Below are 144,179 nucleotides of genomic sequence, written 5' to 3' on the forward strand. Positions count from 1 at the left end.
ATCCAGGCCTGGTTTTACCCCCACTGTGGACATAGCCTTGCGGTTTCTGCTCTTCTTAAAAAAAATCAAAAGAGGAAGTCAGAACTGCAAAGTCCATGCATTCAGTATACTAACACTAGAACTGGATCAATCCATCCTGAAAATATGGAGCCAGTTGGCAACCCTATTGGGACCTTGTTCAACATGCAAGTCAATTAATCTGTAGAAGCTGGCAGAGGTGGCTGGGAAGCAGCTGTGAGTTCTGGGCTCATCCTTCAGAGATCTCTTGCATGTGTTCCATCAACAGAGCTGCCCTGCTGCAGAAACTTTCTACAAAGTAAAAATAAAAGAAAACAAGGATAGGAACAGTCAAAAAAAAAATAACAAACAGAGAATTCCCAAGGCTAAACAGATGTTTTACCTAAATTCCACTTCCTGTTTACACAACAAGTAATGGGAATATTAGCCTTTCATCTTATTTGATCATTACAGCATCGGCATTCATGTGGTTCTGCAAATGCCTAAGAGCTGAATGCCATGACACACGTCAGTCTGTTAGAAAACTGCGCAAAGCAAGTCCTGAACTGAACGCTATTTGCTTGGAGCAAGGAAACTATTTGTAGAGGGCAGCTCCTTGGCCTCCTAATATCCTGCATATCTGCACAGACATTTTTCCTACAAGGCAAGGAAGGGTGACTTTCACTTTCTAGGCCACACCGTGCTGCAGAAGACCAGAATAATTTACATATGATGAAGAGACTGCAGATGCCAGTGGGAATCTGTGGATGGATCCATGTAAAGCCCGGGAGATGCCAGTGGGCTCTAGAGAGCACCTCTATGTTGTCAGTGGAAATCTAAGGTTTGGAGACAATCTGCAATGTATCATTTATATTCCGTAGGATCCTGAAAGAAAAATGCTGCAATTGAAGCCTTGTGATAAAGACTACAGAAATCACATAGGAGTAAGCTGAGGGATATCTTGGCCCCTTTTCAGTCATCAACTAATTATACACAGTCTGGGATATCAATTCTAGCAGGAGTTTGTTTCCCACTTCAGTGGAAAATTATAACAAAAACAAGATCCAAACAACCCTCCCAGCTCACACCTCACAGGAGCTTTAGTTCTGGGAGGGAGAAGGGGTTACACAGAACCCCAGACTGACCTTTCCATCTCTCACCTCATAGAACATGATGGTAGACTTGGGCAGATTACAGGAAAATATCAGCCCAGGGGATTTTTTCAAAACCAGCCCATGGGGTATCTGACTCACTCATATGCTTCCCTCACCTCGGTCTGATACAGGTCCTCATCAAATATAGAATAAAGACATCACAAAGTATGTGCAGACAAAAACCGAACTGGAAACTGCAACAAGCCAGATTCTGTTTGCAGTGCAACAATGGATAAACAGTAACCATTCCACATAAAACATCAACAATAAAATCAAGAAATATAAAATATATTAGAAAACCATACTAAACAAATGAATTAATATTTTAAAACAGCTAGTAAATAGAGCATCCAATAAATAAAAACTCATTGGGAAATATTTAAAATATTTACCAAATATCAATAAAATATTTCAAAACAGAAGACACATCAAACAACTATTGAAAATAAAAAAAATTCACCACTCTCCATACCTGAGAATTGTTTATTCTAGTCACCAAAAATATAAATAAATATGCAGACAAAAATTGAGCTAGAAGCCACAACAAGCCTGCACTGTATATGAAAAACAAAAACATTACCATTCCTCATAAAACTTCAAACAATAAAACTTAGAAATATAAAATACAATAGTAAAATCATTCTAAAATAATGAACAAATATTTCAAAACGGCTGAACATAATAACATAAGAAATTGTCATACTGGGTCAGACCAAGGGTCCCAAGCCCAGCATCCTGTTTCCAACAGAGGCCAAACCAGGCCACAAGAACCTGGCAATTACCCAAACACCAAGAAGATCCCATGCTACTGATGCAATTAATAGCAGTGGCTATTCCCTAAGTAAACCTGATTAATAGCCATTAATGGACTTCTCCTTCAAGAACTTATCCAAACCTTTTTTAAACCCAGCTCCACTAACTGCACAAATCATATCCCCTGCCACAAATTCCAGAGTTTAATTGTGCGTTGAGTGACAAATAGAAGATCTAATAATTAAAAGCATTTTTTAAATTAACTATTTTGAAATATGTTTTTGGTGTTTGGAAAACACATCAAATAACATCCAATAATTAAAAATAAGGATAAAAAAATGTATGCTCTCCATATCTAGGAATGTTCGATTTTCAGTCATCCTAAGATTGTCATACATTAGCAAGAGAGAGTGGATGCAAACTTTCTCCTCCCTACCTCCCACTCACATACACCCTGACAGAAGCAATTTCATTTTCTCACATACCACAAAGATAGAAGCATGCTCCAACTCTCTCTCACAGCTACAGAGAGCCAGAAACATACTTCATCTCTCTCTCTCTCACACACACACAGACAGAACTGTGCTCACATACATACACACACACACACACACACACACACACATAAGCACTCTCCCTCTCTTACATACACACCACACACACAAAGTACCCTCCCCCTCTCACATACACACAGACACACAGAAGCACCCTCCCTCGCTCTCTCACACACAGAAGCACCCTCCCACTCTCACATACACACCACACACACATAGAAGCACCTCCTCTCTCATATATGCAACACATACACAGAAGCACCCTGCCCCTCTCACATATACACCACACACACAGAAGCACCCTCCCCCTCACATATACACCACACACACAGAAACACCTTCCCCCTCATACACACCACACACATAAGCACCCTCCCCTTCTCACATACAGACCACACACACAAGCACCCTCCCCCTCATATACACACCACACTCACACACAAGCACCCTCCCTCTCACATACACACAAGCACCCTTCCTGTCTTACATATACAGCACATACAAACACACAGAAGCACCCTCCTCTCACATACATACACACATTTGCTCATAGAAACACCCTCTTTCTCACATACATTCATACATACACATACATAGAAGCACACTCCTTTTCTCACATACATACCACACATACACAGAAGCACCCCCTCTCAGATACACACCACATACACAGAAGCACCCTCCCCCTCTCAAATACACACTACACACACAGAAGCACCCTCCCTCTCTCACATACACACCACACACAAAAGCACCTTCCCCCTCACATACTCACCACAGACACATAGAAGCACCTTCCTTCTCTCACATACATACACACACACATAGAAGCACCCTTCTTTTCTTACAAACATACACACTCACACACATAGAAGCACCCTCCTCTCACATACATACACACACACACATACACAGAAGCAACCTCCTTCTCTCACATACACACACACACACACAGACACGCACATTCCTTTCACATCCAGTCACACACACATACACACATGCACCCACTGGTTCCCAGCTGAGCAGCTCTTCTTCGGCCCTGCCAGCCTGGTCTCCAGCGGTGGCCAATGGCTCCAAACTTCGGCCTTGCCGGCCTGGTCTCCAGCAGCAGCCAGTGGCTCCAATCTTGAGCCCTGCCGGCCTAGTTTCTGGCGACGGCCAATGGTTCAGTCTGATATGGGCTGATGTTGGACACAGTAGCTCTGCAAGCTTGGGGCCGCAGAGACCAACGCCAACCATGTGATTGGGCCTACCGGCCTGTCGGGGGATGGCCGAAGCCCTGATGAGCTAATCCATTCCTGACAGCAGATGAAGACCATATGGCCCATCTAGTCTGCCCATTCACAACTCTTGCTCAGCCTTATAGTCCCTTCCTATCTCTCCAAAATCTCCCACACTTGTTCCATGTTTTCTTGAATTCAGATATGGTCATTGTCTCCACCATTTCTGCAGGGAGGCTCTTCCATGCATCCGCCACCCTTTTTGTAAAGAAATATTTTCTTTGATTACTCCTGAGTCTATCCCCTTTCACTCTCATCCCATGATCCTTTGTTCCAAAGCCTCCTTTTTGTTGAAAGAGGCTCATCTCCTCTGCATTTGTTCCTTGGAGGTATTTACAATAAATGTCTCTATCATATCTCCCCTTTCCTTCCTTTTCTCCAGGTATGCAAGTTTAAATCTTTAAGCCTGTCCCTACAAGGGGAAGATAGCTACAGCATGAGAAATACATGGACATAGGTGGATATGACACTCACCTACATTTGTTCTGCCAACCATTCTACCTTACTGTAATCCCCAGACGTGCACTAATCTCTTTCAGAATCAACTTCAATCCATCCAATCCTTCAAATGATCGGCTGCTGTGGAGGATTCAGGGCATGAATTTCTTATAATGTTGTACATAAGTTTGGACTTTTAGGATGCTTAAATACTGTAATCCCTGAGAGTTTAGGATCTTTATTCTCAAATACTTTTTCTGAATCAAAATACTCACAAGGACGTAGAATGATGTCATTTTCAAAGCATTTACTCAGGTAAAATCTTTATTGCTGATAGCCTTCAGATTTGGCTAGGATATCTAGGAGGAAATTTTCCTTTTGACCCCCTCCTCTTTTACTCATCTACTGTGTAGTGCACAATTCCTTAAAACTTTTAATAGGAGCAATTTTCCACAGAGGTTTGAGGAAAATGTTACATTTCAAGATGGAAATTGGAAAATATCTTACATTTCACCAATTTAGGGGAAAACCCAGAAGGTTGGAGGTGCGGTATGTATATGCATTTCAATGTTGTTTTAAGTTCTCTTGATTTAAGTTAATTTTGTTGGGCAGAGCATGAAACAAATCTCATAGACAAGAATAATATTTATTAGGAATGTGCATTCTCGAAATTTTTGGTTTGGTTCGTTTTTCATTTTTCAAGGGGGCAGGAGAGCAGTTCATTTATATTTGGTTAATTTAATGTTTTTTTTTCACTTCATTTCACTTGCCAAACCAAAAAAAAAGAAAACATTAAACAAGAAAAAACCCACAAAACTAAAAAAAAATAAAGATAAAAAAAGATCCTTCAGCAGCCCTAGCTAGGCCTTTCTAGGCCAAAGAACTGCCCAGGCCCGGTGCTCAAGCCTGGTACCAAAACCAATACTGAGGCCTGGACCTGGCTCCAAGACCTAGATTCAGGCTGGCCCCAGTGCTGAGGCGTAGGCCTGTGCCAGAAATGGTGCCAAAGCATGGGCCTGGTGTCAAGACCTAGGCGCAAGTTGGATCCGGAGCCATGGGCTAGCCCTACTGTCAAGGCCTAGGCTTGAGCTGGGACTGGTGCTGAGGACTCAGATTGCTACCAAGGCCTAGCCCAGTTGCTCAGGTCTAGGCCCAGGCCTCCAGTTTCTGCTCCCTGTCCCGTCACATGAAAATGTAACACTGCTTGCTTGGAGGATGGTATCAATTTGATACCTTCCACTGGTGTATCCAGTGCCATTATGAGATACGGCCATACATTTCTATGGCCATACATCAAAATGGGGCCATCTGCACCAGTGATGTCACGTCAGCTTCGTCCTCTGGGTGGATTGCATTATTTTTCAAGCTCTGGGAGCATCAAATGGAGGTCTTGGCTAGTGGCTAGGCTTCGGCACTGTGCCTGGTTTGGGGCTAGAATTTGGCACTGGGCTTGGCCCGAGGCTAGGCTTTGGCACCAGGCCTAACCTGGGGCTAGGCCTTCACACAGGGCCCTACCTAGACCTCAATGCTGGATCTGGCCTAAGGCTAAGCCTTGGTGCCAGGCCTAGCTTGGGACTAGGTCTCAGCATCAGGTCTGGCCCAGGGCTAGGCCTCTTCACTGGGCCAAGCCTATGGCTAGGTCGCAGTACCTGGCCTGGCCCAGGATTAGGCTGCGGCACTTGATCTAACTCAAAGTTAGCCCATGGCACTGAGCTGCCGAAGGTCTTTTTTTTTTTAATGCCATTAATACAAAAGTACCTGAAACTTTTAGGAGCATTTTTATAGGCTGTTTTCAGTTCGTTCCTTTCAGAATAGACCAAAAATGGCCTCATTCATTGCATTGCTTGCGTTGCATTTGTTAAAACTAAATACGCATCCATAATATTTATTATGTATTTTGTAATGTGCAGAAAGTCTCAATAAAAAACATTTAAGACAATCGTGTATGGTATCCTGCCCAGTAAGTAATGTCTGAACATCAATGATGGGGTCTACGAGTGCAGAAATGTGGGTGCTTGTGTACTGTGTAGGAAGACCATGAGAGAGTATGTCAGGATGAGGTAGGAATGCTTGATGACACTGTTAGGTTGCTCGTAGAACTGGTAGGATCTGGCAAAGTGCTTTTAGGTTAAAATATTTTTTATTAACCAACATGCATTCATAAATAAACACGTTTTTTTGAAGACAGATTGGAGCAAATGTTTTTCACATTCAAAGCTCGATGAAGTAATTTCATGTGTTAGGTGATTTTCTTCACTGAGACATGTTTTAAGATTCAACCTTTTTTTTACTGATCATTGGAAATTAGAATTACAGAAGTGTAAGAGAACATGACAATTGTCACAATCATTCTATGAATTATTTCCTTTTTATTTGCAAAGAACCCAAAAACAAGAGCACACTGTCATGTTGTCATGAAGACAAAAATAAGTGAACTGAATGAAAGAGGAAATTATCCAGTCATTAATTTTCTATAACCCTCTGGAAAGCAGCGAAATAAGCTTTCCATATTAGATCAAAATAGCATATATCTTGAAGCTACAGCACATTTCATGTTTAAAAATTGATGTAACTTGTTCACAGGACATTGGTAATATTTCAAGAGCACATACATGTAAAAACCAAAAGCTGAAGAGAGAGTGGGTATCTGATTAAAACTAAAGGTGAGCAGGTTTAATGACCAGACTCTCATTATGGAGCGAATTTTCACAACATTACGCACGTAAAAATTAGCATGTAAGCAGCACCTACCGGCGTATTTTATAAAAGTAAAAAATGCATTTGTATTTTCACTTTCACGCATATATATACATGTTTAAAAAACACATTGAACAATCACAATTACTTCCTCCTTCCATGTGCATGGGTTCAAAGAGCTGACTGAAACAAGTAGGACAGAGGCAGGCCTCAGTGCTAGGAGGAGTGGGTTAGACACACAAGGCGGCCGGTACTACTCTTATACCAGCTGGAGCACACATTTTAAAATTATGACATTATAATAACAGATATTCAAAGTATAGTCTTCTGAGGTAAAAATATCACTTACAACATGTATATTATATTTGCATGCACTGCTGTGATGCTAGCCAGAATATCCTGCAAAAAGGCACTCTGAACCCATATGGTATTAGGCCTATTGTAAAGCATGTTGAGTGTGGATTTGGTCCTCAGAAAGCTATGAGTAAACTGAATTATTACAATATAGTAAACCTTACATATCAAAATGGCACTGACTGCTGGTACTCAAACAATAACAACCCTATCTATGAAAAAGTAATACTGCAAATAATCCAGCAGGTCCTAAGACACCAATGCACCTCCTATCAGAAAAACCAAACAAGCCAGGCTGCTATAGAATCTCTGTGTAGCAGTAAAGATAGCGAAGATCGGTGTATAGAAAAAGCCCTTTATTAAAATTAGCCCGACTCTGGCCGAGTTTCGCTCTTTGGTCGAGAGCTGCCTCAGGGGCAATAAATGTGAGCAGGACTTATTGCATGCCTGCAAGGTTGAAAGTTAGTGCGTCCGTTATTGCATACAATCTTTTGGTTCCTGGTTAGACATACATCACTTCTTTAAAACATGTAGTTATGCCGTGCAGCAACGGGTATGAGGATAGCTTCATTCATTCCTCAAAGTGCTAATAAAATATGTGAGACTACGGTTTGTAATAAGTAGTAAAGAGCGTAGGCAGAGTTATATGGATTATCACGCAATGCCTAGGTCAATACGCGCCAAAAACTAGAAATGGAAACGGTGACTGCCGCCGGTTTAAACAGAAATTCAGAAGCCTGCGGTGTGTATCATTGAAAGTCAAGCTGAAAGTCAAGTCACCCAGAAATCTTCATGGATTAGTAGGGTAGAATAGGCAGAAACGGTCTCCTCTCTATCTCTCTCTTTCACACATACTGTTACTTCCTTTTCTCTCTCATATACACACACAAAAACAGACACTTTCCTCTCTCTCATAGACACACACAGATGTTTCCTTCTCTCTCATACACACACTCATACAGACACTTCCCTCTCTATCATAGACACACACAGACACTTCCCTCTCTATCTTATACATACACAGATATTTTCCTTTCTCTCATAGACACACACAGATGTTTCCTTCTCTCTCATACACACACTCATACAGACACTTCCCTCTCTATCATAGACACACACAGACACTTCCCTCTCTATCGTATACACACACAGATATTTTCCTTTCTCTCATAGACACACACAGATGTTTCCTTCTCTCTCATACACACACTCATACAGACACTTCCCTCTCTATCATAGACACACACAGACACTTCCCTCTCTATCTTATACACACACGGATATTTTCCTTTCTCTCATAGACACACACAGATGTTTGCTTCTCTAATACACACACAGACGCTTCCCTCTCTCTCACACACACACATACACACACAGACATACAAACACTTCCCTCTCTATCATACACACACACACACAGATATTTTCCTCTCTCTCATAGACACAGATGCTTCCCTCTCTCTGTCATACACACACATACACACACACACACAAACACACACACAGATGCTTCCCTCTCTAATACCCACACAGATGCTTCTTTCTCTCACACACATACACACAAACACACACACACACACACACACACACATAGAGATACTACCCTCTCTCTCACATATGGTCTCACATAAGTGAGAGGCCTCTCATATACCAGGTGAGTTTTTAGTTACAGGCACTTGGACTACTTTTCTTATTATTGGAACCTCACTGTCGGGATGCCCTAATTCTAATGCATCATTGGTATCCTTTGAAGATACCTCTCTCCGAACCATGCGCTGCTGAGCGACTGTCGGCTTTCCCCTTTGTTCTAGTTTAAAAGCTGCTCTATCTCCTTTTTAAAGGTTAGCGCCAGCAGTCTGGTTCCACCCTGGTTAAGGTGGAGCCCATCCCTTTGGAAGAGACTCCCCCTTCCCCAAAAGGTTCCCCAGTTCCTAACAAAACTGAATCCCTCTTCCTTGCACCATCGTCTCATCCACGCATTGAGACTCCGGAGCTCTGCCTGCCTCTGGTGACCTGCGCGTGGAACAGGGAGCATTTCAGAGAATGCTACCCTGGAGGTTCTGGATTTAAGCTTTCTACCTAAGAGCCTAAATTTGGCTTCCAGAACCTCCCTCCCACATTTTCCTATGTCGTTGGTGCCCACGTGTACCACGACAGCCGGCTCCTCCCCAGCACTGTCTAAAATCCTATCATGCCACAATATGGCATGATAAAAAGCATTTAACACATGTTACATGGTGTTTTACTGGTGATATCACCTTAATGCAGCTTTGCAAATCTACACCTCATTCACTAAGCATTTTACCCATAGATACAGAATGGGAGAAAATCCTTAGTAAATCAGGCCCTAAGTTTGTACCTGATTCAATGGAGAGTGAAGTGTCTTTCCCAAGGTCACAAGGTGCAGCAGTGGGATTTGAATCTTGATTTCTCTCATTTGCAGCCTGCTACTCTGACCACTGGGCCATTTCTCCACTCTACTGGAAGCTCTGTCGAGGTCCCCTAACTCATTTCACATTGCTCACCAGATTTCAGATGGTAAAAGCCTTTGGTGAATAGCAACCCAAGATAGATTGGAACTGGTGGTGATCTCTCACCTAAAGGTGACAGACTTTATCCCTGCAACCTGATCCCCTGATCTCTCCAGACCCAGGGGTGACAGACTCTGTATCTCTGTGCTCATCACCCTCCAGTCCTACAGGTGGCAGACTCTGTAATCGTGTGTCCATCCCCTGAGCTTTCCAGTCTCTCCTCATTTGAAGTCAGTGCCCAAATGGCCAGAGCTCTTCCACAACAACACAGAAAATTGAACTGGTATCGCTCTATCGCAATCTGCTATATTCTATTGCTGAATGTGGGCTTTTTTTAAAATCTATCAGGAGCATTTGGATGAAGATTTCATCTTTTCTGTTCATTTTAAATTTAAACAAAGGTTATAACTGACACTGCTATGCATACACCTTGGAAGCTGAAGTCCTGTAAGAGCTATTATTTTTACAATTTAGAAGTTAACATAACCAAAGAGTATCTGGAGACCGATATCTTGATTTAATGTCAAAAATGATTAAGCAAGCAACCTGTTGTTCAATTCATGTACATTGCAAGAGCATTTGTCTTGCAGAATTATGGTGGTTTGAAAGTGATTGTGAATTATGAGGCTCCATGTGCCAAACCTCATAGAAAGAGTTTGACTTGCGTCTACAAGTCCTACACACAGTTGCGGTCAGGAAATTTTGGCTCATCTTTATGACTCAGTTTATTGGTTTTATGCTTTTCGATATATGCTCGCTGAAAGTGAAGCCAGGCACCAGGTAAGGGATCAGAGAGTGCAGCGTCCTTGTGGTTCATGATTCAAGAAGCACTGCCACAGTGAAGGATGACAATTATATGGAGAGTAGACACGCTGGAGGAGGTGAAACCCCACCAAGAAGAATGGTCAAGGGTTTGGAAAATGAGACATTGCCAAAAAGTGTTAAATCATACATTTGGGACAGAAAAATCCATTAGTCACATATCGAGCAGAAGGATAAGAGTTAGAAATTTTAAAACAATTTATTTATTTAAAAACTTTTCTATACCGTCATTAAGTTATATACCACCACAATGGTTCACAATAAGGCACATATGGATATGTTCAATGATGAACTGGGTAATACGTGTTCAATTGTGCTATCAGGGTTCCGGTTACATAGACTTACAAAGTAAAGGCTAATTGATGAGTGTCATAAAACAAGAGAGAGAACTAGGAGCAATCATCTCAGATGACCTCTAAGTAGCCAATCAATGTGATAATAATAAAGCACAGGAAAAGCTAACATTATGCTTGAGTATATAAAGAACAGTACCATCAGCAGGAAAGGAGGTAATCTTTCCTTTGTGCAGATCACTAGCGTGTAGTGCATTCAGTTCTGGAGGCCGTAGAACCTTTGTAGGGATATTAAGAGGATGGAAGTGGATCAGAGAAGGGCTGCAAAAAAGATACAAGGCCTGCAGCATGAGTCCTGCAGGAAAGGCTTCAGACCGTAGAAGCCAGCTTCCTGCATGCAATGGGTGCTTGAGTACCCCTAATATTGAACAACTCCCATATTATGTGCAGGGAGGAGTGATTTGGGTTGAGGATAGACCCCCAATCATTTTGAAAAATTTACTCCAATCCTTGAGACATTCAAAATTCACTTGCTGGAGGGAAGAAGGGAAAAGGATGGAATATAATAGAAACATTCACATACAGTATTTGATAGGCTTCAGTGAAGTAGAGGAAGGTGAAATTGTCCACAAAGAAGGAAATTTAAGGAGAAGTGGGTCATGATCTGAATTTTCAGAGAGGAAGGATCAAAGGGAAAATTGAGGCAGCATTTCTTTACTGAGAGGGTGGTTGATGCCGGGAATAGCCTATCAGCAACCAAGACCATGACAGAATTCAAGCATAATTTGGACAAAGGGAGGAACACAACTGGGTGGGTGCAGTATTACCAACAACCCAACCCTTTACTCCCTGAAGCGCAGAGGTAAAGGAAATGGAGAAAAGGAGAGCTCAAGGCACGGAAGAAAAACACACACACTACAGATGCTTCAGGTCAAAGGATAACTGGATGGTAACCTGCAGGCTACAATACCCCAGACACTAACCCAATCAATACCAGCAGGTTAGTGGCAGACAGGTACCACCCAGAAAAGCCAAGAGGACATAGACAGTGGGATGTGAGGGCAAAAGCCTAACTAGTTTTGGTAGCTGTTCAGATTATTACGAAACTTGGTGATAAGACATGGTGGGTGGGAGAACCTGGGTGTTGGATTAAGTATGGAAACTTGCATGTTAATCTACTCAGAGAAAGAGTACACAGACTGGCTTAATTGTGGAGTGATATCCTATATGCAGTTACGCGTCAATGGTTGGCAGCTGGGTGTAGTGCAGACAAACTGAGCAGACTGGGTAGGCCAGGTGATCTTTATTTGCTGTCATCTACTATGTTACTATGTATAATACTTTTCATCTGAACTGGATCTCAATATATTTTACAAGCAAAGCCCTCTCAGAAGAGTCTGCACAGCTGCTTCTGGGGTGGATGGCTTGACGGCACATTTCTGCTGCCTGGAAGACATGAGAATATCCGAAGGAAGGAGCAGGGGAAGAAAGATGAAGTGATAAAGTTTATCACAAAATCACAGCAAGGTGAACTAAGCTGTGGAACAATAAGAAGGTCATTTTCAAAGAGTTTTACATGGGCAAAGGCATGTAAAAATAGAGTAAAAATACATATACTGAGCAGGATAGGTAATAGTACATATATATTCCCTTATAGGGGGAAGGGGGTGTTCCTGAGTGGAGTGTGGGGAATGGATGGAACGTATTGGCAGAAACTGGATTTTCAAACATCTGGGTGCACTTTTCCCCGTGCACTTGACCCACCCAAGCAACAAGTTCAAAGTCAACGGGAACTTTTGTACCCATGAACCTTGCAGGTAGCCTGCAACTCCTCAGGGAAACAGAAAATTACCCCCTACAGGAACTTGCCTAAGGACATAGGGGGCTTTAGACATGCAACTCATGTTTCAAGACACTTCCCAATTCATAGCTAAGTACGCTAATTACCAAATCATACCACATCCCTTGATCCGATTACTTCCCTTCATAGGTAAGTGGAACCGTGCTTGTGGCTACCACTTTCCGTGGGGGATTCAATAATTTTACCTCCTGCTTTCTTGGTCTAGGACCAATTTGTTCTTTCTTTTTCACAGTTTACTGTACAAGGCAACCATTAGATTGCCTTGGACAATCTGAGAATAATCCACTAGCACCCACGGAAAAATCCATTGCTTCACAGTGAGCCACTATGGATGTCCCATAGCTGATCCTGAAATGCCTGTGATTTCTACAGAATTCTCCATCTTTACCTCTAATACTTTGTAAAGAAACAAGAATTAACTTTTCTTACATTTGTATCCTCTTCCTTCCTCTGTTATTTTCTATAGGCAATGTGTAACCTGCACAACCTTCTATATTTATCAGAGCCCACAGCATCTCAGGGTGTATCTTAGGTGTTCTCCCACCCACTTCCAACAAACCACATAGGACACTCAGTTTGAGTCCAAGCCATCTTGTTTACTGTCCAACAACAAACGTGATCATCTCCATACTTTGATAACCAGGGAGATGTAGATGATCAGTTGCATCATTACATCCCAAGGTGCAATTTGCACTCTGCAGGTAAGTGTTTATAATTCCTTCTATTCATGATGCACGATTACAGGAGACCCAGGGTAGGTCTTTTAAGTTGGCTGGACCTACCCCGTGGAATTCTTTACCTGAGGCTCTGCGCCCTTGCGATCATTAAAGACTTTTAGGAAACTTCTTAAGGCATACCTGTTTAAACAAGCATCTTTATCTGGTACTTTATTTTGGTTTGTGCCTTTTTCTTGTCATTTTTATTCATTTATTCTTTGTGATATTGTTTTCGTTGATTAAAATGTATTTACTTGGTATTTTTTTTTTCCTATTGTTGTAATCCACCTAGCACATATTTTTGTTATAGACGGAATAGAAACATTTCTAAATAAATAAATAAATAAATACACCAGTTCACAAAATTTGTTCAGCTATTGCATGGGCGCACTGATTTTATAACATACGCATGTATATGCACGTATATGCGTGTGTGTGTTATAAAATCAGCTATCCGCACTTACATGCGCACAAGGATTTATATTGATGATTACAGGGGCATGCGAACGCCGTCTCGCGCGCGTACGTGGGGGGAATTTTAGTAGGTATGCACAGCAATGCAATAGGCCTTTTCCCAGTTCACTTCTAGTTTGCCCCCAGTAAAGGAGAGGACTTCCTAAACCCCCTAGTAATTTGCCTCCCTTTTACCCTATTAGCCCCAAGCCTTAAAACCCTGCCGACTAGCTTTGTTTTTTTCGTTACACCACTTGCACGCCGTCCATAGCAGAAGTAAAGTTAGGGGCAGGGGACCCTGGTGCGCACTTGTGCGCGTAACTACTTGCAGGCTGGCTTCATGGTGCAGACCCGGCCCACCCATATCCCGCTCCTGCCCCACCCAGCCACGCCCACCCCTTTTTTTGTGAAAAAAAATCTATGCTCGTTCCGGGAGATATGCAGCTTCATGCACGTTTTTTTAAAATCCACGCGGCACACACCAAGCCGAGTCACGCATGTATCTCCCAGCTTTGGCATGCATAGGGCTTTTAAGATCGACCAATATGGGGGTAATAGTCAGTAAGCCAGCCAGTGGACTAGTTATCCCGGGACTTGTGCGCGCAGGGTGGGTTTTAAAGGGTTATGCACGTAACCCTTTGAAAATCTACCCCAAAGAGTGTAAAAATATATATCTCAAATACCATTTACATATTAAATTACAAAAAATCTTCAAAAATACATCTTACAATAATATACAATAAATAAAGCACCATTGCATAAACAATTTATTTTACATACATTACGTATATTGGCTCATAATTTAAAATCAATTCAAATACATTACAAATACATTACATATATTGTCTTACTGATTAAATTGCCGGACTACCATCTAAAAACATTTTTTAGTGAACAAATTCACACATCATAATCCAAAATAACCAAATACTCAAATTCAATCACAATCATCCAGACATATATTGTATCTCAAAACATTCATACATATATATACATCTACTCTAATTAACTAAATGACCCCAGTAAAACTCTTGAAAATCATGGCATCATCAAAATATCGTCAATGCAGTGCTTCTTATTGACCTCTTCAATAATAACTTCTAAGTCTCTTCAATGATCCAAAAAAAAACTTCTGGCAATTCTTATGTGATCGTTATATAAGAATGGGGTCAACATTGACTTCGCCTAAAAATTGCCAAAAGGTGTTTTTTTGGATCATTGAAGAGACTTAGAAGTTATTATTGAAGAGGTCAGTAAGCACTGCATTGACGATATTTTGATGATACTGTGATTTTCATGAGTTTTACTGGGGTTATTTAAATTAATTAGAGTGGATGTACGTATGTGTATGGATGTTTTGAGATATGGAATGTGTCTGGATGGTTGTGATGTGTTCACTAAAAAGTTTTTTTAGATGGTACTCTGGCGATTTAATCAATTATTCAATATATGTAATATAAGTGAATTGATTTAAGTTATGCATCAATATATATATCTACTTTGCCTCCTCCACCAGTGGTCCCCTTCAGCAGCAACAGCAAAGGCTACCGGGCCTCCACCAATGGTGGTACCCTTCAGCAGCAGAGTGGTGACATCGGCTTCGCAACAGCGAGGCCTACCCACCTGTCCACCCACTGAAGACTGAATATCACCACGGCGGTGAAGCTGAAGGCATTTGTACCATGAGGCACACACAAAGGGGCAAGCTCCTTTGTCACGTTCCTTCGTGCAGTCCCAAAGTTCTGACCCGAAGTGCTGATCCCATTACACCTGGTTGTAATGGCTGCAATCAAGGATCAGATATTCTTCATTGAGACTATGCTAGGACGGGGTCGGTATGTTGATCCAAGGAAGAAGCAAAGAAGGAACACAAATATGTAATCCATATGATAAGTAACAACTCTTCTGCTACTCTTCCTGTTTAATGTTTATTCTGCTCCTATTAAATGTTCAGTCACTGTCAAAAAAAACCCCTCTGATTAATGTTCTGCTAGAGGATTTAAATCCCACTATCTTTTGCATCTCTGAAACTTGGCTGATTGACAAAGATAATGTACTTTTAAACCAAATTTCCAGTCCTAACTATGATATATTTCATTTTCCTAGACTGAAATGAAAAGTTGAGGGCTTATTAAGAGCATAAGCTAGTACCCTACAAAGTAGAGATTAACCCTCCCTATGAGGTGGCAATTCTAAAATCACCACAACTAAATTTAGGATGATATATTGTCTACCAGGTATACTATAAAATGATTGCTCATCACTGATTGAACCATTCGCTAAGGTGTTTCCATCAACAGATTGTACCATAATTGTAGGAGACTTTAACTTCCATGTAGATAAAACAGCAAGAACTGTAGCCTATGAAATGTTCATAGAGACAATGAAAGCCTTGGGATTGTCCCAATTTGTTTCTAAAAGCACTCATAAAGCAGGACATATTCTAGACCTAATATCTGCCAAAACCAGCAACTGTTTAATCAACACGTCACACTTTATTACCCTGCTCTGATCATCAATTAATAAATGCGGAAATAACCTTCCGCAAGACAACTCACACAAGTATAGTTGATAATCATACTTTTGCTTTCAGAAAAAAGATAGACATTGAATTACTTGTAGAATCAATAGAAAATAAGCTTCTTGAACTAAATCAATCCAATGCCTCCGCGGCATTTGATTCCTGGGATCAGATTGTCAATGAAATAGCTGAAAACCTCAGTCCTGTCCAGACAAAAAGAAAGGAAAACCTCTAAAATTAAGAAACCCTGGTACAATGATGATTTAAGATGTACTAACAGAACCATAGAAAACTAGAGAAAAAATGGCGGAAATGCCCATCTTCTGAATCCCTAGAAAAATACAAATCCCTCCTAACAAAATACTGAGCACTAACCAATAAAGCAAAAAAAAATATTACTATGTGAAAGAGATTTATGACGTAATATTGTATAATTTTTGCTGGACTTAAAGCTTAGGGCACAAGAACACTGCGATTCAGCAAGAGGTTTTAAAATTTAGTTTATTTGGCTTTTTTAAAGAAGAGGCAAAGACAAGTGTTCTTGTGAGATGCAATATGCCCTCTATCTGTAATAAGTAGCATCTCAGTGAATCTCTGACATGCCCTGACTTATATAATCAAAAATACAACATTCCCGAAGTTTCCAGAATGAATGACGTGACTGCTCAAAGACTTCTTCTACAAAGATACCTTAGGCTGTTGTCATGACAATCTATCATGTATAGGAAATGCTTGTGATGACACCCCCCATTCAATTGTAAAAATCATTCATTTACTAATCTTTCCTGACCCCATCCTCCCATGATAAAAGTTCCTGTATCATTCTGGCTTTGATGCAATGTATTCTCTTCTGTTCTTCTTTTGTTATTCTTTGTTTGTGTAAACAAATCGCAGTCTGGGTCTTGAATAGAAGCTAGACTTGAATTCCACTTCTTAGCACCAGGATTCATTCAAAACTGTCACCTCACAGGATCTTCTTTTTCAACTAGTTTCTGTTAGTTGAAATATGCATCTGCAAGACAACAGCTTGCATCTTGGACTCAGTTTCTCTGTATTGTGAAGCAAATGTGCCATTAAATAGGCCTTTGTTCCTGTTGTTGCCAGCAAATCTGTCTCAGAGATTTTCTGCAAGTCATGCTTCAGAAAAGCACTCAAAGTTCATTCACCTTACAGCAGAGGTGTCTGGGTATTCTTGGTTGTCTGCTCAGCCTATTCTTCAATATTCAATTCTAAATTGCTCTTTGATGTTGTTAAACAATTAAGGACCCATCATCCTCCATCCTGAGAAACTATAACTTCTCAAAGGCTGCTTGCAATGCATATACCACATCCTTTTTAGACAAAATCAGTAGATTGAAAACTCAGTTCCCTATCTGTTCTGAGGATACACATGGCCTGGTTAAGTGGTCCATGTCAAACAAAACAACTAATCTTGAAATTAGTCAAATCGTTGCTAAAATTAATCTAGCTAATCACCCATGTGACCCAATTTCAGCCTGTTCCTTGAAACACATGCACAGTTATATCACTCCTACAATTACAACCTTAATTAATCAATGTCTCTCAGAAGGAATTGAACCATCTGGGTTAAACCAAGCTGTGAAAAATCAATTATGAAAAACAAACGCGGCAGAATCGATGACAGGGACAACTATAGACCCATATCCAACTTGTCTTTCCTTTCTAAAGAACTGGAAAAAGCTGTGTTATCTCAGCTCGAGAATCATTTGGAAGAACAAGATATTCTTGTCCCTAATCAATTTAAATTTAGGAAACATTGTTCAACTAAGACTTTACTCCTCTCCTTAACAGAATCTGTTTTATGAGGGTTCGATGCTGATGATTCCTATTTTCTTGTGCTAATTGATTTAACAACCATCTTTGACACAGTGGACCATACCCTGCAAGGCCGTCAGCTGAGCAACACTGGGATTGACAATAGTGTTCACATATGGTTCTTCTCCTTTCTATCTAACAGAACATTCCAAGTTAAATTGGACAATTGCATATCTGATACTTTCCATATTGATGAAGGTGTACCTCAAGGCTCAGCCCTCTTGGCAACATTATTCAATTTTTATATGCTCCCACTGTATAAATTACTGGCAGATTTAAGAATTACTTTCTTCTTGTATGCTGATGACATACAGTTCTACATTCTATTCTCCAAATCATTGGAAAATACAGGATCCATACTGTCAACCTATATGAAAGCAATACAGCAGGAGCTATCAAAAATCAAACTAACATTAAACCCTAAAAAGACTGAAGTAATTTGGGTAAGTAGAAACTCTTTGATAGTTAAAAGACTAGCTCTAGACCTGGGTACTTTTCAAATTACTCTCTCCAGTCAAGTATAGGATTTATGTATCCATCTAGATGAGAATCTTACTATGAAAAAGAACATCAGACATTGCTGGGGAAAAATGGCCACCGTTTGAGACGGACGTGGAAGAGGCTCTCTCTGATCACAATTTCTAATTTCTTATTACCTTCAATAGCATGCCTCACACTAAGTGTAAAGCGAAGGTAAGGGAGATTTCTACTTCTTCTCCCTTACTGGAGTTGTCTCAACCAAGGATTGAGTCCTTTTTTGCGATGCCATCAGAGCCAGTGCCGGTGGAGAGAGCCGTTGAAGACACCGACAAGGAGCGGGTGTCCGCGCTACTAGCTGAGGGGATATCTTTAAGTCCCAGCACTCTGAGAACTCCCTCTCCATCCCAATCTTTGAATATTTCAACAGTTTTCACTGGCCCCCAAGAGGTGGAAATAAGAGAATTGAAGATTGAAATTCCTGCCGAAGGTAGCAAGACAGGTATAGCAAGGAATGTTGGGTTTTTACTGTTGGTGAGGCCTACTTCCCATACTACAACTGGGGACTCTGTTATTTTGAAAGGAGCTAATAATATGGGGATGAGAGGTATGAGCCAGTCAGGAGTGGGTGATGTGGAGCCCAGGACTGGCACAGTTGCCTCATCCCCCGCTGGTAAAGCCAGCGGTGATCACTTTGGATTCCTTATGGTCTGCTTTAAAGTCCTTGCAAACTGCAATTTCAAATCTAAGATTATCCTTGATTCAAATCAAAGATTCCTAAACATTGAAAATACAATTTCCTTACAAAATACAAAGTTGGAAAATTGGAATCTCGGGTAAACACAGTGGAATCTCTTTAGCATAAATTTTTTCAATCGGATACTGTGAATGCAAAGAAATTGGAAAATATTAAAAATTCTTTGGAATTTCTGAATCTACGGGTTCTCAATTTTCCCTATGTGAAATTGATTTCATCATATGAGATGTTTAAACCTATCTTATTCATATTTTGAAAATGTCTACTAAAGCGTTACCAGTGATTTCAAAGATATATTATCTTCCTTTTAAGGAAGATATTCCTAGTAGGGTTCAGCCAGTGGATGTCTCATTAAATCTGATGGAAGTATTGGAGTCATCAATAGAAACCGTAATAACAAAAAGGGCCTCACTATTAGTATCTTTTGCTCTTCCAACTGATCGAGATATGGTATTACGTCTTTTTATAGGGACGGACCCAAAAAACAAAGCGGTAGCCGATCCAGTAGGCTGTGTAACAGTGAAGACAAGAGGAATCGGATGATGAAAACAAGCCCTTTATTAAAATGCCCGACTCTGGCCGAGTTTCGCTCTTTTAGACAGAGCTGCCTCAGGGGCAATTGATTGAAATAGGACTTGAATTTGTTAGCATGGATGAAATCGCAATAAATTCCTATATAGTGTAGTTGGATTCGAATCAAATCAGAAGATCTTTTTCTTGACCACACAGCATTGCCATGTGATAGCGAGGGCAATAGTATTCAATAAATGCGGATTCAAAGCGAACAAACAGTATTATTATTAGCTGGAAATATCCTTACAAGTGTGTGGTGAATTATTCTAATTTCAAATACATCTTTTTTAAACCATTGCAACTCCGTGCATTCCTGGACACACATACCCAAGAGGCTCCTGTATTGGGTACTGAAGATGGATAATGTATTTCTGATGGATCTCAAACTTTTCAATTGATATAAAACTTTATGTTTTTTCCTTTATAACCGCTTAGTTACACCTTCTCCCAAAATTACTTAAAATAATCAGATAAAGACTGTAGTGCTTATTGCTAATTTCATCTGATTTTTCCTGTGGTTTATCTGTATTTGTACAACAGGTATTTTCTTGTTGTAAATATTTGAAAATGCTTAAAATAAAAAGAAAAAAAAAGAAAAAGAACATCAATAAATTAATAAATACAAGCTACACCAAGCTATATATATATATATATATATATTACATCGGTTAAACATCTCTAATCTTCTCAAACCTAGACTACTATAACTTCTTATTACTCGGTCTTCCCAGGACAGCTGGTCACCTGATCCCAGTGGCCTAATGGATAAGGCACTGGTCTCCAGAGCCAGCGAGTGTGGATTCAAGTCCCACCTGGGATGAGAGCTAGAAGTCTTGTTCTGGTAAACAACTTCAAGGCAGTGCTTTCTACAGCCAGAAAGAGGACATAGCTGTCATGCAGCAGACCATAATGAGGGCTTTTTTTTTCAAGGGTGGAAGGATAAATATCATAAGTTAATGTTGAAAGGTATGACTGACTTTCTTGGAAGAAAATACAGAGTATGAAAGAGAAATTGAAGACAAGAATTCACTAGTGTGGATTGCAATTTCCCCCAGTTTACCATCTGACCATGAAAAGGTTAAACTGAGCAGTAATGTGAGGAAGTATTTTCACACGTACTTCAACAATGGTTGTCTATTTGATTAAATGTCCCTGTGATCTGCTATATATTGGGAAAACCAAACGGATGTTGAAAATTCGTATGATTGAACATCAATTTAATATTAAGCATTCTTGTGCAGATGAACCTTTGGTATCCCATTGAATTCAGTTTGGCCATTGTTTTGAAGAGCTCCTTTTTTGTGCTATTGATTGTGTTAAAGAACATTGATGTGGAGGGAATCATGAGCTACAATTGCTGAGACTTGAACAGCATTGGATTTAATTTGCATGCTTTTTTAGGTTAACAAATCTGAATTACTGCTATTTCAGATGATGTTCCTACATACACTTTTTCATAATTTTTGATTTACTGAGTTATAGTAAGAGATTTCTTTCTTTTTGTATTTTTATTATTTTTTTTGTTTTTTCTTATACATTTTTTTTCTTTCTGTTTAGAATTGATATGAATCGGGACTTGTAACTATGTAGAGATGGACAATTTTGATAATATATGTCACCATTGTCAATGTTGGATGTTTTACTTTCAATTTGACAGCTTTACCCATGTTTGTAGGATCTTTTGCTGACGTCATTGCTCTATGCTGACATCCACTATGGTTTAAAAGGACGGCTATGTTCAAGCTTCCAGTTCCACTTCCTGTGAGATGGCAACTGAGATGCCGAGTCCTGTATAAAATGGTAGCCATTTACAAGATAAGTACTTTCTATTAATGTTTTTTGTATTTTTCGAACTATTTTATTATTATATTCACAGGCAACTGTTTTTTTATGACAAGAAATTTAATGTGCCCCTGAAGAAGCGAAGTGATTGTGAAACATTGGCTGTGACGGGCTGTTTTTCAGTTTTTCACTAAGGGCTGTTGTTATTATATATACTTTTTTGGACTGTGGGATTACAAAATTGAACATTAAAAATTAAATAAAAATATGGACATTATGAAAATTGGACAATTAAGAAAAGAATAATAAAGGTTTTTGCTTTCATTTTTTAAAAAATTAGATCAATGAAGGTGAATGATAGAAAAGACCAGTTGGTTTCTTTGTAGACACAAAGTCTGGCTTGCTGACACCTTAAATTAGCCTTTACCATTGATGAATGAAGTGAATGTTTGGTTTCCCTCGTTTTTTTAGAATTATTTACTATTTTGGGTAACTTTTTTGGACTCTATTTATATTAGGTAATTGAAATCTCCCATTGTTACTGCACTGCCAAATTGGTTTGCTTCCCTCATTTCTCTTAGCATTTCATTATCTGTCTGATCATTTTGGCCAGGTGGACGGTAGTATACTCCTATCACTATACTTTTACCCAACACACATGGAATTTCTACCCATATAGATTCTATTGAGCATTTAGTCTCTTGTTGGACTCTATGCCCTCCCAGACATAGACTGCCACACCCCCACCAAATTGATCCTCCTTATCATTGCGATTTGTAACCTGATATAGACTGTCCCATTAGTTATCCTCCTTCCACAAGCTCTCTGAGAATCAGTTATGACTGTCTCATCATTCACTGCTATACACTCTAACTCTCCCATCTTACTACTTAGACTTCTGGCATTGGCATACAGACATTTCAAAGTGCATTTTTTGTTTGTACTAACAACCTGCTTTTCAGTTGATAGGGATAATTTGCACAAGAACTACTTTTGCTTTTATTGGAAACTCTCTGTTGGGATGCCCTAACTCTCCTGTTTCATTAGTATCCTTTGAAGATACCTTCCTCTGAACCATGCACTGCTAAGTAATTGACAGCTTTCCCCCTTGTTCTGGTTTAAAAGCTGCTCTATCTCCTTTTTAAAAGTTAGCGCCAGCAGCCTGGTTCCACTTTGATTAAAGTGGAGACTATCCTTTCGGAAAAGTCTCCCCTTCCCCAAAAGGTTGTCCAGTTCCTTACAAAACTGAATCTCTCTTCCCTGCACCATTGTCTCATCCACATATTGAGACTCCAGAGCTCTGCCTGCCTCTGGTGACCTGCACTTGGAACAGGGAGCATTTCAGAGAATGCCACTCTGGAGGTTCTGGATTTCAGCTTTCTACCTAAAATCCTAAATTTGGCTTCCAGAACCTCCCTCCCACATTTTCCTATGTCATTGATGCCCACATGTACCATGACAGCTGGCTCCTCCCCAGCACTATCTATAATCCTATCTAGATGACACCTGAGGTCCACCACCTTCACACCAGGCAGTTACTAGGCGGTCCTCACGCCCACCAGCCACCTTGCTATCTATATTTCTAATAATCGAATCACCAGCTATGATGGCCGACCTAACCCTTCCCTCCTGGGCAGTAGCCCTGGAAGACTTGTCCTCAGTTCAAGAGGACAACGCATCACCTGGAGAGCATGTCCTTGCTACAGGATCACTTCCTCTTACAGCAGAGTGATGCTGTCCAACCTGGAGACCTTTCTCATCCAAGGCAGATTTGGGGCTGCCAGACTAGATTTTGGACTTGTTTACTATGTCCCTGAAGGTCTCATCAGTGTACCTCTCTGTCTGCCTCAGCTCCTCTAGGTCTGCCACTCTAGCCTCCAGAGATCAACTCATTCTCTGAGAGCCAGGAGCTCTTTGCACTGGGTGCACACATACAACCTCTCACCGGTGGATAAAAAATTATACATGTGACACTCAGTTCAAAAGACTAGAAAGCCCCTCTCTTGCTGCTGGACTGCTGCCTTCATCTTAATTTTGTTAGGTTCCTAGTTAAGTTTAGGTTGCTATGGGAGTTGGAATTAGACTCCTTTAAATGTATAGGTGTATTCACTAATTAATCTGGTAGTGACCTACAAGGAAATGATTAAACTCTCAATAAGGGCTGTTGCAATAATATGATTTAGATAAAAACCTGATTGATTTTAATGAGAAAGTGTTTCTTGCCTATAAATCAAGGGATGAGCTGGGGTAGGTGGGAGGGAAAGACGGACACTAGAAATAACTCCCTCTGCCTTGCTTATCTCAGACACACCAAACTCTAAAGAATATATCCCACTATTTCACCTCTCTCCAAACCTTTTTAAGCCCTATGATTTCTCAAAGCTATACTTACCAGTCCTCTTCAACCACCATTAAGCTGATCTTCTCTCAATGGATTGAGAGATTTGAGATTCACTTGCATGTGTTACCCATTGGTTGGCAATTTCTGGACCTGTTAACTTGGATCCCTGCAAAACAATCATGATGAGGTATGACCCAGACTGTAATTGCTCATGATCATTACTAAAAAAATTCCTGGTGACAGTAAAATGTTGGATTTGCATAACTCCCCCAAAGTTTGGATTTGCATAACTCCCTTATGACCACACTGTGAAAGAAATAGAAGCAAAATATACAATGGGAGACATCGTCTTCTTCACTGTGGGATTCCAACCCCATAAAACTACACTTGATACAACAGAGGATAATATTTGTCTGTTGTACAACCATGTCCTGCAGCTAGTGGGAACCTATTATAGATATCGCTGTGTCAAAAGGAGCTTTTGAAGGGTCTCATTGTAGTGTTCTGGAAAAGACCACATAACTTTATCCATGTGTTTTATACTATAAACCTCTGGCACACACAGTCCTGGGCTCATGCCAGACCACTTACATCACAATAAAATTAATGGGATGTTTTTTCTTTGTCTTCCATTTCCAAACCTCAAATGAATAGTTATTTTAAGAATAACACTAAGCATTTTGCCTTAGTGAAAGGTTTCAGAGACCATGTTCAACATGTTTGACAGTGCCATGAGTAATTTCTTTTCTGGTGCTGTATAGCACATAGGCATCTTATGCACCTTGGTTGAAAGATTCACATAATATTTAGATCTGCATCTCTGAAACAACAGAATATATGTAGTGGAAGGTGCGCTGTACCTAAGTATTCACGAGGAATGTTGTCATTTTAAGATGACATGAAAACATGAATATTGTTTGGTGTCATTTCCCATTCAAAATGGCACAACATACTAACAGAATATTGTTTATGCTGTTTAAGTGTGCGCTATTTGCAAAATCCATGAAAAGTATGCACATTGGAAAGATATAACGCATGATACAGCTAAACAAACGATGTACATGGGAAGCCGAAATGCTGCAAATAACATAAATCCTAAAGGAAAAGACATGACATTCCTTCGCACGCAAACCCCTAATATTCATATTTCCTGGGATTCTAAGAAGGGACCTGCATGATCTTGAAAGCTCAGGTATCCTGACATCTTGTGATCATTCTTACGTTGGTCCAGTGGAAGGTGTCATAACTGATTTGCATTTCTAAATCACAAATTGTTTACTCACATTTTGCTAAGCTTGTAAAGAAATGTCCTTCGTTGGAACTAGAAACCGCACCTTCTGGTCTAGAGGCTGCAGTTCTATTAATCAGCCAAGAGGAGGCGCTACTGTTGCTAGGTTGTAGGAGCTCTGTCATCTTTTGTCACTTGCAGTTATTTTCTATCACTACTAGAGGGTTTCATTTCTTGGTCACTTTCTGGGACTCATGAAGGAGTTTTTGTACCCACAGAACATAACTACCTAAAATTTCACTTTTGCCTCTTTCTGGAAAAGCCATGAACAAAGGATTGCAGTCATACTATCTTGGGCTCTGATCCCACAAGATCTCAGAAGCTAAGCAGGATCATCTGTGTTCAAATTCTGCCTTAAAAACTACACTTCTGAAGCCGCTTTTTTCTTTTCAAATATGACTCATGCCTTTTCATTGGTAGCTCAAGGTAACGGGGAGGCGGGCCTGCGAAAGCCGGCAGCCATCGAACCGCTGCGGTGCACTGGCTGCCGGCTTTCACACCAGATAACTACACCATAAAAGGTGGTTATTTGGCATGAAACTGGCGGCGATAAGGGTCCTTACCTTTCGCCGCCAGCGATGTGTCCGTAGCGTCGGCCCCGGCTCCTCCTCTTCCAGGGCCGACTCCACCTCCATTTAGTGATCGTGTGCGATTGCTTTTGAAAATGACCCCCTAAGAGGTGAAATTTCAAATACTTACGCATGTATAAATTAGCATATACACGCTTAGCATCTGCTCTCGTACATGCTATTTTATAAACCTCAAACATATGTGCATATTTTTGCTTTTCTGCACACATAGATGAACATAAGAAAGGGGAAGTCTAGGGCTGATCCAGGGCGGGGCCAACATTTAGGTGTGTGTGTTGCTATTTTAAAAGACATGTAAGTAGATTTTCCATCTTACTCGTGTAAATTTACAACTGCTAATTGTCTTGCGTAAGTGATATTAAACATGTTTAATGTGCACTATTGGCCAAGTGGGAGGACTGGGTGAACTGGAGGGAGTTCTGCCTGAAGGACCAGGAGGGCCTCGATGACCTGGAGAAGGACTGGGGGAACTGGTGGAGTAATTGGTAAACTGGTAATTTCACTTACACATGCTTGTTTTTAAATATATTGACTTGCACCTGTAAATCCTGCTTTATGCAAGTGAGTCCCACTTTATTTTTTGCGCATAAAATATGGGGCGGATTTTAAAAGCCCTGCTCGCGTAAATCCGCCCGGATTTACGTGAGCAGGGCCTTGCGCGCCGGTGCGCCTATGTTCCATAGGCCTACCGGCGCGCGCAGAGCCCCGGGACTCGCGTAAGTCCCAGGGTTTTTCGAGGGGGGCGTGTTGGGGGCGTGTCGGGGGTGTGTTGGATCGGCGCGGCGTTTTGGGGGCGGGACGCTGCGTTTTGGGGGCGGGCCCGGGGGCGTGGTTTTGGCCCGGGGCGGTCCGGGGGCGTGGCTGCACCCTCCGGAACCGCCCCCAGGTCGCGTCTCGGTGCGCTAGCGGCCCGCTGGCACGCGGGGATTTACTTCTCCCTCCGGGAGGCGTAAATCCCCCGACAAAGGTGGGGGGGGTCTAGATAGGGCCGGGGGGGTGGGTTAGATAGAGGAAGGGAGGGGAAGGTGAGGGGAGGGCGAAAGCGAGTTCCCTCCGAGGCCGCTCCGATTTCGGAGCGGCCTTAGAGGGAACGGCAGCAGGCTGTGCGGCTCGGCGTGCACCAGCTACACGAAATCGGCAGCCTTGTGCGCACCGATCCAGGATTTTAGCGGCTACGCGCGTATCTACTAAAATCCAGCGTACTTTTGTTTGCGCCTGATGCGCCAACAAAAGTACGCAAAGGCGTGCTTTTTTAAAATCTACCCCATATGCGCAGATATTTGTAAAATAGGTAGGAAAAGTCTGTACCTTCAATGCATTACCTGCTATTAATTAAGTTCACTTAGAGAATAGCCACTGCCATTAGCAACGATAACATGGAATAGACTTAGTTTTTGGGTACTTGCCAGGTTCTTATGGCCTGGATTGGCCACTGTTGGAAACAGGATGCTGGGCTTGATGGACCCTTGGTCTGACCCAGTATGGCATGTTCTAACGTTCTTATAGTGATAGCTCCTCTAATGTTCTTTCTAGAAACGAATGGAAATAAAGGTAACAAAACAAAAAGATATGTAACCCCCTTCATTGTTTGAGAGTACCTAATACAGGGGTCACATCAAGTTCCAGGGCCACCACTCCCTCTTCTCACAAATCAGACTTTTGACTCTCCCCCCCCCCCCCCAAACATATTTCTCTTTATCTCTCAGAATTTGTTGGGCTGCAAATGCCCCGAGAGTGCCGCATGCGTAGGCCATTCCGCCTTCAAACCCCAAGCTTTTCTTATATCCTTTTTTCTGGACTAATGACAACGGTTTAACTAGCTTTCAGAAGCCACAAAATGAGCAGGTGAGAGCAAAACATGACCTTGCCTGAACATAACCAGCGAGTCACAGATTATATGACAGTGTTGGAGGGACTGGGAAGGGGGATTGATGGCTAGCAAGGACTCAATCGAGACTTGGGTTTTCAAAGGCACTGTCAGACATAATTCCACTGGGTGCCTGTCACCTTCTTATCACTCTCGCTTCCCAAACCCCTCCACCCTGACCTTCTCATTTTATTTTGACTTGATGCAGGGAATGCGGCTCCAGAAAACTGGTCAAGAACTGTAGAAACTTAGTTCAATAAAAACGGTTATCGCCTTATCTTTTTTTAGTTTATTGGCCTTTAGTTGCACACATTCAAGTGGGTTAAGATGACAAGCAACACTGTTTTATGTCCCTGAAGTGCACAAGCACTGGGACAAGAATTTGATGATGGCAGCGTTACACGCGACATTTGGAAAGTCACGTTACCTCCCTGAGCCACTAGGACTCGGTTGAATGGACAGCATTTCTCGTCATCAGGCTCCTTTATTTTTTGATGTTATTAATTCTGGGTGATTTCGCTTCTAGTGCTCGACTCCTGTAGCAGGGAATTAACTGCCAGGACACTGCCCCTTTCTTGGTCATTACTAATAAATTAAATGACAGTCGCGCTGACCTTGTGGGTCAGGTCACAGTGCTGAGACTTGCAATTCAGGAGACATAGTAACATAGTCAGTGATGGCAGGTGCAGTCTCAAATGATCCATCTTGCCTGGGTGGTAACTACTGCTGCTCCATGCAGGTTACTCCCTCCACTTCCATTCAAAAATGTTCCATCTAAAGTTAGCAATAGGTTACCCCTTCTCTTATTTTCTATCCTTCAGCCACCAGGGATCCTCTTTGTTTATCCCACGCCCTTTTGAATTCCATCTCATTTCTTGTCTTTACTACCTCTTCCATGAAGAAGTATCTCCTGGTGATCTATCCCCTTGGGGTTTCAATCATGACCCCCGGTTCTATAGCTTCCTTTCCATTGGAAAAGGTTTAATTATTCTGCATCATTAATTCCCCTGATGCATGACTCTGCACTTCTTGGCAATGAATCCTAGCTGCTAAATATTTGACCCCTCTTCAAGCTTTCTTAGATCACTTCTTGTTCTTTTTTTACTCCTTCAGGTGTGTCCATTCTGTTGTAGATCTTGGTGTCATCTGCAAAATGTCAAACTTTATCTTCTAACCCCTCCGCAATATTGTTCAAAGATATTGAACAGAACCCGTCCCAGAACCGAACCCTGAGGCACTCCACTTGATTCTTCTGTCTTCAGAGTAAGTTCCATTTATGGGACTCATGGAAATCTATTAGTAAACCAATTTGTAATCCCATATAATTACATCCCATATAATCCCATCTTGGCACCCACTGCCAGACTTCTCATTTTATTCATAAGCCTCCTATGTGGGAATGTATCAAAAGCTTTGCTGAAATCCAGATAAATCACATCAAATGTTCCTCTTTGATCTAATTCTCTGGTCACCTAATCAAAAAAATCAATCAGGATCTTCCTGGTAAAAGCCTTTTGCCTCGGACCTTGCAACCTGTTGAATTGCAGACAGTTCACCATCCTTTCCTTCAGCAAAGTTTCCATTAATTTTCCCATTACTGAGGTAAGGTTCCTCTCTGCTACACCTTTTGTGGCTACAACTGCCATTTCCAATCTTGTGGCACCACCCCCACTTCCAAGGATCTGTTGAAAAGGTCTGTCCAACTGGTCCTGCTGGAGAGGAGACGAGTTCATGGCTGTTAGCCCCTATGGAGGCACTGTGTTCGATCCCGGTGAGAAGAGATGGAGTGAAGGTGGTTGCCACTACCATGGCAGTCTCTGCCAATTGAGGGTTGGTGACGAGGGATCAGCTCGTGAGAGATATCCCTGCAGCCCTTGAAATCAGCAAGGATTTCAGGTGTTGCCTGGGCAAGCCATCCGCGGCGGCTATGAGGGAAAACAATTCACAGTCTTTTAAAGTTGTTAAATGTAAGTTCTACGTCTTAAAGGTGTCGTTGGAAGTGTTACTGAGACTTTAAAATCTGAAAAGAAAAGCTAACATAAAGAAATGCAAGAATGCCCAAGTCAGAGAAAACACACAAACAATGTTATTAAGATATTTGTGCTGCTATGAATCACGGTGGCAGCCTGTAGAGACCGCATAATTGAATGACATGCCATGACAACACGGGAGACACAGCACTTTGCAGAACGTTCTGTTTTGAAGTTTGCTTCATGAACTGTAGCTAAATACTACTGAGGGAAAGGTTAGTAAGAGCAAAACAGCCTCGTATACAAACACATCTATCAAGCCCCATGTGTGTTAATCGTCATTATAATTACTCAATTATTGTTGGGTAAACTAAGGCATGCAGAGATAAAACAGTTTACCCAAGGTCCTGGGGAGATTAAGTGAAGAGTTTGGGATCAGGACTGTGGCACAGGGAGATAAAGTGACAAGCCCAAGGCACAGGAGGTCAGCGACAGGATTAACCTCAGACCAAGGCACAGAAAAGGAGAGGATCATCTCTTTAGTAAACTGGGCCTTGCAGCTAAGGGAATCTGCTTCTCCTGTGGACCCAGAAAGGCAGGCGGGATCAGAATTGTTCTGGCTGCTGTCGGCTCCCATGAGATAGCTCCGGAAAACACCAAATCAGAGAGACAGACAAACGGGGACTGAGAGTGGCAGGGCACAGGGTTTATTTAATGAAAGCTTGCCTACAGTAGGGAGCTATTCTGGCTGCGAAATAACTTTTTAACAAATCCAGTCCCTTGGTAGGGCTGCAAGATACTCTGGAGTAAATTTTCAAAGGCTTAGTCAGGAGCAATGCACATAGAATAAGGAATAGATTGGCTAAATATTCATATGTGGATTTTCAAACATACTTAAAAAAGGGGGTCTGGGAGAAGAGAGGGAGTTTCAAAGTGTGGCTGGAAACTGTGTGTATATTTAAGTTTCAAACATATATATGTACACAGAAATGCACTTTAGGTCATCGCCTCCTTTTAGCTTCCTAACGAGCCGATATTCAAATACAGCGTAGGCAGGCGCCTTGTGTGTGAAAGCAGACTGGGTTTGCGCGGGCTGAGTGAGTCCAAACTTAGGTGCCCCTTTGCGTTTTATGTCTGCGGCACATGGGTATCCAGGGCTGGCATTCCCTTAGACTGATCCATTCTCCAGGGCAAAATTACACCACAGTAACTTCACCCAGACAATGCCTTTATTGCTTTGATCTACCTGGATAGACGGCTGTGGTCTGAAAAGGACAGAGAGAGGTATGTTTCCTTGCTGCTAAGAGTGAAAACCTGGCACCACTCCTTCCCCGACTGACTGGGACTTTGGATGAATCGTTTCATGCATGCTCAGGTTTCCAGGGACCCCCCTGTTCCCTTTGTAATGTAGTACAAGTTCTAGGGAAATGAAATGACTTAACTAAGGTGACACTAAGATATCCGACGGCAGAGCAGGAACACACATTCCAATCGTACAGTAAAAATCTGGGGGTCAAACCTTTGCAAGGTGGCTCAGGACTCCATGCGCCACAATAACCTTTTACTCTTTCTGCACAATGGCCGACGGCTAAAACACAATTATTTTATTTATCCATCTTGGTAGCCAGAGGTAAACACATGGGGTTGGGAAGAGCTTCCTCAGAGGCAAAGCAGGGCCTGGAACTCAAGCACAGGGACATACAATGGCATGTCAAAGGTCATAGTGAGAATCAGTTAAATCAGCAAGGTCGGTGAACCTAAAGGCCTGTGAAAGCAGTTTCTTTTGCCTGGTCCTGGGCCTAACACAGACACAGAAAAATCTACGCTCTGGTAGAAAACTGGACCTCAGGAGGAGAAACAATATATTCTTCTTGGACCAAAGAATATCACTCCACACAAGTATGTGTTGTTTCCAAGGACTTGCTTTCATTTTGAGGTAGATTCATGGTAATCTTCAAAGAATATTGCAGCTCTAAGACTTTAATAGTTAGTTAGTTAGTTATTTATTTATTTAACATTTTTTTTATATACTGAGGTTCTGGTAACAATGTTACCAATCACTTCGGTTTACATATAACTTAGGGATGACATAACACAAGTGTCTTACATAGAACAAGGAAATGAAGAACTGGGTGAATAATTAATTAAATTAAATTAAATTGCATAAAACATTATGAGAAACAACATTTTAAATTATTGAAATCTAACATACTATCAGTCAAGTAACAAGTAATCAGTCTTTGGCAGGAGGAGGTTGTCTAGTTTCTGGGATTATTAAGTGGTGGGACACTAGATGTGTAGACCCAGACGGGAGAGAGTTAGTGTAGTCGATATCAGGCATATGCTTGGGTAAAAAGCCAAGTCTTGAGTCTTTTTTTGAAGTTTATTGGGCATTGTTCGAGCCTAAGGTCTGAAGGGAGAGTGTTCCATTGTTTGGGGCCCGCTATAGAGAAGGCTCTATTGTTTGAGGATATTTTGATTGAAGGGGCTTTTAGAGAGCCTTTTTGTGCCGATCTCAATGGACGGGATGATGAATGTAGCTGTAGTGGGATCCTGAGATCGAGGTGTGAGGTTCTGTAGATAGATTTGTGTATGGTTGCAAGAGATTTGTAGAGTATTCTATATTTTATAGGAAGCCAATGGAGATTCTTTAAGATTGGAGTGATGTGGTCCCTTTTTTTTGCTTTAGTTAGGATCCTAGCTGTGGCATTTTGTAGCATTTGTAGAGGTCTTAGGGAGATAGCTGGGAGACCAAGTAAAAGAGAATTGCAGTAATCAATTTTTGAGAATATGATTGCTTGCAAAACTGATCTGAAATCATGGGGGTGGAGTAAGGGTCTAAGTCTTTTTAGGACTTGGAGTTTGAAGAAGCATTCTTTAACTGTGTTGCTAATAAAGCTTTTGAGATTCAGTTGGTTATCCATGATAACTCCTAGATTTCTGACCAGGGGAGATAGAGAGGGGGTTGCCACTGGATGGGAATTAGAGAGCTGGTAGTTGCCATCTTGGGTGATTAGGAGGAATTTGGTTTTGTTGGCATTGAGAATTAGGCAGAGGTCCTCAAGAAGATTGGAAATGGAAAGGAAGCAAGAATTCCAAAAATGGAGGGTTTCTTGCAGTGATTTGGTTATTGGAATAAGGATTTGGACATCGTCCGCATATATGTAGTGGGTTAGATTCAAATTAGATAGTAGGTTACAGAGAGGGAGCAAGTAAATGTTGAATATGGTCGGGGACAAGGAGGATCCTTGAGGGACGCCTAACGTTGAGCTGATAGGCTGGGATACTTTGTGGTTGATCTTAACTTTATAGAACCTATCTCAAAGGAAGGATTTAAACCAGTTGAAAGCGGTGTTTTTGACTCCGATCTCTGCTAGTCGGTTAAGGAGGATCTCATGGTTTACAGTGTCAAATGCCGCTGATAGATCTAGGAGTATGAGAAGGCACGGTTGTTTTTTCTCTAGGTTGAAAAGAATGTTGTCTGTCAGAGAAATTAAAAGGGATTCGGTGCTTCTGGATTTACGGAAGCCAAATTACATTGTGGCTAGAATGTTGTTGTCGTCTAAGAATTCGGAGAGTTGATGATTTACAATTCTTTCAAGAATCTTAGCTATGAAAGGGAGATTAGCTATTGGTCGAAAGTTAGCTAGGTTATCTGGAGAGAGATTTGGCTTTTTTAGAAGTGGTTTAAGGATGGCGAGTTTGAGTGAGGTTGGCACTAGACCCTGGATAAGTGAGGCATTGATGATTTGGGCGATTGGCTTAGCAATAACTTTGGCACTTGCTATGAGAAGATTCGCAGGAATTGAATCATGAGGGTGGGAAGCAGGTTTAAGTTTCTTTAGTATGTTTTCAATCTCTAAGGAGGATGCTGGTTCAAAGGCTTCCAGGCTTGATGCCTGTGATGGCGTTGTTGTTGATAGAAGGTGTTGGGGGTAAGGCTTTTTATGATTCCGAAGAGGGATCAGGAGGTTGGCTATTTTTTCTTTGAAGAAGATGGCAAGTTCCTCGGCTTTGTTTGCTGCTTTTTCATCCGGAATGACGGTTGTTGGCAGTTTTGTGAGGGATGAGACCAGGGAGAAAAGGGAGAAAAGGGCTTTTGGGTCATAAATGAAGTGGTGGATTTTTCGGGAATAGAAATCTCTTTTTGTCTGGAGAATGGAGATCCTTTATTGGTGCATGCTGGTATTGAAGGTTGAGATGTTCACAGACGTAGGGTTTTTTCTCCAGATGTGTTCTTTGTTTCTGAGTTCCCGCTTTAAGTTTCTGAGGTCTGGGGTGAACCATGGCTTAGTTAGGCTCAATCAACCTTGGACTCCTGTACATTAAGCCCAGATTACATAGGGAAATTCCTCTGTGTGACAGTGATGCCCAGCTCATCCAGTTAAATCCAGCAGCCGGTCACTGCCTGGTCACTATCCTAGAAAACAGGGCGTAGCACTTCCATCCCACAGCAGCATGATTACTGGTGAGTTGGGGGCAGCATTCTATAGATGGGATTTTCTTACTGACAGAAATTAAAATAAAACAGATGTAGCTCCTTCTTCTGGGCAGTCCAAGAAGTGCAAGGGTTACACTCAGTCTTGGGGCTCAGTCCCTGGGATGTAGATTCTCTAAATGAGGGGGAGGATAGACCTACAGGACCAAAGGCATAAGGAGTTTTGGGTGCTATCCAGGGCCGGTGGAAGGGGATTAGGCACCCTAGGCTCCTTCTGCCTTGCGCCGCCCCCTCCCCCCCGGTCACACTGCCCCCCCCCCCCCGCCTCCTGGTCATGCCCTGACTTCTTTCTCTTTGTTGCCTTCGCTCTCAGCCAAACATGGCTTGTGCGCCTAATGCTCACAAGCACCAGCACTAGGCCAAGGCTTGCCTAGTGCTGGTGCTATCTCACTAGGTTATGTTCTAGTTGGGTGTTAAGTGCCAAAAATAACTAACAGGACACTCCGGGTGGGTGTTCCAAAATTCAACTTTACTGAAGATCTTCCAAAGTAATTAAATGGCACTATACACACGTGAATCTGGCTACATCCATGTCCCAAAGTTCTTCTCAGTTCCTTAGACTTGGGGTCCTGACTTGGTCTCACCCTCCAGGGCATGGAATGGTAAGCCTTTTAGGGAGCCTGGGTCTCTTATCTCTTCAAGGGTCCCTGTTCCCCACAATATGTGAAGCCCACGTACTCCAGTGTATTCCAATCCAAAATCATTTGTCTTCTGGGATGAAGATTCCAGTGGGAAAATACTTCGCACGCTCAGTTCTCCTCTCCTCTCTGCTCTCTTGAGCAGGAAAGGTGACAGAACTTCCTCCTGAATGAAAAAGGGAACAAAAATCTTCACGCCAAACTTCTTGTTCACACAGTTCAGAGTCACTACTTTGTACTGCAGCAGTCAAAAAAGCAAACATAATGTTAGGAATTATTAGGAAGGGAATGGTTAATAAAACGGAAAATGTCATAATGCCTCTGTATCGCTCCATGGTGAGACATAGAAACAAACAGAAACATAGAAGTGACAGCAGAAGAAAACCAAAGGGCCCATCCAGTCTGCCCAGCAAGCTTTCAGACCTAATTGTTTTCATACTTATCTGTTACTTTGACTGCTGAAGTCAGGGCCCTTAGTGGTAACTTTTTGGTTCCAATTCCCTTCCACCCCCACCATTGATGTAGAGAGCAGTGCTGGAGCTGCATCTAAGTGAAGTAACCAGTTAATTGGTTTGGGGTAGTAACCGCCATAATAAGCAAGCTATTCCCACGCTTGTTTACCCTGCCTGTGCAATTCAGTCCTTGTTGGTTGTCTGAATATAAATCCTCTTTACTTCATTCCCCCCTGCCACATCTTGAATACTGTGTACAATTCTGGTCGCTGCATCTCAGAAAAGATATAGTTGCGATAGAGAAGGTACAGAGAAGGGCAACCAAAATGATAAAGGGGATGGAACAGTTCCCCTATGAGGAAAGGCTGAAGAGGTTAGGGCTATTCAGCTTGGAGAAGAGACAGTTGAGGGGGGATATGATAGAGGTGTTTAAAATCATGAGAGGTCTTGAACGAGTAGATATGAATCAGTTATTTACACTTTCGAATAATAGAAGGACTAGGGGGCATTCCATGAAGTTAGCAAGTAGCACATTTAAGACTAATCAGAGAAAAATCTTTTTCACTCAACGCACAATTAAGTTCTGGAATTTGTTGCCAGAGGATGTGGTTAGGGCAGTTAGTGTCGCTGGATTTAAAAAAGGTTTGGATAAGTTCTTGGAGGAGAAGTCCATTACCTGCTATTAATTAAGTAGACTTAGAAAATAGCCACTGCTATTACTAGCAACGGTAACATGGAATAGACTTAGTTTTTGGGTACTTGCCAGGTTCTTGTAGCCTGGTTTGGCCACTGTTAGAAACAGGATGCTGGGCTTGATGGACCCTTGGTCTGACCCAGTATGACAGTTCTTATGTTCTTATCCATTTGGGATGAGATGGAATCAGCAGCTTCCACCATCCTAGGGAAAGTAGGGGGCTTTCCCTCCATGAGCCAGTTCTAGAGACTTCAAAACTCAAGAATAAAACAAACCTTATACCAACTTCAAAATCTTAGAGGCATCCTCTTCCACTAGGATAAGGAAATAAAAGTATAAGCTGTCCCCTATCTACTAGATTGTCAGGGCCAGGTCAACAAAAATAGGGAAAACAACTGAAATCCTCCTTTACCTTCTGAATCTAACTACAAAGTGCCACACCAAACTCCTTCCCTGCCTGCTTTTATGTAGACAGGAGTTCACCATTCCAGCAGTGTCACTTGGGGGTGCCATTAGGAAATGGTATGGTACGCTCCACTCCAACTCCATACTCCATGTCCTAGGCTAGCACCATCTAGTGGAGATTCAGAGGGGGTCACCACACTGAAATTATGTTTCCCTGAGTCATTTTATGACAAATTCTTCTACTTTCCAAATCTGCTTGCTCTTAGGTTCCTGGATTTTCAGATGACCAGAGAGCTTTCTGCATGCTCCAGAAAAGTCTGCTTTTCATTCCTGTGGTCAGAATAAAACAGGTATTCTGCTTCAGCTCATGTGATATTCTCCCAAAATTAGGGCACATGATTTTTTAAGCACTAATATTCTCTCAATTTAAAATAAAGAAAACTCACAGGAAACTTGTTAGCTAATGTAAAAATCCAGTTGCAACAGTACTATAATGCCAGAATACTATTATCTAAAATCCTCTTGAAAAGCTAAATTACAAAACATTGAAAATTCTTGATCAATAGAATCACTGCTTACATGTTGATATAAGTCAAGGAAGCACAGAATATTCTTCCCCAAATACTGACTGCAGGGCCTTTTCTAACAAGGACAGCATATATTTGATCTTTGCATGTCTCCAGGTTCTCTGTTTGAAAATCGCAATGCAGAAATCCACAGCTTCTATCAAGGATGCAAAACTTGGACCAGAGGAAATCCAATGACTTCTCTCAAAAAGGCAAAAGCTCTTACAAGAAAAATGGTCCACAATGGACCGGAGTGCCCCACAGTCAAATAAATCTATGTAAATGAAATGAATGCTGCAGGAGGCTGAACCACAAAGAAGCAGTTAGGTGATAGCCAGGGCGAGACAAGTAGATACTATTTATCCTGCACTACAGATTCACTGCTGAGAAAAAGGGGTTAGAACATGCAATACAGTCTCTTCTTCCAGCCCAATTAAAGGCTCTGCCACTTAAAAATCTCTGAAAAAGAACAACATTTTTTTCTAACAGGAATTACTGTATCAAGCCATAGAAGGCAACTCCATGGGAAATACGAGACCTTGTCGCATATCAAGCCATTAGAGGCAGCTCCATGAGAAATACAAGACCTCATCGCATATCAAGCCATTGGAGGCAGCTAATGGAGACAGTTCCATGGGAAATATGAGACCTTGTCACCTATCAAGCCATTAGAGGCAGCTCCATGGGAAATATGAGACCTCATCGCATATCAAGAGGAGGAAGGTCAACTACAGACGCTCATGTAAAGGTCACTTGGTACCAACAGAAGCCATCCATATCTAACCTTTATATCCATGACATGACAGTGAAGGCTATCTTTACATGGTCGAGGAGATAGTTTGAAGCCTTCATTGGCTACCTATTACAGTTCAAGTAAGGTTTAGATTGATGACAATGATCTTCAGGACCACGAGGGCCAATGTTCCTGTTTATCTGCAAAGTAGACTGAATTGGTACTAGTCAGTATATACTTTACATCATAATCTATGTTACTATGTAGTCAGAGAACTTTATTGCAAGTGCCTTAAGATTATGATGTTCATAAAGTCATATCTTGCAATAGGATGCTTTCTGTGGCAGGTCCCTTGATTTGGAATGCAACTCCCCTGGTGTTTGTTTAGTATACAATTACAGTAAAAGCCCCATTATCTGACACTCACCAAACTGGAAAGCTCTCAACTATTCATCGTCTAATGCCAGGGTCTTTGGTTTTTGTTTTTGGTTTTTTTTACTGCTGCCAAGAAGGTTTAAACAGATTGCTAATCAACAGTAGGGAACACAGTGGCTTTTCTCTGGTGACTGGTCTGCTCTGGGCTCTGTCCGCTCCTGCATCACCCCTCATCTCCTCTTCCCTGCAGGCTGCTGTCCAGCAGCAGGAAACAGGGGCCTCTCAGATAACCAGCATATTCAATTAACTGGCCTGGACTATTCCCCCTGCATGCTGGAGAATGGAGATTTTACTGTATTTGACTTTCAGAAAAAAAGTGAAGGCTTGGTTATATTTTCAGCTCAGAGTTCAGTCATAGCTGTTTTTTTATTGGTCAAGTTGTACTGTACGTTGGGATCTTCTTTTGGGTAAAAGTTATAATATTGGTGCTGCCTGGTGTCTTTGGGCAGGTCTAGGTTTTCTTTAGGCCTTGGTTAGGGATGGCAGAGGGTGGATTAATGAGGTGTTTTTGGCTTTTGGTGGGGTTGGCAGGGTGGGATTTGGGATTTGTTGGGTGGGATTTCGATTTGGGGTTAGGTTTTAATCAGGATTGATATGGATGATCTTGTAGGACTGTGGATGTGGTAGGTTGGGGATATTTAATGTTTGTTTGCTTTTTTTAGAATTATTGATTGTATTGTACAACTGTAATTTTTAATATGTTGTTCACTCCTGTGACAAAGTCTGCTATTTGGGAAGGTTGTATACAAATAATAAAGGAAATGAAATAGCCATACAGTTCAAGAAATATTCAGAAAGAACTATGATCCCATAAGAAAGAATGTCCCCTACTGGACAATTAGGGATGAGCAGATGAAAAACCTAGGGCCTCTGGAATATAAATTACAGAATAACGTGCCAATCCACATCATTATTAAGATCATTAGGGGACTTAGCACTGAGTTTAAAATCTTCCTTTGTTCCCTGCATGATAGCAGGACATCATGGTCTCCCTGCCCTCTCACCCTTACCTTTCTCCCCCGCCCCACTGCTAATGTAAACATGCCTGATTTATTACAAAATAATTGCAGATCCTCAAAACCATGAGACAGGAAGACACATTCAGGCCGATATCGCGGGAGAGTGGGTGCTCCGTGTTGAGCGCCCGCTCTCCCGACGCGCGCCCAGCCACCTCTTCTGGGCACGCGATTCTTTATTTAAATGAGGAGTTGTGCAGATAAGGATGTGCTAGGGACAATAGAGCGTCCCTAGTGCGTCTTTATTAGCGTAGAGGTGGCTGTCAGTGGGTTCCAACAATCGACGCTCAATTTTACCGGCGGCAGTTTTTGAACCCACTAACAGCCACGTGTTAGGAAAACAGACGCCGGTAAAATTGAGCGTCCGTTTTTCTATCTTGCCTGCCGGTGGGCAATTTTTTAAATTTTTGGTTCCTCCGACTTAATATCACTAGGATATTAAGTTGGAGGGTGTACAGAAAAGCAGTATTTTCTGCTGCCTGATTGAGAAAACAGCATATTCAGTCAACGTGCTCACAGTCATTGCATGGCCTAGACCAAACCTCCTCACCTAACGTGTTCATGGCCATTGTAGGACCTTAAGCAAATCACCTCGCCTAACGTTTCAGTCTCTGGGTCCCTCTGTGCCCTTCCCTTGCTCTCTTCATTCTAAGGAGTTAGGAGAGTGAGAGTGGCTGGGTATGGTGGAGACAGTTTGTAAAGTAAAGGAAACGGAGATTCTGAAGGAATGTGCTACCTTGGTCTTTTCACTCTGGTTGAGATACTGCCCTTGTGATGTACCTACAAGAATTTGTCCCTGTTTTGGGTGTCTTTTTCGATTTGGGGAAAGGTTTGACTTCAGTGGGAATGCAGAGGCTGTTACCACAAACCTGGACCCCCAGGGCTGTATCTGACCCGACAGGCTGCCAATGTGTGAACTTCACTTTTGATTGATATGGGACGCCTGCTCTGCAGGCTGAACACAACTTGTTTTTTAAAGATTTCCAAGAAATGCATCAAAAAAGGGAACATGACTTTTTTTCTGTAAAATGCAAACCTATTGGGCATTATGTTATGCTGTGAAATAGTATCTGCTCTCTAATAGCACGCTCTTTATCTTCATTGGGGGGTGGTTATGCACGTTTAAGCAACTCAGCAAGCAGCTGGTTTTGCAGGGACAATTACAAAAGAGGCCAAGATATAGCAGTCTAGTATGGGAGCAAGGGTTATAGTGTTCTGTTTCAGCTATTAGGGAGAGAAAAATGCTAATGTTAATTAAATCCTTCAATTTTGTATTCAAGATCAACTAAAAATCAAATGCACCCTTGTAAAGTGTACCACAAAATTAGCTAACTGCATTATATAAACATGCTTTTTAATACATTTATTGCTAAGGTATATTTTGCTATGAAAGTTGAGTGCATCTCAACAGACAAGCCAATCAGAATCTCACAGATATAAACTTGCAGGCTTCATTTTTCAGTTGGGCCTTGTTTGTAGGCCTTGAAGCAGCTGTAGCCACCAGAAGCTCCCTGTGAGGGCAGCAGAACAGCGTCTATCATTATGGCTGCCTTCCTTGGAGCCCTCCGCCGCCTCTGGAACTACCTGCTGAGACCTGGATAGCATTGGGTAGGCTTGTCCCGCCCACAGTGACAGGCTCTGCTCCCGCTGTCAGCCCCTGGCAAGGAGAATTGAAAAGAAGGCCAGTGACAACAGAGGCAGAATTCCTCCTGGGGGGGGGGGGGTTCATCCCTTGGGTAGTTCCTTAGGGAAGGATTGGGAGGGACTGGATATAGTTGAGCGGCTCTAAGAGACAATGCCTTATGTGCTGAACTTTGATATCTTAGCCAGATTGGGTTCACGGGAGGTTTCTGTTGGGTAGGTTCTGATGTAAGTGGTTTTAGTAATTATATTAGTTTAAAAAGAATTGACTGTATGTCCAGCTGACCCTGCTGACCTTTTCCCTAGTGAAAGTAGGGAGTGACCTAGCTGAGCGGTTGGATTTATTATGAGTACTTATGCTTATATTGTTGTATTTTTGATGTTTTGTACTTTTATCTGAAATATATTAATTTATACCATTTTTGTTTAATGTAAATCTTTTAGGGACCATTGTCTGGGGGGAAAAGGCAGTATGCAAGCATGAGAGGAGAAGAGAGTAGAATTTGAGTATCACATTGTGTGTGTCTCCGTTGGGGAGCGCTAGGAGAGCAGACCCATTTCCGAGGAGATTGAGTGCCCTTGGACCTCGGCACAACCCCAGACGACTCCAAGGCAGACCACTCAGAGACCAACCACGAAAGTTTGGTCTCTGAGTGGTCCTCTGACTACTCCAAGCCCTTTCGGACCTGCTGCTGGGAACGGCAAAGGCAGCAGGCCGGACAGATGACGAGGGCAGACGAAGGCTCTGGAACATGAAGAGTCAAGATGAGGAATTTGGAGACGTGAAGACACAGACGAGACGCTTGGGATGTGAAGACTCAAGACGAGAAGCTTGAGCACGAAGACTCAGGATCAAGGTTCAGGAACAAAGTCTAGCACTGGGTTGAGGCTGTGATGCAGCGCACCCTACACAGCCCACCACAGGGCGGACCCACGGGACTGGTCGTGGACCACGCTTGAGTGTGAGGCAGACGCCAGACGAATATGTGGAAGTTGAAGCCGGAACGTGGCGAAGATTCAGTAGATGCCTGTACCAAGGCGCGCCCTACACAGCCGCCCATGGCTGGTCATGGACCACGCTGGAATGGCACAGATTCAGTCAGAGTCTTAGGCATGGACGGAGCAGCCACAAGAACATCCGAGGGCTGAGACGAGATTCAGGATAGGGGACCAAGACGAGACTTGGCTTCAGGCATGAGACATGGGACCAAGACGAGACTTGACTTCAGGTGAGGATGACCCTCCAGAGGCTTGCGCTGCGAACGAGAAGTCAGGCCCATGTCACGAGGTGACAAGAAATGACATGGCACACCAGAAGAGATAGCAATGAGAAACCAAGGGTCCAGGAAGCAGAAGCGGAGATGAGGCATCAGGAAGGAACATCAGGAACATCATACAACATCAGGAGATGACGAGGGATATCCAGAAGGGACCAGGAACATGAAGAACAACAAGAGATCCCTCAAAGAACAGGAAATACCAGCAGGAGTGAAGACAAGAAGTCCATAGGAGAGACTAACTCCTTGCGAAGGCAAACACAGACTGACTGCAGAGCCCTTAAATAGGGCTGAAGATCAGGAAACGCCCTGGGAGGAGTCCAGGTGGGGCCTGGGGCATATCTGGCCACGGGCCCTTTAAATCTGTGAAGGAGGCGTGGCCCGCGCCTTAGGAAGACAAGAACAGGAAGATTCAGAACCATGGTCAGTGGCCATGATGCCGCTGAGCAGTGCAGGGAGAAGCTGGGCCTCTGCGCAGGCCCCGATGATGGCAGCAGCATCCAGGCCGCTGAGAATCAGCTGAGAGCGGCCCCTGCCGCGCAGGCGAGTCCGGGGACTGCGGCCTCCAGGTCATGAGGCTGAAGAGGGCGTTGGCGGCACTCCCTGCCAGGAGAGGGTCCCAATGAGAGCAGCTCCATGCCGCGCCAGGAAGCACTGAAGTCTGCGGCTCCCTGCCACGGTGAAGGGAGGCCGACTGTGGCTCCATGCTGCGGAGGTCGGTGGTGGCTCTGTGCTGCGAAAGTAAGCGCCTGCTCGCGGCTAGGTTCGCGAGCAGGAGTGCAACAGTCTTGTTATTAATCCTCCTTTAGCTGTGGTTTCTACATGTAAGGTGTCACCTAGGTCCCTCACTAGCAAAATCGTCTCTAGCTTAAATTCTAAGTTGGGATCCGGAAGTTTGCAGACCACCCCTGCAGGCATCTCCACTGGGGCTCCTCTGACTAGGCTGGCATTGCGCTATAAAGCCAGAAGGTGCAGTGTGGAGGAGTGTGGCATTTGAGCTGAAGTTTTGGAAAACGGGACAGAGTTTCGGTGGTCCCCATGTTAGGCCTCACATCCTGATTCAGGGGATGCGTCTCTGCCCTGTTCCACTACCCCACAGTTTGGGAGTGGATTGTCTTGGAGAGGTGAAGAAGTGAGCTGTTTTGTGTCTCTCTGAGAGTTTTGCTTTCTGAGGCCTGCTCCTGCCCGGGGAGGAATTTCCTCTGTCTTGGGAGGTCAGGAAGGTGCTGTGACTGTCTCTGTCCAGTTAAAGAAAGGACAGCACAGCAGTGACCTGAGGGCTTCTTGACAGAGAAGAAGGAAGTAGTAATGTTGCAGAGATTTTGTTCTTGTTGTTTTGGGAGGAATGTGTCTTGGCCACCAGCTCCTGCCCACAGAGAAGGAGAGAGATCTTTTGGTCGAAAGTTTCAAATAGTTCAAAATCCCAAACTCTCCTCCCTCTCAGTGGGCAGGAACTGGTGGCCAGAAAACATTCCTCCCAACAAATGGAAATAAATTCTGCCAAAATACTTCTCTGTGCTTTCGCTTTCGGTGCCCTCCCTTCTTTAAGTGGCCAGAGGGGTCACAGCACCTTCCTGATCTCTCAGAGCAGGGATGGGAAACGTCCTTAGGCAGGATCAGGATTCCCCAAAAAAGCAAACTCTTAAGAAAAACACAAAACAGCTCGACTTTTTATTTAGTGGTTTTAACAGTACAAGAACAAGAAGAAGGAAAATAGCATTCCAACATTTATTGTACTGAGCTAAAATAACCCCTCCATCAACCCCCTGGAGGAGAACAAATACCCCAATATGAGCATAGCAGACACAGTGTGAGATTGAGCCAAAACACAACAAAGCAGCACATTACATTAAATAATAATGACGAGAACACTTCTGTTACACAAGCAAAGTCCTCCTATTTTCCCAGTAAGGAAAACTGCTCTTCTTAAGAACATAAGAACATAAGAATATGCCATACTGGGTCAGACCAAAGGTCCATCGAGCCCAGCATCCTGTTTCCAACAGTGGCCAATCCAGGCCATAAGAACCTGGCAAGTACCCAAAAACTAAGCAGATCCCATGCTACTGATGCCAGTAATAGCAGTGGCTATTCCCTAAGTAAACTTGATTAATAATAGCAGTTAATGGACTTCTCCTCCAAGAACTTTAAACCCAGCTGCACTAACTGCACTGACCACAACCTCTGGCAACAAATTCCAGAGCTTAATTGTGCATTGAGTGAAAAAGAATATTCTCTGATTACTTTTAAATGTGCTACTTGCTAACTTCATAGAGTGCCTCCTAGTCCTTCTCTTATCTGAAAGAGTAAATAACCGATTCAAATTTACCCGTTCTAGACCTAAAATGATTTTAAATACCTCTGTCATATCCCCCCTCAGCTGTCTCTTCTCTAAGCTGAACAGTCCTAACCTCTTCGGCCTTTCCTCATAGGGAGCTGTTCCATCTCCTTTATCATTTTGGTTGCCCTTCTCTGTACCTTCTCCAGTGCAACTATATCTTTTTTGAGCTGCGGCGACCAGAATTGTACACAGTATTCAAGATGTGGTCTCACCATGGAGTGATACAGAGGCATTATGACATTTTCCGTTCTATTAACCATTCCCTTCCTAATAATTCCTAACATTCTGTTTGCTTTATTGACTGCCGCAGCACACTAAGCCGATGATTTCAATGTATTATCCACTACGATGCCTTGATCTTTTTCCTGGGTGGTAGCTCCTAATATAACTACAGCACATATTATTTTCCCCTATATACATCACCTTGCACTTTTCCACATTAATTTTCATCTGCCATTTGGATGCCCAGTCTTCCAGTCTCGCAAGGTCCTCCTGCAATTTATCACAATCCACTTGTGATTTAACTACTCTGAATATTTTTATATCATTTGCAAATTTTATTACTTCACTCATTGTTTTCCTTTCCAGATTATTTATAAATATATTGAAAAGCATCGGTCCAAATACAGATCCCTGAGGCACTCCACTGTTTACCCTTTTCTCCTGAGAAAATTGACCATTTAATCCTACTCTCTGTTTCCTGTCTTTTAACCAGTTTGTAATCCACGAAAGGACATCACCTCCTATCCCATGACTTTTTAGATTTCCTAGAAGCCTCTCATGAGGGACTTTGTCAAACGCCTTCTGAAAAAACAAATACACTGCATCTACTGGTTCACCTTTATCTACATGTTTATTAACCCCTTCAAAAAAATGAAGCAGATTTGTGAGGTAAGACTTCCCTGAGTAAATCTATGTTGACTGTGTTGCATTAAACCACGTCTTTCTATATGCTCTGTGAGTTTGATCTTTAGAATAGTTTCCACTATTTTTCCCAGCACTGAAGTCAGGCTCACTGGTCTATAGTTTCCTGGATTGCCCCTGGAGCACTTTTTAAATATTGGGTTACATTGGCCACCCTCAAGTCTTTCAGGTACAATGGATGATTTTAATGATAGGTTAAAAATTTTAACTAATAGATCTGAAATTTCATTTTTTAGTTCCTTCAGTACCCTAGGATGCATACCATCCGGTCCAGGTGATTTGCTACTCTTTAGTTTGTCAATCTGGCCTACTACATCTTCCAGGTTCACAATGATTTGGTTCAGTTCATCTGACTCATCACCCCTGAAAACCATCTCCGGAACTGGTATCTCCACAACATCCTCATTAGTAAACACGGAGGCAAATAATTCATTTAGTCTTTCTGCAATGGCCTTATCTTCCCTAATAGCCCCTTTAACCCTTTGGTCATCGGACAGTCCAACTGATTCCCTGACAGGTTTCTTGCTTCAGATATATTTTAAAAAAATTTTATTATGAATTTTAGCCTCTATGACCAACTTCATTTCAAATTCTCTCTTAGCCTGCCTTATCAATGTTTTACACTTAGATAACAAGGCTTATGCTTTTTCCCATTTTCTTCAGATGGATCCTTCTTCCAATTTTTGAAGGATGTTTTTTTGGCTAAAATAGCCTCTTTCACCTCACCTTTTAACCATGATGGTAATCGTTTTGCCTTCCTTCCACTTTTCTTAATGCATGGAAGACATCTGGACTGCGCCTCTAGGATTGTACTTTTAAACAATGTCCATGCCTGTTGAACACTTTTAACCTTTGCAGCTGCACCTTTCAGTTTTTTTCTATCTATTTTCCTCATTTTATCAAAGTTTCCCTTTTGAAAGTTTAGTGTTAGAGATGTAGATTTACATATTGTCCCCCTTCCAGTTATTAGTTTAAATTTGATCATGTTATGATCACGATTGCCAAGTGGCCCCACCACCGTGTTGCGTCCGTCGGTCTTCGACAGCTTCACCCCACTTGTTGCACTCCTATCTCGGCTCTTCCTGCTTACCTGGGCAAGATGGCTAACAGAGCGTCGTCAAGCCGACTTCTCTGGCGTCCCCGGAATGGCTATGGTGCAGTCGTACACCATTGCTTCTACCAGGTACCTGCTAGGGTGCGCGCATGTGCGCAACCCACGTCTAAGTATGCCCAGTGGTGCGAACCTCTAGGGCGTTCCCTCATCTGACATCACGCCAATCCGGTTTTATCTACTTCTCAAGATTGCTAGCTCATTGAGTTGGCAAAGGCTCGTATGGGCTCAAATAGACTTATATGGACATGAATTGTTCCTGTCTGCACTACTCTGCCGTTTCCCTGCTGCCTGCAGGAAGCTTTCCTTCTGCCATTCGAGGTTTGCTACTAACTTGGGTATCCGCTCCTCGGGGGCTCTCTGTTCTATTTTCAGGTGCCATTCAGAGAACAGGTGCTCGCTCCTCGAGGGCCTGCTCTCCCTGCCTCAGTGCCTGTACCTACGACAACTATCTGGTGGAATCGCATCCACAGTAACTCCTTGCTGCGGAACCTCCTGACGTCACCTAGGAGAGAAGGGCTCCCTCTGCTGAGGCCCCTGAGACTATAACTCACCACTGCCACCTGGTGGCTATCTTTAAGCTGTTTAATCCCCGGGATGGCCCAACATATGATGGACCAGCAAAAAACCCTGGATGCCCTTGTCTCCGCAGTGGAGAACCTGAACCAACACTTCGAGGCGTTAGGGCCTATGAACCCTACCTTGCCATCTCTGTCTGTGGCTCCCGGGGCCCGTTCGGTGATTCGCCTGCCTGTACCACCACGCTTTTCTGGGGAACCCTGGTCTTGTAGGGGTTTCATCAACCAGTACAATATGCACTTTCACCTGCAGCCGACTCTCTTTCCCGACGACGCTACTAAGACAACCTTCATTCTCTCTCTCCTCGAAGGGAAGGCCCTAGAATGGGCCCTAGAATGGGCTTCCCCCCTGTGGGAATGGGATGACCCCGTACTGTGTAATTTGAGAGAGTTCTGGGAGCTTTTCCGAATCAGTTTCAGTGATCCCATTTGGGAGGTATCTACTGGGCCCAAATTCCTCCAACTGCACCAGGGTTCGAGCACACTTGCTGAGTATGCCATTGAGTTCCGGACCCTGTCTTCAGAGCTCGGTTGGGACCGGATTGCTTGAGAACTATCTTCCTACAGGGACTCAGTCCAAGGATTAAAGATGAACTCGCGGGTCGAGAGCTACCTAGGTCCTTGAACTCCCTCATCGACCTGGCGGGGCGCATTGATAGACGCCATCAGGAACACTCCCAAGAGGTCCAGATGGCCAAGAAAACTTCGAAATCCTGTAGATGCCCTCGATGCTCACCTTCCCCCAAAGGTGAACCAGGAGCCTCCCGAGCTTCGGCCGAAGAACCCATGCAGCTGGGCCGAGGGAAGCTCTCCACTCAGGAGCGTCAAAGACGAATAAGAGACGGACTCTGCCTCTACTGCAGCGCTGCGGGGCATCGACTAGCCGCATGCCCGGTGCGGCTGGGAAACTCCCGGGCCTAGGATCTGAAGGAGGTCTCTTCCTGGGCCTAACATCACCTGCACCTTTACTAACTCTACCAGTTGCACTAACATCAGGGGACCGCAAATTTTACACTTTAGCCCTGGTGGACTCGGGAGCTGGGGGAAATATTATCATGAGGAGTTTAGTGGACCATTTAAAAATTCCATGCCGTCGCGCCCAGGCTCCATTGGTCCTTTCGTCCATCCAGGGTGAGCCCGTCCCGGGGCGGGTAACACACCTCACGGAAGCTGTCCAAGTTCGTACAGGGCTTCTTCACGTAAACGGATTTCCTTTCACATTCTGGAACGTTCCATACACCCCATCATCCTGGGGCTCCCCTGGCTTCAAAAACATTGTCCCCCAATTCGACTGGAAAACCTTATAACTGACCCAATGGGGGCCGACTTGTCAAGACACTTGGATGTGGTTAGTGCAGTTAGTGTAGCTGGGTTCAAAAAAGGTTTGGATAAGTTCTTGGAGGAGAAGTCCATTAATGGCTATTAATCAATTTTACTTAGAGAATAGCCACTGCTATTAATAATATCAGTAGCATGGGATCTTCTTAGTGTTTGGGTAATTGCCAGGTTCTTGTGGCCTGGTTTTGGCCTCTGTTGGAAACAGGATGCTGGGCTTGATGGACCCTTGGTCTGACCCAGCATGGCAATTTCTTATGTTCTTATGAGTTCAATTCCGGCGTTTTTGTGTATAGAGTCTAGCCCAGTGCTGTAGCTCCTCACGGGGTTCCTCCCCGTGGGCATGGTCATCTCCACAGCACCCAAGGATCCACTAAAACACACATAATAACAACACACCATTACCTCTCTCACCAAAATCTGCATTCCAGTAAGAATTAAATCTAAAATAGCTCCCTCTCTCGTTGGCTCCTGAACTAATTGCTCCATGAAGCAGTCATTTATTACATCCAGGAACTTTATGTCTCTAGAAAGTCCTGATGTTACATTTACCCAGTCAATATTGGGGTAATTGAAATATCCCATTAGTACTGCACTGCCATATTGGTTAGCTTCCCTGATTTCTCTTAGTATTTCCTCTTCTGTCTGATCATTTTGGCCAGGTGGACGGTAGTATACTCCTATCACTATACTCTTACCCAACACACATGGGATTTCTACCCTTATAGATTCTACTGAGCATTTAGTCTTCTGTATGATCTTTATCCTGTTGGACTCTATACCCTCCCGGACATAAAGTACCACACCCCCACTAAGTTGATCTTCCCTATCATTGCGATATAATTTGTACTTTGATTTCAGGACTATTGGAACCCACTGTGCAAGCCGTGCAGTTTCACAGGGCAGCAGTCTGGATGGGGAGCCGGCCTCAGGGCCGCAACCTAGTTGAGTTAGCTAGTGGTGCCGCTGTCCTGCAAAGAAAAGAAGGATCCACAGCGGCAAAGAGGAGGAACATGCAGGGCCCTGTGGCGGTTCCCAACCCACCATGCCAGCGAAGATGAGGCAAGCGGTGGAGGGCCCATGCAGCGATATGGCTCCTCCTTTTCTTCTCTATGCGATGAAGAAGAACCCTAGAGCTGAGATTTGCAGGGCCGCATGACGAAGCAGAGAAGGAGCCATAGTTCCGCGCGGTGAACAAGAGGAGTCCTAGGGCCATGCAGCGGTTCCCAAACTGCCGCGTGACAAAGAAAAGCAGGAGCCAAAGAGCCATGTGGCAGTTCCCAACCTGCTGCATGGCAAAGAATGCAGAGCTGTAAGGTCAGGATGAGCTGCAGGACAATGTGCTAGGTGTCCAGAAGGAACAAACAAGCCACCAAGCAGCTCCTAACTTGCCCCGCTGAAGAAGTGGAGGGCCAGGTTTGCTGGGAGAGGCCTTGGTTCTACAGTGTATGTATGAGCAGGAGGAAGCCTGTGTGTGTCTGAGCATGTATGTGTGCGTGTCTGTGTCTGAGCATGTATGTGAGTGGTGTGGGGGGGGGGATGTCTGAGCATAAGTAGAGTGTGTGTCTGAGCATAAATGGAGTGTGTGTGGGTGTCTGAGAAGAAGCAGATGCATGTGGGTGTCTGAGCATGTTTATGTGAGAGGAGGCATGTGTGTGAAAGGAAGCATGTGTGTATGTGTGACAGGGAGCACTGAGACATGCAAGCACTAAGGATGATAGAATAAGTCTAAATAGTAGTAAGTTCTTCTTGAGCAGTAAATTCTTCAGTTTATATCAGGAAAGGTTGAGGTACTGAAGCATAGAGTGTTCTCACGTGTGTGTTTGAGAATATGTGCATTGTGAGCGTGTGTGTGTTGTCTGAGCATGTATATGTGAGAGAGAGGGATCTTGTTTGTGTGTATTTGTATGTAAGATGGAACGTGTGTGAATGAACATGTATATGTAGGAGGGAGCATCTGACGTGTGTGAGAGAGAGGAAGCATGTACAAGTGAGCATGTGTATGTAAGATGGAACGTATGTGAATGAACATGTATATGTAGGAGGGAGCATCTGACGTGTGTGAGAGAGAGGAAGCATGTGCAAGTGAGCATGTGTATGTAAGATGGAACGTATGTGAATGAACATGTATATGTAGGAGGGAGCATCTGACGTGTGTGAGAGAGAGGAAGCATGTGCAAGTGAGCATGTGTATGTAAGATGGAACGTGTGTGAATGAACATATATATGTAGGAGGGAGCATCTGACGTGTGTGAGAGAGAGGAAGCATGTGCAAGTGAGCATGTGTATGTAAGATGGAACGTGTGTGAATGAACATATATATGTAGGAGGGAGCATCTGATGTGTGTGAGAGAGGAAGCATGTGCAAGTGAGCATGTGTATGTAAGATGGAACGTATGTGAATGAACATGTATATGTAGGAGGGAGCATCTGACGTGGTGTGAGAGAGAGGAAGCATGTGCAAGTGAGCATGTGTATGTAAGATGGAACGTGTGTGAATGAACATATATATGTAGGAGGGGAGCATCTGACGTGTGTGAGAGAGAGGAAGCATGTGCAAGTGAGCATGTGTATGTAAGATGGACGTATGTGAATGAACATGTATATGTAGGGAGGGAGCATCTGACGTGTGTGAGAGAGAGGAAGCCATGTGCAAGTGAGCATGTGTATGTAAGATGGAACGTATGTGAATGAACATGTTATATGTAGGAGGGAGCATCTGACGTGTGTGAGAGAGAGGAAGCATGTGCAAGTTAGCATGTGTATGTAAGATGGAACGTGTGTGAATGAACATGTATATGTAGGAGGGAGCATATGACGTGTGTGAGAGAGAGGAAGCATGTGCAAGTGAGCATGTGTATGTAAGATGGAACGTATGTGAATGAACATGTATATGTAGGAGGGAGCATCTGACGTGTGTGAGAGAGAGGAAGCATGTGCAAGTGAGCATGTGTATGTAAGATGGAACGTGTGTGAATGAACATGTATATGTAGGAGGGAGCATCTGACGTGTGTGAGAGAGAGGAAGCATGTGCAAGTGAGCATGTGTATGTAAGATGGAACGTATGTGAATGAACATGTATATGTAGGAGGGAGCATCTGCGTGTGTGAGAGAGAGGAAGCATGTGCAAGTGAGGCATTTGTATGTAAGATGGAACGTGTGTGACTGAACATATATATGTAGGAGGGAGCATCTGACGTGTGTGAGAGAGAGGAAGCATGTGCAAGTGAGCATGTGTATGTAAGATGGAACGTGTGTGAATGAACATATATATGTAGGAGGGAGCATCTGACGTGTGTGAGAGAGGAAGCATGTGCAAGTGAGCATGTGTATGTAAGATGGAACGTATGTGAATGAACATGTATATGTAGGAGGGAGCATCTGACGTGTGTGAGAGAGAGGAAGCATGTGCAAGTGAGCATGGTGTATGTAAGATGGAACGTGTGTGTGAATGAACATATATATGTAGGATGGGAGCATCTGACGTGTGTGAGAGAGAGGAGCATGTGCAAGTGAGATGTGTATGTAAGATGGAACGTATGTGAATGAACATGTATATGTAGGAGGGAGCATCTGACGTTGTGAGAGAGAGGAAGCATGTGCAAGTGAGCATGTGTATGTAAGATGGAACGTATGTGAATGAACATGTATATGTAGGAGGGAGCATCTGACTGTGTGTGAGAGAGGAAGCATGTGCAAGTTAGCATGTGTATGTAAGATGGAACGTGTGTGAATGAACATGTATATGTTAGGAGGGGAGCATCTGACGTGTGTGAGAGAGAGGAAGCATGTGCAAGTAGCATGTGTATGTAAGAGGGAGCATGTTCGTGTATGGAGGAGAGAGCTAGTATGTATGTGTATGTATAGATATATATCTATGAGAAAAGAGGAATAAGTTTATGCATTCTCTCACTAATCCACGAAAATCTGAGTGACTAGAAATAAAAAATTTACTCTCTGGACAATAGAAGACTAGGGGGCACTCATGAAGTTAGCATGGGGCACATTTAAAAAACTAATCGGAGAAAGTTCTTTTTTACTCAACGCACAATTATAACTCTTCTGGAATTTGGTTGCCAAAGGATGTGGTTAGTGCAGTTAGTATAGCTGGGTTTAAAAAATGGTTTGGATAAGTTCTTGGAGAAGTCCATTACCTGCTATTAATCAAGTTGACTTAGAAAATAGCCACTGCTATACTAGCAACAGTAACATGGGATAGACTTAGTTTTTGGAAACTTGCCAGGTACTTGTAGCTTGGATTGGCCACTGTTGGAAACAGGATGGACCCTCAGTCTGACCCAGTTATGGCAATTTCTTATGTTCTATATTAAAAGTTTCCAGGTATGAGGAGAGTGAATTATTTTATCCTTATTAGTTTTAATTTTTGAATGCAGTTTGTTGTCTGCTGTTTTGAAATATTTTATTGGTGTTTTGAGAAATTTAAAACAATTGTTTAAGTTTTAATTATTGGATCTTCCATTCACCAGCTGCTTTGAAATATTCTTTTATTAGTATATTTATACCTATTATGATTAATGTTTTTATTATATTTCTTAATTTTAATGTTTAGTGGCTGAGGATTGGTGATTTCTGTTTTTCCATTGTTGTATTGCATAAGAGTCTGGCTTGTTGCAGTTTTCCTCTTCAGTTTTTGCCTGCATGTTTCTATTTATATTTTATGGTTTCTTTTTTCCTATATTGGTGACTTTCTGCATGTGGGATGTGGAGGGGTATTCTGCTAGAGCAGAGCTTTCCAAAGTGTGTGTCGCGACACTTAGTGTGTCGCCTGCAGTGTGCCGGTGTGTCGCGAAAGCCCGGTGCACGTGACACACAGCAAGTGGGAGCCAATGCGGCCGCCGGTGGACCTCATCCCACTGGCGGGCTTAGTACTGAAGAATCGCTGTGCTGCGTGCCGGCAGGAAGATCGGCAAGGCCGTGGTGGAGCTCACGTCACCACGGCCAGAAGAAAAAGGTGACGTCTAAACGTGCAGGTGCTCCTTCTCCTTCCTGCCCATGCGGCCCCAGAAGAAAAATATTGAAAGAGCCGCATGGGCAGGAAGGGGGAGGAGCGTCAGCCGCGTGCAGAAGAGGAGCAGCGTTGTTGCTGCCAGCTAAGAAGAGGAGGAGGAGGCCCGGTAGCAGGGTCCCCACCGCGGATCGGCCGGAGAAGAGCAGGGCCGCCGCTGCCGCGGATCGGCCCGAGAAGAGCAGGGCCGCCGCTGCCGCGGATCGGCCCGAGAAGAGCAGGGCGGCCGCTGCAGAGCCCATCCTGCAGCGACCCGTGAAGAGGAGGCCCAGAGGTAAGAGAGAAGCTGAGGGCCCGTAGAGTGCGTGTATGCGATGAGTTGAGAGATTGTTTGCGTGTATGAGATGAGTTGAGAGATTGTGTGTGGGAATGAGGACCTGAATGTTTGCAGAGACAGCATGTGAGAGCCTGTGTGTGTGTGAGAGACAGCATGTGACAGTGAGAGCCTGTGCTTGAGCAAGACAGCATGTGGGAGTGAGATAGCCTGTGTGTGTGAGTCAGACAGCATGTGCAAGAGAGAGACTGTGTATGAATGATTGTATGAGAGAGAGCATGTGACAGTGAGAGCCTATGTGTGTGTGAGAGAGAGAGAGAAAGCATGTGAGAATGAGAACCTGACTGTATGTTTGAGGGAAGAAGATAGATGGAGAGAAAAGAAATAGAAAAAAAGACAATATGAAAGGAATTGGCAAAAATGTAATAAAGGGGGAGGGGGAGGGGGGGTGGAACAAAAAAGCCTGGGACCAATCGATTAGAAAACTAAGATCAGACAGCAAAGGTAAAAAAAATAATAATAATAAATTACTTTTTACTGATTGGCACATGTAATCTTTGGTAATGTGCAAGAGTAGCACTTTCTCTATGCGGATCTCACAATGTACGAGATAACTTGGAGGAAGTAGAAACCCACGGGGCCTGCACAGAGGAGGCAGCAGAATGGGCTTCAGTTCCAGGTAGCAGCAATCAGCACCTCCCCAATAGCCACGCGGCAGCAGTGACAGTGGCAGCAGAGGAATGAGAGAGGCTCCGAGGTTGCTGGCAAAAGAAGAGAGGGGGGTCTGCCTTTAGTGTGCATGTGTATGAATGGGAGTCTGCCTGGGGGGTGTATGTGTGCGAATGCATGGGTGCCTGCCTGAGGTGTGTCTGTGTATGAGAATGTATGGGTGTCTTCCTGGGTTTGTATGTGTGAGAATAGGTGCCGGCCTGTGTGTGGTGTATGTGTGTGTGTGAGAATGAATTGGTGCCTGCCGGGGGGTCTGTGTGTGTGTGAGAATGAATTGGTGCCTGCCTGGGGGGTGTGTGTGAGAATGAATGTGTGCATGCCTGGGGGATGGTGAGGGAGTGGTATGAAAATGAATGGGAGCCTGCTTGGGGGTCAGTGTGAGAATGACTAGGAGCTTGCCTGTGTGTGTGTGAGAATGAATGGGAGCCTGCCTGGGGGTCAGTTTCAGTGTGTGAGAATGACTGGAAGCTTGCCTGGGTGTGTGTGTTTGTATGAGAATGATTGGGAACTTGCCTGGGTATGTGTGTGTGTATGTGAGGGAGCCAGTGAGAGTGAGAGCATGAGTGTGTATGAGAAAATCCAGGGGGAGTAAGAGTTTTGTGTGGGGGGTGTGTGTAGAGGGGAAGAGAGTGTCTTAGAGCCTGAGATGAGTGTGTCAGTGTTTGTGAGAGCGAGAGGTTATGGTGGGTATAAGAGCATGAATGTTGTATGTATGTGACAGTGTATGTGTGAGAGCGAATGGACATGTGAGTATGTGTGTGAGAGAGAGAGGATAACCTCCTAATCCTTGACAATATCAGGGTGACTGGAAAATCAAGAGCTCAAAGTATGGACAGCAGGGCTTTTTAAAATCCTTATTAGTTTTAATTATTGGGTGTTATTTGATAAATGTGCTGTTTTTGAAATATTTTATTGGTGTTTGGGAAATTGTAAAAAATGTATATGATTTTAATTAATAGAAATTCGATTTATCAATAGTTTTAAAATATTCTTTTATTAGTATGGTTTTTACTATTATAACTGATGCTTTATGTTTCTCGATTTTATGTTTTATGAGGAATGGTGGTTTCTGTTTTTTCCATTGTTAATACAGAGAGTCTGGCTTCTTGGGATTTCCATTTCAGTTTTTGTCTAATTGTGCTCCTTTATTTGTAGTCTGTATTTGGTGAGGGTCTGTCTCTGCTCTGTGTGTGTGACCATGATGAGAGATTCTGCTAGCATAGGGATCTATAGCAATCTGGTTTGTTTTGTTTCCTCAGTAGGTGGTATATTGGTATTCTAGGACCCAGTGTAATATTTACCCTTGCTTTTTCACAGGTAGGGTTATTGTTGTTTGAGTCCTTGGTGTTATTACTGTTATGTTATGATGGGATTGCAGTATAGATTTTGAGTGTCTTTTTGCGGGTGGTTTTGTGTTAGTTCACAATGTGCCTGCAGTGGAAGGTGTTTGTGCTGCTGTTACTGTGAGGTGACACCAGAATTTGAAATATCTTTTAGTATGATGAGCTGTAAGGGAAACATCCAAGCTCCATTGTTTGGGGGAATTTCAGTGGATGCAGAGAGTTACAGAACTGGAGGTGCAGGATTTATATTGACATTCTGTCCCTTCCTATAATTCCAGTCTTCACTCTCATAGCCATATAGAATTAGTTGAATGAGGCTATCAATAATTTTATAGTGTGAAACTGGACAGCTTTTTAAAAATTACGCAGAAGACCTTTTGGACTTTTTTATTAACATCCAATATTCAAAAGCTGTGTCCATCAAGCTCATATATCTCATTTAAAGAGGTAATTGAATAACACAATAACTTTGTTTATTATTGTATTACTCATAAATTATAAACAATAACATTAATCTTGGAATATTATATATTTTTAATATAAATGAAAGGTCTTTCACAAGATAGGTTGTGTCGTGAAACATTTTATTATGTATATACAAGCCGTTAAGGCCCGTTAAAACGGGCTACATCCTCTGTCTCTCACCTCCCCTCATTCCTCTCTCCCCCCTCACTCTTCAACCACCCCCCTACCTCCCTCCCTCACACTCAACCCACTCCTCCCCCACCCTCCATGCCTCAGCCCACTCAGTCCCTCCCTCCCACTCAGTCCCACTCCCTCCCTCCCTCTCAGTCCCACTCCCTCCCTCCCTCTCAGTCCCACTCCCTCCCACTCCCCTTCACTCAGTCCCCCCCCAACTCAGTCCCAGTCCCCCCCCACTCAGTCCCAGTCCCCCCACTCCAGTCCAACTCCCTCCCTCCCCCTCTCACACTCCCCACTCCCTCCCTCCCCTCTCATCAGTCCCTCCCTGCTGCCGCCCGTCTTCGCCGCTGCGGCCCTGTCTCTTACCTCTCCCTCATTCTCCCTCTCCCCCTTCCACTTACTCACATCCCTGACTCTCACCTCTCCCTTATTCTCACTCAGTCCCTCCCTCCCAGTCCCTCCCCCTCACTCAGTCCCTCCCTCTCACTCAGTCCCTCCCTCCCACTCCGTCCCTCCCTCTCACTCTCTCTCCGTCCCTCCCACTTCCTCCGTCCCTCCCTCTCAGTCCGTCCCTCCCTCTCTCTCTCGCCTCCCCTCCCTCGCTACTGGCCGCTGACCGCCGCCCGCTTAACCGCCACCGCCCCGCTGCCGCTACCTGCCGCCGCCCGCTACCGCTACCGCCGCTGCCGCTACTGCCGCCGCCCTCGCTACCGCCTACCGCGCGCCCGCTGCCCACTACCGCCCGCTGCCCGCTACCGCCGCGCCCGCTACCGCCGCCGGCCCGCTGCCGCTACCTCCGCCGCCCGCTACCGCTACCGCCCGCCCGCTACTGCCGCCGCCCGCTGCCGCAAGCCCGCCCATGTTGGTTTGTTTTTTTTTACGCTGCCTAAGACTGACGTGCGCGCCCGCACATGCGCAGTAGAGCTGCTCTCTACTGCGCATTTGCGGCACGTCGGTCAAGCTTCGTTTATCTAGTTAGATTTAAGGAAACATACGTAAATTGTCAAAATACATTTTGTTCATTAACCTTTAACCTCTGGTTTGCTAGTAGATGAATTACTGTGTCCCGAAATTATGTTTGTCTAAAAGTGTGTCACCAACATGAAAAGTTTGGAAAGCTCTGTGCTAGAGGGTAGGAATCTATAACAAGCTTGGTTTCTTTTATTTTCCTAATAAGTGGTGTATTGGTGTTTTAGGGCCTGGTGTAGGGTATTACTTTTTTTTAAGTGATGACAGTTAGTGCTGTTTTGATGTAATTTATTCATGGCTTCCTGAGGATCAAACCCACACCTAACACGCATTACAGTAGCCCTAATGCCATATTGTTCCAAGTTGGGGGTTTTTTTGTAGGATTTTCTGGTTTGCACCAAAGAAGTGCATGCAAATACTTATGATATCTTTTTACCTCAGAAGACTGTCCTTTGAATATTCTTTTTCATGCAAAATCTATTATAAATGTATAATTTTTAACCGGAGGCGGGGGTGCAAAGGTATAAAATGTGAACCAGCAATGGGTTCCAGGGGAGGAGGTGAAGACCCGGAGGGTTTTTAAAGTTTAGGTTGCTGGAAGGAGCTGGGCTTTTTTTGGCAGGCCCGAAGCAGAGAATGAATGGGGTAGGGTGGGGGAGTTGGTGGTGGTGGGGGGGGGGGGGGTTTGGGGGCAGCACAATAATTGTTCGCACAGGGCAGCCAAAAATCTAGCACCGGCCCTGCCCAATATAGCACTGTCCCATTGGTTTCTATCATTGCGATATAATTTGTACCCTGATATAGCACTGTCCCATTGGTTATCCTCCTTCCACCAGGTCTCTGAGATGCCAATTATGCCAATCTCATCATTTGCTGCTATACACTCTAACTCTCCCATCTTACTTCTTAGACTTCTGGCATTGGCATACAGACATTTCAAAGTGTGGTTTTTGTTTGTATTAACAACCTGCCTTTCAGTTGATAGGGATAATTTGGAAATCATTAGCTTTGGTGTTTTTTAACATATAGGCACATGAACTATGTTTGCATTTAATGGAACCTCTTTGTTGGGATGCCCTAACTCTCCTGTTTCATTAGTATCCTTCAAGGATACATTTCTCCGAACCATCCACTGCTGAGTGACTGTCGGCTTTCCCCCTTGTTCCAGTTTTAAAAACTCTTAAAATCTCCCTTGCCACTTTTTCTCCTCTAGTCTGCACCACTCACCTCCTTCCAGTCCGTGGGGTACTGGACAAGGAAAAAATGCCTCTTCCCTGGAACCAGGCTGGGTGCCCAGAACTGGGAAAAACTCCAACACTCTCTTTGCTTCTCCACTCCAACCCTCCAGTGCTACCCTCTCCTGCTATCAGGCTGTGGGGCCTCGAAATGGGGAGCACTCCAAAAACCCTCCTGAAACTCAAAGACCAGAAATCAACATAGCTCAGGCCATACCAACCCACCTGCAGAGCTAACCAGTCCTGACAAGCCTCTCTGGAGATGCCTGTAGAAATGATCTGCAAACTACAAAAAAATCCTAACCTAGGGATCCAGTTAGAGAGCAACTGGATAATAGAGACATAAGGGTCTCTATGCTTCTTTACCGTAAATACATGTCCCCCAGACTCTTGTTTGTTCAGTATGTTTATCTTGACTAGACTGTAAACTCAGTGGAGCAAGGACTGTCTCTTATGTGTATCTATACAGTGCTTTGTATGTTTATAGCACTTTACAGATGATAAATAATAGTAGTAGTAGCAGTAGTAGAACATGTATTTTTTTTAAATGTACAGATAACATACAATGTCAAACTTTCATAAACAATAGTAAAATTGCAAATATACTTCATCTTTGCTTATGAATTTGTTTTCCTTGTTGAATTGTTCCCAGGCTTTTTCTCCACTTCATCTTGTGGTCTCCTGATTCCTTTTCCTGACTGTTCATTTACCTTCATTCCAGGGGCCTCTCCTCCATCGCTCTTTCCCTCTCCATCTCTCTCTACCATTCATCTGTCTTGCTTAAGTCACTTCTCTCAAGTTCTCTTTTCTCTATTTCTATCTCTCCATCCAATTATTACTCTGAATCCCTCCACCTCCCTTTACCCCATACTGGACCTTCCTAGCCCTCTGGTCTCACTCTCATCCACCTATTGGAGGACCAATAGCATAACAGCACAGTCTCTACGAACATAAACATGCAGCTCTAGCTCTACCTAGGGTTACTAAAGAGTTGTTAGAGGGTTCCTGCTTTCTAGAGTCATCCAGAGGTCGGTGAGCTCTATGTTTTCAGAGCTCTTGTAATGTGTTAAGGAGGGGATGAATGGGGATTAGAACAGGTGTCATCTAATGATTGAGTGATGGATTGGAGTAGATAGGGCTGGACACATAGTAGGAGGCTCATTTCCCTAAAGGGATGGGCTGGGTAGAATCTATGTAAGATGCTTACACAGGCATCCTGGGAGGATTCTGGAGGATTCTGGAGGATATGATTCAGATGGACTGAATCAAATCACGGTGAACCTAGAAGATGTGGTAGACCTGATTGACAAACTGAAGAGTAGTAAATCACCTGGACCAGATGGTATACACCCCAGAGTTCTGAAGGAACTAAAAGATGAAATTTCAGACCTATTAGTAAAATTTTGTAACCTATCATTAAAATCATCCATTGTACCTGAAGACTGGAGGATAGCTAATGTAACTCCAATATTTAAAAAGGGCTCCAGGGGCGATCCGGGAAACTACAGATTGGTTAGCCTGATTTCAGTGCCAGGAAAAATAGTGGAAAGTATTCTAAACATCAAAATCACAGAACATATAGAAAGACATGGTTTAATGGAACAAGGTCAGCATGGCTTTACCCAAGGCAAGTCTTGCCTCACAAATCTGTTTCACTTTTTTGAAGGAGTTAATAAACATGTGGATAAAGGTGAACAGGTAAATGTAGTATACATGGATTTTCAGAAGGCGTTTGACAAAGTTCCTCATGAGAGGCTTCTAGGAAAAGTAAAAAGTCATGGGATAGGTGGCGATGTCCTTTTGTGGATTGCAAACTGGCTAAAAGACATGAAACAGAGAGTAGGATTAAATGGACAATTTTCTCAGTGGAAGGGAGTAGGCAATGGAGTGCCTCATGGATCTGTATTGGGACCCTTACTTTTCAATATATTTATAAATGATCTGGAAAGAAATATGACGATTGAGATAATCAAATTTGCAGATGATACAAAATTGTTCAGAGTAGTTAAATCACAAGCAGATTGTGATAAATTGCAGGAAGACCTTGTGAGACTGGAAAATTGGGCATCAAAATGGCAGATGAAATTTAATGTGGATAAGTGCAAGGTGATGCATATAGGGAAAAGTAACCCATGCTATAGTTACACAATGTTAGGTTCCATCTTAGGTGCTACAACCCAAGAAAGAGATCTAGGCGTCATAGTGGATAACACATTGAAATCATCGGTTCAGTGTGCTGCGGCAGTCAAAAAAGCAAACAGAATGTTGGGAATTATTAGAAAGGGAATGGTGAATAAAACGGAAAATGTCATTATGTCTCTGTATCGCTCCATGGTTAGACCGCACCTTGAATACTGTGTACAATTCTGGTCGCCGCATCTCAAAAAAGATGTAATTGCGATGGAGAAAGTACAGAGAAGGGCTACCAAAATGATAAGGGGAATGGAACAGCTCCCCTATGAGGAAAGACTAAAGAGGTTAGGACTTTTCCGCTTGGAGAAGAGACGGCTGAGGGAGGATATGATAGAGGTGTTTAAAATCATGAGAGGTCTAGAACGGGTAGATGTGAATCGATTATTTACTCTTTCGGATAATAGAAAGACTAGGGGACAGTCAATGAAGTTAGCATGGGGCACATTTAAAACTAATCGGAGAAAGTTCTTTTTTACTCAATGCACAATTATACTCTGGAATTTGTTGCCAGAGGATGTGGTTAGTTCAGTTAATATAGCTGTGTTTAAAAAAGGATTGGATACGTTCTTGGAGGAGAAGTCCATTACCTGCTAATAATTAAGTTGACTTGGAAAATAACCACTGCTATTACTAGCAACAGTAGCATGGAATAAACTTAGTTTTTGGGTTCTTGCCAGGTTCTTGTGGCTTGGATTGGCCTCTGTTGGAAACAGGATGCTGGGCTTAATGGACCCTTGGTCTGACCCACTATGGCATGTTCTTATGTTCTTATGATGTCCTTTCATGGATTACAAACTGGTTAAAAGACAGGAAACAGAGAGTAGGATTAAATGGTCAATTTTCTCAGTGGAAAAAGGTAGACAATGGAGTGCCTCAGGGATCTGTACTTGGACTGGTGCTTTTTAATATATTTATAAGTGATCTGGAAAGGGTTATAACAAGTGAGATGATCATATTTGCCGATGATAAAAAATTATGCAGAATAGTTACATCTCAAGCAGACTGTGATAAATTCCAGGAGGACCTTGTGAGACTGGAAGATTGGGCTTCCAAATGGCAGATGAAATTTAATGTGGACAAGTGAAAAGTGATGCATATAGGGAAAAATAACCCTTTTTGTAGTTACATAGTGTTAGGTTCTAACTTAGGAGTTATCAGCCAAGAAAGAGATCTAAGCGTCATAGTGGAAAAATACATTGAAATTGTTGGCTCAGTGTCCTATGGCAATCAAAAAAGCAAACAGAATGTTAGGAATTATTAGGAAGGGAATGGCAAATAAAACGGTGGATGTCATAATGCCTCTGTATCACTCCATGGTGAGACCACACCTTGAATACTGTGAACAATTCTAGTTGCCACATTAAAAGATAATTGCACTGGAGAAAGTGCAGAGAAGGGCGACCAAAATGATAAGGGGCATGGAATGGCTCTGCTATGAAGAAAAGCTAAAGAGGTTAGGGCTGTTCAGTTTGGAGAAGAGACAACTGAGAGAGGGGGGGATGTGATAGTGTTATGATATCTAGGTGTTTGGTGGATTCTTAGGGGCAACAGTGATAGTGTCTCCCACGGGGAGGAGCCCCGTAGAGAAATGTAGCAGAGAAATGTAGCACCAGGCTAGACTCAGATGCACAAACACAGAGAATATATCTTTATTATGCAGCTTATATGGTTCAGCAGAGGTGGCAATAGAGAGTGGATTAATTAGCAACAGTCTGTGATCCTCGGCGGAGGAGACCCGTCCCACACTGGTGGTGTAAGGCCCCGATGCAGATATCCAGTGAGGCGCTGTAGGAGAGACAGACTGGCAGATGTTATAACACACTCCCTTGTAACTAAGTAGATAGAGTTCCCAATGAGCAGTAGAGAGAGGATAGATATCAACAGCCTGTGATCCTCGGCAGAGGAGTCCCGTTCCACAATGCAGATATAGACAACGAGGAGCTGTAGATGAACAGACTGGGCGAAGTAGTACTCACTCTCTGTAGCTGATAGGTAGTGTTCCAGCAGGTAGAAGAATTGGTAGCAGGCACCAGGATAGACACACAGGCCCTCGAGGAGTGAGTAACTGTAATTAGGATAGGCACCTGGAAATAAGCAAAGGGTCCCCGAGGAGCAGGTACCCAGGTTAGTAGAACCCCAGAGGGTGAAGGTGGCTTCCAGCAGGGTAGAAGCGGCAGAGCAGCTTCAGACCGGAACGAATCCAATCTGTTGCTAACTTGGCGAGAGTCAGCAAACGGGAAACCTTTAGTAGACGGAAGCAGTGATGTCACTCGAGGGGGACGCCCCCAAGGTTTGCGCCAACACTGCTACGTGAGGCGTGCGCGCACCCTAGGAGGCCTCAGGTCAACATGGCGGGACGCCGCGCCAAAGCCGCTCCAAGGAAACCGGAGGGTGCAGCAAGGAGATGCTACAGACGCCATTCTCCCGAGGCTGGTGGAAAAGGCTGAAATAGAGGTGAGGCATGTCGGGCAAAGCCATCTGAGACTGACGGACGCAACATATAGAAGTTTACAAAATCTTTTGAATGACTTGAACAGGTTAATGTAAATTGGTTATTTCCTGTCTCAGATAATAGAAGGACTAGGGGGGCACTCCATGAAGATAGCAAGTAGCTCCTTTAAAGTAAATTGAAGAAAATTATTTTTCACTCAGTGCATAGTTAAGCTCTGGAAACTATTTGAGGAGAGAGGGTGGTATCTGTATTGATTTTCGGGATTGTATCCAGTAATGTCTCCTAAAGAGTTGTGTTTGAAGAGCTAGAATCTGTTTTGGCTCTACAATAAATTTCTACAATTTGAAACCAATCTCAGGTGTGGACATTGGTAAGTCTTCCTCTGGGCCTCCCAGAGACTTTCTGGTCCACACCTGGTGATCTCTAGGGAGCGATGACTGTTTCCGGGACTGCAGCACCATCGATCCCTATCTCTGTGGCTTTCGAAGGTGACACCCCAAGAAATGTGGGTTCATGCAACCATTTAAATAATGTTTATTATTTTCTATTCCAGTTTCCCCAAGTAAAAGATCCATGCATGCAAATAATGAAGAATGCCGAGTCATATCTTTCTTCACAGTAAATGTTTCTTCTGGAGGCATGGGTGTCCTTGCTACACATACCCAGTTCTGACCCCAAACAACAAGACTGGGCCAGATTGATGCTTCTCTGCCACAAGGTTATGGGCCCAGAGAAGAGGTTCTGATCCCAGGTTGTGCTGATCCAGGAAAATGCTGCAAACCCAGAGAGCTGATACAAGCCTGGTCTCAAAAAAAGACACGGCGTAACCAAAAAAAAGGTGCAGAGGAGGGCAACGAAAATGATAAAAGAAGATGAAATGGCTCCCCCCATGAAGAGATGCTAAATGGGTTAGAACGTTTTAGCTTGAAAAATTCATGGCTGATAGGTGACATGATAGAAATGTATGAAATAATGAGGAAGTGGAACATGTAAATAAAGGACAGTTATTTTTCCTTTCAAATAATACTAAGACAAGGGGATATGAGATTTAGAACAAACTGTAGATAGCCATGTCATCACTGAGCTGAAAGGTATGTAGGGTGAGTGTTAGCGTGTGTGAGAACATCTGCTGAACACTGGCTGGGGTATGAGAGACTTTCCTGGGAGATGGGAATGATGAGGGGCATAGGTGTTGCTAGGGGGCTGTGAACGAAAAAGACAAGAGACACTTCTTTCGGAAGAATTGTTTTTATTGTATGTTTTGGTTTTTTTTACTACTTTTATGTTGATTTGTTTTCCTGAACCGTGTTACTGTATATTTGAAAGTCTCTTGAATAAAAAAAAAGAATTAAAAAATCAGAGGAAGTATTTTCTCACTCAGCGCACTCTCAAGTTGTGGAATCTGTTGCCAGAGGACGTTGTCAACTGCAACTAACACAGTAGGGGGTTTAAAAGAGGTTTTGGCAAGTTCTTGGAGGAAAAGTCCATATAATCATTAGCCACCAGGTAGACTAAAGAAAGCCGTTGCTGTCCCTGGGAGTGAGTGACCTGAAATAGGTCTGCTACGTATTTGTGACCTGGAGTGGCCACTGTTGGAGAAAGGATGCTGGACTTGATGGACCCTTGGTCTGACCCAGCGCGGCACTTCTTATGTCCTTATGTACAGTATTTTGTTTTTACTTTTATAAACTGGTGTGACGGTAGTCTTCACAACCCTCGCTAAATATTCCTCTTGCGGCAGGAGTGCTGGGGATTTTTGCATTTTTAATCCCTTCCTAGTTATTAGGCCATTCCCCTATTTTGGGGTGGGTCCTGCTCCCCTATAAATATTGGTTCGAGCGTGTTCAGAGCCAGTTTTCTGTTCTGCTCTGTTTTGTACTCTTGTTTGGTTGGATGCTCAGAGATTAGATACAGTGGAGGTTTTTGGAATTGAACCAGTAAGATTTAAGGTCCACAATGAAGGCACTCATCAAGGTCAGTATCACGGACCCACATTGCTGCCTTGACAAGGAAAGAAGTACAATTTCATGTTGGAGAGAGCTTTCTGTCCCCTCTCCCACCTCCTCCCAACAATGTGCCCCCCTACACACTGTTATTGTTTGTAAGGTTTTGGGTGGACCCTTGGACACTGTGGCTGCTGACCATGCCCACGGGGGGAAGTCCCGTGAGGGGCCACAAGTCAGGCTCAGCTTAGGACACACAACACAGACATATCTTTATCTTTTATTAACAGTATTGAGGAGCCACCAGAGGTGGCAGTAGTGAGCAGAGATGAAGCCCAGCTGGGCTTGTAGTCCCTCAGGCTCTGGAGCAGCGATTCCCTCAATGGCTGTGCTGTAGTGACGAGAAACTGAGATAGTGAGTACAGTGGAGCATACACAGGGTTCTGGAATAGAGCCTCGTTGGTAAAGTTTCTCCCGGAAGGTAACACAGAAGCTGGAATAGAGGAAGGCCCTCGAGGAGCGAGTACCTGGGTTCCAGGGAACAGCTCTGAGAGAAGTAGATGGTAACTCACTGATGGTGTAGGCAGCGGTTCCTTCCAAGCAGAAGCGATAAGTTCAGGCAGCGAGTCCGGGAACATGGGCCCTCGAGGAGCGAGTACTGGTTCCAGACAGCGACCTGAAAGAGAAGAGAGAGGCCCCCGAGGAGCGGGTACCCCAAATAGAGTAAGTCCAATAATGGAGAGGCAGAGTAGCTAGCTACGGAGAGCAAATCCCATCCGTAAGGAGTTCCAGTACGAATACCTGACCTTGCTAACTCGATTAGCTAGCAGTAGTGTAGGCTTTTTGTATCCGGGATGCGTGGCGTCATCACATGGGGACGCCCCTGAGGTTCGCGCCAAAGAAAGTATTTGAAGCAGGGCCGCGCGGCGCGTGCGCCCCAAGGCAGCTGGACAACATGGCGGGAGGCAGCGCCCAAGCTTGACCGGGGACGCCGGAGAGGACGGCAAGCAGACGCCACGGCAGCCAAACATCCGTCAACCGCGGGAGACGTCGCCAGAGAGGTAAGGAGGGCGGAGTGGAGACGTCGGGCAGCAACAGTCGTAACAGACACACACACACATGGAGTGTCTCCTTCTGCCTGGGAGAAGGAGCTTGGGAGTTGTTTGGTTGCTGCACGTGTTACATTCTAACCAGACAGACCCCCTGAAAACATCAGAGGAGTACAGGAGCCCCTCCTAGGAGCCTGGCTTCCTCCCTCCCTGCCTGCCACCTCGAGGAGCACCCACTGGGAGGAACTGTTGTCACACCTGGGTTTGGTTTAGAGGATTAGATGAAGGGACTCCAGTTGGTTTATTTTGGAGATTTGTTTCAGTAAAATGTATTTCTGGATCACCCTACTCGTCCCATGAGTGTTTGGACCTAGTGTAGAGAAAAATTCATCAAATCTGTGTACACGTGAGAGAAAGGGAATCTCCCTGGTAAGCTTTGGGCCCTGGAGGCTCAGCCTCCTCCCCAGTTCGTAGAATCTGTACCCCAGGGCTGCTGTGAGACTGTGTGAGGACTTAGCCCTGGGACTGAGTGTGTTCCCCCTGTACTCATTCTGGTAGCAGAGAGGTCTGCACGTATGATGAAAATGTCATAAAAAATTTGTTGTATTTTCACATAGATTTGAAGACTCAGATAGAACTTTAGACAGGGACAGTTTCTGGTATCCTGGGGCTGTGCCTAACCACAGTCAGTTTGGGAACTGAAGCCAGTTTGCTGACGTTCCCTTCGGTTTCTCCCTTGGGCTGTTTGCTTGGGTGGGAGGTCACCGAAAGACAACATTCTGCATCTCCGCCAGCTGCCAAGAAACCCAAAGGTTGTGTAAATTCTCAGCCCGCTGCCTTTTCCCCTGGGTTAATGGACTGCATTTCTCGGGATGCTTCGTCTTCCCAGATCATCATTGGCAGGCTCTTCCGTCTTCTTTTTTGCTTAATTGTTTTCTTTTTTTTAATTTTATGATTAACAGTCAAGTTCACGGGATTTTTAAAATTTCCTTTTCCAATGGAGTTTAGAAAGAATAAAGTTTACAGGGAGATGAATCCAGATGCCTCTCTTCATGCAGGAAAAGCAAATGCCAGGGTGGTGAATCCAGGGTAATATCCGGCCGCTCCCGTTCCCATTCCTGTTCTATTGCTTGCAGCGAGGCTAAACTCCATGGTGGGGGGGAGGGACTAATGCTCCTCCTAGATTCTGTGTAGTTTGTCTACCTTGTTACTCAGTTGCAGGGAAAGGAAGGAAAAAGCCAGAGAGCTGGTAAGCTTTGTGCATTTCCCACAGGAAGTAGACCAGATGGGCCTGGAGGTCTCTCTCTGTCGTCATGGTCTGTGTTTCTCTGTGCTTTCTATGCCTCTTTTATTCTGTTTAACCTGTATTGTGTTCTGCATTTTAAGGAACACATAAACCAGTACAATTATACTGGAAATAACATTACTTTATTATTGTAATACATAGGATCCCTGGGACCTCCACGAATATCCGAATATTTTTATGAGTTTTATTTTTGTTGTTGTTATTGTGTCTTTATTTTATGCTCAAACCATTTTTATTGAGTAAAAGACAAATACATTACACCCAGGTCGTGTTGACACTTCCACAGCCCAGGAACTTATTACAAATAACAGCAAACAGTAACTCATTTACAGATATGGAAAATCCCCCTCCCCGAGACAACCCGACCCCAGGCTCCTGATTTCCTACTCCTCACGGTGGAGGTTGAGCGATACAAGATAACACCTGACCACTTGAATGTTCAGATTCCGCTTATAACAAAGGTATGTGCTAAGCGGATTACAGTACATAATTATACAGTAATAAAAACAATGCAAAAGAGTAATAAATATCAAACACAATATATAAAATAAAACACTGTATATAAACCTGTTCGAGATGCATTGGCAGAAATCAAAATCTATTATTTCATTTCGTAAGCCTGCCCATTTGCTTATCCATCAAAGTCCATCTAAGCCTTAACCTCGGTGCATTTTGGTTCAAGTTGTGTCCTGCCTATGCGACATTACAGTGCCAATGCCCTAGTATGCGGGCACCGTGTGCGTGAAAGTGATAGGCATATTTGCTCTCTCTCTGTTACTGGAGGTCCATGATACTCTCCGATCCTTAATCTGACTCTGAGCAGAGCCAAGTCTGCTACCTAATCTTTCACCCTGAACCATAAGAACATAAAACTTGCCATACAAAGCCAGAGCAAGGGTCCATCAAGCTCAGCATCCTGTTTCCAACAGTGGTCAGTCCAGTTCACAAGTGCCTGGCAGGATCCCAAAGGGTAGATAGATTCCAAATTGCTTAAAACAGGGATAAAAAGTGGATTTCTGTAACTCTACCTTAATAATTTTTAATGGACTTTTCCTCCAGAAACGTGTCCAAACCTTTTTAAAAGCAGCCCCACTAATAGCTTTCACCATATCCTCTGGCAACGAGTTTCAGAGCTTAATTATGCATTGAGTAAAAAAATATTTTTTCTTACTAGTTTTAAATGTATTACCCAGTAACTTCATTGTGTGTCCCCCCCCTGGTCTTTGTAATTTTCAGAAGAGTAAACAACTGATTAACGTTTACTCGTTCCACTCCACTCATTATTTTATAGACCTCTATCATATCCCCCCTCAGCCGTATCTTCTCCAAGCTGAAGAGTCCTAATCTCTTTAGCCTTTCCTCATAGGGGAGTTGTTCCATTCCCCTTATCATCTTGGTTGCCCTTCTCTGTAACTTTTCTAATTCTGCTATATCTTTCTTGAGATGTGGTGACCAGAACTGCACACAATACTCAAGATGAGGTCACGCCATGGAGTGATACAGAGACATTATGATATTCTCTGTTTTATTCTCCATTCCTTTCCTAAATCCCCAGCATTCTATTTGCTTTCTTGGCTGCTGCTGTACACTAAGCAGAGGGTTTCAACGTATTAGCAATGATGATGCCTTAAATTATTTTCCTAAATGGTGACTCCTAATGTGGAATCTTGCATTGTATAGCTATAATTTGGGTTACTTTTCCCTAAAAGGTGAATTTTAAAACCGGCTATTGGGTGCGCATGTGTGTGCATTTGCTGGCCCACATCCAGGGAAGCAACCATTTTATAACATACGCACATATACGCACACACGTTATAAAATAAACTGACCATGCACACACGTGCGCATAAAAGTCAAAATATGGACTGTGTATGCACAGTAAAATCTAGAAATGTACTTCAAACCGCTGGGAGTGGCAAACACTCTAGAACTGTCATGTGCATGAAAATATAGCTCTATAATTGAAAGAAAATAGGCTCTATAATTGAAAGAAATTTAAGAATTACTTACAATAAAATGTGAAAGATATTTTAATTTGTGTTAGCTGTTTATACAGGCATATTGATGCTATACAACTGAAAAGTGTAAAGGCTCACACACACAATCAGTGTAAATGATTGCAGCAGGTTGCAGTTCCATCATTTATGTCTCATTATCGTACATATCCAGAATGTAATTCAAGTTGGGCCTACATGTATTGTATGATATACGCTACACATATACTTAACTTGATCTAATCAGACCTGTAATGTAACTGCATCATTCTCTTGATAATATAATTTTGGGTAATGCTTGCACATGTCTGTTTATTCCTTCTGCTGTACACACTTTCCTGACTTGAAGCAGTCAGCTGTTGTAATTATCTCACAAAGAAGCACAAAGACCTAATTGTAGCCTTTTCCAAACAGGCTAAAACCAGCTAGAGCAATCAGAATAGATACAGAGAGGAGAGACGAGAAAAGTCTATAAAGAGTTGAATACTTTCTGTAATATTATAACTTTGTGTAACATTCTTACACATGTATTTATTCTTTCTATGTACTCATTGCCCTGACTAACTTCAATAATCTCACATAATACAGGAACACAAAATGACTTATATATATATATATATATATATAAATATAATATATAAATATATATACACAAAATACAGGAACACAAATGACATATATATATATATATATATATATATAAATATAATATATAAATAAATATATATATATATATATATATATATATACACAATATAGGAACACAAAATGACTTAATTACAGCCTTTTAAAAAAAATGATAAAAAGCTCCCATTAGGAGCAATCAGAATAAACAAAGATGCAAAGAGAGAGGAGAGGTGAGAAAAGTCTGTAAAGGTGTGAACACCTTTGGTAATATTATAACTTTGTGTAACAAGCTTGCATATCACAAATACATTATTATTGCTATATCTGTCTTTGGGAATGTGAACTCAAGTCCTTGGATGTCATTACTAATAATAATATTATACGATGAACTTCTATGTCTGAAAATGTTACCCCCACCTTATTCAGATTTGTTCCACATATGATCACATTCTAAAACAGCTGGCGGCCCGTGCACCAGTGAATGTTTCCTGCTTTCTGCTCATCCTGATTTATCTTATGAAGAACTTAGATTTCTGTCTGTGCTCTTTTTATTTCTGTTTCTGGCTGTACTTACCTGGCTTAGGAGCCTTGAACTGCAAAATTTGGCACCTGGATTTCATCGGGAACAGCTATCAATCTACAGTACCACAAATGAATAACTAAATGTTGCGCCCGTCAGTCGCAGACGGCTGCGCCCTCTATTGCTCACCTTTTTCCTGCCTGACTGAGTTCCTTTTGGGAAGATTTTATTTATTTTATTTATTTAGGTTTTTTATATACCGGCATTCATGAACAGGTCACATCAAGATGGCTGCCTCTGCTTCTCCACGCTGACCCCTCTGGCATCCCCGGTCCGGCATGGGTGATTGCGTTCGCCATTTTTCTCCTGGAGTCACCTGGGGCATGCATGCGCGCAGCCCTGTCCTTTTACGTGCGTCATGGTGGGAACCTCGGGGGTGTCCCCACCACATGATGTCACAAGCTCTGATATTTAAACTCTGTTCACGATTCCTAATACGAGTTAGCAAGGAATCCTCCATGTTGATCTCTCTACGTTACCAGATGCTTCCGCTCTGTGTACTCTCGCTCCAGGACAATTTAGGAACTCACTCCTCGGGGGCCTTATTTCGTCCCGGGCCTCCGCTCCTCAGGGGTTCTCTCCTACTACAACTACCAGCATCAGAGTGAGTACTACTGCTCCAGTTCTGTCTCTGCATTATCTCATCTCTCTCTCCATAGATCCTTGGCCTACCCCGCACCACGGACTACTACCGGATCTACTCTCACTGGCTTTTCCATCTAGGCCTGGGTTCTCGGTCTACCCTGCTTCATGGACCACTGCCAGACCCATCTCCCTCTCGGGACCTGGTGAGACTGTGTAACTGCCTTTTCCACTCTGCAGCCTTCTCACGGAACATTGCCATCAGACATCTCCTCTTCTGGCTGGGATCATTGCCCATTCCTCGGGTTACTATCTACGTTGCAGTATAATAAAGACTCACTTTCTCTGTGTCCATCTCTGATCAGAGCTAGCCTATCGCTGCAAGTCCCCGCAGGGAGGAGGTGCCATCTCTTGCAGCGACCAAGGGCCCACGCCTCAATGTCCATAACACTAAATAATAAAAATAAAAAGAATTATGGGCCAGTTTGTAGCACATTTGCATGTTGCTAATAAACCTTTCCAAATCTCTAAAAACAGAGCAAACATATCAAATCTCAGCCTCTTGGCAGAAAGTTAGACACACCCAGAAATTCCTCTGTGCTAGGGAATAATGAGAAGAGATAAAGGAAAAAGATAAGTGGCTCCAAACCAGAATGACAATCATTAAAATGTAATCATTAAAATATAGCAGAGGTTCTAAGCCATGAGGTTCTAAGCCATGACACTGGCTGTCATCATAATACAGTAAATATTACAGTACAAGGTCATGTGCAGAAAACATGCATGTGACAGTTGATAAGTGGCTCAAAGTGGCTCAAAACCACAATGACAATCAAAAAAGTGAACTGTATAGGTAGCAGAGAGTCTAAATTATGAGACAAAAAAAGATAACACAATGTCAGCATAATACAGTAAATAATACAGTAAAACTAGGCATGCATGAAAATGTGCACTCAGCGGCTCTAGGGTGTTTCAATATTTGCAAGAAAACCGAAGGGGGTGGGGGATAAATTATCAGAAATTGAAGGCTGGTATAAATGGAGTAAATTAATGAAGTTTCAACCCATTGCAATAATTTTTACTGATTATGCAAGCATTTAAATTTCTTGGATGCATGAAAACATACACTCAGCATTAAGGAGAACAAGTGTTGTAATTCCAACATTAATCCAAGAAATCTGATTCTTTGTATTAACTTTTTATCATTACAGGCTCTCCAGGATATTCTAGAATTCTCCAGGATTGCCTTCAGGAAAGAATGAACAGTTTATTTTTTTTCTCCTGGTTTAACTCCTCAGTGACTAACTACGAGCTCTTTTCTGAATATGTGCTGCACTATTTTTCTAATGCAATTAACCAACTTTTGTCACAATTGTTGGTGCTCACTTATCTGAATTTTACTTCTGGGTAATACATTTTGAGAGCACAGCTTGTGAATGCTGGATAGAGAGAGAAGACCCAGGAATGAAGTGATAGCTTTGGTGGCTTGTTATAGCAGAATATAGTGTGCCGCTTGATAGCGCTGACTGAACCCAGACTTCCACTCTTGATTGTGAAGTCTCAGGATACAATGTTTTACCTACTATGCTAATTCAAATCAAAGCAATAATACTGACTTCCTTATCCCACCAATCTTCCACAGCCTACAATGTTGCTTGTGTGTGTTTCAACGTCTAATTGAGACTGGAATACTTACTAAAAGAAATTAAAAAAAATAATTGTATCAGACCTGTCTAATTATACTTACATGTTTTGTTACAGGCAATTTCTTCGTGAGAACTTACAGAGTAAGATAATAGTTAATGATGATTACATTCTCACACATTCCACACATAAATTTGCCAGTAAAGGCAGGAACAAGTTATGGGATTTCTACATTCCAAATTATTCCAAATATTTTCCTTTAAGGAAATAATACAGAAGTACAGGTATTGTGTCTTCAGCTCTGCTGTACCTTTATATAAAGGTAGAGTATCTACAATTTGAATTTTATAGAACTCTATGGAATAGTGTTTCTGAGGTAGAATATACTTCAGTTAAATAAATTCAGAATCAGATCACCAACCAACCACTCTTCTCACACCTTGAATCAGCTATGAAATTAAATGTACTTTAATTAAATTCTTACCTCTGTTAGCATTAAATTTACAAACAGCGTCACAGTCACACACTTTCACACATCAACCCAGTGTTTCTAAGTGTTTTAGGTGCTCTTCCATGTAAACTAAGTCTCTGCGACAGGAATCTGCGACCTGGTCTCACTCCACCCATCTCCAGCTCAGCTCTGCCTGCAGTTTCAGAACGTGCTCAGTGAAAATGATGAAATTTTTGTTCAGAAATGGAATTCCATTCTTAGTAAATGCTCATATGATTTAATGATATTGATTATTAAGAATACAAAGAATAAGATTGAAGAGATCAGAAAGGAAATTGATTCTGAATTAATTAAAATTCAGGAGGAATTACCTACTGATTCATAATACAGAGTCATATGAGTGAATTACATACTCAACTGGAGGAATATAAGAAAGAAACAAAACAAGTAAAAATCAGTAAGTTTCGTAGAGATGAAAGAGACTACAATGGTGGATATGTATACCATTGGATGCAGACGAATAAAAAACAGAAACACATAAAAAAGAAGGGTGATTTTTCTTCCTCTGATGACTCTTCTGAGGATTCAGACGGACAGCAAAAGCAGAAGGATATGAGACAGGTGAGATTTTTGGAAGGAGGAAGTAATTGTGACTCCTATGATTCTGCACAACAGTCTAATTCTAATTTTTTAGATCAACGCTCCCGCAGCAATCGGGGCGCACGAGGTGCCAGGTTTCAGAAAGGCAAAGCCAACAACTCCAATCACAATCTACGTCGGTAGATGGTAATATAACTTGCACCACGGATGTTTCAGTATTTAATTTGTCTCATAAAACATTAACTAAGTCTATGTTAGAACTCCTTAATAAAGGTTTTTCCTTTGTTCCTACGTGTAAATTCGATTCTTTTCTCACCTGTATAGAGCTGTATAAGTTCTTTGGACGTCTTCACATACGGGAGTATTTTTCTGATGAAGAAACTCAATATGAGAGAGGAGGGTTATATAAACCATCCAAATGGATCCCACCTGTTCCTCCTAAGTCATTTGTTGCAGACTTTTCAGACCTTGGTATGTTTAGATGTGGCTAAAATAGATGATCAAAAAGAGTTTTTACAGTATAATCTGTCTAAGGAACAATGGATAGCCATCAACCAATTACGTGATGATGCTTCCATTAAGATTACATCAGCTGATAAAGGTGGTGGGATTGTTATCATGAATACTTCTGATTATGATAAGGAAGTATATAGACAATTATCTGATGATCAGTCTTATAGAAAATTGGATTTTGATTCTACTCCGGCTTTGCATTAACAAATAAACAATCTTATCGATGCAGCCTTGCAACAAAAAAAATCATTTCCAATAAGGAACATCATTTTTTACAGGTTTCTTTTCCTGTTACAGCATATTTCTATATTCTTCCTAAGATTCACAAAACTCTAGTTAACCCTCCTGCTCGACCTATTGTTGCCGGGATTGGCACTGTGTTAGAACCTATTGCCAAAATGATTTTGGCAACCACTCGTTATGGCTACTTCTTCGTATGTGAAGGACTCTACTGACTTTATAAATTCTTTGTCAGATCTACCAGAAATTCAGCCTCATTGGGTGTTGTTAACAGCTGACATAACCTCATTATACACAAGTATTCCTCAAAGGGCAGCCTTGAATATTATTAAATTGGAGCTTGCCAAAATGGATATTACAGGACGCAGATTGAATTTTCTAATCACTATTGCTGAAATTGCCCTCACATCGAATATTTTCAGCTATAAATCTGATTATTTTTTGCAGATCAAGGGCATCCCCTTGGGGTCGCCCATGGCCCCAAGTGTTGCCTGTCTCTACGTCTCATACTTTGAAGAAACTTTTGTTTATAGTTCTTCTTTTTTCCAGCATGTTAGATATTGGAAACGTTACATGATGACCTGTTTTTTATATGGCGTGGGAATGATGGAGACTTGAATTCTTTTTTGTCTTTGCTTAACTCTAGTGATTCTAATTTGGTGTTTACATTCACTAAGAATAAGAGATCTATTACTTTTTTGGACATGAAAATATATATCCATGAGCAGAGACTGATAGCTAGTGTTTATAGAAAGGCCACTGACTGTAACTCTCTGTTACATTACTGTAGTTTCCATCCTAAGTTGCTCAAGGATAATATTCCTGTGGGCCAATTTTTATGGTATCGGAGGTTATGTACTTCCACAGCTGAATTTAAGATTCAAGCTCAAGTGTTATCTGACAGGTTTATTACTAGAGGGTATACCAGAGCGACTGTTAGGAGGGCATACAAACGTGCGTTATATTCTAATAGGGAGAATCTTTTGATTCAGAGTCCAAAAGATAGACCCACCCGCACAATTTGTACAATCCCTTTTTCCACAAAATTATTGGAAGTTAAAAAGTCTATTTTGAGACATTGGCATATTCTATCTTCAGAATCATGCTTTATAGAAAGACCCATTTTTACTGTTAAAAAATGTAAATCATTACGGGAAAAATTAAATAATAGAGATGAATCTGTGGAATGTAGTGACGGTTATGGCCAATTTTCATGCGGGTCTTGCTCAGTCTGCCCTCTCGCTCTTGTTTGCCAGTCTTTTCACCATCCCCATTTGAAATATCCCTACAAAATTCCGAAATTGTTTACATGTAACACCAGTGATGTGGTGTATGCCATCATATGCCCCTGTAATTTAATTTATGTGGGACAAACTGCTCGGCCAATTCGTCTTAGGATTATTGAACATCGTAGTCGTATTAAGTCCATACGCGAACATGTCCTTTTAGTTGATCATTGGGTAGAAAAGAGTCATGCTCCTAATGATATTCGATTTTTTGTTATAAAACAAATTACATTAAAAAATGGAGGGGATTTGTCTACTGTTCTTAGAAAATCTGAACAGCGCTTTATTTTTAAGTGGTGTACTATGTCTCCATTAGGTCTTAATAGGCCTATTAAATGGAGTGCTTTTTTTCTGAATGAGTTTCGTTGAACGGATTTTTTCCTTTTGCGAATGGATTTCTGGTTATCAGTGTAAGTAGTGGGAGGCCCGTCTAAAAAATGTTTTCAGGTTTAGATTAGACAAGTCTTTACATGCAAGGGAATTTTTCCCTTGTGTATTTCATTGCGTGCCCTAGAGACCTGTATTTATGTTATACGGTCATTCATATAGTGGGAGTGATCATTACTGATTGTTCCGTCTATATAAAGTTTTGGGAAATTGAATCAGATACAATGTTTTTACTCATGGCGGAATATGATGTCGTATCCGGCTAGCTGTGAGTATGGTGGCTTTGAAAAAACTGAATGGAGTGCTGTTTGAAAAAAGGTAATTGTTGAATTTAACTAATTTTTTGTTTTTACTTTATTACTTTTTTGCACAGAAATTTTTTGAAATGGAATTATTGGAATAGAGTTTTAGACCTAATAGTGCAGCGCTGTAAGGGGCGGATTTTAAAAGCCCTGCTCGCGTAAATCTGCCCGGATTTACGCGAGCAGGGCCTTGCATGCCGGCGCACCTATTTTCCATAGGCCTGCCGGCACGCACAGAGCCCCAGGACTCGCGTAAGTCCCGGGGTTTTTTGTCGGGGGCGTGTCGGGGGGCGGGCCCGATCGACGCGGCATTTTGGGGGCGGGGCGCGGCGTTTCGGGGGCGGGCCCGGGAGCGTGGTTTCGGCCCGGGGTGGTCTGGGGGCGTGGCCGCGCCCTCCGGAACCGCCCCTGGGTTGCGTCTCGGCGCGCCAGCGGCCTGCTGGCGCGCGTAGATTTACGTCTCCCTCCGGGAGGTGTAAATCCGTGGACAAAGGTAGGGGGAGGTTTAGATAGGGCCGGGGGGGGGGTGGGTTAGGTAGAGGAAGGGAGGGGAAGGGGAGGGGAAGGGGAAGGGAAGGGGAGGGGAGGGCGAAAGAGAGTTCCCTCCGAGGCCGCTCCAATTTCGGAGCGGCCTCGGAGGGAACGGAGGCAGGCTGCGCGGCTCGGCGCGCGCCGGCTGCCCAAAATCGGCAGCCTTGCGCGCACCGATCCTGGATTTTAGAGGCTACACGCGTATCTACTAAAATCCAGCGTACTTTTGTTTGCGACTGGTGCGCCAACAAAATTACGTGAACGCGCATTTTTTAAAAATCTACCCCTAAGTGAGCACCCCTGTTTTCAGTGTTTTTCAGCATTCAGCGTTTGGGGAGAAAGCGGTCAAGTTTACCTGGTTATGAATGGATGCAGTAAGTTGATTTTAACATCTTGTTTGACTCAAAGTTTGATTGTATTGAGGTGTGAAACTCGGTGGTGGTTGTTTTTAACTCTTTAGTAGCCTTATAACGTCTTTTTTCTATTTTCTTTACAGACGTATGCTTTTTGAATACATTTGTATACATTTTGACTGGTGTGTGTTCATGAGAGGTTTTCAGTTAGTGTTACAAAGGTAACAGATTTGACCTTGTGTTACTGTGTATCTACATGAGGTAGGTTTGAGGTATATTTTTGTAGATTTTTCAATGAATACTGATACATTTTCAATTATGTATGTAACTTTGTTACTTCATGATTGCAGTGAATGGACATGGAAGTGAAACAGCTTTGATAATATTCAGACCCTGAAGAAGTCTTCTTGGAAGGTGAAACGAAGATATCTTTTGTTGGACCTATTTATTATTTATTGAACTATTTATTGAATTTATTTATTATTTATTGAACTATTTATTGAACTTCCTTCAGGAGCAATGGATCTCCATATTACCCATGTCCAGAATAAGAGCCCCCTGACTCTGCATTGTTTATACTAATAATTCCTCCGTTATCTCAAGCCTTTCCTTCCTTCCAGCAGCCTTTGCTTCCAAGTTTAATTTCCCTGTTAAATGTAACTTTGTTTTTTCATGCTCAACCTATTGTTTTTGGTTACTGTTCTTGGTTCAGTTCCCCAATTCGATGTAAACCGATCTGATATGGTCTCTACCTTGAAGGTCGGTATAGAAAAGTGTTAAATAAATAAATAAATACATTATTATTTATTTATTATTTGGAACTTTTTTATACCGACATTCATGTGCAAAAGAACATATCAGATCGGTTTACAGCGAAACGAGAAAAAAGCATCAAACAAATGCATTACATCGAACAAGGGATACAGGTAACTGGGATCCAATGGGTACAGATAAATATTGAGTTCTTCCAGACAGCGAGTAACTGTTATAAAACTGTTATGATACACCAAACACCGAGTAAGTGTTATAAAACTGTTATAATACACTAATCAACGAAACAATGGTCACATTTTTCTGAAATCTAAAATGGGGAACCAAAGCTAATTTCGCTAGAAGATTATGTCAGAGTAAACCTATGTTGAGAAATAGTTTGGACCCATGCTGAGAAGCAATTTTGTTTTTTGTACCTAGTACTCATGTTTAGAAAATATTGATATACTTTGAAATCACATGCATAAGTTCAAAAATTGGATTTACATCTGTAATCAATGGAGATTTGTAGTTCAAAATTGAATACATGAGGTTTGTGAATTACAATTTATGCATTGTGTAACATGTATTTTAATAAGATGTGGATGAATGGTGTGGATGTGTTAGTTTAGTTTTTAGAGTGTCTACACAGGTATGTGTGTTTTGCTGTTCAAATAAATGTTATACACATTGGGGTAGATTTTAAAAGAAGCGCGATCAGCCTACTTTTGCTTGCGCATCAGACTCAAGCAAAAGTACGCTGGATTTTAGTAGATACGCGCGGAGCCGCGCGTATCCACTAAAATCCTGGATCGGCGCGCGCAAGGCTATCGATTTTGTATAGCCTGCGCGCGCCGAGCCGCGCTGCCTCCCCCCGTTCCCTCCAAGGCCGCTCCGAAATCGGAGCGGCCTCGGAGGGAACTTTCCTTTGCCCTCCCCTCACCTTACCCTCCCTTCCCCTACCTAACCCACCCACCCGGCCCTGTCTACACCCCCCCCTTACCTTTGTCGGGGGATTTACGCCTCCCGGAGGGAGACGTAAATCCCTGCGCGCCAGCGGGCCTGCTGCGCGCCGGGCCGCGACCTGGGGGCGGGTACGGAGGGCGCGGCCACGCCCCCGGGCCGTAGCCACGCCCCCGTACCCGCCCCCAAAACGCTGCCGACACGCCCCCGGAACGCAGCGACGACCGGGCCCGCCCCCCGACACGCCCCCCTCCGAGAACCCCGGGACTTACGCGAGTCCCGGGGCTCTGCGCGCGCCGGGAGGCCTATGTAAAATAGGCTTCCCGGCGCGCAGGGCCCTGCTCGCGTAAATCCGCCCGGTTTTGGGCGGATTTACGCGAGCAGGGCTCTGAAAATCCGCCCCATTGGTTATGTGTCATCTCTCTATTTTTTGTGGATCTAGCCAGTGAAAATCCTCAGCAGAAATCCCTACTCCTCTGATGTCATTTTAGGAAATAGTACTTATCTACTTCAGGAAACCTGCTTATTCTCTAAGGAACCGCTTAAAAACCCCTTGACTAAAGAAAACATCCTCAAAAAGAATTTTTAATAAGCGTAAAACATTCTCTTTAGGTAATTTATTTTTTAATTCTTCCTGTGCTTTGGCTTAACTTAGTATTGTTACGCAGACCTACTCACTTAACTGCTTTGCATAAACACTGAGGTAGTCTAATGTTGCTATAGCATTGTTGTGGCATTACCTAGGAGTTGGCTTAAAGAGTATTTTTTCCATTCTGAGAAAGGAATGGATCTTATTTTTAACTACCCTTTATATTACCCATTAAAATTAATAGGGAAACTAGTCAAATAAAACCAATAAAAACTCCATTCACAGAGTTTCAAACCACACCAAATTTTCAGTTTAGCTTTCAAATAAATTCTACAGGTGTCCTGTGCCTTTTCATGACCATATTAGCTATTTAAATCACACTTAGAGCTAATTATATTTATATTCTGCATATTAAATATTTTTTCCCAAACCAAGGGGATGATTTTTCAGATTGCATTAGGGCTTTATCGCGGGCTTCAGGGCCCTAACACCCACAATAAGGCCGTAATGCAAGCAATAAATAATGCATCGTGAGATGAATATCCAAATTTTTAAAATTTTGTCAGGTGAAAGGAGTTTGGGGGGAGTAAATGAAAATGAGGGGTGCTTAACGTTGCGTGCGATAATGTAACACACGCTGTTGCAGGATTTAACACCGGAAATAACTACACCTTTTTCCTTGGCGTTATGCCTGCAATAGCTATGCGTTGTAGCTGAACCGGTATTTGCAATATTTATCGCAAATCCCATTTCGGGCAGGAAGAGGGGAGAAGGGAGGAGTAGGAGAAGGAGAGAAAGAGAGAGAGAGAGAGAGCCTCTGGGGAGGCACATATATTAGTCAACATTTTATACCACTGTATGAGGGGGCATTCTGAACGTGAGGTGAGGCTTTGGTGGTGGCCTAAGTTTTGGGGGGAGCAGTTTTACATGCACAGTCAGAGGTACGAACAGCACAGTTACCATCAATAAAGATTTTATGTGGTCTGGAGTGAGGAAAGGTATAAAAAGATAAGATTTGTACAATTTACTCTCGACCTAGCTTTATCCACTCTCTACCTAGCTGCTATCATGCTAGGTCGAGAGTACAATGTACAAATCTCATCTTTTTGGACCTTTTCTCACTCTAAATCACATAAAATCCTCATTGAGGTCTATTGTGCTGTTCGTTCCTCTGACTGTGCATGTAAAACTGCCCCTCAAAACCTAGCACACCACCAAAACCTCACCCCAAGTTACTAATTGCCCCTCTTACAATGGTATAAAATATTTACTTTTACAAGAGCCTTATAAAGAGTCTCTCTCTCTCTCACCAAAATTCTAAATGCAAAATATTAAATTTAATAAATTTATTGGTGCTGGATTCACCCAGGTGCTTACATGTTTCCTAGCTAGCTGCAGCTAGTCTTGGTGCTTGCTGCAGCTCCTGCCCACGTCTGCCTTTATTTACAGCCGCCGGGAGCTCCCCAGGCTCCTGCGTGGCACTTCCTGCCTCTTTTGCGGTCAACCGCCACATCGGGGGAATCCCTGGAGTGGAGATGACAGCACAATAAGCTGCTCACTCTGGGATTCCCCAGTGCACGGCTGGTCTCTGCTCGATCGTGGCTCTCTAGATATCTCGCTATCATATCATATTGCCCCTCTCGCTCCTCTACTGTGTGGTGTATATATTTAGGTCCTTTTGTTTCATTTCACGGTGCTTTTAGTGCAGAAGCTACAATATTTTAATAGCCCTTCTCTGGACTGCCTCTGCTTGAGCCTACTGTAATGAATCTGGTCATTGGCTCCCGCTTTCCGAAGACCTCGGTTCAGCTTGTTGGGACATCTGGCTTGAGTCTACTGGTTCCTGGACTAGGTAGCTCTTGGAGATCTTTCCCTCCCTACCCTTCTCGCTGGGATTCCACACGCACGCACACACACACACGCACACGCACGCACACGCACACACACGCGCGCGTGCACACGCACATGCTAGAAGTTAATTTGCCCCACAGTTTCACCTCTCCCCAAACTTTTAAGTCCCAATATTACCCAGCAAGCAATCCTCTTCAGCTGCCAGCCTAATCTTCTTCTCCTCTCAATACTCCCTCAGGACTGAGGCTTACTGAGCTCTCCCTCTGCAATCTCTAGAAATGCTCAAAATAAACAAACAAATAGATGGATGAGTCCCTCTTAAGAGGCCTGCTCTGTCTTATACAACAGGAATGTCAAAGTCAATTTTCAAAAGACTGAAGGTTCCTAACTTTTAGAGTTAGGATCCTAAATTGGCCAATTTTGACAATTAACTTGGGCTGAATTTCACTAGGCTTTGAAATTTAGCTTCCTAAACGTGGTTGGCTACAGGGGTGGAGTTAGGGCAAGGAAAAAAATCAGTGCTTATCACTGATTTTCCGCACTAGATACCTAACCTAGGGGCCTAAACCTAGACAAAATAATCCTTTGGGCTTATAAATTTAGGTGAAACTTTTAGCAGAAATGATGGAAAATAGGTGCTTAACTTAGGTGCCTATGTTTAGGTCCTCAGCTTTATTTATTTTTTTTCATATTGGCCTCATTTGTATCACAACCCACCTAAGCCACATACCTGCAACAGACTGGACCGGGGAAAGCCTAACTCGGTGCTGTTAAACTCTGCAGTCCCAGGTTACAAGCGCAAAACATTCCAGACCCTCAGCGGGAAGGAAAGCAGAGCACTGGAGAGAATAACAAATCTGTTACAAGCCGTACTTTGCAAAAGGCACGGAGGCCGGTCTGTCTCTTTGCAAGCAGGCTGCAGGAAGAGCCTCGCATTTGTATCTGACAGGCTGGGGGTGAAATTATAACAGCGCAGGAAGATCGATCAGACTGGGTGGGACATCTGAAAGGACACAACACATCTTTCCGGCCTCAACAAAGTCAAAACTCCATACGATAACTGGATCAGAGAATCAACTGCTCTCCATCAAATGTTTTATATTTCTTTTTCAAGATTTTTTTTTCCTTAGCAAGACCAAAGATTGAAGTATTGAAATTGCTATTAAGATGATAAACTCCTGCTTGTTTTGCTTTGCGACCTTTGTAAGGCTCAATTTCTTATCTTGCGGCCGGTTGTCGTGGTAACATTTACTCTCAGCCTGGGGTATCCCTACTTTAGTGACCTGGTGAAAGGCAAAGAATAGGCACCCTGCTCAGGTCAATCCTGCCCTCCCCCCCCCCCCCCCCCCCCCCACCTGACCACGTTCTTCCCCTCCCCCATGCAAAGATGGCGCCAGTCTTGTCCTGTATCCCTTCTCTCCCGACTTAGCAGTCTCTCGGCATCAACTCCTTTGCCCCGCTTCTCGAGGAGGCCATTTTCAAACTGTCCACATGGCTGCAAAGCCCATGGCCACTTCTACTCCATGACCTTTGCAGCAATTTGCAAAGGCGAAATTGCACGCGCTCTTGTCCTGTGAAAATTGCCCGAGGAAAACGTACCCACAGAGATTTCCACCTCCTTTTTTCTGCAGATACTTTTCACGACCAGGGCGACACATAGTTTTGAAAATCCAAAACTATTCACATAATCCCCCCCCCCCTCCCCCCATGACCTAACCCCATCCTGAGAACAGTACAATGTGGGTAGAAGAACCTGCTTAAGGGAACTATGTGAGTAATTTTACCCACCATAAGTTTATTTATTTAAAAAGCTTGTATACCGCACTCTACTACGAAAATGCCCGAGGCGATGCACAGAAAAATATACACAATCATGAGTCAAGAAACATAACATGAACCATAGCAAAATTCAGCACTGGAAAGAAAATATTAAAATACGTCAGAGAGTGCCAGCAATAGCAAAAACCCAGATGAAAAACCAAGTTCCAGGTTTTGTGACACCATTTAAAGGATTGAGAATATTGCTACTTGGTACACTATCGGTCATAGAAACATAGAAATGAAGCATAAAAATGACGGCAGAAGAAGACCAAACGGCACATCCAGTCTGCCCAGCAAGCAGACACAGACCGGTTTGTCTCCACCGGAGGCACTCTTCCGGTGTCAGCTGCCCATGACCCAACTGCATAGGCTCTTCCGTGTTGACCACCTTAGTGTCACTGCTAAGAGCAGGGTTGGTAATAGGTGGTGAACAGAAGTGAACCCGCAAAGACTTCTTGGGCATCCGACTCTCCCGGTGATGCTCTTGGAGACGATGGTCGATTCAGCCTTCCAGGTCTATAAGGTCCTCAAGAGAGGAAGGGAGTTCCTGTGCAGCAACTCATCTTTCAGCTGCGGGGAGAGTCCATCCAGGTAGATAGCTTGGAGGCAGTCTTTCTGCCAAGCAAGATCAGTAGTCAAAGTCCAAAGTCCAAAACTCAATGGTATAGTCGAAAAGACTTTGACCTTGACGGAGATGTAGTAAGCTGGTGCTTGCCACAGCATGTCGCCCAGGATCATCAAAGGTCCGTCAAAACACAGCCACAAACTGAGTCAGTTCTTTCAACAAGGAATATGAGTGTTCCCACAGGGGGAAGCCCAAGCTAGCGCCTTCCCCTCAAGGTGGAATAAGATTAAGGTGACCTTCATCAATTCATCCTGGAAGACAAAGGGCTGCAGAGCGAATTGCATATAACAATAGTTAATAAACTCTCTGCATATTCTAGAGTTACCATTGAAGCGTGGGGGTGCTGGGAGTGCCAACAAGGCTCGAGGCATTGATGGAGGTGGCTGTTGATGAGGAGGAGCTGGAAGAGGAACTGGATTATTAGTGAGAGCATCAAGCTGGGCATGAAGACGATCCATAGAGGAGGCCAATGCCTCAAGAAATTGCTGCTGTTCTTGTACCTTGGACACCAGGCCTGGGGTGGCTTGGAGGGCACGCGGCTCCACCGAGCCCATGGTCTTTGCAACCTGTAGCATTGGAGGTGGAGACTTGGGCCGAGGTGGGGTTGACGCAACCCATAGGTGAGGACTTACGGGTCCCCACCATCGGCAGGTGGAGTGGGCTAAAGGTAGAGGCTGCTGGAGCTTCACCTATACCAGCCCTCGTTCCCTGCGGGTTGAGCCTTTGGGTGCCAGGGCCGGAAGGACTTAGGTGGTCCTCGAAGTCAGTTAGCAAGAGAGGTTGGTTCAGCCCAGAAACAACAGTCGATAGGTGGCGTTGTCCTACCCTGGACTGGGTACAGTATTGGAACTTGGGCACCAATGGAACAAAGATTGGCTGATCATCACAGCACACTGAGCTGATGATTTCAATGTTTTATCCACTATGATGCCTAGATCTCTTTCCTGGGTGATAACTCCTAAGATAGAACCTAACATTGTGTAACTACAGCATGGGTTATTTTTCCCAATATGCATCACTTTGCACTTGTCCATGTTAAATTTAATCTGTCATTTGGAAGCCCAATCTTCCAGTCTCATGAGGTCCTCCTGCAATTTATCACAATCCACTTGAGATTTAACTACTCTGTATAATTTTGTGTCATCCGTAAATTTAATCACCTCCTATCATTTTGATATAGTTTGTACCCTGGTAACCCAGTGTCCCATTGGTTATCCTTCTTCCACCAGGACTCTGAGATGCTAATTACATCTACCTCTTCATCCAGTGCTATACACTTTAACTCTCCCATCTTATTTTTTAGACTTCTAGCACTTTGACATGCAGAGTGCGACATACGAACAGAACAGTGCACTCTTGTGAAGATTTGATGACCTTCGGAGTGAGGAAACTCACCCAAAGATGAGATTTGTGCAATGTTCTCTCAACCTAGCTTGACATCTCTCAACCTAGCTTGACCAAGCTAGGATGAGAGAACATTGCACACATCTCATCTTTGGGTGAGTTTCCTCACTCCGAAGGTCAACAGATCTTCACAAGAGTGCACTGTTCTATTCGTACGTCGCACTCTGCATGTCAAAGTGCTAGAAGGTGACCACCATATTTTACATCCAAACCAATTCAGATTCAGAAAAAATCGTTCTACCGAGACTTTACTCGTATCCTTAACGGACCCCATATTATGGGGATTTAATAATGATGAATCGTATTCTCTAGTGCTAATTGACCTTATGGCAGCCTTCGACATGGTTGACCATACCCTTATATGCCATCAGCTGAGAAAAATGTGAATTGACGGCAAAGTCTTGAAGTAGTTCACCTCCTTCCTTTCAAAAAGGGCATTCCAAGTCAAACTGGGCAACCAGATGTCTAACATCTTCCCAATTGACACTGGTGTCCCCCAGGGTTCAGCACTATCCGCAACTTTATTCAACATATTCATGCTTCCACTCTGTAAATTACTATCTGATCTTGGAATCGCCTTCTACCTATATGCCGATGATATTCAGTTCTACATACCATGTAACATTTCCGCTGAAAATACAGTATGGACTCTTGCATCACACCCGAAGGCTATACAAGAACTATCCTATCTCAAACTATCTCTAAATGCTAACAAAACTGAAATCATTCTGTTAAGAAGACATCCTCCAACATCATCTCTGCAGACACTTGACCTAGGAAACTTCAATATTACACCCTCGGACCAAGTGCGGGACTTAGAAATACAGATTGATGAGAAACTAACAATGGAAAATTTTCAGTGGAAAAATGCGTAAATAAATTAATCAAATCAGGCTAGGCTAAACTGCGATTACTACATAGACTGAAACCATTGCTCATATAGACTTCCGCACAGTACTGAATACCCTCATTTTTTGCAAATTTAGACTACTGCAACTCTCTTCTACTCGGAGCACCTAAAGATCTTATTAAAAAAACTACAATTACAACAAAATGCTGCAGCTAGACTCCTAACAGGATCCAGGAAATTCAATCACATCTCGCAATCACTGATAGCTCTGCACTGGCTACCGATATAATCCCAAATTCATTACAAAGTCTTAACATTAATACATTCCTCCATCCATTCTAACAACACTGGCCAGGATGGGGTGGTGCTACAACCATACAAGCCACAGAGGTCACTAAGATCTCATAATAAAGGATTACTAACTGTGCCATCATTACAGAATACACATCTAACAAAAATAAGAGACCGCATGTTCTCCATAGCAGGCCCTATACTTTGGAACTCTCTACTTAAGATCTTATGACTGACTCCTGAAACGAAGATATTCAAATGTGTCCTTAAAACATGGTTATTTCAAAATGCCTATAAGCTAACAATCCTTTATGAAATCAGTACTTGCTCCCACATGGACAAAGTCATTAAGAACCTAACTAAAGATCTCGTTGCCATTGTACTTTCCAATCCTGCACATTTAAATATAATTGAAACATCTTCTCTCTACCCCCAACTTTATATTCCTCTGGCACCGTGTGTTAAAAGTGCTACTTCATTCCTTCTACCGCATCCCTGTATTTCTTTCCACCCCCGATCACTTTAATCAATGTATGTATCTTTCGCTGAAATGTATGTAATATGAACACATCAAATGAATGTAATTGTCTACCAATTATATTTATGTCATTTTGTAAACCGTTATGAACTTCATTTGGAATGACGGTATATAAAACGGCTAAATAAAATAAATAAATCAAATGTTGAAAAGAACTGGTTCAAGGCCAGATCCCTGTGGCACACCACTAGTAGCGCCCTTCTCCGTGGAAGGAACTCCATTTATCATACTACCCATTGTAACCTTCTACTCAACCAGTTTATAACCCAGTCAGTCATTTCAGGGCCCATACCAAAAGCACTGAGTTTATTTGTAAGTTGCCTATGCGAAACCACGTCAAAGGTCTTACTAATATCCAAGTATATTACATCTAGCATCCAGCACTCTCGCCTCATCCATCTCCATGATGTCCATAAAATAAGCTCTTCTCTTACTTTTTGCAGCATGAATTCTTCTTTTCCTCCAGGCTTTTATTTCTTTTTTTTTTTTTTAAAAGGTTTTTATTAGAAAGTTGCAACATATGCCAGATTTACATTAGTTTAGTTTAGTTTATTGGCATTTATGTACCGATGTATCAGACGGACCTTCACATCGGTTTACAATAGTTGCAGCACATTTGGAAATACAATAATTGATAAAATAGTAACAGCTAAAAACTACACAAAGTAAAAGAAATAAATTAGCTGTTAAAAGAGATAATCTTGGTTGCTAGCATAACATCATATATTCTGTAATTCCTGCAATTCTAATTTCAACCTGTATCTTATCCGGTTTTGTCCTTTTTATGTTTACTTGTTGAACAAACAATTTAACTATTACAAACATAAAGTGGGATTCAGTACTTATTTTTTGAACCGTCTAATGTCCAGGCTTTTATTTCTATCCTGATTTCTGTAACAGCCTTCTTGCTGGTCTCCCTGACTCTTCTCTTCACCATTTCCAGCTTCTCCAAAATGCTGCCACTCAAATTCTCTTTCATTTTTATTTCCATTCTCATGCCGCTCCATTACTCTGTTCTTTTCCCAGGTAAAGTATGGCTGGCACCATATTGAAACTACTTGGTTTCACCTATAAACACATCCATGGTTCTGCTCCTCATTATCTTTCATCCTTCAGCTTTCTGCTTTGCTCCACCATGTTGTTTGCGTTCAGCGTCTTGCACTTCCTCTATACTTCCCCATAATCCACAGCTTTCCTCTCACTGTTGGACCTTCTCTCTCTACTTGCCCCCTTCCTTTGGAACAACCTCCCATCTGATGTCCAAGAGGCCCCCCCCTCCCTGACTATCTGCAGAAGGAAATTAAAGACTCCCTCAGTCACACTGGCTTGCACCAATCCCAGATCCCTATGTTTTTCCTTCAGTTTTTACCCTTTCCATTAAACACTGTGGTCTGTAGCAGCCGTTTGTATTCCAGTTATTGTAAGGTACCCTCACTAGGATGGCATATAGTACCATAAACAAAAATGAACACATCGATACATACTGGATTAATGAATATATTGAAAACCGATTCTGTTGGCTTAATGGCCTTATTGGAGACTGATGACTGTACTGTTTATTAACAACTATTTCATATGTATGCCCATTGATTCAAATATAGTGGGTGATTTGTATACAGCTATTCTATAAAAACTCAGAGGTTTCATAGTTTGCTGGGTTGATAGAAGACCAGAGGTCTATTGAATGCAGCCTTCTACTGATTGCTTAACTGTTCTCGCTGTATGTATAGAGGAGTTAATGATTGTGTTATGGGCAAATACCTGCTGATGATGACTGAATGTACCTGACTACTAGATACAGAGAAGAGTGACTCTGCTGGTGACTAATGATTGCTATAAAGATTATAGAATACATTGACTTGAATGAATTTGGACTAAGAGGGATTGTGAACAGACATCTGTACTGTATTATTGAATGTATTCAAGAGGCATTTTATTGGCAAATAATTGCAATACTGAAATAACTGTTTTGGATGTGACTATATTAGAGCAATGATCATATTGGAGGCTAACAAGCCTGTTATAATTACTCAGTTTATAGTTACACATTTCTAAGAAACAAGAATAATTATGATGCCAAATTTGCAACACCAGCTGTAGATTCCACCCACCACAAAATAAAATCCAGGATGTAGAAAAGACACAAAACAGCAAGACCCTTGATTGAAACTGTTTGTGCTAATCATACAAGGCAAGGGAGTTGGAACAATCTTTATAGTTGAGGGTGGGAGCATAAAACCGCTTCTGGTGCACGTACAATGGAAAACACCTGCAATGCCCCAAAATCCAATAATACCTATGATAGAAGGGATCATATGTACTCTGCCCAAGCATTCTCTCATTCCTGGAACCATTTCTGCCTACTCATCAATATGCATCATTTATCCTTTTCATGTAATGAGCCTTCATGCATTCCTTCTGATTTAATTAGGAGCTTAACTAAAGATGCATAAGATGTTTATTAAAACTGATGCAATCTGCAAACATGTTTGCAAAAAAACCTGATTTCCCCCTGTTTGTCTAATTTTGCACAGTATACACAGACCTGTGTAATATGGGCTCCTATTTAAATATTATGCGTGTCCTCTGCTATGGATTTCTTCTTTTTTTTAATTCTTTTTAATTTTATTTGCATGTTTGTTGTAGTAACACTAAATAAATTGTAGACACATGCTGTCCATCTCCGATAAACATGCTGCATCAAGAAAAAGCAAGACTGGGAACTTTTCGGGGAAACAGAAAACATTGTAAATAAAAGTATCTATTCTTAATTAACCCAGTGTAATCCCTCTGTAATTATTCTGATGGATATTTATCTTGGAATTGGGCCCAAAACCCTAATGAGCAAATTCATCATGTTGCAGTATAGTACAGCCCTTGTCTGACTTTTTCCAGAAATGTATTTGGGAAATACACTTAAAACAACAGTCCTGGATGTGTTCCAAGATCACTTAAGACACTTAATTTTTCAGTTTTGAGCTATTTGGAAAACTCATTTGGTGAGGAAAATTAAACAGGGTCTGTGCTGGAATCCCTCCATTAAACTAATCTATAACCCATCACATTATGGTTCCCGTAAGGACAACCAAGATGCAGAGTTCAACAGAGGAAATTGCGGGAGGATGGATATGGGGAATATTTTTCTTGCGCCTCAAGGTGATTGTCACAGAACACAAGACTGAGAAGTAAGACGAGCCCTTTCCAGACTTCGAGTTCTAATTACACCTTGGTCATTAGCCTTATGTGACCCTGAGCAAATCGCTTCCAGTAGGCTCCCTGGAACCTCTCTTTTAGGGCCTCTCGTCTTAGTCATCCAACTCTTTCTTAGACACCAAGCATGCCTTATTTTAAAAAATTTACTAGATGAGGAGCTGGTCTCTTATGCATCTGTGTCACAATTTTAATTGTCCTGCTGCCATGGAAAACTCTGAAACGCTAGCCCAAAGTGTCACTGTTCACAAGCAGTGAAAAGTGAAACAAGGCAAGCAAGGGAAATGTTAGGTAGTGGTGGGGGAAGGAGGGCTTGAGAAAAGCTTGTTGGAGGTTGAGTTCTCCCCAGCTCGGTAGTGGCTTATGTTAGCTTTCAGTCCATGGAAACGCTCTATAACTGCTAGCTTCTACAGATATACCGCTACACACACACACACACAACAGCGAGCTTAAGCAACGCACGTCCATATAATTCAGGGAGACAGAAATCTCATGCTCACTGAAAAAAGACATGAATGCTTTTCTGTATTAAATGAATGGCTTATTTACTTTCTAGCGAGATTAAAAAAAAATGCATGCAACTAGAATTTCATCACAGCAACTGACACAGCAATTACCGATCTCCTCATGCCATGTTCCAGCGGCTTACTGTAATAAAAGCAAATACGATGTGCTGAAGAAGTTACAGATACATAAAGATAATTCGCATTGTAAAGTGATGCCTGCTTGAGGATTGACAGGACAGCTTTAACGATGCTGAGAACGTGCCGCAGTCTACCCCAGCTCCCTGAAACGTCAAAAGGTTTGAATGTGCAATGAAAATTTCCACTCTGTGCAAGTTGCCCCCATGCCTTCTATTATGGGCAAAGCTACTCTTTCCTCCCTCTCTCGCTGGTGTATGTCCTGGACCACTTTCTGTCTGGAAAGCCCAGTGTCTACATCTTTTTAGCGAAGCCTTTGGTAATGTGCAGTGATTTGGTTACAACGTGGGTTCGCAGGATGATGATATATTTTAATGTTTTATTGTGCAGTGTGCATGTAACCTGCTCAGCATGATTTTATTATTGGGAGCGGAATATAAATATCTTTAATAATAAATACAAATAATAAAATTCAAAATTACAGTGCACTTTCTGGGTCTTACTACACACCGTTAAAGGGGGGATGGTCATATGAGGGCTCTATGGATGGAAACATCCATTTATTAGGGGGAGGGGGTGCGTGTTTCAGTACAGTAATAGCCCTCCCTTTTTCCTTCCTACCCTCCTGCTTGATCTCTGAATCGATCTTCCTCCCTCCCTCCCTGCCACTTATTTCTGTAGTTCTATCCTCCTCCTCCTCCTCCCTCTTTTCATTACGTCTTTGCTGAGTTTGACCGATAGTCCTCTCTTTCCAGCTCAATCCCTGGCCCTCTTTTTCTCTTCACTCGCCTAATGGATCCAAGTAAGCCTGATTCTCCCAGAGGCCGCAGATTTGGCAGTGGTGCCCTACCAACAATCAAGCTGCCTTCAGTGCATCTGCACAGCCACACAGGGGAGGCTGAAAGAGGGGTGGGTGGCTTCCGAGTCGTGGCTCAGGGAGCTGATGTGACACAGCTTCTGCCAAGGGAGACAGAACTCCAAGTGCGTGGGGTAAAACCAGGACTGGAATACCCTGTATCTTATAGCATGGAATTGTTGACATCTCTACACAACCTTTCTGATTAGACATCTCATTGCCTTGCATGCTTTTGCTGCTCAGGGATCCTTAGGAAGCAGTACAACCCTGTAGAAGGGAAATGCTAAGTATATTAAGCTAGAGGAGTATACTGTCTTTCCAAACTACCCCAAATGGAGGTTACAGCAATAAGCCCTTCCAAATAAATATTATATCAGTAAGTGTAGAAAATTATTTAAGGAGCTATTTAGTTAATGCGAAGAATTTTGTAATATGATAGAAATTAGTGGAACAAAGATAATCACTAATACAGCTAGTGTATTTGCTTGACATAAGGCCTATAAGTTCTGAGACTAAATATGCCATTTTTCTTACCTTGCTTGTAACAAGAAACAAGTCATGAGATCAGATATATTAACGAGTGTTACTCATGAGGCTAACTGTGCAGATATCAGAGAAAACAGACATTAACAACTTGCTACATTTAACTGTTGCTGATATGATTAGCACAGATAGTTAAGGCCTTAACAAATGAGAAGCCAGAGAAGAAAGGTGATGCATATAGGGAAAAATAACCCGTGCTATAATTACACAATGTTGGGTTCCATATTAGGTGCTACAACCCAAGAAAGAGATCTAGGTGTCATAGTGGATAACACACTGAAATCGTCGGTGCAGTGTGCTGCGGCAGTCAAAAAAGCAAACAGAATTTTGGGAATTATTAGAAAAGGAATGGTGAATAAAACGGAAAATGTCATAATGCCTCTGTATCGCTCCATGGTGAGACCGCACCTTGAATACTGTGTACAATTCTGGTCTCCGCATCTCAAAAAAGATATAATTGCGATGGAGAAGGTACAGAGAAGGGCTACCAAAATGATAAGGGGAATGGAACAACTCCCCTATGAGGAAAGACTAAAGAGGTTAGGACTTTTCAGCTTGGAGAAGAGACGACTGAGGGGGGATATGATAGAGGTGTTTAAAATCATGAGAGGTCTAGAACGGGTAGATGTGAATCGGTTATTTACTCTTTCGGATAGTAGAAGGACTAGAGGGCACTCCATGAAGTTAGCATGGGGCACATTTAAAACTAATCGGAGAAAGTTCTTTTTTACGCAACGCACAATTAAACTCTGGAATTTGTTGCCAGCGAATGTGGTTAGTGCAGTTAGTATAGCTGTGTTTAAAAAAGGATTGGATAAGTTCTTGGAGGAGAAGTCCATTACCTGCTATTAAGTTCACTTAGAGAATAGCCACTGCCATTAGCAATGGTTACATGGAATGGACTTAGTTTTTGGGTACTTGCCAGGTTCTTATGGCCTGGATTGGCCACTGTTGGAAACAGGATGCTGGGCTTGATGGACCCTTGGTCTGACCCAGTATGGCATTTTCTTATGTTCTTATGTAAACTGGGGCATAGGTTAGAAAAATTAGCATAAAAGACCAAAGCACTGATAGACTGGTTAGATTCAGAAAAAGAACAGATCAAAGGAAAAGCTTATTAGATATTACAGTGGTTAGTGAAGTGAATGATGAACTATTCCTCAATCTCCAGTGCTGGGTTTCTGATTTTCCAAGATATATAAGATCCACAATGGAAACCATAAAGGGAAGTAACTTTGTATATATTCTTAATGCAAAATCTAATCTTGTATGCTTTTATTGCTTATTCTCGGACTTATAAGTAAAACTTCTATACTTATAAATACGTGTGTTCTGTATTCTATGACATAATAACCACCATTCAGCCTATACAGTATACTGAGCGACAAGTAGTGATTGTTAGAAGTGGTAGAAGCAGAAGACCAGAGAAGAAGTGAGCTAAATTGTTCTGTCTCCAGCAGTTTGTACCTGTACATACATTGCAGTTTGACTGTGTCTGGTGCAGTCCTTATTTTTAACCCATGATAAAAGCTTGTGAGCTCTGCCTTTAAGGGGAGCTTTGCCTTTAAGAGAAACTCCCTCCCCCTACTTCTCTCATTGGGAAGGGTCTGCATGCTCTCTCAATCTAACTTGAGTCTTCTTAAGTGCCTTATTGGCTCAAGGAACTGCCCTTCATGCTCTCCCCTGCGTCACATGGATCCTAGGCTCTCTGACATTGGATCTCACCCTCAAGCCCCAGCTTGTGGAGATGTTTCCTGTAATCACTCTCCAAGACTGTTATTCAGTCTAAGCCAGGCGGCTTCAAAGGCCAGAAGTGCCTGCGACCTCTGTAATACAATTAGCTTTTTTACATTTCTTCTCACTGCTTTAATTCTAAAGACTAATCAGCTTTAGAACCCCTTGTCTTCTCACCCTGAATCCTAAGAAACTCCATCTCCCTTTTCCTGTCTATCTCCAGCTACACAGATCTCTGCCAGAGGCATATGCGTTTGAAATGCGAATAATTGTAAGTAATGGAAAATTATCTGTACAATAAATAATTTCAAACTTAAAAGGTCTTTGCCTGAAGACTGATTAAGAAGAAAAGTTAGCTGTCTGGAGGAGGGAAATTTGTGTATTTCTTATTGAGCCAGCACATCAATTTTTCATTCCCTTCTCTCATGCATTAGATTTACAGGCCGGATGCATTTGTGTTAGATCTTTAGCTATTAGTCCATTTCTAGGATCTGGTGAGTGGGCTTTCCTTTTTTTTGTTTTGCTTTTGAAGGAAGATTAATTGATTGATTGAATGCACTTATATTCCACAACATCCAAACAACTTGATCAGTGCGGATTACAAATTAACACGCATAATTCTTAAACCAAAGTAAAACATGCAAATTAAAAAATGTTCTTAATGAAATACAATGATAACTAAGATTGTTCAACCTTCTCCTTCTAGTGAAAGAGGAAAAAAGTTGCCTGAAGAATGGGATGAAAGTTTCACTCCTTTAAGGTTCTTATCCTTTGTGGGAAGGAGTCCAGTATCTGCAGTTTTTGAGATTTCAGAGTTTGGGGATTTTTTGTGGGTAGCGAAGGTCCAGTAGTATTGGAATGCAGATCATCCCCTGTCACTCAGCTTGAGGGATTCAGTGCCAGCCAGGCAGGAACATTTGGAAGAGTGTGTGCCTAGTCAGAGCCCATTGTGAAGAAGAAAACAGAGAGCTATCCATCCAGTGAATGGAATTAGTGCCTGTCCTGTACATTGTGGAGGACAGAACTGAGGAAAGAGCAGACACCAAGCAGTGGATCCTGGGAAAAATGGGATTTCTTATATGGAAAGGAATAACCTTACCATCTAACTTTTGGGAAGCCCTAAAATTCAGAAAGGACCAATGGGTACCCCAATAGAGAGTTCAAGGGAAGAGCATATTTATTGACTGAATGGTTTACTGTGCAACATGGATGCTGTACCAAAGAAATATACAAGTTATTTTTACTGAAGAAACTTTGGGCCGGATTTTAAGAGGTATGCGCGGGCGTACATTTGGGCACGCAACCCAGCGCACAAATGTAAACCCGATTTTATAACAGGCGCACACAGCCGCACGCATGTTATAAAATCCAGGGTCGGCGCACGCAAGGGGGTGCGCAATTGTGCAACTTGCGCACGCTGAGCCGCGCAGCCTTCCTCCGTTACCTCCGAGGCCCATGTGGAAGAACTTTCGGGTGCAGCGAATGTGAAAAACTTCAGAAACCCCTTGTAGTGAAACTCCCCTCCCTCTGAGCTGTGAGTTACCCAGGAAGGAGGGGGAGTTACATATGCACTTTCAAAAGTCGTGGGTTAGCATAGCCACTTTCATGAGACCAGCATGGGAACAGTGTGTTTTGTGTTTGTTTGTTTTTTAAGATTAGGTTTTATCCTCCTGATTCCCTAATAATCATAATGTAATCAGGTCCCCAGTATGGTCGAGTGATAACTCAGTGTTCACTTAGTTCTTAGCCAAAAGGCCAAGAAGTGATGTACTGTTGACCCATGAGATTTGAAACTGAAAAACACAGAGCTATTATGGCAGATCATCATGGGAAGGCGGTTCATCAGGGAGGGGGAGGAAAGGCTGGAGATTGGGAAAAATATTAGGAGGAGTTGGATGAACAGGCTGAGGAAGGTAGAGATTGGGAAGATGAAGGGAAGGGCAAGAAGCTGGGGGAAGGAGAGAGAGGAAGGGGATGGGAGCATGGAGAGAAGAGACTGGTGAGAAAATGCTTGAAGGGTGGTAAACAAAGAAAAGCAAAAAGAGAAAAAACTCCAAAAAAGCAACCCCCCCTCCTCAAAGCAAATCAAGCAAAATAAATAAACCAAAAAACAGAGCAAAAGAAGCTAACATAGTAATGGTGGCAGAAAAGGAGCAGATAGCCCCTCCAGTCTGCTCAGCAAGCTTCTTATGGTAGTATCTGCCGCTCCATGCAGGATACCGCCATGTTTCTCTCAAGGGTAGTAACTGCTGCTCTGTGTAGTTACCCTCAGGCCTTATGATAAGGGTAGGAATATTTACATAGGAATATTTACAATCAATCAAAACCAAGCAACCGTCAAATACATAAATTACTGGTAGCAACATTTTTACCGGGTAAGGAGCCTTCTTGATAATTCAGAGAATGCTTCATATTCTTTGCTTTGGGACTTGGTCATAGAAGCCATCCTGTGCTTTTTCCTTTATGTCTGCATGTCAAAACCCCAGACTGTAAAAGTCAGGGCCCATGGTTGCTGACTGTATTCAGTTCTCTCTTCCCCCCCAGCATGAGAAAGCGAGGAGCAATGTGTCAGTTGCGTCGAAAGAATCATCCATGAGTGCCATCATGAACACAATCTTATCAATGTTCTCACTGACCTGAGTGGGGGGCTATGACCACCACATAACTATCTTGCACGGCTCCAGCCATCTCACAGTCTTGCACGGCTCCAGCCATCTCACAGTCTTGCAGTTTGAACCCTGCGGGGCTCTGTTGCCTGTAAGGCAACAGAGCCCCGCAGGGTTCAAACTGCAAGATAACTAGAGATCCATCAGGCTAGTAGGAACGTTGGTTCTTGTGCCTTTGGATTTCAGAACAACATCATCTTGACTGCTGAGGGCACAAAGAAAAAATCCTGTGTTGTTGAGGGGATTTTAGGAATTCTGCTAATTCCTCAGCCTCTCTTTACCACCAGTGTTGTTCCCCAAGAGATCCACTCATGCTTCAGTGGCCAATGCCTCCTAAATTATTTGTGGCACAAGAGGAATGGGTTTGAATCCAAGAAACTTGGTGGTAAGACACGAGGGGAGGAAGGGGGTTGATGCTGGGTGTTGGATTCAGCATGGAAGCTTGTGCTAATCTACTCATGATGGCAGAGGACCAAATAAGAAAGCAACAAAAAAATTGACTTGGATAAAGAGTGATCAAGCAGGGGAGGCTAAAAGAACTGGGCAGACTGGAAGGGTCAATTGGTCTTTATTTGCTGTCATCTAATACATTCTTAAAGAAGAACAGCCATTAAAAGGGGATTTGAAGCAGCATCCGATCCTTGTCTTCTGTAAGCAAGATGTTATTTTAAGCTTTTTTTTTCAACTCTAACCACAAGCTGGATTTCTCTCTAGCCATCCAAATTGAAATGTCTGTATAGATAGATTAGCACAAAATAAACAAGAAATGAATGATGCAGCAGAAACAAGATGAGGACACTGAATCCTGGTATTTTGTCGAATCAGCAAAAAGTCTCAGCCATTAAATTTCGTCAGGGCATGATGCTCTGTGACTGCTGATGTTCTACTATTAATAGCCATAAATTGGAATGTATATGGTGTGCGTCACCAAAAGAGCATCCTAGATGCTTTGCAACGATATTCCCTCAGAGATGCGTTACTGTCATCGCAAGGATGGTTATCTCTGCTGGGTTTCTGCTCTTTTTAGCAGAAGGATGGTGGGATTTACCAATGCAAATGGTGGTAGTGATGTTTTGTTTTTTGCTGGATGAGCTATTTCTCATGGACAGGAGAAATTGTCTCAATGTGTATCGGTAACTGATTAAAAGACTCAAAATAAAGGATAGGATTTATGGTCAGTTTCCTAGTAGAGAGGTTAGTGGAATGCCCCAAGGATCTGTACTGAGACCAGTGCTGTTCAACTTATTAATAATTAATGAACTAGAAACAGAAGCGATGAGTGAAGTGATCAAATTTGCAAATGACATAAATATTCAGGGTAGTTAAAACATGGGGAGATTGTGAGGACCTTGCAAAACTGGAGAACTGGGCATCTAAATGGCTGATGAAGTTTAATGTGGACAAGTGCAAAGTGATGCGTATAGGGAAACATAGCACTGATTTTTATATATGATTTTGGGTTCTGAACCTCTCAGGAAAAGGATCTCGGAGTTTCTGTTGACAGTATGTTAAAATCCTCAGCTCAGTGTGGCGCTGGCCAAAAAAGCAAACAGACTGCTCAGAATTATTGGGAAAGGAATGGAGAACAAAACAGAGAACACATAATGCCACTGTTTAGATAAAAGGTGTGGCCACACTTTGAATATTTTGTGCAGTTCTGGTCATCCCATCTCAAAATGGATTATAGCAGCATTAGATAAGGTAAGCTTGGAAAAAAGATAATTGAGGGGGAATATGACTGAGTTCTACAAAACCATGAGTGGAGTAGAACAGGTAAACAGGGAACGGGTATTTACCCTTTCAAATAACTCAAAGACTAGGGAACACTCCTTTAAGATAGCAGGAAGCAGATTTAAAACTAATTGGATAAAATATTTTTTAACTCAAAGGACAATCAAGCTGTGGAATTCGTTATCAGAAGATGTGGTCCATGCAACTAGATAGCAGGGTTAAAAAAGGGTTTGGACAAGTTCATAGAAGAAAAGTCCATTATAGCTATTAACCAGTTGACTCAGGGAGACCCACCACTTGTCATAGGGAGTGAGCAGCAAAAAATGGAATCTACTTTTAGGGATTGACCACTGTTAGAGACATGATACTGAGCTCAATGGACCTTTTGTTGTGCATGAAATGGACCCTTGGCCTGGGGCAGGATTGGTCCAGCCCTCCGGTCGGACCCGGAGGGCGCCTGCCACCAGGAGGCGGAGTACAGGAAGAGATGGTCACAGGTGGGTCTCATAGGATCTCAGAAGAGACAGTTCAGGATAGGCCCACCACCACAACAGTGCGCGGTCGTTGTCCACAGAGGTCATGGGAGGCCATGGGAGGCCAATAAGAAGAGTACATATGGAAAGCAAGGGTCGGTAACAAGAGCTCAGTCCAGAGTAGTTAGACAAGGCAAGGTCGGGTTGCAGAAGGCAATCAGCATAGTCAGGTCACAGGCATAGGTCCGGGCAGGTGGTAGGCAAGGATGGTCAAGGAACAGGCAAAAGGTCAGTACTGAGAAGACAGTCCGGGGGTACTATCTTGGAAGGTGAGACGTGGAGCTTGAAACTTGGAAGCAGAGACGAGGGAACCAGAGACATGGAAGACACTGAGGACACAAGGATGCTGGAGCTGAAGGCACTTGGAAAAGACACTGAAGACACGAGGATGCTGGAACTGAAGGCACTTGGATCAGTGACCACAGAGTGGCAACCTGGCGAGGGATCAACCAGAGCGAGTGTTCTTCCAGACCTGAGTCCCAGCCACCACGTAAGTGGACGCCGGACGGAACAGAAGTCCCAGGAAGCGGTCAACCAGGACATGGGATCCGGAGCAAACACTGAACCAGGAGCAGTAGAACGACCCAATTCCAAGGCGAAGGCTGAATGTCCACGGAGCCCTTTTGTAGGGCTAGAAGAGGAAACTCCCTGGGAGGAGCTTGGAAGGAGTTCAGGAGCCACACCTGCGCTGTCCCTTTAAATGAAGAGAGGAGCCATGGGCCCGCCCCTTAGGAGACAAGGGGCAGGACCTTGGACAGCGGCCATGCTGCCGCTGTGAGGAGAGCATAGGAAGCTGGAGAAGGGCCTCAGGGCAGGCCCCGATGTTGGCGTCAGCGTCAGCCGCGTAGGAGAGGTCCGGGGCGGCGGCGACGGAGGTAAGAGGTGGCTCATGGTGCCAGCCATGGGCCGCATCGCAACACCTTTCATTTGACCCAACACGGCACTTCTTATGTTCTTATGGTTAATTGTATCTTTCAGTCTGTGGTGCAAAGGGCTAATAGTAGCTATATTGGTGCTGGAGTAAGTTGAATTTTTGGCAGGCTGTGATAATTTTATCGAACCAAGATTATGTTGTATATAAGTTTTTCAGACTCTTCAGAAACCATTTGGGTTGCATCTGCCTATTCTTGTGATCCAAACTCCTCACCCAGTGGTTGCCCACTTTAAATGTCCTCCACCATTTTTCTGCCCATTTGTCTACCCAATCTGTAAACTCAGTGAGTCCCGCTCAGTATTTACAGCATGACTCAGTGTGGTGTGACCAAGTATCATTTACAAAAACAACAATTCTGCTGATTAATCCTTCTTGCAGAGGATTGGTTTTAAGTAGCTGTGGTTCAGGCATGGCCCCTGTGGTGTCTCACTTACCACATGGAGTATGGTTATGATCAGGCTGGTGAACCCTTGGACCAATGGGAGGATGGTATACCTTAGGAGGTGGATCCTTAGGTTCCCCCGTTGGGAGCGAGGCGAAACAGAAGATGTGACCGGCTGACCCTTGGCACTGAAGACTGAGGCGACTGTGGAGAAAGCGAAGAGTAGTGACGTTGGAGAAGCCAACTGGATCTTTGCCACTGGAAGCCCGCAGTCCCCCCAGTAGGAGCCCGTAGGGTCCCGGGCCGCTGGGACTTAGGTGGACCTTTGAGAGGTCGAGGAGTCATGAGGTCGGTGCAAGGGCTAACTGGAGCTTCGCTACAGGAAGCCCGCGGTCCCCCCGGGAGGAGCCCGTAGGGACCCAGACCCCTGGGACTTAGGTGGGCCCTTGGAGATGATGGTCCAGAAGAAGTCCAAGGTCGAGTGCCAGAGGGCCCTCGCTTACTAGTTAGAGGTCACACACCAAGGGATCGCCGCTAGCCAGTCCGAAGTCACATACCAAGAATCACCGCTTGCCAATCTGAAGTCAGAAACCAAGGAATTACTGAGACGAAACAGGAACCAGGAAGCAAGGATCCAAAGCACAAGAAGACTCACCAAAGCAAGCAGACTCGAACAACCAAGGAAGCTGCCAAGTCAAGGAATGAGCAGAGGAAGTCTCCTTATATACTTCCCCTGGTCCGGTGCATTGGAAACAGGTGTAGGCAATTAAAGGGACGAGGTCCCTTTAAATCCAGTAAGGAGGCGCGGCCTCGCGTCTAAGATGGCGGTGGCCATCTTGGATTTCCGGCTGCAGAGGAACATAAGAACATAAGAAATTGCCATGCTGGGTCAGACCAAGGGTCCATCAAGCCCAGCATTCTGTTTCCAACAGAGGCCAAACCAGGCCACAAGAACCTGGCAATTACCCAAACACTAAGAAGATCCCATGCTACTGATGCAATTAATAGCAGTGGCTATTCCCTAAGTAAACTTGATTAATAGCCGTCAATGGACTTCTCCTCCAAGAACTTATCCAAACCTTTTTTGAGAGTTGCCAGATGCCGCGAGGGAGGAGCAGGAACGGCTCCAACCCGGCTCCAACCCGGCGGCCACTGCGGAGACCCGCACCGGTGCACGGGGAACAACAGGCACCCGACTCTCGCGGATTCCCTGACGCTGACGCGGTGGCCAGCCACCATGGATCAGGTAGGGGGCCGCGGCTGCGGCTGCGAAACACAAGTATGGGCCATTAATTATTTCACCCTTGGGTTCAGTCACCTCCTAATCCAGTCACATACCTTCCATGTGGAAATCAGTATTTGTGGGGGTCCTGCCTCAAAATATTCTTTAAGGCACACAATCTGCCATTCACAAAGGGGCGGATTTTAAAAGCCCTGCGCGCCGGCGCACCTATTTTGCATAGGCTGCCGGCACGCGTAAATCCCGGGGCTTTCTAAAAGGGGCGGGGAGGGGGTATCTCAGGGGCGTTCCCAAAACGATGCGGCGTTTCGGGGGCGGGCCGCGGCGTTTTGGGGGCGGGCCGACCCCGGATTTTATAAGATACGCGCGGCTACGCGCGTATCTTATAAAATCCAGCGTACTTTTGTTCGCGCCTGGTGCGCGAACAAAAGTACGCGATCGCACAATTTTTTAAAATCTACCCCAAAGAGAGCAGTTTCTTAACACCAAATGGGTTTGGGCCATCAGAGAGAGAAAAGCTAATGATTTTTGCAAATCAAAAACCAAAACTGGGACTTGTCCTGATTTTTTTATTAGGTATGTAATGGCAGTTGTGGCAGAATAAAATTTAAGAAATGTTTCACTTGTTTCGGATGGCCTGCAGTTGCTCATTCTAGGCAGAACATTCTAGGCAGATTCTAGGCAGAACATTCTAGGCAGAAGATAAGAAAGGTCTCTTGGTAAAACACGGGCAAGGGATGCAGGGCCGGTGCTAGGATTTTTGCTGTCCTGTGCGAAGAATTCATGTGCTGCCCCCCACACACACACACACACACGATTCATTCATTCTCTGTCCCGGCCCATCAAATAAATCCCAGCTCCCTCCTGCAATTTATATTTTTCAAACTGACACCCCCCACCCCCTCACCTCCATCATAAATGCAGAACACAGAAGGACCCTCACCAAATACAGAATAAAGAGATGAGAAAGTATAAACAGAAATTGTGCTGAGAATAACTGAACTGGAACCCACAACAAGCCAGCCTCTACCTGCTGAGCAACAATGGAAAAACAGAAACCATAACATTCTTCATAAAACATTCAATAATAAAATCAAGAAATATAAAACATCAGTCATAATAGTAAAATCATATCCATAAAATGAATAAATATTTCAAACAGTTAAGGGTAGATTTTTAAAAATTGCGCGATTGCGTACTTTTGTTTGCGCACCAGGCGCAAACAAAAGTACGTTGGATTTTATAAGATACGCGCGTAGCTGCGCGTATCTTATAAAATCCGGGGTCAGCGCGCGCAAGGGGGTGCACATTTGTGTAACTTGCGCGCGCCGAGCCCAGCGCGCGCTGCCTGTTCCCTCCGAGGCCGCTCCGGAGCGGCCTCGGAGGGAACTTTCCTTCGAGTTCCCCCCCACCTTCCCCTCCCTTCCCCTACCTAACCCACCCCCTGGCCCTATCTAAACCCCCCCCTTGCCTTTGTTGGCAGATTTACGCCTGCTAAAAGCAGATGTAAATCTGCGCGCGCCAGTGGGCTGCTGGCGCGCCATCACCCGACCCGGGGGCTGGTCCAGAGGCCTCGACCACACCCCCTGGCCGGCACCACGTCCCCGGGCCCGCCCCGAAACGCCGCGGCAGGCCCCCGAAACACCACGGCATGCCCCCGAAACACCGCGTCATTTCGGGAACACCCCCTCCCCGCCCCTTTTAGAAAGCCCCGGGACTTACGCGCGTCCTGGGGCTCTGCGTGCGCCGGCGGCCTATGCAAACTAGGCGCGCCAGCGCGCGAGGGCCCTGCTCGCGTAAATCCGGAAGGATTTACGCGCGCAGGGCTTTTAAAATCCGCCCCTTATTGAATAGAATATCCAAAATTTCCCAAACACCAATAAAATATTTCGAAACATTTGATGAATAAAAAATCCAATAATTAAAAAATGTTCTATTCCCCCTCAAAAAAATTAAATATTTCGAAAGAGTAGAATGATCAAATTACACTGAATAATTAAAACTAATAAGGATTAAAAAATCTTCTGCTCTCCATACCTGTGAGCTTGGGCTTTCCAGTCACTGAGATCATACTGAATTGGGGGAGGTAGGACTGTACAAATGTTATCTTCCCTCTCACACACACGCACAATAACACATTCATTCTCTCACACACTCTCTCTCACACATACACAGGCTCCTCCCTGACAGATACATTGTGTGTGTGTGTGTGTGTGTGTGTGTATGTTTGTATGTGTGCCTGTGAGTGCCTCTCACAGACACACACACAAGCACACAGGCTCTAACAGACACATTCACAGGCACATAGGTGCTCACACAGACACACACAAGCACACATATAGGGGTAGATTTTCAAAAAACGCGAATAGGCGTACTTTTGCTGGCGCATCAGGCGCAAGCAAAAGTACGCTGGATTTTAGTAGATACGCGCGGAGCCGCGCATATCCACTAAAATCCTGGATCGGCGCGCGCAAGGCTCTGAATTCTGTATAGCCGGCGTGCGCCGAGCCGCGCAGCCTACCCCCGTTCCCTCCAAGGCCGCTCCGAAATCGGAGTGGCCTCGGAGGGAATCCTCTAACGCCCTCCCCTCACCTTCCCCTCCCTTCCTCTATCTAACCCACCCGCCCGGCCCTGTCTACACCCCCCCCTTACCTTTCTCCGGGGATTTACGCCTCCCGGAGGGAGAAGTAAATCCCCGTGCGCCAGCGGGCCTCCTGTGCGCCGGGCCGCGACCTGGGGGCGGGTACGGAGGGCGCGGCCACGCCCCCGGACCGCCCTGGGCCGTAGCCACGCCCCCGTACCCGCCCCCAAAACGCTGCCGACATGCCCCCGAAACGCCGCAACGACCGGGCCCGCCCCCCGACACGCCCCTGACACGTCCCCCTCGGAGAACCCCGGGACTTACGCGAGTCCCGGGGCTCTGCGCGCGCCGGTAGGCCTATGTAAAATAGGCTCACCGGCGCGCAGGGCCCTGCTCGCCTAAATCCGCCCGGTTTTGGGCGGATTTAGGCGAGCAGGGCTCTGAAAATCTGCCCCATAGGCTCTAACACAGACACAAACACATAGGCTCTCATGCAAACACACACAGGCTCCCACTCACACACACATACCCACATGGCCTCCTTTTGTCATCGGGCCATTTTAGGATGGGCACTACCACTGCCCTATGGGCCTCCTTTTGTTGTCGAGCCATAGTGATTTGAGCTGCACCAGGGCCGTGGTGGGATGAGCTCCACCATGGGCCACTAGCCTACCTGCTTCGGGGGGGAGCAGAAGCTGTGTGCGGGCATGCAGGAGCAGGTGAACACAAATAAAAACACGGGCCTCTCCTTCAGCCACTGGCGGCTTGAGCTCTGCTGGTGGGCCCGTGGTATATCCTGCTGTCGCGCGCAGGGCATCGCGCGCAGGGCTCAGCGCGCGCAAGGTGGTGCACAAATGTGCACCCCCTTGCGCGCGCCAACCCCGGATTTTATAAGATACGCGCGTATTTTATAAATGTTTGTGTCTGGTGCGCGAACAAAAGTACGCGCGGGCGTACATGTATAAAATCTACCCCCTAATGTATTTGAGATGTCCCATTTTTTGCAATGACGATTCAAATACCCCAGGGTTGGTCGAGGACCTTGCCAGAAGCATATGTTAAAACCCAGAGTCAGTCACAATTTATGCATATAGTTTCTTTTGTATCTACCATGTTAATAGATAAGACGCATAAAGTAGATACATCAGTATTAAATGTATCTTCTAAGGTGTTACCAGAGAGTGTTACATCTGTGTTGAATAAGGGTTTACCTTACTCCCTCCTTCTAAATATGACCCTTTTGCTATGGTGGCCATTCCAGGTTACAAGTACCTGGCAAGTATTCAAGCATCAAATTATTGTGTGTTGAGTGAAAAATAATTTTCTCCAATTTGTTTTAAATGTGCTGTTTGCTAACTTCATGGCGTGCCCCCTAGTTCTTGTATTTTCCAAAAGAGTAAATAACTGATTCACATTTACCAGTTATAGTCCTCTTATTATCCTTTAATAGCTTGTTAAATTACTCGCCCCCGTTATGTTCTCCAAGTTCCACACCCTGTTACAATGTAACCCACTTATCTCGTTCCATGTAAACCGATGTGATAACACATGTTGAATGTCGCTATATAAAAGCAAATAAATAAATAGACCTCTATCAAATCCCACCTCAGCTGCTTTTTTCCAAGCTGAATAACCCTAACCTCTTTAGCCTTTCCTCATAGGGGAGCTATTCCATCCCCTTTATCATTTTGGTCGCTCTTCTCTATACTTTGTCCAGTGCAATTATATCTTTCTTAAGATGCGGCGACAAGAACTGCACACAGTTCTCAAGGTGCAATCTCATCATGAAGCGATACAGAGATATTATGACAATCATTATTCCTTTTCTAAGAATTCCTAACATTCTGTTTGCTTTTTTGACCGTTGCAGCACACTGAGCCAACAATTTCAATGTGTTGTCCACTATGACGCCAAGATCTTTTACCTAGTTCCAATGTTTTAATGCTCTAATGTTTAATGGTTCTCCCACACGTTTCCTCAAATGTTTTTTATGTTCTTATTCTCTTAGACTCAATGTTTTAATGTAACGCCTACCCGCGACTGTTCTGTTGTACTGTAAACCGGTGTGATTTGTATATTATACAGGAATGCCGGTATATAAGAATTCAAAATAAATAAATAAATAAATAGATGGAAAATACCATATGTATTTCCTGGGCAATTCACCTGCAATCCTACACAGGTTGAAAATGCGGTGGTGTGGCCATGTAAACTGGTGTACATTAGTCAAACCAAATGTGAGTTTCATCACAAAATTATTGAACATAGGAACTGTATTCGGTCAGAGAGATTACAGGCTCCTTTAGTGGATCACTAGTAGAATATTCAACACGTTTTAGATGATTTGAAGTTTTTCATGTTGACGCAAGTAAAGTTACTGCCGTGGGGATGATATCACTCAAAAGTTGATCCAATGTGAATGACGATTTATTTCTATGTTGGACTCTTTAACCCCTAATGGCCTTAAAGTAGCTATTGTGTTCTCCTCATTTAATTGGACAAGAGTTTTCTAGCCCTTATAATGAGACCTGTCAGAGTGATCTTATAGTGTGAGTATTTCAGTGAAGATTGGTTGTGGATGAGGTAATCTAATGCGCTTCGTTTTCTCGTTAGTCAGTGAGATGCCGAGTCAGTTTCAGCATTATGAGTAACTGAAGATAACTTTTTTGTTTGTTTTAGTTTAAGGTTGTTTTTAAGATAGCTTAGTGTTATAGTAGAATCATGTCACTAGTTATCAGTTGTATATTGAATTTTTGTAGCTTTGGAACGTGATGTCCATGAGTCACCATTATGTGGGAGTAGCACTTATTCATATCTGCTGCTTACAAGTTTTAAAGTTGGCAAAATTCATGCGTCAAGTTTGAGTAAAAGTGGTAATCTCGATATTGCCTTACTATTTGATATGTTGGGGTGTATTTTATAATATGATAAAATGGTAAGTGAAGTGATAATTGTTCCTATTGCAAGAACATCCCTTTGAAGTTAAGTTAGAAGCTGAATCCCCCCTGAGCAAGGCCGAATTGAGGAATATTGGCATGAATAAGAATTAAAATAAGATATCAGAGAATAAAAATAAGAAAGAGATATCAAGCTTGGGGAGTCGTGGAAGGTTTGGTGGAAACTGAATAGTAACAAGATATCAAGATGATAAAAGAACTGTTCTCTATGTGAAGAATAACACCAATACATTTCTCTGGAAGAAAATAGAGAATGTTTGTAAACATTTAGATAGTATGACTGTGTCTGAATGGTTTTTAGTATATGTGCATGTGAGGGCTAATAGCTTGTCATCGACTGTGTATTTTTTAAATGTATTGGTATGTTGTAACTTGTGATATGTAAGTTACGACTTAATGGTTGTTATTTTCACATTTCACATTTACTTAGGAATACATATGTATAGTGTGAATTATTAGTACATTTTGTGTTAATTAGTCTATGTGTGTGACATCAGGATTTAGGTATTTTTTTGAAATTGTATTTAAAATTTGTTTTGAAAGTTATGTTACTAGAAGATCATATTGTTGTCAGTCTCCTTTTGTGAATATACATTTGACATTTGTTGGGAGATAAATTTCCTTCATTTGTACTAAACGATGTGTTACTTCTGAGTCAGACTAGGACAGAACATAAGAGCTTGACTGGGGGATCTGTTTTTCTCCAAACAAGATGCAATGTTGTCCTCGGGTAACCCAGAGCAGTGGCTAAATCAACTGACCAGTACACACTGTAACAGCGCTGTCAGGAAGTGTGAGCAACAGCAGCAATACCGCAGCCAACAAAATCCATTATGTTAGTGAACTTCCTTCCTTTTGGCATCAAATATGTTTCACTTGAGCCCAAATAACTGTTTGGTCCTCAGAGCCTCCTTCTTCATCCTCTGATATAATTTCTCAGATAATTTTTCAATTTTCTCATCTAGAAAAATGCATTTTTATTCCCTTGCAGGTCATCCACAGTGATATTGGGCATGATGTACAGAAGGGTAGAAGACAACTACTGTCCTATATTGTGCATTATAATTATCAGTGTTGCTTAATGCTTGATGGTAGATGCATTAACGCTGCCCTTCCCTTGTGCAGTGGAATTCATTGGTACCGAAGGGCTTCTAAGACTTTCTAAGAATTCCAGTGTGATCTTCTTGTATTTGTGATGGGTTGTGGGAGACCTAAAACAGGTCAATAGAAATGGACCCTTGGAGGAATTCTGGGGAGAATGCACGTGGCCTGTATTTTGGGGCTGAATGGTGTGTCATTCGGGCTGAGGCTTATTAAAGGGATGGTATATCTTTTTGAGTGGGGGTTATGAGGAAGTATCTTTAGGAGGAGTTTCCTTGGGTTAATGTAAGGAGGTGTTCAGAGCAGGAAATGAGCTCTTTTGAGTTTTGGTCTTTGGAGTTGGGGGCTAGAAGTTGAGTAGGGAGATCAATCTCTTTCCCAGCACCAAACTGGCCAGTTTCCAGAAAGAGAAAGAAAGTGTTTTTAACAATAAATTGCTCAAGAAGTTTACTTTGTATAATTTCAATGGTTCTCAATATACCTACCTACACCCTGTGGATCTATTAGTTTTCAAATAGTTGAAAAAAACTAAAGAAAAAATATATTTATAGGAGGAGTGGAAGGTTTCATATATAGTGTAGGTGTCCCAGCACCAATTTACAATTGGTTATAATCATCAACCTCCTACCACCTCCAAGAGCAACATTTTTTTTTTTTTAATTTTTTACAGTATATTAACCTTGAAGTCCCAATGGTATTCAATGACATCCGTGGTTTAATAGGTATTACCTTACCTTACAAAGAAAACTTCTTGAGCAATTTATTGTTAAAAACACATTCTTTTTCACAGCGACAGAGCAGTTTTCCTGCTCTTGATTTGTTCTGGACTTCAGTGGATCGCTGTTCACAGTGGTGGCCATTTTGAGATTTTTCTCAGTTTCCAGAGAGGCCATGGCTCCAGGATCCCACTGCTAGACTCCTGGGCAGTGCCTTTTGAGCTACCCGGGAGGAATCGTGACAACCAAGGAACTGGATCTCATTCCTTAACCGGGAGAGAAGTTGTTCGCACATTTGTGAGCACTGAAGTCCATCTCTTGTGAGGAAGACATGATCAATAATTTTCGGTTGCAACAAGCTCTATGTAAACGTGAAATGAAGATTTGGAGGAAGGATGTTTTGTTGTTGTTGTCACTGTTCATGCTACTAATGCTGCTGGTAACTCCGGATTTCTAAAATAAAAAGTTTGGTTTAATGATACCTTATGGAATGAGACCCTCCTCCTTTTTCCCGTGTAGTGGATTCGACAGCTGTATAAGAATTCGGGGGAGCAGTCAGAGAGGGACACAGAGAGGGGAGAGGCATTTGGGGAGAACCTTCCCTATCCAGCAGAGCAGATTCAGCCCTTGCCTCTGAGCCGACTCCAGTACATCATCCGCTCGACCATTTTATTCTTGAAATCCCACATAGAGACTGGGTGCTCCACTCACAACAGGGCATCAGAGCCTCTATCATGAAGTCCTAGGGAAGGAGGGAGAAGCTGTTATGAACGTTCCTGCCCGCGGGTTCCCCCGCGAGCAGGATCACTCACCCCAAGCATGTATCTCTTCGCCGGCGCGGCAGGACGCCGCCATCGGCCCTCCCACGCAGCCGGAGCCGCGGCTTGAAGATCCTCATGCGGCCCGGAGGCTGCCCGTGCTTCCCCTGTTCTCCGCAGTCCCAGCGGGCGGTCCCAGGGGCGGTCCCAGCCCCGAGAAGGCAGCCTTCTTCGGGGCTGGGACCGCCCCTGATGCTGCCTTTCGTCTTCGCGGCGCAAAGACCGCATCCCGGGCTGGCCCGGCGACTGGAGCTGCCCCCGGGCTCCTCGCAATGGCTGGAGCCGCTGCCGATGGCAGGGCCTGCTCCTCAGGCTCTGCCGGCATCTGTGCGCGATGACGACGGTTGCAGGCCACTATCTGCGGTCCCTGCACAGCTTCTGCTCTTTCCTTAGGCGCCGGCGCGCGCCTCTATTCAGAATTTAAAGGGCCAGGCACAGGAAGTGTCCTGGGCCCCACCTCTGTGACTGTTTCCTGCACCAGCCCTATATAGGGCTGCTCCGTCAGTCTGTGCTTGGCCTTGTATCGTGGTGACTTCCCTCTGGAGGCTCCTGCCTGCCAGAGTCTTTGTAAGGTCTTTTTGTCTTCGTGGAGCTCCTCGTCTCGTCCGGTTGTATCATTGTCAAGTCTTCGTGCCTGAGGTCCTCGTCCAGGTGTCCTGATCTTCATGTCCTGGTGTTTCGTCCTGATCCTCTGCTCCTGATGTTCCAAGTTCCAGGATGTTCTGTTCCTGCATCTCGTTCTTCGTCTCTCGAGCCTTCTGGTACCGGTAGGCCGGGGGTCCCCTCGGATGATGTGTGCCTGAGTGGACTAGCCTGCTGGTGGATGTCTGTCCTGTGCTCCTGAGCCATCATGTCCCTCCAGCCATTGTGGAGCTCTGGACGACTTATGGCTCTGTCATCGTAGTTCCGCTGTGACTGGACTCTCTCCTGCATCTGTCCCGTTCTTCTCGTGGTCCATGACCAGCCTCTTAGGGCTGTGTAGGGCGCGTAGTAGACAGGGAGGTCCGCGACCAGCCCACTGGGTGTGCCTGTGAAGGTGGGCTGAGTAGGGCGCCCTGAGAAACAATGCAAATGTCCTCCCAGCCATAGTCAAGTTCCAAGTGTCTCGTCTGCGATGCTGTCTGCATCGATCCCAAGTGTCTCATCTGCGATGCCGTCTGCATTGATCCCAAGAGTCTCGTCGTCAGTGATGCTGTGCACCAACTCAAGTTCCTGTGCTCTTGAGCCTTCCGTTCTGTCGGCCATGGACTCCCCAGTGATGCTATTCTGTCTTGGAGATGCCTGCAGTGGACTCTGGTCCTGTGCTCCTGAGCTTCATGTTCTATCTTCGTCTGTGGTGCCGTTACAGCGATCCAAGTCTTCTATGTCTTCATGTCAAGGTCTCCGTCTGCCCTGAACCTCAGGCCAGGCCTGCTGCTTGCAGCAGGTCCGAAAGGGCTCGGAATGGTCGGAGGACCATTCACCTTCCAACATCCTCGGATGTTGGCCTTGGGAGCTTGCCGGCCTGGCGGAGGGTAGACCGTCAGCCATGCGGAGCCACCGTCAACCCTCGGCTCGGCTCTGAAGGTCTGGGTCGGGCTGAGGCCCATGGGTACATGAAAACATCCCGTTCTTAACAGAAGCTGAAGAAAGACCATGCTATAGCATCCAATCAGGTGGTGGGCTGCTTCACATGTGGAAGAAGGAGTTAAATGGAGAGCCAGATCTGCAAAATAAGGATCCATCACAGCTACACTATGGGGATGACAGAATACTATTGGAGGCTGCTGGCAAAACTCAGTAGACCTTATTCAATGAAGATTTTTTTTTCTAGAGGCACAGAATGGGGAAAAGCCTGTTCTGAACAAAGCCCAACAACAGCAAATGCTGCAGAGAACGAGGATTGTGCTGTATTTGGAGTGTATCTCCTGTCTTTTAAAGCTCTTATTTCATGAATTTTAATGCAAGGCAGTGCAAACATAGCACTCAGGTCTTGTTGATGTACATAAAATAACATTTCCTGAAACCACCTCCGCTAACAGGCACAGAACAGAGTCAGGTATTCACCAAGGGGGTCATTTTAACCCTCTGCAATTTTAGGTGCCAGTTCTGGTGAACAGCAGCAGATATGTGGGGAAGGCAAACCTCTGCTGAAAATGGCATTTGGGCACATGCAGGAGACAAAAGCCACTGCACATGCTTCATTAACAGCTTCTCCCCCCTGCCTCCCCCCCACGAAACAGATGCACTTACATGACTTTATTTGCCTCGTAGAGGCCTCTGCCCTGAATATATTTACTCTTACCCGGGCAGGAATACATCTCAGCTGACTTCCCTTTTTTCTTCCAGAGGGGGAAACATGTCCTTTTACTTTTCATGCCATGGAAAATCCTGGGAGCCAGATCATGGTTCCTTTTCATTTGCTCCGTTTTCCTTTCAAATGGAAAAAGAAACAAGTGCCAGGAAAGAGATCTGAATAGATACCATTTCCGCAGCCTTTCTAAAAGAGACAGCAGTGCATTTTCTGCGGCGCGCATCCCAGGATTGGGTCAGGAGGAAGGTGGGGTGGTCCGGCCGTGGCACTGGGGCCACTACCCCCCCCCCCCCCCCCCGTCACCAGGGCTCTTTCTGATTCAGGCCATGAACAGTGACAACCAGATCCCAGTGATTTCATAGGCACATCCGAGCTAGTTTAATAAAACAGATCTGGCATGTTTGTACTTATTTGAAACAATGATAGGATCCACTTGATGAAATTTAATATGTAGAACTACTGTTAGGAATTAATTTTATCGATTGATTATTATTTTAATGTATACAATGTTTTATGTCTTATTTCATTGTGAGTTAACTGAGTTGTATTTGCTGTATTGTTAACCAACTTGATATCTTTGAGGAAGGTCGGTATATAAAAAATGTATAAATAAAAATAAATAAAATAAATAAAATATACGGATGGAGTCCATCCTTAAGCAGGCCTTTGACACAATAGCAATGACCTTACAAATTGCTTTTTGTTGTGCCCTGGTAGCTCGTTCGTGCCTACTCATCTTTCAGGAGGTGGATGACTTGGGGGTGAATTCCAGAGAGATTTTGGAACCCACCGCCCCTTTTTAGGTGACATGGACTCGGATCTAGTTGTCTTCTAGCCTCAGTGGTGGCGGCCAGAACGACAGCTATGGCTGTGGAACTGGTCAGCAGATGCAACCTCCAAGGCAAATCTTACAAAGATGCCCTTTCAAGGATCACTCCTTTTCAGAAGCGAATGGGGCGAAAAAATGGGGCGAATCTCCAGCTCCCCAGCTACCAGAAGATAAGAGAAAGCAGTTACAGCACCCCTCGCTTACGAGGGGTCGATCCAGGGGCTCCCAACACTTTTGCCCCTACAGAAACTCGCCAGTTTAGAGGTCTTGGCCCTTTGGGAGGTCTCAGTCTTTTCGTAGTCCACAGCCCAAGAGAGGGGCAGGCTCAGATTCAGGTTCGTCCTGAACCCCCCACTGAAAATTTGGTCAAGCAGTTCATGTAATGTCAGACAACGCAATGATGGTAGCCTATATCAACCAATAACAAGGACTTTCATACCACCTCGCGGATGCTGAATGATAAAGCTATTCAGTATTTAAACCTCCTGGCGCTCAAGAATTACAATTCTGAATACAGAATCAATTCGCAGAATTAATATTTCCTCACTGGATAAGACTTGCCATGAGAGTCCTGAGGCAGCAGTTGCAAAACATGGTATCATGTCGGGCTCTGTTGAGGGGGAAGTATTTTCTTTCTTTTTAAGAATAATGAAAAATCTCTAAAAAAAAATTTCTAAAAAATTACAAAAATATCTTTTAGCGGACTGATAATTAAAGGTGACCCCGAACGGTGAAAATACTGAATAGCTTTATCATTCAGCATCCGCGGGGAGGTATGAAGGGCCGTGTTTATGTTTAATAAGGTTTCTCTGCAGTTATAAATTCTCATTCTTCTTACTGCAACATTTTTATTTTCATTCAGTCCCTAGATCAGGGCATCTATATTCTTACTAGAGTTCAGTGTTTATGATTGGTTGACTACAGTTACGGTTATCCATTTTTAATCATATTTTGTAATCAAGTTTTTTTCATTAGTATGTCCATAGTGGCTTTTGAAGAGAATACTGAAGGGCTGAGGTCACTGCAGGGGTGTGGATAGGGTGACGTCAGCTTTGAAACCTGACTCTGTCTCCATCTGCTGGCAGGGGAGCATAAGCCAGTGGTCCTGAGTCTGTCTACACTAAGGAAAACAAAATTATCAGGTAAGTAATTTCTCCATTTTGCTACTTGAGGAGTCAATGTTCCACGTTTATGGGCAGGAGTGCTGTTCATCAATTAAGGAGAAGGTAGAGTCTGCAAGAAGTCTGCAGTAGCAAACCTCTCTGTCCTTTAGATGACCTCTTAGAAAGCAGGAACTCTCTAAAAAAAACCTTCTTAGTGATCCTAGGCAGGGTTATATAAATAATAATAATACTAAAAACAGAGATTCCTGGGCAGACTGGATGTACTGCTTGGGTCTTTTCCACTGACATTTATTGTTATATATAAGGTCATTTGTATAGGATTAGAGTTAAGGAATGAGGGCTGACAGCAGGAGCTAGAAGGGGGAGACTACAGATATACAGTGCATTCAGAAAGCATTCAGACCCCTTCACTTTTTCCACATTGTTATGTTACAGCCTTATTCTAAAATGGATAATGTGCAATTTTCCCTCCCCAATATACACACAATACCCCATAATGATAAAGTGAAATCAGATTTGTAGAAATTTGTGCAAATTAATTAAAAACAAAACAAAACATGAAATATCACATTTACATAAGTATTCAGAGCCTTTGCTAGGACACTCAAAGTTGAACTCAGGTGCCTCCTGTTTCCATTGATTATCCCTGAGATGTTTCTCCAACTTGATTGGATTCCGCCTGTGGTAAATTCAGTTGATTGGACAGGATTTGGAAAGGTGCACACCTGCCTATATAAGGTCCCACAGTTGCCAGTGCATGTCAGAGCAAAATCAAAGCCATGAAGTTGAAGGAATTGTCTGTAGACCTCTGGGACAGGATTGTGTCGAGGCACAGATCTGGGAAAGGGTACAAAAAAATTGCTGCAGCACTGAAGGTCCCGAAGAACACAGGGCCCACCATCATTCTTAAAATTAAGAAATTCGAAACCACCAATGACCTGTCCCAGGGGCATCACCATTGTATCAAAAGCTTTGCTAAAACCCAGATAAATCAAATAGTGACGTCATGCAGTGAGGATGCCCCCGAGGTTCCCGCCATGACGCATTCAAAAGAGAGGGCGCTGCGCGCGCGCGTGCCCTAGTGATCTCAGTGTAAGAATGGTGAACGCAATCGCCCACACTGTCCCGGGGTCGCCGGAGAGGTCGGCGGAGAGAGGCAGAGGCAGCCATCTTGCCCAGAGGACAGGAAAGAGAAAGAAAAGAGGTGAGACAGAGAGGGCGCAGCCATCTGCGACCTACGGGCGCAACAGCACCTTCACAGTAAGGGGTATTTTGGGTTTCCTGGGATGGCAGCTCAAGTTACATAGCTGCATTGTTCTCTTTTTTCTCTCTCCCGCAGTTCACTTCAATGGTTGCATGCTCAAACCTCTATCTCTTGTGAGCGGGAGTTTCACAAGGATCTCTTGAACAGGTCTTTCAGCGAACTCACCAGCACTGCTCTGGGATGAATCTTAACCAGGCCCATGGCCTTGTCCCAGTTTTGCTAGTTCCACCAAAACACTCTCTTCCGTAAACGGAGGTATTTCTACCCCACTCCAATCCATGCTCTTACCAGTCATCATCGGTCCTTCCCCAAGGTCTTCTTTGGTGAACACTGAAATGAAGTGTTTCTTAAATGTTTCATCTTTTTCCTCATCTTTCTCCTCACAACGCTCATTTTCTCCTTTCAATCTCACAATACCACCTCTGGCCTTCCTCCTTTCTCTGATATATCTGAAAAACGTTTTGTCACCTTGCTTTACCTCTTTAGTGAGCCTTCCTTCCACTCAAGCTTTTGCCATCCTGATTTATTTTTTAGCTCTTTTAGCTTCACCCTGTGAGCCTCTTTTTATGTTCCTTTGCACTTTTTGAATACTGATGTCAGGGCCATTGCAAGGATATTAGGCATCCTAGGCATCTTCTGCCTTGCACCCCGGTCTTGACCCGACTCCACCCTCATTCACGGCCACCGAATCTCTACTCCTCTTTGCCATGAGCGAGATAGGCTCCGCTCGCAGCACCACACCGTTGCTCATTGGCACCTCCTAATGGTCAGTACCATAGACGACCGCCTAGTTCGACTAATAAGCCACGCTGGCCCTGGCTGATTGTTTAGGGTGGCTCCTATATACCACAGGGGCCATAAAAGAATTTGTTGTTCTTTTGGGGCTGGATCCACTTAAACTAACTCTTGCAAAAGTCTTTTTCCCCAGGGCCTGAATCCTTCATTGGTTTAGGGAAGGAAATCTTCCTTCAGGGTGGCAGGGGTGACTCCGTAACTGTTTTTCCTGGGCGAGGTATCACTCTTTTCCCACTGTAGGTGCCAATAATATGTCGGAGACCTAAATTTGACTGTCCATAAGTTACTTTACTAAAGTTAAAGCAGATGAGTAAATGGCACAATTTCGAATCAATTCTTAACACCACAGCTGGTTTTTACAGTCCTTCCTTTATCTGTGCAAGGGTCTCTTACTACCAGGACAAGGGAAAACTCTCATCCTCCAGGGCTTGGATAAATGAGGTTCCAGGTGGGCAGGAAAAACCCCTCTGAAGCTGGTAAAAAGTGGTAAAACAGTTTCTACACAGAGAGTCCCAATCTCCTTTCTCCCCAGGGGTGAAGACTCGAAGTGTCGGTTCTCAGATGTAATTCAATATGGATCTTACTCACAGTCCTCCCCAATCTCTCTCTCTCTCTCACGAATCCCACATTGGAAGGGATCCACACTGGGACACCACTCTCAATGTTTTTTTCCAGGCAGGAAGGGGCAGCAAAACCCGTCCTCCCGGTTCTTCTAATCAAGTCTCTTCCCAAAACCGAATTAAAAAATCACCAGAAAGTCTCTGCACATGTTGTAGAAGGATAAGTCTTCCCTTTTATTTTCAGCCACTTTTTTAGAAAACCCTATCGGTTTCCTTTTCCTCTTGCTTATATTCACTTTTCTTACATAATTATTTCCTGCTCTTTTTAATTTAGCCCACTGTTCCACTTCTTTCCTCCCAGCCTTCCAGCTCCTCCTCAAGGTAAGGACCTTGGGGTGATGGTGTCTGGAGATCTGAAGATGGTGAAGCAATGTGACAAGGCGATAGCTAAGGGCAGAAGAATGCTGGGCTGCATAGAGAGAGGAATAACCAGTAAGAGAAAGGAGGTGATAATCCCCTTGTACAGGTCCTTTGTGAGGCCTCACCTGGAGTACTGTATTCAGTTCTAGAGACCGAATCTCAAGAGGGACAGAGACAGGATGGAGGCGGTCCAGAGAAGGGCGACCAAAATGGTGTGGGGTCAGTGACAGAAGACTTATAAGGAGAGGATGAAGGATCTGAATATGTATACCCTGGAAAAGAGGAGGTGTAGGGGAGATAAGATACCGACCTTCAGATACCTGAAAGGTTTTAGTGATGCACAAACTTTGAACCTTTTCCATTCAAAAGGAAACAGTAGAACTAGGGTCACAAAATGAAACTCCGAGGGGAGATCTCACAACCAACATCAGGAAATATTTCTTCACGGATTGGGTGGTGGATGCTTGGAATGCACATTCAAAAGAGGTGAAAAGGATGAAACAGTAAACAAATTCAAAAGTGCATGGGATAAACACTGTGGAAATGAAGAAAAGGGTGCATGGGGATAACCTGCACAGATAGGCAGTTACTACCCTTAACAAAAGGCAATTAGGCTTGATGCTTTTGATGCAACTGAAACATTGTTCACTACTTTGATGGCAGAGGCAAGAGGCAAATAGGTGTTGCATGTCCCGGCCGCGGCAGGCCCTACTCACCCCTGACACCCGGACCTGGCCCTTCCTCTTTGGCACTGGTAGGCAGCCGCCTACTCGCTCACTCTTCTACCATGTTCCCAGGTTCCTCCGGCTGCCCCGCGGCTTCCTCCAGTCCCAGCCAGGTCTCCTCACGTGCGCGGAGGGAAGATGCTGCCACCACATAGTGGCGCCGCCACCACATAGTAGCGCGCGCCTTCCCCAATTTTAAAGGGGCCACGGCAGGAAACCTTCCCACCACCTCGGCTGATGACATCGCCGGGTCCTGTTACTTAAGTCAGGCCCCACCATCCGGTCTTTGCCTTGGCAACAGGTCTCCACGCTTCTGTCATGTGCTTAGTCGCTACTCCTTCGTGTTCCTTTTCCCTGCTCCTGTGCTTGTTTGTTCCAGTCCTGCATTCCTGTTCCAGTTCCCGAGTTCCAGTACCAGTTTCCTGTTCCTGACCTTCACTTGCTCCTGATTACGTTTTGGACGGATTTCTGGCTTTGACCCTTGCTCACACTTGACCTTGTCTCCAGCCACCTGCCCTGACTACAGCCTGCACTTGGCCCTGACTCCAGTCACCTGCCCTGGCTACAGCCTGCACTTGATTTTGCCTTCAACTGACTGCTTGGACTTGGCCTTTCTTAGGCTCTTGCCTACTTACAAGATTGGACTTAATCTGTTCCTGTTCTCTAGCCTGCCTCAGTCTGTCCAGGCTTCTGGATCCAGGCCCTGTCTGAACTCAGCTCCTTCGTACCCTGTGTCTCCATTGCTTCCTGGCTCCCTGCCTTGAACATCTTTCTCGGGATCAACCATGCAGAGACCCGCCTAAGACCAGCCGGTCCCGGTACCTAAAGGCTCAACCTGCGGGGAATGAGGGCTGGTATTGGCGAAGCTCCAGTCGGCCTCTGCCTCCAGACTGTGGGGACCCATGGAGGCCTCACCACAGGTAGCATCAACTCCACCTCGGGCCAAGAGTCCACTTTCCGCAACAGTAGGGGAATTGGATTCAGACAACAGCCAATGCTGGGCCCCAACTTTAACAGTCTAGGGTAAGGATATACAGACCCTAGGGAAGAAGCATAGAAACATGATGGCAGAAAAAGACCATATGGTCCATCCAGTCTAGGAATGTGCATTTGTGCATCCATTTGTTTATTTGTTTGGATGCCTATCGCGAATCTAATGAATGAACGAATATACACACAACAAATGGTGTGCGCATATCATTCGTTTTGCGTGTACATTTGTCCATTCGTTATATATGTGCTTATGTGCGAAATGAATGGATGTCCAAAAACTAACAAATGCACATCCCTAATCCATTCTGCCCACAGGATTGCTTCTATAGCCAAGTCCAAAAGCAAAACATATTAAAGTAGTATTGTCTGAATTATTGTGAAGGCTGCTCACCCTGTAAAAAGCAGTCATTTTGTTATAGGTTTCACAGTTGCTTGGTTTTAATTATAATTATTATTACCCTTAATATTTATTTATTTATTATTTATTTGCCGAGTTTTATATACCATCATTCGGTTTCGCCATCACAACGGTTTACAAAGTTTCAAAGTTTAACAGATTTTTTTCAAAAAGGTTCATTTAACTGGTTAACATAGAATTATAATTTTACAGAGTTATTAAAGTTTTATGAACTTAGATTGTAGGATAGATTATACATTTCGGTTAATTGTTATGTTGTTTTTTTGCATATTGTCAATGGGAGGGAGTGGTGATTTAGTGATTTAAGGCTTGGGGGTAACCTGCATGGAGTGGCAGTTACTACCCTTAACAGAAGACATGGGGGTAACCTGCACGGAGTGGCAGTTACTTCCCTTAACAGAAGACATGGGGGTAACCTGCACGGAGCGGCAGTTACTACCCTTAACAGAAGACATGGGGGTAACCTGCACGGAGCGGCAGTTACTACCCTTAACAGAAGGCATGGGGGTAACCTGCATGGAGTGGCAGTTACTACCCTTAACAGAAGACATGGGGGTAACCTGCATGGAGCGGCAGTTACTACCCTGAACAGAAGACATGGGGGTAACCTGCATGGTGCGGCAGTTACTACCCTGAACAGAAGACATGGGGGTAACCTGCATGGAGCGGCAGTTACTACCCTTAACAGAAGGCATGGGGGTAACCTGCACGGAGCAGCAGTTACTACCCTGAACAGAAGACATGGGGGTAACCTGCACGGAGTGGCAGTTACTACCCTTAACAGAAGACATGGGGGTAACCTGCACGGAGCGGCAGTTACTACCCTTAACAGAAGACATGGGGGTAACCTGCACGGAGCGGCAGTTACTACCCTTAACAGAAGGCATGGGGGTAACCTGCACGGAGCGGCAGTTACTACCCTTAACAGAAGGCATGGGGGTAACCTGCATGGAGTGGCAGTTACTACCCTTAACAGAAGACATGGGGGTAACCTGCATGGAGCGGCAGTTACTACCCTGAACAGAAGACATGGGGGTAACCTGCATGGAGTGGCAGTTATTTCCATAAGAAATTTGCTGGGCAGAGTGGATGGACCATTTGGGGGGTTGTTTTTTTCTCTCGTTGTTACTTTGTTACTTCCCCATTTTATCAAAATCGGTATTTCTGAAATCCATGACTTTGATCTTTGTGTTACTTCTCCCTGCCTTAGCCACTGTATCATCAAACCATACTATCCGATGATCGGTATGATATTCCCTCCCAGAAAAATGCCAGGAAGAGATCGGTCATGTCAGAGGATTTAGGGGGCGCAGAGTATGAGCCCTGGACGCTCTGTCTCACTCTCTCCAGTTTTGTCCTTTTTCTCTCAGCCTCCTCCCGTCAAGCGACTGCCTGCATTCGCACGTCCTCTGTTGGCCTTGTCAGACTCTTGGTGGTGCTTACGGGCTGCCGCCATTTTGTTCCTCCGCATGGCCGCGAATGCTACTTTTGCGGTACTCCTAGCCCCAGCCGGTCAAGGAGCACGGGATCCGAAAGTCATTCCCAGACCTGGGTGTCCCTCATGGAAGCACGGAGCACTGACCGAGGGCCCGGTTCCCGTGACCCCATTTTCACAAACTGCGCTTCAGAATCCCCGGTTTTGGCGGGCACTCTCCACTTCCCATCCATTCAACCGCCCCCCCCCCCCCCCCGAGAGGACTTTGTGGGACGTTTCTTGGTCAGAAACCTCTGTTTTCGGCCCCTTTCAGCAGCTGGGGCGTGCATGTTTACGGAAGCCCGGCTCTAACCCTGGAGTCACCTTGGCCTCTCGGTAATGCAGTACAGCCTGGGCCTTCATCGCCTTGCAGCACAGGAGGCCAAAAGGACCGACAGAGGAAATCAGCAGCCCCTGGAGCAGCCGCAGAAAAAATTGGTTAAACAGCCTGCAATTATGCCTTTTTTGTTTTTAAGGAAAAGTATAAACTGGCTTATCCTGAACCGAAATCATTGAGATTTTATTAGCAAAAAAAATGAGCTAAGATTGATTGTCAGAGGATGTGGTGCAAGGGGAAAAAAAAAAATCCTCCCCCACAGCAGAAGGCAGGGCAGAGCCCTTGTTTATAGACCAGCAGGCTGCAGCGTGTAACCGAATCGCCAGCACGCCGTTTCCTCTGTAAAATAAATGGCCTCGAATAAAAAAGTCAGCTTGGCTCGCAGAAGAGAGCAATAATTCAGCCCAGAGAATGCAAGCAATGTTCTCTTTCAGCAGAAAATTTACTGGGCCTGGTTCCTGTCTGCTCCACTTTAATAAAATGTAAAAATACTTTCAAAGCAAGCTCCTGGAACAGGCTGGAAGGGTGGGGGAGAGGGCGGTGGGCTCCAATATATAGAGGTAGGATGTATTTTTAGCATCCGGATAACTCTGAAACGAAATGCTCTCCTTTTGTGCAGTGTCGGTCACTGTTTCTCTCACTTAATCTTCCCTGCGGAAAGCTTTGGCCGCTGGACGGCAAGCGGGGCCTTGTTGGTTGGATGGGATATAAATAGGATTTCTCTGCTGGCGTTTGAGTAATTGGTTTTTGGGAGGGGAAGGCGGCTGTTAGGAAGAAGAAATGATTTACCAAATGGATGAAACCATTTTAAAAAAAATAAAAAATAGAGTTTGGTGGCAACTGGATTTCACGGAGACATGCGAGCTTTTCGGAGCACGCGGGAATCCTTTTTGCCCAGTGGCCTTGATGTCAAAAGGGGCCCGGGATTTTCCTTAAAAAATGGCCCCGGGATGGGTTTTCCAAGCTGCTCATTATCTACTGCCGCTCTAGTGCAGAATCAGTGGCATGTCCAGTGGTCAAGCCCCCCACCACACACACACACACACTGCTAGCCACATCAAAATATAGCACCTCTGCGGCATTACCAGAGGTTTGCTAGACCCTTGGGAATTATTCATTACCTCACCTGGCTGCAGACACGCAGCCTTCTCCGAGGGAGAGTAAATGGCTCACAACCCAGGAGGTAGTATATGGGTGGGAGTCTTGGGAGATATCTCTCAGTCCCTCAGCCCGACAGAAAGGAAGAGGTGAGGCTCAAATGCAGGGTGGGAGAAGCGCCAGGCGTCCGACCAATGGCAGAAAAAAAACCCCCGGTGAGCATCCCATCGGGATTCCCCGTCACATGTGCGACGGCGTGGCCAGCCTTGGGCGTAGGTGACTGCCTCGGTCCTAAGCATCTGTGCAGCCAATCGGACAACGGGGAGCAGCTCTCCCGGGCGCTGTCCCTTTCTATCCCGCCCCGATGTTGGCCGCACGACGCGGTGTCTTGCCACCGCGAAGTGCGGAGCGCTTTAAATCCTCCCGGGCTCGGTGGAAACTTTCTCAGCTGTACCGAGAGTTGCTGCAGCTTTTTTTTTTTTTTTTTTTTTGAGGTCAGTGCAGCTGACGAGGTTTGCAGGCAACCACCCAGGAAAAATCTACCTGAGGGAGCGTGGCTTCCTGGAAGGTTTATCTCGGGGGAAACACCCCCCCCCCCCTCTCCCGCGAAGATAATGGGAATCATAGGATTATCCTGTTCCCAGACAGGCAAGGACGAGTGCGTATATCTGTGCCACATTAATAACAATATTTGTTATGAAGAATATCAACAGCCTTGTTCAAAGCAATCCACCTGACGAGGAGGTCCCTTCCCAGGAGAGCTGATCGTTACGTTTGAGCACAGGTTTGAGGTTACGTGACTTGCTCACAGAGAGATGGATGAACCACCGGGACAAAAGCAGGACCTCCAGACTCACAGCGCTGTGACCCCAACCATTGCACGCGAGAGCATGGAGAACAGGACTGAAACACACGCATATAAATGTGGGAGCTCTACATTTGTTAGCTGTTTGGTTTTTAGCTGGGTCCCAGAGGCAGAGATTCACCCCAAGGTCACATGGAAAGTCAGTAGCAGATTCAGGATTGGAAGAGAGGCACAGGGAGGTAAAGCGACCTGCCCAGGGTGTCACAGAGAGTCAGTGACATAGAGGAATTCTGAACTCAAGTCCTCAAACCTCTAGATTTCTCCTCCTTCTCCAAAAAGCCCTCTGTTATGTCTTTATTTGCCCTTTCAGTTCCCTGGTCCACTTGCCCCTGCATGTCCCATCAAGTCCCCAGATGGTCACACTGAGCCTTTAACCGAATCTGTGCACTAGCGCTCACGTGCTGCAAGTCAGAAAGGTCGTCACTAATGACCTCGCCTTGCACGCCAGCCTAGCAAAGGTTGCTAACCCCAGCCAGTGAAGGCTGTAACCCCAGCCGCACCAGAGGTCTTCATGCAGCAATAAACATTACCAGAAGCCAATGCGGGGGAGGGGGAGGGGGCAGCATTAACCAAAGCACGGGCCCCCTTCCCTCCCCCATAGCAATCCATTTACTCTGCTCAGGAAGCAGTCTGCAACTCCCAGTCAGTGCTCTGCAATTATTTAAAATGAAACTACAGACCATTTGGGGGGGGGCAGGCTGAATTAAAATGCAAAATGAAGTAATAATAACAAGAAGAATCATAGTGATAATAACCAGAAACCCAGGAGTGCAACACTTGCGTACGTGTGCGTGTGTGGGTGTGTGTGTGTGTATGTGTGCGTATGGGTGTGTGTGTGTGTACGTGTGCGTATGGGTGTGGGTGTGTGCGTGTGCGTGTGTGTGTATGTGTGTACGTGTGTGTGTGTGTGTGTGTGTGTGTGTATGGGTGTGTGTGTGTGTGTGTACGTGTGCATATGGGTGTGTGTGCGCGCTCACTTTCAGCAGACAGAAGTTGCACAGATCCGCTTTTGTGCCTTGTCACTGTTTTTCGCTGCTTTATAAATCACATATTAAGGGCCTTTCACCTCACCCCTTAGCACATCTGACCCTAAGACTTTTAAGGGCTGGAAGAACAAAGCATTTCCCCCACTGGCGCACGTAACCACGTACATGAGGCCCATTTAGGGATTCTTACAGAAGACGAAATGGACCCTGGACGCCAGGGAACGCAGAATCGCTGCACGAAGGCGCTCCACCTGCCAGGCGGCTGTCCCCAAGGGTTTATTTACATCGTTGAGGTCGAAAACGTTGTAAGCTTCACATGGACTTGGTGAGTGGGTTGCAAAGCCCCCTCCCTGGTTCCTGCATTCTCACTGGAATGTGTCCTGAAAACCCATACTGCATGGAAGCGGTGCGACTGGTGGTTCCAGCAAGCCAGCTCATTTACTTACTAAAGCAGCAGCTAAAGTCCCCACATTCTTCTCTATAATTTCTGCACGCCGGAACAAATGAAATAATGACATACACTCCAGAATCATTCATGATGTATAAAACTTTATCTAAAGTGAGATACACTCCAGAATCATTCATCATGTATAAAACTTTATCTAAAGTGAGATACACTCCGGAATCATTCATCATGTATAAAACTTTAATCTAAAGTGAGATACACTCCGGAATCATTCATGATGTATAAAACTTTAATCTAAAGTGAGATACACTCCAGAATCATTCATCATGTATAAAACTTTAATGTAAAGTGAGAAACACTCCAGAATCATTCATGATGTATAAAACTTTAATGTAAAGTGAGATACACTGCAGAATCATTCATCATGTATAAAACTTTAATCTAAAGTGAGATAGACTCCAGAATCATTCATCATGTATAAAACTTTAATCTAAAGTGAGATATACTCCAGAATCATTCATCATGTATAAAACTTTAATCTAAAGTGAGATAGACTCCAGAATCATTCATGATGTATAAAACTTTAATCTAAAGTGAGATACACTCCAGAATCATGCATCATTTGTGATGTATAAAACTTTACTCTAAAGTGAGATACACTCCAGAATCATTCATCATGTATAAAACTTTAATCTAAAGTGAGATACACTCCAGAATCATTCATGATGCATAAAACTTTAATGTAAAGTGAGATACACTCCAGAATCATTCATGATGCATAAAACTTTAATCTAAAGTGAGATATACTCCAGAATCATTCATGATGTATACAACTTTAATGTAAAGTGAGATACACTCCAGAATAATTCATGATGCATAAAACTTTAATCTAAAGTGAGATACAATCCAGATCATTCATGATGTATAAAACTTTAATCTAAAGTGAGATATACTCCAGAATCATTCATCATGTATAAAACTTTAATCTAAAGTGAGATAGACTCCAAAATCATTCATGATGTATAAAACTTTAATCTAAAGTGAGATACACTCCAGAATCATGCATCATTTGTGATGTATAAAACTTTACTCTAAAGTGAGATACACTCCAGAATCATTCATCATGTATAAAACTTTAATCTAAAGTGAGATACACTCCAGAATCATTCATCATGTATAAAACTTTAATCTAAAGTGAGAAACACTCCAGAATCATTCATCATGTATAAAACTTTAATGTAAAGTGAGATACACTCCAGAATCATTCATGATGTATAAAACTTTAATCTAAAGTGAGATACACTCCAGAATCATGCATCATTTGTGACGTATAAAACTTTAATCTAAAGTGAGATACACTCCAGAATCATTCATCATGTATAAAACTTTAATCTAAAGTGAGATACATTCTAGAATCATTCATGATTTATAAGACTTTAATCTAAACTGAGATACAATCCAGATCATTCAGCATGTATAAAACTTTAATCTAAAGTGAGAAACACTCCAGAATCATTCATGATGTATAAAACTTTAATGTAAAGTGAGATACACTCCAGAATCATTCATGAGTATAAAACTTTAATCTAAACTGAGATACAATCCAGATCATTCATCATGTATAAAACTTAAATCTAAAGTGAGATACACTCCAGAATCATTCATGATGTATAAAACTTTAATCTAAAGTGAGATACACTCCAGAATCATTCATCATGTATACAACTTTAATCTAAAGTGAGAAACACTCCAGAATCATTCATGATGTATAAAACTTTAATCTAAAGTGAGATACACTCCAGAATCATTCATGATGTATAAAACTTTAATCTAAAGTGAGATACACTCCAGAATCATTCATCATGTATAAAACTTTAATCTAAAGTGAGATACACTCCGGAATCATTCATCATGTATAAAACTTTAATCTAAAGTGAGATACACTCCAGAATCATTCATGATGTATAAAACTTTAATCTAAAGTGAGATACACTCCAGAATCATTCATGATGTATAAAACTTTAATCTAAAGTGAGATACACTCCAGAATCATTCATGATGTAGAAAACTTTAATCTAAAGTGAGATACACTCCAGAATCATTCATGACGTATAAAACTTTAAACTGAATACTTAGGAAGCACAATTTCCAAAGCTCTTTAAAAACTGCCCTCATCACGGAAGGCTGAGGCCTTTCCCCCTCCCATTGCAGCTGCAATGGGGAAAAAGAAGCGAGTTCAAAAAAGCTCAGGGTTAGCAAATTGGTACGGCCTGGCAGAAAATCAGCGCCGACCCCTGCAGACCTGGTCTCACAGACCCCAGGTTGGAAACCGCTGCTGTAGCATGTTCCCCGCACATAGCAGCCAGGGGCTTAGAGGCACAGAAAACTTTTCACAAGGCGGTTCCAGATTACTGGCACTCCTGCAGCGGAAAGAAAATACGGTCTGTGCGCAGTCGAGCTGAATAACCATTTCTTCTCTCCCAGCCCTTCAGCGCTAAGGTAGTGGCCCCCTAACTGAGAGTTCTGCACCGACCCCCTCAAGGCCACAGGGAAAATAACTCTGTTTAGGGCAGAAAAGATTGCATCTGTGCCCAGCCTGCATGGACAGATCCAGAATGTGCCACTCTCTGGCCTCCATGCCAGATCTCTGGGGCTGCTTCCTTTGTCCCACAAGAGCAGGTGCGCGGGCACCTCATGTCCGCCTATGCTCAGCTGCCTCCTGCATGTAAGGGTCCTGCTGGAAAGATGAGGGGATGGGGATTGCTGCTTTTTTTTTTTTTTTTTAACACCCTCAAGATTCATCGGGAATCCTTACTCCCAGTGGCTGCCTCAACCCTCCAGAAGTCTCTAGAAAATCTCTTGGGGGGAGGGGCAGTCCTAGTACACAACCCCCCCCTTTGCTGGCCAAGGTTATGGTCTTGCTTGACGTCTCTGTGGCCTTTGATTCAATACCGCACTCTTTATTGCTTCCTTGCCTTTGGGATATTGGCATAGGCGGCACCGTAGGACAATGGTTTGCATTGTTTTTAGCTGGGGGGGGTTGGCCAATCCTTTTCCAGTTGGGTTCCCATTCAGTATGGCACGCTTCAAGGCCATTTTGTTTAATATTTATTTAAGCCCTTTGTGCAGGATGTTAGACGACCGGCCTCTTTTCTTCAGAATTTATGCTGACGATATTCAGCTTATCTTCTCCGTAAGCGATTTTTTTTTTTTTACTCTGTCTATTTCCTCCACTTCAGAATTGATAAATCGATGGCTTAAGCATAAATGGTTTATTCTTGACTATAACTTAACTAAGACTGAGATGTTACCAATTATGTACCTGTGATGAGGATCCATCTCCTTTGTTTAATGTTCGGATTGAAGAGGATGATAATGATCCATTTCGGGTTGTTTGCAATCTAGGTGTCCTTCCTGATAAGGAGTTTACCTTGTGAGCACAATTACATGAGGTTGTGCAAATAGGGTTTTTTTTTAATTGTGCAAATTACATTGTCTCAGATTTTTATTCCATGAGAATGATTTTAAATCCTTGATGCGCTCTTGTGTGTTTTCAGTTTTAAATGACCGCAATGCTTCCAAAGTGCCATTTGCGTTAAGTTGCAGCTGTTATTAAAAGCTCCTGCTCGCTTGGTTATGCATAGCCTATTACGAGAACCCATTATGCCAATTTTATTTAGATTACATTGGCTGCCGATAGAGCAGTGGGTAAAAGTTTAAATTCTGACCCTGCTTCGTCAGGCTCTATATGGGTCTGCACCAAACTACTTAAAAAAGTGACTGGTTTTACATCAGCTTGCAGTCCCTACGCTCCTTGGGCCAACAATTGTCTATACCAGCAGTCAAGACCTCTCGAATACATTGTACAAGTTAGTGTGCTTTTTCACAAGTCACCCCTTCCCTCCGGACTAGCAGCTAGCAGATTATAACTGCTTTAGAAAGACGTTAAAGACTCAGTTGATTTCTGAAGCTTTTAGATGCGTTGATAATTTGTTTTATGTATTTTAATCCTATTTTTAATCATTCGTTTTTGTCTGTAATCCGCCCTGAACAGGTTCTGGTAAGATGGCGGACTATAAATCCTGTAATAAATAAATCCCTCCGGAGACAGTCTGTAGTACCTGAATGTTACCTGCTCTGAAGCGTCACACAAGTTATAAAATAGGGTGAACATGTGCGCGCGCACCTTTTTAAAATCTACCCCTTATTGCATAATATATTGTGTTTTCATTGTATTTTTCTCTTACTTATGGTTAGGGATCTTTGTTTCGGTTTTTATTTTATATTTCCTGGTCATAAAAAAAAAAAACAAAAAACAGAAGAAAAATTACATTTCCACTTTTCTCCTGTTTGTTGCAACAAAATCATTTTTCCACTGACTTTTTTTGGTTCTAACATTGATATTTCCAGGAAAAATAAAATAAAAAGTGAAAGCGAAGGTCCCTACATCTGATTTTATCGGTACAGTACCTAAAGAAATGCTACTTTAGGACACAGTGAAAAGGGGGGTGGAGAGGCAGGTGAAGGGTCAATATGACATCTTTACAGCTTGAAGTAAAATAATTGAAACAAAAAGGCCGCTCTTGCCATATTTTCAGTTTTGGAAGTAAACTTGCCTGCTTTGCAGAGCTGGCATTAGCCTGGCTCTGCGTTCCCTTTCTCTGGATGTGGGATTTGTCTAGTCAAGTGTAAGAGTTCTGCACTTAATCAGGCCGAACACTGCATTCTGATGCAAAAGGAACTTGAATGGATCCTTGTCTGTAACAGAGCCGAAGGCGCCCTGACAGTGTCAAGGGTCAATGCACTCAATTCAAAACATGGTTGCTGAAGGAACTGTTAAGGTGAACTTGGTGTTGAAAAACTGAAGTTATGTAAGAAGAAGTGGGCTATTGGTTTCAGCAATAGACTATGATTTAGCCGAAGACCTGGACTATGAGTTCAACTCACTTCTCTCTCTGTGTGTCTCTAGCCTGAGTCAGGGCTGGATTTAATATTCTGGTACCCAAGGGCAGGACCAGAAGGTGAGGTCCGACAGCAGGGAGTTCACCCCCAGAGACTGGAAAGCAAGGGCAGAGGATGAGTAAGTGGGGAAAGGTGCCTCTTCAGGCAGGGTGGTTGGCGCCTTCAAAATGTAGCACTGTTAGCAGTTGCCTGGGTTACCATAGGGGAAGGGGGGGGGGGGGTCACCGATTGTCCTCTCACCCCTGTTTAGTGGTACAAGACATTTTGGGTGGGCAAGTCCCAGGGTTTGTACTTGTTGTGGAGAGTTTGAGAAAAACATTGTTGTGTGTTGGAGCTGTAGTACCAATAGGCGACCATTGGATGGCATTCGGTGTGATACTGAGCAGCTGACATTTTGTGTTCTGTTCAGTTGTAGTAGCCCGTCTCTGTGTTAAGGGATACGGTGGGCTGTCCCCTTAAGAGAGATGGGAGGAGATGATTGGTCGGGGAATAGTCTGGCAAGATATAAATTCTGGGTTAATTTGGTGGGAATGGACTTTTCTGGGTACGGAAGAGAGGGACCTCCAGGATGTAGGGAGACTGGAGTGGCCAGCCTGTGGACCGGTGGCTGTGTGCAGGTCTCCCCAGTTTTCTCCACCCCCGGTCATCTTTGGGGTACTCCTCATATTGGATCCACCCTGCTCTCCTTGCTTCTGGCAATTTCCTCAGGGTGAGGAATCCCCTCTTCTCCAGCTCCTTGGCATTCATGCCTCTTCCCTTGAGGGGTGGGCTCCTGCAGGGGCTTTTCCGTGGTTTGAGTTTCTGAGTGGCGGTGGGGTAGGTAGATGGTACTGGAGTCGAGTTGCAATTTAAGGGGTTCCACACATTGGCCTCTTCCCAGCTGGGTAATTTAAATGAAATGGGAATCCCACCCAGCCAATGGAGCTCCCAGAGGTTGGGAGGGGAAGCAGGGAGTAAGAAAAATATTATGTAGGAAAGAATTGTTTAAAATGAACTAAAGCTTTATTGTGGTAACAATTATAAAGGCAAATAATAAAAAAATGTAACCAGCTGGCAATGATGTTAAAACCAGGTTCAACAGCTATTGTGTACCAGCAATAAATGCAATTCACTTTAAATCTTTTACAATTGAGATATCAGAACAGTTATCAGACAATCTTTACCAACTAAGTCACTATGGTAATTAGCATTTCCTTCTAAGTCTCCCTCAAAAGAAGCAAGATGCATTCAAAACAGTTATTCAGGCAAGCCACAATATTGTCCAGTCTTGTTCTTTATACTGTATTTTACTTAACACCAATGCATTCTCTGAAATTGATGCTTTGTACTGTTCTCTAACTTATTTTATTTATTTATTTAGAACTTTTCTATACCGACTTTCCAATAACAGAATTACTGATCAATTCGGTTTACATTTTGAACAATAACAGTGACAAGCAAATGTCTTACAGAGAACAGGAAGAATAACTTGGAAATAAATATATGGGGTTAAACAAAGAAATACAATATACATAGCCTAATATAGGCAGAGGCAGATAACTTCTGTGTGGGGTTGTGTATAGCTTTTAAGACTGTCAGGAGGTTGGGAATTGCATTTTGTACTTTTGGGCTGCCAAGGAGTTAAGAGTTGAAGAATTCTTTGGGGAATTCTTTGTGTTGTTCTATGGGGTATTCAATAGGGGTTCAAAGAATTTTAGAATTGAACTTGTCTAGTTCTTGTATAGTTCTCTTATAGGTTGACGACAATAACTGCAAGTTCTTATATAGTTCTCTTATAGTTTGATTGAAAATGATTTAAAGGGGACCTTGGCAGAGATGCTTGTGCTGTCTGATGTTATGGAAAAGCTTGGTGGAAGAGCCAAGTTTTAAGTCTTTTTTTGAAAATAATGGGGCACTGCACTGATTTGAGTTCCGGCGGGAGCGTATTCCAGAGTTTAGGACCAGCTGTGGAGAATGCTCTTTTGCTTAACGCTGATTTCATTGGTGGTATCTGGAGATTGTTTCGGTAGGCATGTCTCACTGGTCTAGTAGAGGTGTGGAGTTGGAGAGGGATTTTGAGCATGAGTGGGGCCAGGTTGTGTAATGCTTTGTGTATTGATGAGAGCACTTTGAAGAGTATTCTGAAATTGACGGGCAGCCAGTGTAGGCTTTTTAAAATGGGTGAGATGTGGTCTCTTTTGTTGGTCTTGGTTAGGATCCTTGCCGAAGCGTTTTGCAACATCTGTAATGGTTTTAAGGCGTTTGCGGGTAGGCCTACTAGAAGAGAGTTGCAGTAATCTATTTTCGTGAGTATGATTGCTTGTAGAACCAATCGGAAATCTTGAAAATGGAGTAGTGGTCTAAGTCTTTTTAAGACTTGTAATTTGAAGAATCCGTCCTTTACTATATTTACTATAACTTGCAGTATCTTTGAACATTTTTTCTTATGTAAGTATAATTTTCTTCCTGTAATTCTGTTATGTATTTCTTTTGTTTTTGAGTGAATGTCACTAGTGTCTGGCCAGACCTAGGCTGCTGTTGAGAGTGCAAAGTTAGCTGTAGGATGCAGGGTGTGTTGTCTCTGATGCTCTAAATAGGTGCTTATGGTGCTGATTGAGAGTGAAGCACTCTTGGTTTTGTGGCTCTGGTCCTCTTCTCTGGTCGCCTTCCAGGAACCGCAGGAGCAACCTACTGGCCTGACTTTAAGAAAATCAAAAAGAGAAACTATCTGCCTTTCACCGTATAACTTCCGGCAATCTAAGAATCTGGCCCTTATGTGTGCAACAGGAACCTACCATGTACTTACATTCTAAGTAATAAAATAAAAGGATAAGCAATTGTCCTTAACTACTGGTCCTTTCTCTTCCTATGGGAACAGAAAATATTGTAATTATTTTTCCAGTCACTCTTCCAAAATGTCCCACTCCTTCCTTAAGTAGAGTGGAGTTTGTCTGAATTTGGAATCTCCTTTAGAAGTCTGGCTTTTTGCCTGGATTGGTCAAAAAAACCAGTTTAATTGTCGCACTTAATGTCTTTTGTCTGTTCTCCAAAGAGTAACACTGGCTGAAAACTTTGATTTTTCTTCAGTGGAATTACATCTCAGTATATAGAAGGCAAAATGGGGTAAAGCCACTTCTCACTGGTTCAGTCCAGCTTTTTCCCCTTTGTCCCCTCTGGCAGAAAATTTTCACTCTGGGATTAATTGGATTCAGAGCTGTGTTCTCCCCTTCTGCTTGGAAACTTGACTTTACAGTTTTCCCAGTAACATTTTAACTGGTAAATCACTCCTGAATAGTGCAGGTAAATTCCGCATTCCTGTTCATTGAATTATCTTTTAACCTTGTCTGTATTCCTTCCTTACCTTGACAGTGGATTTTCTTATTTTCACAATCTCCTCCACTCTTTGGCTTGCTCGGGCTTTAACAACCATAGAGTTTCTCTCTCTCTCTCTCTCTCTCTGTTCCCACTATTTCTGTCTCAAGCAAACAGGGATTCCTCCTTTTCCCCGGATTCCAAGGCAGAGCTCCAGCCTCTGCACAATACCAGTCTCTTTCTGCGCGCCTCCTTTAAGATGGCAGAAGTCTGACAATGAAGGTCATCCAGTTAGAACTTTTGTTAAACACAGTACTAAACTTTTAGGACACACAGTCAGCTCACAGCTTGATTCTTCCACGGACTTTTTACAAAAAAAAACCAAGTAGGAGGCTTTCTTGCAGCCAACTCAGTGTCCATGCAAATTAGCCTGACACAGGGGAACTACTGGCACGCGGAACCTTGTGGTGCCGGCTGAATGGCGCAGCGCCTTGACCTCCCATAGGTTTCTATTGTCTCCAACTGCTTCCTGTGAAACACCGTCCAACTTTATCTTCTAAAACTTTTTTAAAAGCTTTGTTTTGAAATAAAAATGATATGAAGGGATTGCTCAATGCTTGCTCACATCTAGGCTGGCACTGGTTTCGATACTTTTGTCCTGGTTTTCTCGGAGTGATTTGCATTACTGGAGATCTGCGCCGATGTCACTTCCTTTTCCCCCTTCCCTGCAGGCCCGGCTGATTCAAAAGCTACAACTGCAGCTTTCTCCCCTGCACTCCCTTTGTGGTTGTTTTTTTTTTTTTTTTTCTGTGAGTGCTGCTTTGCTGTCCTTTCAGAACCATAGAAGGTAATCGGGCATGGATGAGATAAAAACATCAGCTGGCTCTCTCAGCCTGTCTTTAACCACTGCAGCATTTCTGGGATTTCTTTCAACCTGGCATACAGAATGCAAGTATTTTTTCCACTTATTTACACTATTATGGTAGAAAAAGACCCACATGGTAGCAAGCTGCACCTTATTAAAGGGCCTGAGCAACCCAAATATGTCCCTTCCCTTAGGTTCATGAAAACCCTGGAGGTCCCACTAGATCCCCCTATCCCAACCTGTTGAGCTGGCTGAAGTGTAAAAAAATATATATATATTCATACATTTAAAGTCTAGTTGCTGACTTTCCTTAAAATAACGGGGCTTGTAAATTTTGATGACGGCCGTGTTGTTTTATTTGCATCAGATTTTCTGCATTAGCCAACGGGGCTAGAGGAGTTTAAATGATGCTTGATAATTCTTGAGTCATACAGGAGGGGGGATACATTTCCTCTCTGAAAAGAGGATTCCTCTTCAGTAAATGAAAAAATACATTCACGTCTAGAAAGGTGAATGGACCCGCGCAGTGCCGGGAAGAGATGCAGAGGTAGGGCAGAGAGCGAGAGAGACAGGGCAGGAAGACTGACGGGGCAGACAGTGCACAGCGACATATCCCACCACCTTGGCTGGTAGGAGGCTCCGGGCATCTACCTTCTCCTCCCAGTGCCAACCTCTAGGACAGACAAAGCACACTCAGCCTCTGAGAAGCTTCAGTCCTCAGACTGGTCGCGGCCGTCAAACACGGTCTAAGGGCAAGAATGGATTAAACACTTTCTCTTAGACATTAAATGGACCCCCCCTCCACTCCTTAGTCCTTCTGGCCCAAAGTATTCTACGCTTAAGTAGAAACAAAGCTGGAAAACTGAGATGCAGGATTGGGGGGGTCATAGGCGCCATCCATATTCCAGGTAGAGTTTCTTTCATCACAATCACAGGTCATGATAAGGAGACCCCAGGAAACCAGGTGAATGAAAGTCACAGGTCTTATTAGGGGGAGGGCAGGGGGAGAGGGGCTCTGTCATTTACATCCTGGGTTCCTATCGCCGTGATCTGAGATCTTGATTCAATCCATCGCATCTCCGGGCAGACACCCAGATCCATGAGCAGCATCGGCCATCGCAGGCTGCGAGTTTCCAGCTCATCTCAGCACTTAGGAAGGCCTTTAGGTCTTGTGACCTACCCTACAGACCTGAGACATGGACCTGCGCACACACGCAACCATGCTCGCCGCTTGCTCTCCGTGGCGTTTGCAGGCACGCTTCAGTTAAGGCCAGCGTCATAGACGTTTTTCACATGTGCAATGGAGCTGGCTCAGCTTAACTAGTCAGCAGGGAAGACACATGCAAGAAGCGCACAGGGTTAATTATGGTTTTGTCATTGTGAGGCAAAGACGTGCAAATTCTGCGGTTTGGGAAAGTTTGCTGAGTAATAGCCAGCACGCCACTCAGAAATGCTAAGTGGGTTTCTAAAACTTGGCAGGTTGCCATCTCTAAAACAAACGAAAAAAAAAAAAAAACCATCCAAAGCTAAAGGCAGACCATTTTATGGCTTAAACTCTGGTAAAAGCTCTTTTTTTTTTTTTTTTTTTTTAAGAAAACCCAAGGAGGGATTCTCTCAGCCTATAATTGTTCGCTTGTAAATTATCCGGGTAGTGAGAAAGGCTGGGAGCTAGGTTTGAGGTTGAGTCTTTGGGGAACTGGACATTCCTCTGGGGCCACTCTGCCCTTCTCTTACCCGGAAGGCTCACTGCTGAAGCAGGACTTGGAACAGCCCAGGGAAGAGACAAAAATTTTACTTGTCGGCAGGGAAACCCAAATGGCCCCGGTGACTGTAATGGGGCCAGAGCAGCGCTACAGGGAAGGCTTTGTGGAAGCCTCGCCAGGCTGCCGCTCTCTCCGACATGCCAGGCCTTGCTTGTTGAGTCGGCTACGGTAACCGTAGAACAAGTAGTCCAGATAACTGGTTAAGTGTGCGGCTGAGTATCTGCTTAACTCTAGCCGCACAAAACTTGTGTGGTTACATAGAAACATAGAAACATAGAAATGACGGCAGAAGAAGACCAAACGGCCCATCCAGTCTGCCCAGCAAGCTTCACACGTTTTTTTCTCTCATACTTATCTGTTTCTCTTAGCTCTTGGTTCTATTTCCCTTCCACCCCCACCATTGAAATATCTAGCTTGATTAGTTAGGGGTAGTAGGGGTAGTAACTGCCGCAATAAGCAAGCTACACCCATGCTTATTTGTTTTACCCAGACTATGTTATACAGCCCTTATTGGTTGTTTTTCTTCTCCCCTGCTGTTGAAGCAGGGAGCTATGCTGGAAATGCGTGATGTATCAGTCTTCTCCCATGCCGTTGAAGCAGAGAGCCATGCTGGATATGCATCGAAAGTGAAGTATCGGACACAATTGGTTTGGGGTAGTAACAGTAACAGGTTACATTTAGGAGCACCAGTTCTGCGGACAAATTTGTCTGCTGCACAAATTTAGATGGCTGTCGCTGAATATCTTGCTAACAGGTTCATTTTGAAAAGCATGCCCTGGGCACACCCCAACTCAGCCCCTGTCTTAAGTGACTAAATGTGTGTGCACAGTGATTTTGTGTGTATGGTTTTAGCCAGTTAGCAGGGTTGATATTTTTAACCGGTTTGATTTATAGACTTAAAAGCAGATTTTAACTACATACATGTTTTAAATTGTTAGAGCTCTATAATAGGGTAGGCACAAATACAATAGAGGTCACAAATTGACGGTCCAAGGCAGGGATTCCAGAACAGGATGGAAGCAGAACCTGGCAAGTACCCAAACACCAAGAAGATCCCATGCTACTGATGCAATTAATAGCAGTGGCTATTCCCTAAGTAAACTTGATTAATAGCCATTAATGGACTTCTCCACCAAGAACTTATCCAAACCTTTTTTGAACCCAGCTACACTAACTGCACTAACCACATCCTCTTGCAACAAATTCCAGAGCTTTATTGTGTGTTGAGTGAAAAATAATTTTCTCTGATTAGTCTTAAATGTGCTACTTGATAACTTCGTGGAATGCCCCATAGTCCTTCTATTATTCGAAAGTGTAAATAACCAATTCACATCTACTCGTTCAAGACCTCTCATGACCTTAAAGATCTCTATCATATCCCCCCTCAGCCATTTCTTCTCCAGGCTGAACAGCCCTAACCTCTTTAGCCTTTCCTCATAGGGGAGCTGTTCCATCCCCTTTATCATTTTGGTTGCCCTTCTCTGTACCTTCTCCATCACAACTATATCTTTTTTGAGATGCGGCGACCAGAATTGTACACAGTTTTCAAGGTGCGGTCTCACCATGGAGCGATATAGAGATATTATGACATTTTCCGTTTTATTAACCATTCCCTTCCTAATAATTCCTAACATTCTGTTTGCTTTTTTGACTGCTGCAGCACACTGAGCCGATGATTTTAAAGTATTATCCACTATGATGCATAGATCTTTCTCCTGGGTGGTAGCTCCTAATATGGAACCTAATATCGTGTAACTACAGCAAGGGTTATTTTTCCCTATATGCAACACCTTGCACTTGTCCACATTAAATTTCATCTGCTATTTGGATGCCCAATCTTCCAGTCTTGCAAGGTCCTTCTGTAATGTATCACAATCCGCTTGTGATTTAACTACTCTGAATAATTTTGTATCATCCGCAAATTTGATAACCTCACTCGTTGTATTCCTTTCCAGATCATGTATAAATATATTGAAAAGCACCGGTCCAAGTACAGATCCCTGAGGCACTCCACTGTTTACCCTTTCCCACTGAGAAAATTGACCATTTAATCCTACTCTCTGCTTCCTGTTAAAGTTTTGTGTTACTTCACAAATTGTACATATGTATATATATGTATGTGTGTGTGTGAGAGAGAGAGGAGCTTAATCTGCTGCTGCCTGTGCTGTGGTGGGGCAGTGCGCATGTGTGTGTGTTTGTGTGTGTGTGAGAGAGAGAGAGAGAAGCATGCCCTGCTGCTGCCCATACTGTACTTGATCTGTCATGGGGCAGTATGTATGTGTGTGTGTGTTTGTGTTTTTGTGGACTCCCTGCATCCCAACTTAGGGCTTTGCAGTTTCTTCCAAACTATGCAGCTCGCCTGGTTACAGGAGGAAAATTGCGGGAGTATGTAAAACCATTATTTTGTCAATTAGGGCAGAGAATCAAATTCAAAATCTTGGTTTCAGTGTTTAGATCTTTAAAACTGAAGGGACCTTCATATCTTGCTGAAGGGTTAGCTCTGTGGCAATCAAACCGCATATTATGATCATATTGAAATCCCTTCAGTCAAGGATGCCCATCTATGTGAAACCAGGCGTCGCGCCTGTTCTTTTATTGGACCTAGCTTTTGGAATTTCTTGCCAACATATTCATGTTTGATTGATGATCTTGCATCCTTTCGAAAATAGTTGAAACCTTTTCTATTTAAAAAAGCTTTTAAGGTCCCTTAGATCAATCTATTTTAGAATCCCATGGTTGAACTGCTTTATTTTATTTTTTATATTTTTCTGTATTGTTTTTATATTTTATTCTGTTTTTGATTTGTTTTAATGTGTGTATTCATTTGTGTTTTTATTATGATGTATTTTTATGTTCATATTGTAATCTGCTTAGTACAATATGTTTGCTATAAGCGGACTATAAATAATAAAAATAAATAAATAAATCCATTTTTTAAAAATCGGCTAGTTTCAACCTCCCAGTAAAACAACCATTAAAAATATTTAATAGCTTCATTCAAGCAATTCTTCTACATTAGGGATGTGAATCGTTTTCCATATCGTCTTAACGATAGAAATCGTGTGGCAGGGCAAGAAAATCGTCTTAGGCACGATTTTTTAGTTAAAAAATCGTTAAAAATCGTTTTTTCCGATTAGTGCGCACTAACTCGAGTTAGTGCGCACTAACTGAAAATGATACAATTTGACACTTTTCAGGTCAGTTAAGGTCAGTTTAGGAATGAATATGTATTCCTATTGGCTGCCCTCTTATTTATTCATGTTACCAAATTTCCTACTGACAGTATATGGGGGATGGGAAATGGAAACAGTTGGTAGCTTGACAAAACAAGTAATGTGATCAGTCAATGTGACTAGAACTTGTGCCCTAACCCTGATACCAGGGGTATTGTGATCTTCCTGCACACAGTGCCCTATCCCTAATACCAGGGGTGTTGTGATCTTCCTGCACACAGTGCCCTATTCCTGATACTGGGGGTGTTGTGATCTTCCTGCACGCAGTGCCCTATTCCTGATACCGGGGGTGTTGTGATCTTCTTGCACACATCCCGATATCAGGGATAGGGCACTGCATGCAGGAAGATCACAACACTCCTGGTATTAATAGGGATAGGGCACTGCATGCAGGAAGATCACAACACTCCTGGTATTAATAGGGATAGGGCACTGCATGCAGGAAGATCACAACACCCCTGGTATCAGGGATAGGGCACTGTGTGCAGGAAGATCACAATACCCCGGAGGAGTGAGGGTCAGGCAGCTCCCCCCTGTCTGTGAAGCCAGCCTCTCACTAGTAATGCAGGGAGGGAGCTGTCTCAGACTTCACCATCCTCCCCCCCCCCCCTCACCCACACACCATTCACTAGCTGGGACATGGGGGAAGTCAGGAGTGAGGGTCAGGCAGCTCCCCCCTGTCTGTGAAGCCAGCCTCTCACTAGTAATGCAGGGAGGGAGCTGTCTCAGACTTCACCATCCTCCCCCCCCCCCCTCACCCACACACCATTCACTAGCTGGGACATGGGGGAAGTCAGGAGTGAGGGTTAGGCAGCTCCCCCCTGTCTGCGAAGCCAGCCTCTCACTAGTAATGCAGGGAGGGAGCTGTCTCAGACTTCACCATCCTCCCCCCCCCCTCACCCACACACCATTCACTAGCTGGGACATGGGGGAAGTCAGGAGTGAGGGTCAGGCAGCTCCCCCCTGTCTGTGAAGCCAGCCTCTCACTAGTAATGCAGGGAGGGAGCTGTCTCAGACTTCACCATCCCCCCCCCCCTTACCCACACACCATTCACTAGCTGGGACATGGGGGAAGTCAGGAGTGAGGGTCAGGCAGCTCCCCCCTGTCTGTGAAGCCAGCCTCTCACTAGTAATGCAGGGAGGGAGCTGTCTCAGACTGGTATCAGGGTTAGGGCACTGTGTGCAGGAAGATCACAACACTCCTGGTATTAATAGGGATAGGGCACTGTAAGAGATGACTGTAGTAGATTGAATAAAGATCTGATGTTTCTGCTCTCCTCACACCAAACAAAAACAACACACAAGCAGAGAAGCCCTTCTTACAAAGCTGAGCTAGTGAGTTAAGTAGGAGGAAAAGTAAACATACTGGTGCCAGTGTGGCTACTTAAAAAATACACTTACCAACAATCAATTACATATATTTGAACTGTGTACAGTTCCAGCCAGGACCACCTTTCTAAAATGCACAGTGATTGGCAAATTCAACATGCACTAGCATTTCAGGTGCCTGCTAACAAAAATAATAAACAAACAAGTTCTAGTCACGTGAGTGCTGATCATTACATTACTTTTTTGTCAAGCTTCCAACTGTTTCCATTTCACATCCCCCCAACCATATTGGTAACATCAATAGATAAGAGCACAGCCAGCCAATAGGAATACATACATACATATTCATTCCTAAGTGACCTTTACTGACCTGGGAAGTGTGAACACTTTGTTTCATTTTCTGTTGGTGTTCGTTAGTTTCCAGTTCCATTTCCCATCCCCCCAACCATCACCTCAGTGGTAACCTTGGTAACATCAATAGATAAGAGGGCAGCCAGCCAATAGGAACACATATTCATTCCTAACTGACCTTCAGTGACCTGGAAAGTGTTTATTTGTATCATTTTCAGTTAGTGCGCACTAAATCGAGTTAGTGCGCACTAACGGGGAGTTAGTGCGCACTAACTCGATTTAGTGCGCACTAACACGATTTAACGATTTTTAACGATAAATCGTTAGAATTTCTATTGTATCGTGTTCTATAACGATTTAAGACGATATAAACATTATCGGACGATAATTTTAATCGTTGAAAAACGATTCACATCCCTATTCTACATGGATGTGAGAGTGAAGCCTAAAGTCTACACAGGAAGGGACAGAATCTCAGTAGAAATCCTGCACCTCCAGTTCTGTAACACAGTCTGTATGCACAGAAATCCCCTAACAACAGGCCTAGGACCTTGACCCTTACAATTCACCATACAAAAAAAACTTTCAAATTCTATTGCCACCTCAGTAACAGTGGCACAAACACCTTCTACTACCAGACAATTTGTGAAGTAACACAAAACTTTAACAACAAAAAACAAACTTAGAACCTGTGTAGCAAAGCTGTCATATCGTAATAGCACTAACTCCAAGGACTCAAACGGTAACAACCATACCTATGAAAAGGCAGCACTGGAAATACCTACAATACCTGAACATAATCCGCTATGAAGTGCCTGAAAGGCATTTGCGGCTGTGTCGGAGGATCGCGTGCTGGCAGGCAGGCGCAAAAGGTGAGATAAGAAATTTGGGGGGGGTTAGAGTCGGACTGGGGGGGGAAGGGGTGGGAAGGTTAGTTAAGGGGGAAGAGAACGGGGGAAGGCAGCACGGCTCAGCGCGCGCAAGGTGCAGAATTGTGCACCCCCTTGCGCGCGCCGACCCCCAATTTTATAACATGAGGGCACCTGCGCGCACATGTTATAAAATCTGGCGTACATGTGTGCGCGCCGGGTAGCACACGCACATGTTCGCCCGCGTACAGGTCTTAAAATCTACCTCTAAATTCTTAGAGAAGTGTGTGTTTTAGGTGACCCTTAAAGTCTCTTGAATATTCAGGCAAAAAAAAAAAATAATTGAATCAATTAATATGTAAATGAGCATGTAACGTTTCCTTGACTAAATAGGTTTTTCCACTTTACTGGTGTGCCTGGCAATGCACTGTACTTAAAATTTGCAAATAATTTTGCTCTGCTGTTGATCTATTTTTTTTAAATCGGAGGTTTAATCCTCATAGTTTGACTAGGATCCCTATTTTTGAAAGTAATGTCCCAGGAATCAGGCGACAGCAGCAGGGACTTGCACCCATGTGTGTTTTGTTGTAAAGTGCCCCCGGTCCAGAGCACTATATGAATTCTTAACTAAATATAAAAAGATCATCAGGATTAAATTACATGTAGTCATGAGAACAAATATTGTACTATGCACACAGGTCTTCCTTGTATCTGTTGTGTGCATGAGACCAAAAGTCAAGCAAGAGTCGCTACTCAGCGTGGAGCACTGACTTTGAATATCTGATAGCTTGGCATGGATCACTGTAACCAGTAAAAATGACAGGAGTCAAGTGGCATCTTATAGACTAACTAGTTTATTAAAGCATGAGCTTTCGAGGACAGCGGCCATTTCATGATTTATAAAAGGGGTAAAATATATACAGAACATAGAGAAGGCTTTGGATTAGGCAGGACATGGTGTGGAGGAGTGTTACTACTAGCAGTATAGTATAGCCTACTGACAACTGAGGAAGTGTGAGAAGACAGAATGATCTGCTTACAGTTAAGCTCATAGATAGTTGTAGTAAATCATGAAACTATTGTCTCTGTTCAGACCTAGGGTTGTTAAGTTTTTTAATGAATTCCAATTCAGCAATTTCATGCTGGAGTGCTCCTTTGAAGCTTTTCCATAGGAGTCGGGCAACCTTAAGGTCAGATAGAGAATGTAACCAGTAAGATACCACAGAGGCCATTTCTAGGGATAAATAGTCTGTGTCAGATTTGTAGACACTCTTAGTAGAGGGTTGTGAATGAATGCCACTGGAAATCAGACCATTTAATGGGCTAGGAATGCTGGTGGTTTACTGTCCTCTGGGAGCTAGTGATAAGAGGTGTTGGGAGTGCTTTTCACACTTATTCTGGAGGAGTCCCTGATGTTTCCTATGTGGTGGGTGGTTTTAATCTTTATCTTGACAATTGACTCTTGTGTGACAGCCTAGGTTTTCAATGCTTTTTTGTTCTGCATGTGGCCTGGATCAATTAGTGTATTAAGAAACATATGGTATACACACAAATGAAAGAAATAATCTCAGAAACATGCAAATATATATATAGGGCCGGATTTTAAAAGATTTACGCACGTAGAGGGGGTTACGCACGCCGGGCCTATTTTATAAAGGCCCGGCGACGCGCGTCATGCCCCGGGACGCATCTAAGTCCTGGGGCTTTAAAAAAGGGGCGGGGCCAGAGGCCTCCGGCACGGTGTCCATTTGCCGCTGTGTCGGAGGATCACGTGCCGGCAGGCTGCCGGCGCGCGCAACTTGTGCAGGCGCAAAAGGTAAGATAGAGGTCGGGGGAGTTAGAATAGGGCTGGGGGTGGAAAGGTTAGGGGAAGGGATGGGAAGGTTAGAATAGGGGGAAGCTCCCTCCCAGGCCGCTCCGCATGTTATAAAATCGGGTAGCGCGCGCACATTTACGCTCGTGCGTAGGTTTGAAAGTCTACCCCATATTTTTTTTCCTCATTTAAAAGTTCTGTGATGATTGAATCTCTGTGACGTGAAAGGCATATATTGCTTTAGAACCGAAGTCTGTTTATGGCTGTAATAGATGGTTTGTAACTTGTGAGGTCTACTTGAAAAAAAGATGAAAGGTGCCCCTAGGCACTGCTGGTTCTCTCGCCCATGTCATCCCTCCTCCAAAGTTGGACAACAAGGGGCAGAAGGTCTAAGGCATAGTCCCCCCCCATGTCTTCTGTGGCAGCTCAGGCGAGGATCCTGCGGGAAAAATGTAAAAATTCCGAAGCAAGCCGGCAAACGTTTCCATCTTTTATGTTCCGTTATTTATTAGCACAATTATTATCATTTCTATTGGGAGGCAGCAGATCTTCAGCCAGCCTGCTGCCCTAGGCACAGGCTTATTGACACTTGTATCGCGCAGGAATGACTAATAGGCCCATCAGGATGCATTTGCATGTTGCGGGCGCTATTAGTTTCGGGGGTTACTGTATAAGGGGTAAAAATAGCGCGTCGAAAACGCGCGTCCAAATGGGGGCTAACGGTGCGCTCGGCCTGAGCACACTTTACTGCATCGGCCCAAATGTATGGAATATTTAAAGGGTTTTTTTGAGGAGTGTGGATGTGTGAGGTATGAATGTAGTGTGTGAGTATAAATAAGTTGATTTAATACAAAAGGAAGCTTTATGGTACTTTCATAACAGAATCAAGAAGTATATGAAAGTTATAGATGAGTGAGGGTGCATTATTGGTTTTGATATCTATCTTTATCTATATCTATCTATCTATATACATATATATATATATATATA

Source organism: Rhinatrema bivittatum, chromosome 6, assembly GCF_901001135.1.
Source record: "Rhinatrema bivittatum chromosome 6, aRhiBiv1.1, whole genome shotgun sequence".
NCBI classification, from domain to species: Eukaryota; Metazoa; Chordata; class Amphibia; order Gymnophiona; family Rhinatrematidae; genus Rhinatrema; species Rhinatrema bivittatum.